This window comes from Ylistrum balloti, unplaced genomic scaffold (genome assembly GCF_031769215.1).
Source record: "Ylistrum balloti isolate Yb309-2 unplaced genomic scaffold, AGI_CSIRO_Ybal_v1 Utg370452, whole genome shotgun sequence".
In the NCBI taxonomy this organism is placed as follows: Eukaryota; Metazoa; Mollusca; class Bivalvia; order Pectinida; family Pectinidae; genus Ylistrum; species Ylistrum balloti.
In genome coordinates this window covers 958,236-1,102,414 of record NW_026782300.1, presented here as the reverse complement: position 1 = coordinate 1,102,414, position 144,179 = coordinate 958,236, and the positions used below count along the sequence as shown (strand labels likewise).

The 144,179-nt window shown below is 33.5% G+C and overlaps 5 protein-coding genes across 5 annotated transcripts; 2 read left to right on the top strand and 3 right to left on the bottom strand.

Moving 5' to 3' along the window:
• Nucleotides 1-7,949: 7,949 nt before the first annotated feature.
• Nucleotides 7,950-8,906, bottom strand: LOC132555069 (uncharacterized). Its single transcript, XM_060219410.1, has one exon. The coding sequence runs from the start codon at nt 8,826-8,828 to the stop codon at nt 7,950-7,952; it is 879 nt and encodes a 292-aa protein (XP_060075393.1). The 5' UTR covers nt 8,829-8,906.
• An 18,546-nt stretch (nt 8,907-27,452) lies between these two features.
• On the bottom strand, nt 27,453-35,318 carry LOC132555068 (uncharacterized). The gene is made up of 4 exons (XM_060219409.1): nt 35,267-35,318; nt 29,496-30,736; nt 28,661-28,700; nt 27,453-27,835 (listed from the first exon to the last, which is right to left on the bottom strand). Exons 1-4 carry the CDS (start codon nt 35,316-35,318, stop codon nt 27,453-27,455), a joined length of 1,716 nt encoding a protein of 571 aa, XP_060075392.1.
• Nucleotides 35,319-47,653: 12,335 nt separating this feature from the next.
• On the top strand, nt 47,654-72,245 carry LOC132555067 (uncharacterized). Its single transcript, XM_060219408.1, has 12 exons — nt 47,654-47,771; nt 49,692-49,877; nt 63,019-63,186; nt 63,898-64,163; nt 64,557-64,925; nt 66,051-66,112; nt 66,347-66,461; nt 66,900-67,018; nt 67,204-67,417; nt 67,986-68,057; nt 68,371-68,532; nt 68,960-72,245. Exons 1-12 carry the CDS (start codon nt 47,654-47,656, stop codon nt 69,827-69,829), a joined length of 2,721 nt encoding a protein of 906 aa, XP_060075391.1. The 3' UTR covers nt 69,830-72,245.
• Nucleotides 72,246-74,483: 2,238 nt separating this feature from the next.
• Nucleotides 74,484-83,872, bottom strand: LOC132555128 (dihydrolipoyl dehydrogenase, mitochondrial-like). Its single transcript, XM_060219476.1, has 14 exons — nt 83,785-83,872; nt 82,037-82,103; nt 81,744-81,823; nt 81,155-81,293; nt 80,785-80,885; nt 80,102-80,245; nt 79,547-79,648; nt 79,018-79,239; nt 78,587-78,723; nt 78,126-78,187; nt 77,687-77,814; nt 76,273-76,410; nt 75,504-75,593; nt 74,484-75,130 (listed from the first exon to the last, which is right to left on the bottom strand). The coding sequence occupies exons 1-14, from the start codon at nt 83,824-83,826 to the stop codon at nt 75,065-75,067; spliced, it is 1,518 nt and encodes a 505-aa protein (XP_060075459.1). The 5' UTR covers nt 83,827-83,872; the 3' UTR covers nt 74,484-75,064.
• Nucleotides 83,873-84,017: 145 nt separating this feature from the next.
• Nucleotides 84,018-116,910, top strand: LOC132555105 (early endosome antigen 1-like). The gene is made up of 43 exons (XM_060219449.1): nt 84,018-84,056; nt 87,190-87,279; nt 88,046-88,156; nt 88,506-88,612; nt 88,936-89,083; nt 89,358-89,421; nt 89,978-90,084; nt 90,513-90,599; nt 91,984-92,042; nt 92,337-92,477; nt 92,612-92,680; nt 93,159-93,264; nt 93,623-93,790; nt 94,422-94,589; nt 95,238-95,405; nt 95,635-95,802; nt 96,043-96,180; nt 96,704-96,790; nt 97,315-97,397; nt 97,660-97,753; nt 98,171-98,224; nt 98,575-98,805; nt 98,956-99,090; nt 99,332-99,460; nt 99,784-99,906; nt 100,237-100,335; nt 100,754-100,876; nt 101,169-101,267; nt 101,383-101,523; nt 101,838-101,945; nt 102,453-102,500; nt 102,830-102,925; nt 103,314-103,403; nt 103,939-104,097; nt 104,470-104,559; nt 104,864-104,995; nt 105,658-105,753; nt 106,016-106,105; nt 106,513-106,696; nt 107,152-107,206; nt 109,885-110,005; nt 111,293-111,391; nt 114,891-116,910. The coding sequence occupies exons 1-43, from the start codon at nt 84,018-84,020 to the stop codon at nt 115,017-115,019; spliced, it is 4,833 nt and encodes a 1,610-aa protein (XP_060075432.1). The 3' UTR covers nt 115,020-116,910.
• Nucleotides 116,911-144,179: the final 27,269 nt, after the last annotated feature.

The window sequence follows — 144,179 nt, the reverse complement described above, 5'->3', positions numbered from 1 at the left end:
TCGAAGTAAAGCGTGGCTGCATACTAGGCGACCCAATTTCACCGTATATCTTCATATTATGCACAGAAATTCTAGCAATAAGAATAAGGGAAAACAAAAATAGAAGTGGTATAAGTGTAGGTGATTTTCCAATACCTCTCTCTCAGTATGCCGATGACACTTCCTTGATACTTGATGAGTAAGAAAAATCTTTATGTGAATCTGTAACGGAGCTTAATTTGTTTGCAAATATTTCAGGTCTTAAGATTAATACTAGCAAAACACAGGTAATATGGATTGGTAGTAAGAAATATTCTACAGACACTTTTTTACCAGAGCTTAACTTACAGTGGGGAAAGGATAAATTTACATTATTGGGGATTGATTTTAATGTAAACTTCCATGAAATTCCTAAACTAAATTTTGACAAAAAATTAACAAAACTAAAATCTCTTATTAAATCTTTGAGTAGAAGAATAATATCATCAATTGGGAAGATACATGTCATTAAGTCACTTTTAATCTCACAATTTAATCATTTATTTAATTCCCTTCCAAATCCAAGTAATAAGTTCATTAATTATTTAAATACTTTCCTTTTTAACTTCTTATGGAATGGGAAAACTGATAAAATTAAAAGAAATATCATTATTAAAAGCTATTTTGAGGGAGGTTTGAAGATGGTAAGTATTTCAGATTTCATAAATGCATTGAAGTTAGGTTGGATTAGGAGATTTTTTTTAAGTTCTTCTACAAGTAAGTGCAAAATTTTATTCAAAAGACAAATTAATACTGATCTTGCTATGAACTGTGGAATTGATTATATAAAAAAAGTGTCAAGAAAAATGTAAAAATAAATTTTGGAGTGATGTTTTCCAAGCTTGGGAAAAGTTACTGATCATAAAGCTTAAAGTTGGAGGTAGACAACTCTCTCCACTGAAAACACCTCTTTGGTATAACCCAAAATTAATTATAGGTGGGCATTCTGTTTTCTACAAAGACTGGTTTTCAAAAGGTGTTAGAGTTGTAAATGATAAGTTAAAGGTTTCAAATACAGTCTCTTTCTACTCTTTTAATGAATTTTCTGAAAAATATGGTATTGTCACAAATTTTCTTAGGTTTCAAGGAATCTTAAACTCTATTAAGAAGAATACTGATCTGCATATGAATGAGGATTCAGATTTTCCCTTGCCTTTTATTCCTTGCAACATCGAACCTTTTTTCCTCCGGGCAAAAGGGACAAATGATATTTATAGATGTTTTATAAAAAATAATGAAATTCCTACTTGTAGAAAGAAATGGTCTGAACAGTTTAACTTCGAGGAATCCACTTGGGCAAATATCTTTTCTTTACCTTTTAAAATTAATAATAATTCTAAGCTTCATTGGTTTCAGTACAGAGTATTACATTACACTTTGACTACAAACTCATTTCTGTATAAGGTGAAGAAAGTAGATAGTCCATTCTGTACTTTTTGTTTGTCTGAGATTGAAACTTTAACACATATATTGTGGGATTGTGAAAAAGTCCAGAATTTTTTACAAAGTTTAGAAATTCTTTTAGAAGCATTGCTAATCCCTTTTTCTGTCAACAAGCTGTCCTTCTTCTTTGGTTTCTGGCCACTTAAAAATTTGTACAGCAAAATTGATAATGAAATTAATATTATCATTAAACAGTACATCTACAATTCATGATGCTTTAAGAACTCTCTTGACATACATGCACTGATCAATACCATTAAGGATCATTATAAGGTTAAGAAGTATATTGCTACAGCTAAGGGAGTTTCTTATTTAGAAAAATTCAATGAAGAATGGAGAAAATGGAATAAATTAATACTTCTTTGAACCTATCATAATTTTATTAATCTATTTTTCCCCATAATTTTGTGAACACATGCTTTTTCATTTTTCCTCCCCCTTGGCCTTGGCAGTATTTGATATAATTAAAATACTTGTAATTTTTATCAGGTATAGTTAAAAAGAGTTTTACCCTATTCATATACAAAGTGTGTCTTAACCAGTCCATCTCTCTTTCCCCCCTCTTTGTTCTTCCCTCTTTCTCTCTAATAAATAATAAAAAAAAATCATCACATGTTTCGTTTTGGATTTGTCTATTTCATTATATCTAGGAACATTTATCTTACAGTGATATAGTGACAGCTCACTTGTTATGAGTCCATACCAGTTTATGGAGAAATTACTGAACTTAGCATGTCTATGTATGTATGTATGCTTGATGATGAAGATAATGATGTTGACTGTGTCTAAGAATCTGCAGCATCCTTATTCATGGAGGTTAAAGTGTGGGAAGAATCTGATAATGAGGATGTGTGATGCTGCTGTGTGATGCTGCTGATGTTGGTATATATGATGATGTTGAGGTGTGACAATGCTGATTTTGGTATGTGATAATGAGGATGTGTAATGCTGCTGAAGTGTGATGATGCTAATGTTGATAGGTGACCATAATGATGCTGATGGTATGTGATGATGCTAATGTGTGACGAGGATGATGATTGTATATGATGGCGTTGATGTCAGATGCTGATGTTGTTTGTATATGTAACAATGCTGGAGTGCTAGTATGGCTGCAAATTATAAATATATATTTAGAGTGATTGTGTTACATAGTGTCTATGATAGTTAAGATATAGTGTGCAACTCAAAATGCTGTGTGTTTAGTGGTGAAAATGATGCATGACTATACTCTGTAAGTGTGTGACGGTGGGAGTTATAGACTGAAAGTATGTATGAATCTATTTATAAAAAATAAAAAAAAGAAAAAGAAAAAAAAATCAGTATGTAAAATTTCAAGTTTGTTTCTTAAAGATCTTACATTAAGATGATTAGTAGACAAGTTACACAGAGGTCCTGGGTTAGTTTAAATATCATTGTATAATAGCGGTAAAAAGTATATCACATACATGTAGGGGTGACTTTTGCTTTACTGTAATACCAATATAGTGAATGGTGATGAAATTCTTCCTTTACTTTCATATGTGCACTTAACAATGATAAGTTGGAAACGAAACAATAAGTCCCTCTCCGACTTCTTTGGGAATGACATAAAAACATGTTAGCCACGAAAAGGACACAATTTCTTTCCATATGTATGCCAAAACTCTAAATGGCTGATCTTTCTAACAAAGTTGGCGAAGATATTGTCCACCGGAAATAAAATTTTGTTTTTCGTAAATTCTTGGTTCATTGGTGTAAATTACTAGGAATAGAACCGAGAAGTTTATACTTAATTGGACTCGTATCAAAGACATTAAAAGTCAAGGTACACAATGTAACCTTATGGACTTTGTCTTTGATAACATCCAATACGTCATAAACTTCTTTTAGAGCAAACTTCTCTCCAGAAATAAGATATAATATTTGCATAAATATTCCATACACTGTAGTTGTTAAACCGTCTGTGATTTTGATGTTCAAAAAAGTGGAGTAAAACGTAACCCATCCGGATTATTGATGTAAAGTTACTATTTCAATAACAAGTGTGATCTTCCTTAATTATTTTTTTCATTTCTTCCCCAAAAATTGTGATTATACATCAACTTTGTGTTGCCATGGTTACCGAATCAATAATGCTAAAATTGAAAAAACTACTGCTAATTCCAACCTAACAACACCTTTGTGTTTCTCGTTTTATATTCTTAAGTTGTTGCATGTTAATCATTATAAATCTAGGTAATTGTAAAACAGATACTTTAGCAAATATGATAGTAATAAACAATTCATGTATTCATCGAATGGAAATTGCTCAATAGGAAACAAACACAAATATACAAATCCTTAAAATAGTATTACCACGTGTTCACAACTATTACATTTGTGTATATTCTTTTCTAAAATACCATATCTCATTATTATCTACAGAGGTAAGACCCGAGCTCTACATTCTTGGCTCCATTTGTATTATTGTGAATTTGCTGTTTCCTGACAGGTGTATTCATATCGCAGTTAATTTGATATTCAAGTGCCAGTTTTCAAATTGATTTTGATTCCATATATAATTACCGTTCTATACATATTGATCATTCAGATGTCGTGACATTGACTACTATGTTATGTTAATGATAAAGGCTGATAAAAAATAATACTGACATGTACGCTTCTGTATTCATATCTACATAATTAAAACGTTTAGACCATCAATCATTTCTGATGTTGTGATAGACTGTTCTATACAATAATTACTCACTTGAGTGAAACTTTGGTTTCTGCGGTTCAAAAAGCGATGTTTTTTATTTATTGTTTAAGGACAATAGTATTTAAAAATGTTCACAGTTCATTGACCAGTTCAGTGATCGAGGTAGTCACCGCCTACTACAAGGAGACCTGGCTCAAAATGACCCTGACGGAAAAATAAAATCGTGCGAACTGCCTAATGGACATAGCGTCATAAATCGTTGTCCGAGTCTGAACTCTTATAAATTGGAGGTGTCGGAGAGTCTACCAAAGTATTCTAATTAAATGTTTGACCGAATTTCATTTCATTATATTTCACGTAATTTACGTCCACTATATAAGGACCTTTCAGTGGACGAGAAGTCCGGAGAATATATATATATATCAACTTTATTTATTTTACAACAATTGCGAAACAAGTTATGTCAACTTATACTAATCACTCTTGTGGGCCCGGATGTAGGCGCGCGAGGGATCTTATTGTGGGAGGAAACCGGAGTACCCGGGGAAGTTAGTTGGTTTATTTGTATTTACGTACATCATTGATGTAGAATTTAACGGCGCATGTAAATCCTTACATTCACTCTTTTAAAATCTGCATGATTTATGGAATCACATCGATGTACAGGATTAACTCTTATAAACAAATATAGCAAATACAAGTTTCGACTTCTTTACCGATAGTTTGGTCACGTGATCAATATTGTAAGTACAAACAAATAAACCATACTATCGCGAGGACTTGTCGGCCTCTGAAAAGCCTAATACGTTGGTGTAAAACCCGTTTGACATAACGTTGAAAAAAGGTATATGTGTATATGACCAAAGCGGACATTTAATCATTATTTCTATTCTATCTTTACTCATTATGCCTACAATATCATTTGAAGTTTCCAAAAGACACACAAATGAATATCATTCTTGATCATGCACAGATTTTAAAATAGATACCAGGGCTTGAAATACACTGATTAAACTTTTTTTTTTAAATTCAGAACATGACGACTGAGTGCAAACCAATTTATATCAAAACTGGAATGAGAGGGTGCAGTAACTCTATCGTTCAATAGATTCAAAAGAACGCAATGTGTTTGAGGGCAATTTAAAAGGTGCTACCGTTTACATGTATGAACTTAACTTATTCTGAGTTAATATTGTATTATTCTGACTCAATATTGTCCATTCTGAGTTATATTTAACAATATTTAACAATTATTGCACTTATTGGTTGGATATGATTTATGAAGTGCAAAAACAAATATCCCGCATCGGTTGATATTTTTCATTTTTTTTTTTTTTTTTTCATTTCATATTTAAGAAGCATAACAGAGATCCGACAGATACCATTGAACCGTTTACTATTTATTATGTTTAATTTATAACAAACATAAATGATGTATTTCACTGTATCAATGTATCATGAAGTGTCTATTGAGTCCATGACTCATAGTGTGGAATGTTTTTACAAAGAGAACATTGTTAATTGCGTGCTTCGGAATAAATGTCGCCAGCGCTGAATCAACTTTGCTTACAACCCACGATTCAAAGTCTATATTAAGCCCCTTTCCTGTGTGTTACCCCGGAATAACTTCACTGCTTGCTGTGTGAATCGTTTCGTGTTTAATTAGTCTTATTCGGTATCTCACTTAAATTGAAAGTGTTTATAATCACAAATGTTTATAATCACAAATGATGGGCGCTAAAAAATAATTGTTTTTTGTTTTTTTTTAATTGGTTATAAAGCTTGGTGACGTAATAGAAATGGATTAAAAATAGAACAAAGCGGTGAAATATGATCAGGTATCCGGTTTACAGTACAAAATCAATAAAAATCAAAGAATATGTGACTGTCGACGAAGGAAAATGCAGAATAAAAACAAAAATGTAATGATGTCCATTCTGAGATAACATTGTTGTCATTCTGACTTAATATTTCATCATTATGAGATAATATTGTCCATTCCGAATTATTATTTTTGTCATTCTGATATAATAATCTCCATTCCGACTTAATATTTCATCATTCTGATATTTTTTTTTTCATTTTTTTTAATATGAATTTTTTTTTTCACATATACAAACATGTATTGACACATACTTACACACTCAAACAGGAAAAGATACATATTTGCATGAATACATAGATACAAACATGGATGCATGCATGTACCCTCATTTTCATGCATGCTAACACGCATACATATGTATACACGCACATACACATACATACATACATACATACATACATACATACATACATACATACATACATACATACATACATACATACATACATACATACATACGTGTACATACTCACATGTATACTTACACACATACATACCCACACTCACTTATACATACATATACACAAACAAACATACATATGTATACACTTAAATATTGAATACACATCTGTTATATATTGAGAGTATAATTATGATACAAAGAAACATACATACAAACATACATACACACTGTATACATACACACGTGCACGCATGAATTCACCTAGGTACACACGAAAGCACGCATGCTTATACATATGAACAGACAGGAACATACCTTCATAACACATAACCCTATTTATTGAGAGTACATGCTGGTAAATTCAAACTCTTTGCACCTTATTTATAGGATACATATAAACATATGTATATGAATATGTTTAAGTTATAATTGATAAACAAAATAAGTAGAATACATTTTTTGTATATAAATGTAGTAATACCTTGTTCTACTGCCAATATTTTGTCTAGAATTTTACTTATCTTTTTCTCATATGAGAAAAAAAACAAAGAAAAAAAAGAGAAATATATTGACGTTTCATCTTGACTGAAAACAGTGACTGTCCATCGGATACAAAAGTTGTCCTTTCTGAGTTAATATATTTGTCATTTGGAGATAGTGTTGTCCATTCGAACTTAATAATTCATGATTCTGGTTTAATATTGTCCATTCTGAGCTAATATTTTATCATTATGCGATTAAATTTCCCATTCTGAGTTAATATTTTTTGTCAGTTGGAGATAACATTTTCCATTCCGACTTAATATTTTAATCATTCTGCGATAAAATTTGTCCATTCTGAGTTGATAATTTATCATTCTGATATAATATTATCCATTTTGAATTAAGAGTTTATCATTATCGGGTAATATTGTCCATTCTGACAAATTCACTTAATATCTAATCATCCAACAAAGAAAATTCGTTTCCCAAGAAAGCTATTTTTCAACAGTCGGCAGGTTATTTGTCAGCTATCCATTCCCTCAGCAAAAAATCAATGTCATTTTTACATTCAGAAGACGGATATTCCTTAAGTAGATAAAAATTAACAAAGCAAAACTTCATTTGCCATTTCATCATTTTTTAGACGCGGAAGTTATCAATTCAGCAGAACTATAGATATGCATATAAATTATCATTCAACAGACGATAGTTAACAAGGTATCCATCAACGACCGACAGTTCACTTGATAGTACCAGATATCGCATTAAGGTCATCCGTTAAACAGACGGCACATCTCTCAACAGTACAAGAGCTGGGACGTAGGCCATCTATTTAACAGTCTGCAGAACTATAGACATCAATTAGGCTAATGTCCACTCCATCGATATCTATCTAAAACACTGAAAGTTAACGACGAAATCACATCGTTTCCTAAATTGATGATCCTGTTACACGGTGCAGTAGATAATACGGGCTTCAAACGTTTACATCCTGAGATATAAGATAGCCCAATTATCTTTGTGCACTAGCATCAGTAAGACTAGTGGGAAAGTAAATCGCCGGGGTAGTAGTTATGTATCGTATACCGAGAACACGGCACCAACTCATTTGCTGTTAGACAGTACAACTTTGATACATCGGAATTCAGGTACGCGGCCATTATTCCAAACCCACTCTTCGTTAAAACTAACACATCACATTTCGTGAGAACAAAGAAATCTACAACAACTTTCTTATAACCATTAACTAAGTCATCCCCAGTAGCTCCCCAGTCTATGTGTAGGATTCGTCCTTCAGCCTCTAGGAGGTGTTTGAATAATGCATTTGCCTTCTCCCGTACAATTTGTGCATCGGTTGCAATAAAAATGCTATAGTTTCTGGCTTCCATGACCTTAAGAAAGTTCCAGACATGTTTAAGTTGTTTCCCTTCTGTATGCGTGTCATCTCCTGGTATCGTGTCACTTCCACCCATACGAATATGAGCACAGGCAAGTTTTGATACATTTTGTACAGTCTTGTTTACTGCTTCAGTTATCATGTTTGTAGGTTTGAAGAGGGTGTTGAAAAACTTTAAATAAATATCGGCATAATGTAATTCTAACAACCATGGTATGACGTTCTGCAAACCTAGAAACTTTCTAAAGTGTTCGGTATAATCCCAGTTCATACGTACGAAATTGACATCCTTTGTGAACATGCTTGCAAGGCCTGTTAAATTTCTTTCCCGAATTGCATCCGGAACTTTACAAAATAAATCGCGGTAATCCGCAGACTTTCCTTTGAGAATTGACGAGTTATATTTCCAATCAAATGAATTTGGATTAAGATAATCAGTCAAGTTACTCGATCGAGTGTAACTTATCAGAAATTTTTTACGCAATATCTGGGAAATGACGTAAGCACTGAACATGCCCGACATGCGATCTGACCATCCACCACATAATCCCGGATGTTCGTCGGTACAATCGTAAACAATATATCCGTTTAACGGGAGCGCCTCGATTATTGGAGCGTTGGTGTCTTTTGTATCCTTTATCTGGTCTTGATAATTTCTTCCCGTGTATTTGTATCCTGTTAATAGCAGCGCGACTGCAAGGCATGCAGTGCAGATGTACACATTCGCCCTTTTCTGTGAAAAAGAGAAATAATATATTTTTTATTTTTGTGTAGTTTTCTTTCTTGTTTGATTTTGCGTAATATTTACGGACCCCTACTCTGTGGGAATATTGACATGGTATTTCCATTCCTTGAACAACTGAAGGATGTATATTTCTTTCTAAAAACTAGTTGGTCGCTTGAATCATATGTAATCCTTTTACAGTTCTAGGTTCTATTTTTGAAATCTGAACTTGATGAAAAATCTTTGGAAACTAAAGATATTCATTCATCCTTGATGCTTAGGAGGGGTTTTAAACAATGTTATAATTTGTAAATGTTTAATTATTTTGTAATGGTTAATGCTTTTCAAATGTGTGTAAAAACAAAAATGTAATGATGTCCATTCTGAGATAACATTGTTGTCATTCTGAGTTAATATTTCATCATTATGAGATAATATTGTCCATTCCGAATTATCACTTTTGTCTTTCTGATATAATACTCTCCATTCCGGCTTAATATTTCATCATTCTGATAAAATATCCATTCTGAATTATCACTTTTGTCATTTTGATATAATACTCTCCATTCCGACTTAATATTTCATCATTCTGATAAAATATCCATTCTGAATTATCATTTTTGTCATTCTGATATAATACTCTCCATTCCGACTTAATATTTCATCATTCTGATAAAACATCCATTCTGAATTATCATTTTTGTCATTTTGATATAATACTCTCCATTCCGACTTAATATTTCATCATTCTGATAAAACATCCATTCTAAATTATCATTTTTGTCATTCTGATATCATATTGTCAATTCTGAGTTAATATTTTATCTTTCTGATATCATATTGTCAATTATGAGTTAATATTTTATCATTCGGATAATTTTTTTATATATTTTTTTTATATTATCATTTTTTTTTACTTATTACAAACGTGTATTGACACAACCTTACACACTCACACAAGAAAAGGTACATATTTGCATGAATATATAGATACAAAAATGGATGCACGCATGCACCCTCATTTTCATGCATGCTAACACACATACATATGCACGCACATACATACATACATACATACATACATACATACATACATACATACATACATACATACATACATACATACATACGTGTACATACTCACATGTATATTTACACACATACATAACCACACTCACTTATACATACTTATACACAAACACGCATACATATGTATACACTTAAATATTGAATACATATCTGTTATATATTGGGAGTATAATTATGATACAAAGAAACATACATACAAACATACATACATACATACACACGTGCACGCATGAATTCATCTAGGTACACACGAAAGCACGCATGGTTACACATATGAACAGACAGGAACATACCTTCATATCACATAACCCTATTTATTGAGAGTACATGCTGGTAAGTTCAAACTCCTCCTTAGTTATAGGATACATATAAACACACAAATATATTTAAGTTATAATTGATTAAAAATTATGAGTAGAATATTTTTTTTTGCATATAAATGTAGTAATACCTTGTTCCACTGCCAAGGTTATGTATAGAATTTTATTTCTATATTGAGGTTTCACTATATAATTATTTATTCGACGGACAGTCAGCTATGGTTTCATCTTGACTGAAAACAGTGACTGTCCCTCTGATATAAAAATTGTCCTTTCTGAGTTAATATATTTGTCATTTGGAGATAGTGTTGTCCATTCGAACTTAATAATTCATCTTTCTGATATAAAATTGTCTATTCTGATCTGAGTTAATATTTTATCATTATGCGATTAAATTGTGTAAAAAAGGTACATAGATATAGAGACTCCAGGAAAGTGCAAGGAACACTAGACCATGTGCTCCGGATGAGTAAGCGTTCCCTACTTCATGGACGATACTTGCTATATCAAGGTAAACAACAACGGAACCACCAGGCTAACTTAGACCATAAAATATTTCAATTTGCTAAATGCTTTTGATCAACTTTTCGTGTGAAACGAAGCCAGGAAAATAATATTCGATATGCACATGGGGGACAGCTATTGCATAATACACGGACTGCGAGAAAATGTCTTATACATAGGGTATGTATGTTACTGTGGTGGGTTTGTTTTAAGGTGTTCGCGATGAAAATCCAGATTGATGCAAATAGATGTTTAAAAAGCGTCAATTTTTTGTACATTGTGTGTTCCGAACAGTGCCGTATTGAAATAATTAAAACGTGACATGTATATTATGGTTAGCCTCGAGGGCAAAACTTCCACCAGTGGTGCGATAATCAGAAGGTAGGATGCACTATCGATATTAAGGAGAGAACAAAAAATAATTGCATTATAGTTAATATTATATAAATCTGGAATAGACCATCGACTGTTTTTTTTCTGTAAAAATCCATGATGGTAAATATTAAGGTTGAAATCAGGAGAATGACTTCGTTGCCAGTTGACATACAGTAAAACACGTTTTTAACGAACACGCTTACAACGAATAAATGGTTATAACGTAGTGTTTTTCATTCCCCGTCAATCGTCCTTTCATTTAATAGTAAAATCAAAATATATAACGAATTTCACATAACAAATTAATGTCTATAACGTAGCAGCTTTTGGGTCCGCTCAGGTGTATATCAGTGCTAATTAATAACCACATAACGTAGTGGCCTCGGGCAGTCGTCACACCTGAGTGAAGTCAGCCGTTTGTCCTGTATCCTGTGTCCAGGCAAGTTTCAATTATCTACATGTAAGATTGACGAAGAATGTGAGTTGTTGTTATACGTACCTGCGTTCTATTGGTTTTTTAAAAATCTGTCGTCGCCATCTTGTAAGCGGAAGGCGTTAACAATTGAAACCAAATACCAAACTATTTGTGAAGTAGACAACAATGAAAAGACTAAAAAGGATATCGCAGATAGCTTCGAAATTCCAACAACAACACTGGGTACAATTTTAAAAAATTGAAATATTTTAGGGGAGTGAAATCTCTGTCTGTTGTATGACATCTAACATTTTTACGGATTGGATTAAAACTCTGGATCGCCAAATGATAGCACAAAGGCTCGTAACAAGATCTCAGACAGTAACAAAAAGCAATCTGTCATTTGTCATTTTTTCAAGTAACTATTCGAGTTTTTCGGAAGCAATATGAATTGCTGTTTATTTGGACATACTATACATGTATATATATAATCATGAAATAAGGCTCCTTTATTTCTATAGCATGTTCAATTCCTATAACGAATTATGCGTGACTGTTTGCCAAAATTCATTGTATGTGTATAACGAACTATGTGTATAACGAACTAAATTTCTTGGTCCCTTGAGGTTCGTTATAAACGTGTTTTACTGTACTTATATCGGAAATGTTGAATGATTATGATGAATTTCTTTATTACTGTTAATCTATTTTATTTCAATCCTTCTTCACGTTGTGTCTGTAGTCCATAACTGTTATTTTTTTTATAATTAATACCATATTGAAAATAATTATTCTATGCCATTGCGAATTAGTTATCGGAAGTGACGTTTTAGACTGCGTGTACATTTGTTAAACGATGTTTTCAAAACTTTGATGATTGCGACAATTTAAGTGAGTAATTTACATAAAGACATCGTAACATATTAACAGTCGCGTAAATGATTGTAATTGGTAAAAAATTATCTGAGTCTTGGCGACATTTGCCATAGATTAAAACTTATGAACTGGACAACTGGACTCGTTCCACGTTTGGACTTTCATCCGGCTTGTCGTCGAAGTCGGTGTCGTGTTTAAGTTATAATTGTGCGTTTTGTATAGGTCGAGATGTCTCCAGACTCACAAGTTACGGGTTTGCGACTGTGGCAATGGCGTTTCGTAGGCCTAACAAACGACCCAACATTAATCCAGCTTATGAGACGGACAATCCAGTTAATTGGACTGTGGGAAATTTCAGACAGAAATTACAGGAAATGGGTATTTGGACTCCCTCTTCCATGTCAAAGGCGAAATTAAAAGTGTTATATTTCGAAAATATGAAACGGAGGGAGGAACGTGTAACAGAAAGTGCAGGCCACGACCAATCAGAAGATCGAGTTAATGACAGATCTGATACAAGAACTCCCAACGTGCGCAGGGGTAGATCTCGTTTGAGAGAGTTTGAGTTGAGGAGTTTCGTCTCGTAGGGCATCAACCGAGGCCAGTGACTGTTGGGTGACCTGGGCGGAAGTGCCCGCGCACGCATCCACGTCTTTCAACATAGCGGCCCCCAATGAGTTGTTAACAACTACAGTGAACTTGTTGCTTCAAAGGGAAAGAGAACGAAGTCGGCACGATTCTGGGAAACGGTCATCGGACTATAATTAACTGGAAACGCCATGGCTAAGTTGCCGACTACACAGCCATCAGACACAGCGACTGTCACTTCTTCAGAAGGTGTGTAAAATTACCCTAACAATTACATATCTAGTGAGGGTATTTCCCCAGAATCGTTACCTCACATGGGTATAGTGTCGTGCAATATCCGTAAGAACATTTTAGAGGCAAAGATGTAAATTTGGCAGCCTTACTCATCCCATATTTTGCCAGTGATAGAGTAATTCACACGGAAGGTGTGCAGTTTAATATTGAAGCCCAAATGGATCCCAGGCTGAACAAACAGTTCAATATTAGTGAGTTCTTCACGGCATTTTGGAAATATAAAAGAATTATATGTTCACGGTATCCTCGCCGACGTCAGGAAATTAACAGATAAGAAGAAATTATTGTTGAGATCCATAGTCTGTACGGAGATAGGTTCTATGACTACCACACGTTGTTCTCTGGTAGAGGTGCTCATGCATTACAGCACTTAAATACAAAAGTCGATTGGATTATTAGAGACAATTATCTGATCACCATACTAATGGCAGGAGCCAAAACTAATGTATGCTCTTGCGGAGCTAGTACCCACACGGCTGCTTTCTGTCCAGCTATTCTACAGTCGCCACATAAGCCACAATCATCTTTTCAGCCAAATGTCATCAGAGAGGAACAACAGCATCAGTGTTCATTAAGGGGAGGGGTTACAAGATAGATATGGAAGGTCCAGGGATGTAGTGGAAGGTATTGAACTTTGTGACAACTTCAACAATGGCAAGTGTTTCCGTGCCAATTGTATGTATGGTCATGCTTGCAAAGTTTGTAAAAATGGTACTCACCCAGCCATATCCTGTACCAAGTACAAGAAATGACTGGATAGTAGTGTTAAATAAGAAATTACAACAAGAATTAAGAAATCATCCTGATCAAGCGTGGGTTGAATATTTGTGCACAGGATTGAAGTTGGGTTTGACACAAAAGTTAGACACCACATGGATTTGCATAGCAAAGAATGTAAGAACTTGAGATCAGCTGTGCAAGAATCTACTATCGTAACCGGGTTGATTGAGAAAGAAGTCAAGTACCACCTTTTGCCAACTTCAGAGTTAGTCCAATTGGCTAATTAAATGGGAAATATTTAATTATAATAATGTAATAAACTGTTAATAAACTTCTCAATGTGCTTAATTTGTTCATACACATGTAATATCAAATACTGTTGATAGATAAGATAATGATCAATATGTGTGTGTGTGTGTGCGTGCGTGCGTGCGTGTGTGTGTGTGTGTGTGTGTGTGTGTGTGTGCGGGCGCAAGATAAACTTGTCATGAATCCCCCATTGGTAGTTTATTTTTTATGATCTTTGATCATGTGCATTTAAACGTTTTTCTTAAATCAAACGCCTGTTTAAATGGCTATGCTTTTCATGGTTTTCTTTTATCAAAACATTTATAGAGTTTTTGTTTGTCCTAGCAACAGCAAAGGTCATATGGTTTATGTACTTTCAAGGACTGGTTAAACTAGAGAGAATGTTCCACATGTTTTTTATACTTCGTGACGTGGAGATTTTTTTATAATGTAAAACTACTTAAAGTATACACCTTTTGTAATTATTGAAAACATTTCTTGACTTGTGGATCTATTCTGCTGAATAAGATATACGTTTATCAATCGATAATTAAATTATTGATATTGGAATTCCTACTAAAATATACTGGATTTCTGAACTTTTCTGCAATAGATATATTAACACAATACTTTAACTGATAGGACAGTATTACAACAAAGATTTCCAAGGTCATGAATGTTACTCTTTTCATTACTAATTCATAGCATGTTTGTAAATTTCTTTGGAAACACACAAACACCACAAGTGCATATTACCGCAGTGTGCTTCTACGCCATCATTATTACTCGCCGATACATAATCAACCAATCGAGAAACTTGTAGATTATTGAACGCCTACTTTCGGCTTTTGTCTCTTTCAAATAGGTTTTATAACGGCGCATAAAAAAGTCGCTTTTAAATTTTTTTTTGATGACATGTGATACAAAGGGCTTTGTTTGCTAACATTTTTGAATTCAGAAACGAATTCAGTCGATATTTGCAGTGAAGTTAAACTGGCATAGTACAAAGAGAACCGATCGCAACAGACAGAGAATTTACACACACTCTCCTTATACATGTTATTAGTATATACAGCGATATGTAAATCATTTAGATAAAATGTTTCTTTGGTTAATCATATATATTTTCGTGGAGCTCAATTTCCGTAGTTTGAAGAAATGATTTTTTGTTGACATTTAATTTCATGGAGAAATGTAGCTCAATGAATTAACAATGGAGAACAACTATCCCTATATTTACACAGACATAAATATTATGTAATCATACTTTCCAGCCCAGTTGAATTTCTTTCCTGAATACCATCCAGAATTTCACAAAATAAATCGCTATAACCCGAAAACGATTGAAGAATATCAATTATTTAACTATAATGTCCGATAGCAATTCACAACAAAATTACAAAAACGGTCATGGTCAACATTTCAACTGCATGGTAGATTAAAGGCAATGATGAAAACCACATATTGAAGGTTTGTTTTCCTATCTCTTTTTTGTTAAGTTTTATATCAAGACTAGTGGGTTTTAAGTTTATTGTGTATTTGTTATATCACGCATCTATTTCACCTTGACTACTATGGCTTTAATATAAATTCGTTTTGGATTATGAAATATTTGGTTTTACTAAATTTAGGATCTATCATATTGATTTATATCATATTTTATCAGATGATTATGAAATATTTGGTTTTATTAAATTTAGGATCTATCATATTGATTTATATCATATTTTATCAGATGATTATGAAATATTTGGTTTTACTAAATTTAGGATCTATCATATTGATTTATATCATATTTTATCAGATGATTATGAAATATTTGGTTTTACTAAATTTAGGATCTATCATACTGATTTATATCATATTTTATCAGATGATTATTAAATATTTGGTTTTACTAAATTTAGGATCTATCATACTGATTTATATCATATTTTATCAGATGATTATGAAATATTTGGTTTTACTAAATTTAGGATATATCATATTAATTTTATATCATATTTTATCAGATGATTATGAAATATTTGGTTTTATTAAATTTAGGATCTATCGTACTAAGTTATATCATTTTCTTTATCAGATGATTAAAATTATCGAAATAAGATTTGAATAAAATACTCTGGATATCTGAACTTTGCGTTGGATATATTAACATAATAACCTTAATGTTAGGATTCGCCGCTGTACAGTAATACAACAATGTATTTAGGTGCCATATACGTTAGTTTTGTCATATCAATACATACCATATCTGTAGATTTCCTTGGAAGAGCACAAACACCGTCAGTATGTGTAACTGTCCTCACCGGTAAAGCGACTATTTTAGTTGTATCCCCGGCGTCACTACTAACTGTCGATAAATCACTAACAGTTATGAAGTCTTCCCTCCCACCAACCAATCGGCCTGTAGGTAGCTCAACAATACCTATAGCATTTTACGGTATGAGTGGTATTTTGTGTTTTGAATGAAATTATCAGTGGAAGAATGAAGCGTCAAAAAACATATTTTATTGGTTCTTTGTGTATAAATGTTATGTGATTTTTAAACACGTTGCTTAATATCAAATCGTCGCCCTAGAATCAAAATGTTCTAAGTCCACTTTTTGAAAAAAATAACTTATTGGTACTGTTGGATTCGGAGTTTAATGTTCTATCTCCCTATATCATTCATGTTTAGCAACTGTCGTTGATTTTTAAAATATTTGCAATGCAATTTTGTTCTATATCCATCCAAGCACTTTTCTTTAGAGTAGAAACGTTCTAAATCCATCCACCAATCGGTATTGGCCATATGAGTCACGTGGTATATGATGGTGCAATGGATGCAGAGAAAACTATGCTGAGGAGGTAGGTGCATTTGCATGCCAAATATTACTGGTTTGTTTCATTTAAGAATCCTATTTTTTGTTTTAAACATAGGGTAAATATTTGTTAATGATAATTGATATAATTTAGAAGGTAGTCACTGCTTTTACAGAGAAATAAGAACAGTTTTGTTTTGATTAGGAATTAGAACATTTTGGCTCTGGAATATTTTCTTTTTCCATGGCGTAAGAACATTATGTCGCTAAAGACCCCTTACTACTGAATGCTTCTGAACGGATTTAGAGCATTATTGTCCGATATTGATAGATACATACGCGTAAAGCCAATAATTAAGTCAAATACATCCGAAAGTATCTTAAAACGTGATTAACAAATATATTGTTTTATTTCAGTTCACCTGCATCATCACTACTGAAATTCTCAAATATTTAGACTTCCCTCATCTTTTGCAACTTTCATTGCCAGATACTGTTAGTAAGGGATTGTTTCACAGGCAGATCGAAAGCAAATACGAACATAGCAAATTAAAAATACACTAGTCAAAATGAGTCTTATGAATACCACAAGCAATGTTGTTGCTAGATACCCTTTGTGAAGCCGATACGATTGGAAGTAGCACCGAAACAGTGGTGGAACCCATCATTTCGTTTTCGCTTGATTCTTTACAAATAACTTTGAATGAGACAAACGGCATATTGGAATCGAACAATGATATCCCCATGAACATTGCCACGCATACTCTTTTCGAAAACGCGCTACATGGAATTACTGGAGATTCTGTACTATCTCAATCGATTCAAAGATCGTCAGACAAATCTTCGGTCCCGGAACATGGTACTTCTTCCATGAATATAACCTGCAACAGTCTGTCTGAACAGAGGAATCAAGAAGATGTCTTTATGGTCACAAATGAAGGTTCTATTGTCGATAATGATACATTGAATAATGTTTCAACGGAAGAAAAAATTCCTGTAACCACAAATGGCACAAACGATGCCACAACTACCCAAGACGAGACACAACAGAATGAAACAATTAAACCTGTTCTTAGATCCAGTAGGAAAAGAAAAAAGGACCCGGAGAATTGGAAACGAAATATACGAAAGAGACGGTGTGAACATGGACAGGAATACATTAACAGCAAGGGAATTAAGAAACCAGAACGCAAAATTAAGACAACAAAAGACTGTGAAGGAAAATGTAAATTCAGATGTTCTATGAATATTACAGCAAATGAAAGACATGTGTATTTCAGAGAATTCTGGGATCTATCCTATGCAGAAAAAAACGTTTTCTGTTCAAGGACAACAGAGAAAAACGCAAAGGAACGAACAAGATCAAAAACAAATACAACAAGAAGAAATTTCAGCTACAGGTATTATTTCTGGAAAGGAGATCAGAGAATCCGTGTCTGTAAAGAATTTTATTTGGCTACACTTGATGTAAGTCAAAGAAGAATAGAGTGGTTCTATAAAAACGTAGAGGAAAAACATACAACGATAAACGAGGAACGCGTACAGAATCAAGAATACCAAAGGAAGATTTGACGTACGTAAAGGAACACATTAATTCAATTCCCAGAATTCCAGGTCACTACTGCCGTCAATCATCACAGAAAGAGTATTTTGAAGCAGATCTCAACCTTTCGAAAATGTATTGCTTGTATCAAGCAAAATGTGAAAGTGAAGGTCGCGCTCCACCGACACATTTTCAATAATGACTTCAATATAGGTTTCTATATTCCTAAAAAGGATAGATGTGATATTTGCGAGGAATTCAAAGCCCGAGGCAACAACAATCAAACAGATGACAACTTGCGTGCCAAATATGAAAATCATTTTGACGACAAAATGAACACAAAATGGAAAGAGACAACGATAGACTAGACAAACAAAAACTTGTTATTTGTTTTGATATGCAAAATGTAATGACATGTCCAAGGTCAAATGTGTCTAACTTCTTCTACAAAAGAAAACTAAATGTTTTCAATTTGACAGCGCACTGTTCACTGAACAGAAAAAATTACAATGCGATGTGGCATGAAGGGATCGCAGGGAGAGGAGGCAATGAAATAGCCAGTGCTTTAGTTGCTATTCTGGATGTAATTTGTGTAGAGTATAGTAATGTCAACTATATACCACTTTGGTCAGATTCCTGTGTGCCCCAAAACCGCAATTCAATTATGTGTTTTGCATTGAAACGTTTCCTTTTTGATCATGCAAACATCGAAACAATTGAACAAAGATTTGGCACACCAGGTCATTCTCCAATACAGGAAGTGGACAATGTCCATAGTCACCTAGAAAAGGGTCTTAAAAATGCAGAAATGTTTTGACAAAGATTAGGCCAACATTCTCCAAATTCAGCTGATCATTTCTACAATTACCACAAGAGCACAAATTGCCTCAATTTCTCAGCCATTCCATTCACAAAGCTAAAGGCATTAAAACTCTCTAGGAGGCCGTTCCATGTGGAATGCAAGACGTCATTTACCGAGGCATTCATTGAAAAGGATATCACAGCAAAAGCAACCAGGGGTAGAAAAAGGAGTTTGGTACGGCAACTACCAGAGGTTGTTAGGTTGGGCAATAAAATTGTACTTTCAAATGAGAAAAAAGCAGACCTCAAAAGTATGTTGCGATATATGCCAGAACAAGACAAGGCTTTCATGAAAGTTCTTATCGAAAATGTCTAAATACAATTATCCAAATTTGCAAACTTATAAACATGATGCGTTCTGCCAATTCATTAGACAGTTGGCGTGTATTACTGCAACGAAGGAAGATGCAATGAAGGAAAACAATAATTTCCAAATATTTTGAAACTTTGTTTGCAATTATTAATATGATGATATATCTTTTTAATATATATATGCAAATAGCATACATTAACATATTTCTACAATGTCAATTTGTTTTATAATTTCGTTTTTATATTTCATCTTTACACAAAAATTAAGAGTCCATTAATGATGTCCAAAAATGTGTATTAATACAATTTGTAATACATGTGTAATTATTTTTATATTTTTATTTACACAACAAAATGCAAATAGCATTTGTTTTTTATTGTTAAAATTACAGTTTGTATTAATTATTTAATAAAACTCGTTCCGAAAAATAAGCGTAATTAATTGTATTTTAGAAAACTGAGTGTTGTGTGGTATATATTGAATTAACTAAAACTACCACACTTAGGTGTGTGAAAGGAAAACAACTGTCCGTCATCTATAATAGAGAAATCGTTATAATCAATCAAACTTGACAAAATCATGTAAACATTGTCAAGTTTGAGACAGCACCGACACTCGAACAATTAAAGAATGACGATTGGTTCCCAGAAAAAAAAACTCGTCCTGTTGTGGTCATGCATCCGCCGTGCAGTCTCAAAAACTCAACCACTTAACACTTAACATTTATGTTCTATGTCATAGTATACAAGAATTCCTAATGTGCGATTTAGTAACAAACTGTTGTATGTCCAAGCACATTTAAATGTTCTATCTCCAAATTGAAATGTTTATTTTACCACGTTTAAATTGCTTTCAGACATCCAAATGATACAATTAATAATTTTTTGATTAAAAATGAGCATATACGTAAAGGTAAAACAATGGCTCTAAAAACAACACATGATCACATGTCCTGAATATTCAACTTTGATTTTCTCGAAACAGAGTTGTGGGTCTTTAGAACATTTTGATTCTAGGGCGACGAAATATTTACACATTTTTTATTCAAGAACAAATTTCAATGCAAACTGCTAAACTTGCTTTGTGTCATTTCCCCAATAATTTCTATCAATATATACGGTGATAGTTGTATCACGTGATACTATAAAATCAATATATACGATGATAGTTGTATCACGTGATACTATAAAATCAATATATATGGGGAAAGTTGTATCACGTGATACTACAAAATCAATATATACGGTGAAAGTTGTATCACGTGATACTATAAAATCAATATATACGGTGATAGTTGTATCACGTGATACTATAAAATCAATATATACGGTGAGAGTATGTGAATTAGTATTGTAATGCCGGGCTATATTACTAACAAACACTAAAAGGTAGCGTTAATATTGATTTAATAATGAATTACTGGATGTACACGATAATAAGTAAAATATTGACAATAGCGCACACTCTTGGCCGACAAAAATCACATAGTTACGTGGCTCTAATAAAATTTGGCAAGAGTACCTGTGAGATGTAACGTCCGTTCTCCACGGGTGTCGTGGAGCGAGAGTGACTACACTCAAGTAAATACCCCTGGTAAGGCCGTGACGCCTGAGTGCACACGTCACCACTGATGGACTGACACTGAGTGGATTACGAACTTGGGAAACAAGTAATATTGAGAGATCCAGCTTTTTCAAGAAGATGAATAATTATATTGGTAACAAAAATATGATCAACTTAACGTTGGAAAGGCCGTGGAGATATATATATATATACACACACATAGATATCTATTCAAAGAAACATCTTAGACTATTTACTTATTTCGAATTCTTGATTATTCATTAGAAAAAAATCTGTGTTCTATGAGTAAATATGTAGTGTAAATGTACTTACCACCAAAACATGAACTAGTATAACTGATAAAACAACACTTTTTTCATTAACCAAAGTATTCTTTACCTAAATGTAGGGCCTATATATATTGGGTATTAAATTTCTCATGATGTCAGTCTAACCATTAAATATGGAAGTGTGAAAAATAATGTTGAATTTTTACTACTCATTTCAAGAAATTTTATTATATAAACACTTGGATTACAGGAATAGTCTATCATATAAGTATTTTTCATAGGTGGCAAAAGTATACATCATAAAGGTGCATTTTATTATTTAGTTATGAAATTTCACATATTACATATATCACATTATCATACACTCACTTGTAAACACTTCTTTAGTCTCATAACCTATAGATATACAAAGACACAGTAATTATTAGTAATAACAAATTTGAATTCATTACAATACTGAATATATCAATTCTAAGAGTATATCAACACTAGAGCAACCACAGATGAGTAAATAAAGAATTCAATTTACAAACATTTAGTGATCAAATGTACAGCAAAAGTATAGTTGAGTAGCTAACAGTCATAATCTATTAGAAGCAGCAATGCACTTATCAACATAAGACAATATAAATTCATTTTTTCAGGTGATAGATGAGGTTATTGCTGACTCAGTAGAATTCAAGAGAAAATAAATGTTTAACAGCGGAATCATTGCGGTGATACCCTGACCTTTTCTAGCAGTTTGATAAAAAAGGAGAGGTAATGGCAATAGGCCTATGATCTATAGGATTATCAATTCCTCACTTTTCTCACTATATATATTTAACGTTTCACGATTTCCTTTAAATTGGTTGTATATTAGGAAAAATGGATTTATGGAAAAGTGTCTTTAATGGTAGGTTAAGAGAAGATAACAGTTTTGGACTATTATAGGTCATTGATGATTTTAATTTGATCTTTTGACAATTTTCTGTATTACATATATATATCGTTAATATAAAGACAACTAAGGGGAGGTAAATCCAGTTAAAAAAATCATCTACAGAGATAGATAAGGAAGTAACAAGTAATATTGAGAGCTTCGGCTTTGTCAAGAGGATGGATTAATAGAATATTTCATTCCCTTTGGGGTGAGACAGGGGGATCTCAACCCGAGGGGGATTATTAAGTTGTCAAACACGAGGCTTGCCGAGTAAACAAAAACTTGTAGTTAACGTATGAATATGGTGACGAGGCCGTCTCAACCGCGTCACACTTAATTGTGATATCCCGCACAAAATATAATTTCCATTAACGGTACAGTAAAACATAAAAAGGCATAATATTAATAATAAAAAAACAATTTTAATGTGAAAGTATGAATGAGATGACTTCAATATATACACAAAATCAACACATATTATTAAATCGTTATTTTACAATAACAGAATCTTCCCCTACCCTGAGGGTGTGATAGAGAAATCTCCAACCCGAGGGGTGATTTTTGTTGTTGTATAACCGAGGCTCTGCCGAGGGTTAGACTACAAAAAAATCACCCCGAGGGTTGGAGATTTCTCTGTCACATCCTCTGAGGGTAGGGAATGATTAATTTTCTCTCACCCCATTAATTCTGCCACGACGTAAAAAAAAATCCCACGGTACAAGTGTCTGAATGGCGCATGAATATCACCATTCACGTTTCCAAAATTCCACATTCTTCCGCGAGAGCAGAATGACAGACTACAAACGCAATATGAATAACCATTAGAATTATTAATTTTTTTGAAATTAAATATTTTAATTAGAGATAGATACATGGAAATACTTGTATTAAACAACATTTAACTCTGTATCATTTATTAAGGTAGGGTAGGCTTGCCGCGATGTCATGGACAAAAAGGGGATTTCCCAGTTAATAATGACGTCAATTGTTTATGCGCGCGAAAAATTGCAATGGTGTGAGTGTCACGCGTGTGTTCATTCAGAATCAGAGTCATAGATGATCCTCCGACGTTTATTTGTGTTAACTGGACAAGGATTGATATAGTTAATGTTACCCGTGATGTTACAGTCGCGCATTACGGAACCTGCAAACAAAGCATCCACTCGTCGGTTTGAGTAAGTTGTGATAGCCGACTGAGGTCACCGAGTGCAGTCATGTGGGATAGATTTATCCTCCATGGGCGTTCCACATGGGACATGTCTATCCTACATGGGCAGAGGTGGGAGAAAGCAAAATCTCACACCGGTAAAAACTGTGGATATCCCTGTCCGGGGTAAGAGAAAATTATATTCTGTAGTTCATTACGTTCACTTATGATTAAGCCAGTCTATCCTTACCAGCATTTCCAGCTATTTTATACAACTTATGTTTCCCTCAGATTAGATCTTATTGAATTTGCTATCCGAAGCTTTTCATTCGGGCGGATTCTAGTAGCTTTGGATGGTGTGTGGCTATGGTAAATTCTTCATTTTATCAATGATTTTTTATTAATTTCATCAATATTATTCTCTTGTTCTATAGTATTTTCCCAATCCACCAAGTATTAGATCCCATCTTGGCTCTTTAAACTGAGAAATGGTGCTGTTATTTCAGTACTTTTAAGCTACATTTGAGGGATTATTCACACAGAGATATCAATATAAGAATGTGTTTTTCATATTTTTGTAGGTAACTGAATTACTTTCTCCAAGTGGAATTGTAAAGAATTTTAGTAAGTCATCGTATTGCAATATTGAGTCATCAAAATCGATCACCACCTCATGACGTAAACCGTTATACCACCGGAACCGGAAGTGAGCTGTCCGACCACTCAATTATTGAATGCTGTGTTAACATTCCAGGCCCACTCTAAATAAAGATTTGCTTTTCATTTACAACAAAAGTAATTTACTGTTATTTTTATATGACGATGATGCTGTAGGAGAACATCGTCTAAATTTGACTCTGATAATATATGAACTTTAACATAAACATGATATTAAACTACTAATGATCATTCCCTAATTAGGGATGATATGGGAAGAAAGCAGTAAACCTTATTGAACACATGATTTAAGTGTTCACTTGTTCATCCGCTCTAAAAGTAAGAGAGAATGGCTACGTTTTAATGGTCCATTTCGGGAAGGCGTCACGCAAGAGAATGATCCATACAGAATAGAAAAAATTATATCTATATAGCTCTTTATATTAAGCATCCAAACGGAATGAACGTTTCGATTTGTATAAGAACTCCCGGCGAGGACTGTGGCAGAAAATGTATAAAATTGGGTGCTCGGAATCGACGGGAAAATATTATTCTCACAAAGCTTTAGGTTTTAATGGTAATTTAATCACACTCCAACAGAAATTTTATCAGTGCAGTGTGATTCTTATAGAGATCTATGCAACGGATGATGACATTAACTTTACTGAAGTAAACTTTAATAAACCATTCGTTACACCAATACAACCAGTATAAAAATAATGATAAAGTTAATAATATTCTTGTATTGATGATATTCAGAGCTCGGTGTTAACAAACCCAGCACGTGTACAGATTCTATTTTAAAATGGAAGATTATGTTTTATTCATGGCCAGTTACCAGATATTTGGGGACATAGTATAAATTTAGGCGTAATCAGGAGCGGCATTAATTACAACTACCGTTATGTCACATTAGCGAAAAATAAGACAAATCGTGTCCATTGTCTTTTAAGACTAAGATATTTCACGTATATTTTTCCGGAGGAACTAAATTTAGAGCAGCATTTTGCATTATTGTCACAAAACGTTATTTTCATTCGATGGAAACTATAATATAATTGATCCATTCGATATCGAACCTGTGCTTCTTTAACCAAAATTAAAATATACGTTTTCAATTAACCGTGACATATTTGTTCAATTAATCAATAAATTACTGATTATTATTTATACCAGAGACCATGTTTTACCACAGATATTGCAACGTTTAGTGGTCTTAACATATTTTTATCTTACATTGTCTATTAACCGGTAGAAATCGGTCACAGAAACAACGTGCACGTTTTGTTAATTACATGGCGCGTCTCTTGACACATCATAGTATTCTATAAACAAAAGCTATACTAGATAATTACATTCTGGTTTGTCTAGTCCCCCTGGTGCAAAAAAATTTAACTTGACACGTAAATATATTCTGCAATTCTCTGACACAATAACAACTTAATTGATAAGTGGCCTTCAAGCTGAAGGCGTGTTATCACGTTCCATTATATATTCTATAACAACACGTTTTTAATATTCATAGATGTGACAGCAACTTACCTCGATTCTCTATGGTATAACCATTCTCTAATAACCCCGGTGTAAATTAATCATTGTATGGGTTTTAATTAGCAAAGTCAATTATGTTTATTTGAATTATATATGCTAAATGTCGAAAAAAACATCTGTTATGAATTAAAATTTTGTATTTACGTATCTACGTATGAACGCATGCAAGCAATGATTTCCTTTGAGAGTTTTTAGCCAGGACTCTGATGTTGATGATTTCTTGTATTACTTTCCGAAAACGTTTGCATGATATAGGAAGAGGAAAAAACACAACTTGTTTATGGTATTCTACCCTGTCGTTGATTTAAGCAAATTAATTTATAACTTCAATGTGATCAGGGTCTCCCGGTTTTTTTCTTTTCATTCTTGTTTGCATACACAAGATACCTTAATGAAAGAACGGATTAAGAAAATATACATTTCTGTTCATGAATAACGACCCTTCCGTAAAAACACATATGTACGTTATTCGATAGAATAAAATACGATATATAGCAAACTGAGGGAAAACGGATCCTTGATATAAAAAAAAACCCACCTTCGACAAATCGAGGACAAAATGTAAAACAAAATATGGTTTACATGGAGACACCAAAGAGGAAAAAAAGACACTGAGAACAGATCTTTTTTCAGCAATAATTTCCTGCCTTACGGACAACACACGTTAATCGAAGTCAAATTTAAGAAACTGTATATTGAATATATGGATCATGTAATATCTTAAATTGATTATAACGGCGCGAATGGTCTTTGAAATGAAAAAAAAATATACATGCGGTTTTATTTTACATACATCTAGCTGCTTCAAATTTTATCTCAGGTTGGAGCAAATGTGTTTTTGATTAGCAGTTCGAAGCTCGGACAAAACTAAACGGAAACACTTATATGTCAGCATAATCATAATCCAAACTCCTATTCAATGAAACCAGGACAAAATATCAACAAAAGAAAGATTTACATGAACACACATGAGTAATGTTCATGTTCCCAATTGAGGACCAACAGTTTACATTCTAGCATCAAACACACCCAACGTAATACTGCACAAGAGAATAGAATAAAATCCAAATAAAATCCTGATCATTTCCATCAACCTGAAACCCTGTGTCATAAGTTTGTGTGTCAGTTGCCGACATATTGCACGGAAATCATGACACTGACAACAAACCCTAGAATATCAAAATCAACTGCGGAATATGGCTTCATTCTGTCTTTCATTTCTGTTTTATCACTTCCGTCGTCAATGTCTATGGATTTTCCACACATGGCGTATGTGTTCATATAGAAAAGCAAAACACACCCATCATCTACGATTCTGGTAAAGAGTTGCTAGATCCATTGCTATGATGCTTCCAAACACAACACAAATAACGATAATACCTACAGCACCTATACTGGCTGAGGATGTCCTCTCGTCCCAGGCACTGTTAAGAGTACGAAGGTAATGGGATGTGGCTTTCTTTGAAACTCTAAGAGAGTTTTTTATTTTGTTCATCATCGCTAACAGCTGCTCACGAGAAGGAGGATCTGAAGTCGGCAATGTTTTACAACAGGAACAGTTTAGTAAACCTTTTTTACCGTCAACTGCTGCAGTAGTGGTTGATGAAACGTTTCTCGCAGAAGTGACGTCTGGGTGGAAAGACGTAGATGGGAAGGTTTCTGTTGTCATCGTCTGAGTTAACGTCTCTGAAAGAAGACAGTCAAATTGTTGAAAGAGATATTGCTTTTCAAGAAATTGCTCTTGCTTTGTTCAATGATGCGACATGACATAGAATAGAAACCATCTCTGTTGGAAACGCCGTTGTAAAGCTTCCTTTCCAAAGGCAAGAATGATATTTATCACGCGGTAAAATATAACAGTAGAATGAAATTTTTCAAGGGAAACCCATTATGCTTTACTACAGTATAAACTTTCAAAGGACATCAGTTTCAAATAAATGGTACGTAAAACTATGGATGGAATCGATTAATTGTATTATAACCCTATTTGCGAATGAACACAATCCTGCACGTCAAATGTTTGTCGATAAACCACAAAAATCAAATGAAGACCAAAGGTTTGTGTATGCAAACCATCAAGAAAATACCAACATGGCAACATAACCGTAATCGAAACTCAAATTCACTAAAACTAGGGCAAAACATGAACGGAGACTCAATGAGAATAAGACCAGGTATTCCGGAAAGCATTACAAAAAAACACTCGCTAAAGCTCGTGTTTTGTAACTTTTGATAAATAACTTACTCGAGTGAAATAAATGCCATGAACAGCAACATCTCGTTGAGTGTTCTCTCTATATAAAACCTTAATATTTACAATGAACTCTGTGGGCGACTTGAATAAGAGGTACAAAAGGAAAGGGCGAATATCACTTTGCAATGAGTTAGATACAGAATTACCAAATATTGGATTAAACTGATATTATACGTCTGTTTTGTCCCTAGACAGATCCTTATGGTAAATGTATGGCCAAAAATAAAAACATAATATATGAAAAATTCCATAAATACCTGTTGTTGAACCATCTGTATCTGTTGTCGAAGAGTATAACTGGGAAAAAAGGAAACAGATATATGATAATTTCGTTGATAAATCATCAATTTTCATCATCCAAACACAAACATGATTTTGCGAAATGTACATACATGTACAACAGAATTTTAAATCTAATATTTCACCACTTGCAGAGTAGGAAATAAATTTCTAGCGAAAAGCATCCATTGATTAATCCAGCAGCTGTATGATATTATACCACAGGTGCTGTAACACTTTAAATATCGTGTTTTGATTGAATGACAGGGTGAACTTTTACCGAAGGAGTGTTAATGTCCTTGTTTTCTTTACAGATAACAAATTCATTTCTAGTTACAATTCACGAAAAGTCATGATATTTTTTAAATTGCCAGTTTTGTATTCTAATTTGTGATATTTCACTAAAGGTAACATAACGCCCCAACTGTTGATATGTAAATGTAAATCATACTTCAGAATAGATTAGTTTTTTTTAAATGGTAGGAGCATTTCACGAAAACTCGTTGTTGTTACAGAAGATTTTTCTTTAACTGTCGTTCATGCTCGTGTTTTATTTAGTTTTTAACTTTTGAAAAATACTTCAAGTGAGTTGTATAACCTCTTTTTACCTTGCGAAGCCAGTTGTTAGGCACTGACAACACAAAAACTGGGTCACTAACGTTATATAAGCAGATGTTAGTAGATATAATGAAGCATTTTATTAATACATACATATATATATACAAATCGTCACATTTTTGCAATATCACAACTTTAAGAGGATAAAAAGAAACCAAGATGAATAATATATTGATCAGAAAGAGTTCTCTTTACCTGTGGTTCGTTTAAAGTCACATTTCCAAGACCAATTGTTAATGCTGTCATCGATATTTCCTGTTCGCATATCACGTGGCCACCAAATGGAGACGTATGATGAATTTCTACGACGCCGGAATGTAATCTCTTTAACCATGCTGTCGAGTAAACAGAGTTTTGTATTTCTTTCCAGTTGTTAAATTGGCTGCTAAACTTGGCTAAATCGAATGTAAGAGTATGAACCGTTTCCATCACTAGTGCCAAGGCACAGTTCTTGAATCCCGGTGGAATGTAAACAGCATATTCACTGACATACTGGGAAATTGGAGTTGGGAAGAACATCGCAGGATCACCATTGGGGACTGCAACAGGAAAATGAGCAACGAGGACTGGTACATCCGATCGTACGTGAATTCTTTGACACGTTAAATTATACAAGAAGGTTTGAGAATCTGGAATGTGCTGATAAACAGTTGACCCACATCCAAATATTGAAACGTTAGCGCCATCATCTGCTGTACCAATTTTTACATACTCGCGTTCAAACTCAGTCACCCTCCTTCGAACGATAATATAATCAGTCCCCCATGCCGCTATAGGGGGTACGATATCCGCTAAGTGATCACGATTGTAACCATTCTGTACCCTAGTGAACACGCAACCAGATAAAACGGAAAAACGTTTTCCATTTGTTGACAGAATCTTTACGCCACTTAAATCAGACATTGATTGGATTTGAAAAGTCTGTGATTTTTCTAGGGTCATTGAAATGACCTCACCAGGGCTATAGTTCGTTCCAATAAATACATCAGAAGGGACGAAATATCCAGGAAACGTTACTTCAATTAGTGTGTTGTCCTCGGTAGCTGTAATGGCAAATTGGCAAATTCGATCTATATCACAGTATGTAATAATAAAATATTCTGTACCAAGTTGTGTAGCGTTCCTAGCAAAGAACATATCGCCACTGTTTAAAGCTGCTGAAAGTCCGATCACAATAAGATCAGTATCATTCGACCGGATGAGAATACTTTTAGCACTTTTGCCTGTTCCATCTATTTCGAAGTTTGTAGTGGTCACTTTCGTTACAGAGACGTTTTTCGCTTCCACTAGTTGGTGCCTCGTTGTGAATGTTGGCACGCCAGGAGCAGATATTTCCACCAATACCACATTGTCTGATGGATTGACGAGATTTACATACAACTCCACATCTCTACCATCGTTCTTTGAAAAAACTATTGTTGTATCCATGGTGACACCTACAGAAAAAAATGAGAAAAACCTATTTATCATTATATATGAGAAATTATTCTGTTTCTTTTCATTTTTAAAAGTTTCCAAAATTTAAATCACTTATCTTACAAACGTCATGCTGAATTCGACCATTGTATTAAGATTTGCTACGATAAAAACAGGTGATGCATCTGGGGAAACGATGATGTTTTATCAGTGTCTTTCCGAAGGTGTTAAAAACTATTTTGCTTGTCATATTAAGCTACAAAACGTTTGGCCGAAAAAAATCTCCGAAAAGATAGATTATGAATAACACAAAAACATGAGCGATTAACGAACAGATATTGCTCATATACAACTAGATTATGTCACTCACCGTAACACAAGCAACCACACAGTAAAGTTAATATCCTCAGTCGCATTTCCATCGTCAGTCAAGTTCTCTGTTAAAAAAATCAATAAAATAATACCCAAACCAAACTGGAAATATATATATATATATATTCTGTTAATGTCATATTAAATTTGATATAGACCAACCCAATTCTTGAGGACACTCTGCTGAAAATATAAAGGATTTGATATCCCTTCATACACCATCAAAATTCTTCAAAAAAAATCATGTATAGAAAATGACAAATCAAAACATGTTGGAAAGGTTGTTTTTATTGATAGTTAAATTTTCACGGTTTACAAAAAGCCTCAGGAAACATGAGGTATGTGGGCCTTTAACGTTCATCTGACTATGTAAGACCTGTAAATGATTAAAGAGCAACAGTGGTAGTATGAAAAACTATAAAGGATTCAAACTATTCTACAGTTCAGCAGTTGCGATAATGAAAACAATACAGATCAGTCCATTTCATCCACATTCCCAAACCCTTTTTTTTCATCGGAGAAACTGGAGGGGTTAAATGTGTGTTTTTCGAGATGGCGATAATGGCGGCCATATTGAATATTGAACCGACCCACAAAATACACGAAGCACCCTCGCAAGGTCATTCATGGCAAGTTTCAGATCAATCACAAGTGTGAAACTTAAGTTTAAACTATGTATGTTCAAGTCAACCATAATTGCGCAATCATGCTACAAATTGGTCTCCGTTGCTGTTTTGACGAGGCCTAAAATAAAAAAACATTTTGTTGGCTTCCTTTCCTTAACATCCCTACCAATTTTTAGCTAAACCCCCAAAAACCAATTTGGAAAGTTACAACTTATTTACACCGGTGGAACTGGAGAAAAAGTTTAATGTGTTTAAATACGATGGATATAGGTCATCCTGACCAAAGGTATAACGAATAGATAAATCTTTGAGGCACTTTGTCCAGGAATTTTTCCCCATATTCTATTACTGTATATGTACAGTTAAACACAAATCATCAAAATAGTAACACCATATCTATATCGTTGAAAAAAAAAGAATATGGTATCGGCCGATGTATGGTGCTTTTTTCTGAAAACGTACATGTATATTACAAATTAATGTCTTGCAATCGTTAAGTTATATATACAATCAATGTAATATTGTCAGGGCAATTAATTATAAGAAAATGAAATATACTTACTCCTCTAAGCCTCTGGACGGTCTTTAACAGACCAGAATTAAAAGGATAACACACTAGTGATGGTAACTGTTGTGAGACTTTACTCTCTTGTTATTATATTTTAAATTGTTTACCGCAAACAATTACCCAATGGTAACTTAAAACGAAAAATCAATAGTGTTAAAGGCACCACTTATTGCTCAGCTCCACACCTTTTATCATCTGTGTCTACGTCCTAGGCACTATGTGCTGTGTCGGTGTTTTACAAGGATAACCATGCATAACGTTACAATTACTGATAGGCTCTTTGTTTTTATGTTGATTGTCTCGTCATTTAATGGGGAAAGAGTTCCACAGTTTGGTATGGTAATTGGTAAGATAAAGGACAAATATTTTCTCAATCAACACATGTTCTGGAGACAAGAACTCAACTTCCAATGGTGCGCCAGCCAAAACATCGGATGCGATAACTCATGTGTAGATTCAATGTGTAGTTACATAGCTGTGAACAGCAAGATAGTCTACCATGGATGCTTATGAAATATTTCATTTCATAATATTTTATTGTCTTGATATTGGTGTCAAATGGAACTGGGCAAAAGGCAGAGCCTATGAAAGCCCTCTCCATACAACTTAAACAAGTACACAGACGCATCAATCAAAATTTAAGATATTAAATAATAATGATAGCATTCCAGGAAAAGAATTTAGAATATAGATTCAGTTGAATAATTATCTAACATAAATGTTAGGCAAGCATTATCATCATTTAAATTATAGTGTTAAAGAATAGTAAGATTAGATAGGTAATATAATTATATATAACAAGATGGAGTCAAAGTTTGTCAATTTATCACGGCACAGGCTGCAGGTTCAAACAGTCCATATATCCACAATCCTGAGCCGAGTCCGTAAAAATTGATAGGCGGACCAAGCTTAAGATAACAAATTCAAATTAAAAATAGAAAAAAAATGTAAATATAAGAATACTAAGGCTAAAAAAGGCGACCGGTATCAGTTATGAATCTCTGAACCAAATCAAGAATAGACTTATTTATATTTGCATCAAGTGTATGAGATCCTTTAAGAAATGTATCAGTGGTAAGAGGTATAGAATCACTAAGAGTAGAAAGAGAATTAAGGAGGAGTTGTCTTTGGATAGTAAAGAAGGGACAATGGAAAAAGAAGTGAGTAGGATCTTCAACTGGGTGGCCACAAGTACAGGCAGGGTTGTCATTAAGGTGGGAATTAAATAAGTCAAAATTTAGATTACTTGCAGAGTTTCTTAGTTGACACAAGATTATGTTTGCCTTTCTATTACCGTAACATTTAAAAGTATCAGTGCATTGTAAAAGAGGATTGATAACAGGCTGTGACAAAAATGTTTTTTTTATTGCATAAATGGATGTCAATGAGGGAAACAGACAGGATGGGTCGTTCCATTCAGTCATGAGTTTTGGAAAGAAACTAGTGCTATATTGACGAGTTCTTGCAAGTGGCACATCAAACAACCTATTGTGTCGAAGAGGATAATGAACAGTATTAATGTTGATAAAAGGCTGGATAGAATCAGTTACATGAGGAGGGCATCTGTTATTTAAAATAGTTTTAAAAAATGGATATTTTGATGTAGGTTTAGCTAATGGTATTAATCTAGACTCATTATAAAGGATAGCATGACAGGTGCCACGTCTCAAACCAGTGATAATGTGTATTGCCTCTAATTGAACTGATTCTAAGATGTTGCATTCCCTTTCTGTGCAGTTAGACCAAACAATTTCAGCATATTCTAAAATAGGACGAATAAATGTAATATATATTAGTTCAAGTGACTTTCTGTCAATTTTGTACTTTAACATTCTAAGAATATTTATTCGTTTATAAGCTTTCTCATACATAAAGCTTATGTGATTGGACCGATTAGCATGACTGTTAAAAATTAGACCCAGGTGCTTATGACAGGTAACATTTTTGATAACTGAGTTATTAAAATACAGATTTGGATGCAACATTTCAGAATCTATTCGCCTAGAAAAAAGAAGGGATTCAGTCTTATCCGGATTAAAAATCATACCCCACCTATTGGCTCATCTAGAAATTTTTTTGGAGATCATCATTTAATAAATCAGCCGCATCTTGCCTGTTACCCTCAGTTAAGCCATATAAAGATGTGTCATCAGCAAATAATTTCACATTAGATAGTAAATCATCACCAATATCATTAATATATAATAAGAACAGATAAGGACCCCAGCCTGTAATGTTTTCCAGTTGGACTTGTACCCATCTAGGATCACTCTCTGTTTCCTGTCAGATAAATAAGATGAAAACCACTTTAACATGTTATTACTAATACCATATTTTTTTCAATTTGTAAATTAATCCATCATGCCAAACTCTATCAAACGCTTTGCTAATATCACAAAATATCATTCTTGCTTCTTTACCTTTATCCAAATGTTTAATAATTTCATCATATATAATTAAAAGTTGATTAACAGTAGAATCTTTTGGTAAGAAACCTGATTGGTTTTGTAACGTAGGACGAGCGTCGAGTAGTTACCAGGGAGAAGAAAACAATGCAAATATTCAATTAACAATTTATTTACAACGCAAACGAAACACACACACACTCATTCACCCGGTTTCACACAAATACTGAAATACACTACAAAGTTCCAATATGCAGACGATCACAGTCACTGGTCCCACAGAGGAAACGTCTACAAACACTGGTTTCCACAGAGGAAAACTCGTCTAGGAATACGCAGTTCCAAACAATATAGTATGTCACTCTTTCCAGAACCCAACAGCGGCGACTCTCTAGTTGCAACGCTTGCGACCTGTCCTGGTGTTCCACATAGTTGGCTGACCTAACTGTACCAAGGTCCTGGTGCCGTCACTTAATAGTGAACGAGATGCACATAGCTCGTGATGTCCTCAAGGTCTGTCCTGGCGTTCTAGTGAGTTGGCTGACCTTACTGTCAAAAGGTCCTGGTGCCGTCACTTACTAGTAACTGACCCTGGCTGAGGTACTTCTAAAGCTGAGGTTGTGACCGTCATATTGAGCACAGTCTGTAATCTGTCATGAATTCCCACTCACCTGGTCACCCCACAAGATACGGTGGCCCGACAGGAACGACGAAAACACCGTACATACACAAACAATAAATATATACATACGACGTGACAGGTTTCTTGAGATAATATTGTATCTTGAAAGATAGTTATACAAATATTTGAAAACAATTTTCTCAAGGATTTTACTGAAGATTGGAGTAACAGAGATTGGCCTATAGTTTGAGGGGTCACTTTTTCCTTCTTTCCCTTTATATACAGGTGTTACATGGGCATTTTTGCAGGAGGTAGGAAGTACACTTGCAGAGATAGATTTATTAAATATGATAGAGAGAGGTTTAACAAGGGATTGAGAAACTTCTTTTATGAATTAGGGAGGGATGGCATCAGGGCCTGCAGGTTTGTTAGTATTTGGAAGCTGAAGTTGGTCAATAATGTCCTGTTCATTTATGTCGATAGAAGAGAAGTTAATAATTGGTGGGGGATAGTCAGGCGGTAAATCATCAGCATCCTTGTCTGTCGCTGAAATAGATGTGCAGTAATCATTGAAAGACTCAGCTTTATCTAGAGGATGAATTTTCAGATCATCATTAATTATCAGGGGTGAGTCAGTATCGCTTTTATTTTGAAGATTCATAACTGATTTAGCAATTCGCCACCATTTTTCAGGAGGAATAGTTTTATCAATAAGAGAAGATTGTAATTTAGATAGATATTTATTTTTAGCCGCTCGAATTAAGGTAATTACCTGGTTTCGAATAGCTTTAAATTTTTTCCAAGAGGCCTGGGAATTCTGTTGTTTAGCTTTAGAATGCTGACGATTTCTCTGTCTTATTTTCAGTCTAATTCCATTAGTCATCCATATTTTGTCATTAGGTCTAATAGTTACAGTCTTGTTTGGTACAAATTGGTCAATAACAGCTAAAATTTTGTTAGAATATAATTCATTTCATCAATATCACCTACTAACTGAAAATTCCACTCAGTAGAACTAAGAAATTCATTTACTCCATCAAAATTAGTATTTTGGAAATATAAAAGGGTTTTTCTATAAGCAAGTTTCTTAAAAGAATTGAAGTTTAAGTTAGCAGTAATTGGGGAGTGGTCACTACAAGATGGGGGTAGCACATATGTATTAGTAACAAAGTTAACATTATTAGTAACAAGAATATCAAGTGAAGTTGAAGATTGAGGAGTAATCCTGGTAGGTTCAGTAACAGTATTTTGTAGTCCGTATTTTAATAAAAGTCTATAAAAATGAGAGTTTGGACTAAGGTTTAGCATATCTTGATTAATATCTCCAACCAGAATTACTTCTCTTTGTAAATTTTTATGAAATATCACCAGTGGTTGTAGAAATTTCAGATGTGACTAGTTTCGATTTATATCTTGTTTTAAGTTAATATCTCAGCAACCAAAACATAATAAATATTCAGAATAAAAAACCAAAGTACTTTTTCTAACCCAAATATCTTTATTATTGTTATTGTTACATGTAACCTAATAACTAACAAAAACCTATTCCATTTCTAGATAGTAACAACTCCGTACGTACTTGTAGTAATTTGCCAAAACTATGATTTCCCAGAGAAATCTTAAAGGTTGGTGATAGATGCAACTGAGTATGGGAATCACACTAATCGTAATTATGATGTCATTGCGAAATATTGCATTTCTTTATGCAGTATGAATATCGTTCTGTTTTGTGTTTGTTGGTATATGACATGATTAAATTATTGGTAGTTCTCATTCTGAAAACGCGTTTTTACTTAAAAGGACATAGATTTATATTGCACACGTCGTCGATGGAGTTGAAAACCATTTTTACCCTACCGCGTCTCATTGTTTCTCTGTAAATATACCGTCTGTTCTACGGTTTTATTAACAAACTAGTTGTCCTTGGGCACTTTCAGTCCCTAAGATCACTGATGTGTCCAAAGAAATGCATGTAACTGATCTAAGATGCAATTTTATTTATTATTTGGGTATATTGCAGCTAATCATAAATTCGTATCAAGAGGTATTATTCATATGTAGTTTTGTACAAATCCTTGATAATTGCGAGGTTAAATGTTAGTGGTGAACTTGGCAAGCACCCGGTATGTTTTAACAGCAGAACCAGTACAAGGTTCAAATATAAATATAGAATGAAACAAGATTGAGAAATGAAACAATTTTTGAATATGTCATAATTGATTAAAAACTCTGAGGTTACTGCACCTTTCCTCATTCATTTTGGCCAATTGTATTTCCCCAAGTCGACTCCTAGATTTCAACGCTTCAGCAGAAGTGAAGAGTCCGAGAAGACCGAAACAATTATAAAAGGTGATTTCTATCAAAACAGGTGAGATATTTAGCTCCAAATGTATCAGTTAATTATAACATTTATATTTATTAATGGTACAGGAACAATGGGGTCAATGGGGCCACACATGTGTGTGAGCGCGTATGTATGTACCTTATGGTGTATTCTGACAAACATGAAGTATTACGGGTAACACCTGAATTACCTAGGGTAGAACCTGTGCTATACAGAGTGTATAGGCGATAGGGTCATTCGAACTTTTGCAGCCGGACAGTACGCTTGTGGTATTTGCTAGTATTCCTGGTTAGCTTGTTCGTCGCTCTATTATGACTGAAAAAGCGAGTGCGAACCCCTCTCCAATCAACTGTAGCACTGGGGGCTCTTTTCTCCCCACCGTGGGTCACAGCACGGGAGGTGTTGAGGCGTTTTCATTGTTCAGGCAGTATTTGAACAGTAAATTGGATGCTTTAAAGGCGGATTTGGGAGAAGAGGAGGCATTACCTAAAAAGCCAAAGTCGGACAAGTTCCTAGGGAATAGAATACGATTCCAGTTTAACGAGAAGTTGGAAGCGGATGTAGATAAATTACAGAGAAGGCTTGATAAACGTTTTGTTGAATTAGCCTCCGACCTGAACGTGAAGTTGTACCAGAGGAATAAATTGATACGACTTGCTGATAAGTCGCCAGCAGGATGGAAAACTGTGGTGGAGTACATTTCCGATGATCTTGCGTCAGACAGTTAGGACAAGAAACGCATAAACATTATTGAACAGAGGGCGCTGAGGAGTATCAAACTTAAACATGACTCTCGTAAACGCAGTTCTTCAGCTACTTTTCGTAACAACGGTAGTCCATCTACACGCCACGCCCCTATCCTCGCGGCCGCGGGGTCTGCGCTTTTCAACGGGGGACTCTACGAGTGAACGCCCCGCGCACCACTGCCCCTTCAGACCAGTGTTTCTCCTGTGGTGGATTCGGGCATTGGAGGAGGGACTGCGGAAATACAGACAGGAAGGATCTCGACAGCCACAGCAGCAGACTGGACCCGAGTGACGAGATTCATGACAAGTATATATGTACATGTACTTCTCCCTCGTTGTTTGATTTGGATGAACTGAACTTTCAAACAGTTTTTTGAATGTCAGGACAATCGTCAGATTATATCTGTTAAAGATAGATTAAAAAATCATGTTCAGTTTTGTAAAGATATCGGTGCTTAAATAAGGTTATGTAATACCTTTCATTTCGACATCTCCGAAAACGTTTCTAAGAACAACATGTCTGCTATAGGAGAGACTAAATTTGTTAAGCAAGCTATTTTAGTCAGTAGTAAGTGTGTCGTACAGATCCCTTTCCTTCATCACGTATTGAATCCTTTAAGCGTTGCTTACAGCAGTTCTGGTAAGAAAAGGTTGATCTTGGATCTTAGATTGGTTAATTGCATGTTTGGAAAGAAAAGATAAAATTTGAGGATTGGAAATTGGCGTTACAGTATTTCGATCGCGCTACTTACATGTTCAAGTTTGACCTGAAATCCGGTTATTATCATATAGATATTTCGTACAGTCAGCAATTCTTTCTCGGTTTTTCATGGGACGGTAAGTTCTACTGTTTTACTGTCTTGCCTTTCGAGTTATCATCAGCTCCATACAAATTCACTAAGATCCTTAAAGCCCTTGTCAAACACTGGAGATTGAATGGTATTAACATAGTTCTGCACATAGATGACAGTTTATGTTGTAGTCCTGATCAGGTTACTTGTCAGCAGAAACGTGATTTCGTTAGGGACACACTCTGGCGTGCTGGTTTTCTTATTAATACAGAAAAGTCTGTCTGGAGTCCATGCCAGGATATTTCCTGATTGGGTCTTGTCTGGAATTCGTTAGATTTTAGTATTCCTGTACCTACACTAGAGTAAGTTGCTTACCTGCATTAATGTTGTAAGTTTCTCTACCAGTCATGTCATCTAGGCAGTTAGCTAAGGTTACAGGATTAGTAATGTCTTTTAAGCCCGGTATTGGTAATCTCTGTTGTCCTATGACTAGACATTTGATGGTGTTCATGGCCAGGTCTTCTACCTGTATTGGTAAGGTCAATGTCAACAGTAATCAATTCATCACAGAGTTAGTGAATTGGGGCGAGCACATGCATAGTCTGAACGTTAGGTATTTGGCTATTTCTGATGTCCCTAAAGTTATCATGTTTTCTGATGCTAGTTCGTATGCGCACATTCAGTAGATTTGGATAACAGTGTCTGTCACAAAATGTGGACAGATGCTGAGATTTCACGTAGTTCTACTTGGAGGGAAATGAAAGCTATTTCACTGGCCTTACGGTCTTTTGTACCAGTGTTAACGGGTAGGCGCGTGAAGTGGTTTACGGACAATCAAAATTGTTTTTATGTAGTTACCAAGGGTAGTATGAAACCCGATTTACACGAATTCGCGTTAGACATTTTTGAAAGTTGCTCCGCCAGTGATATTACCATAGACTTCGGATGGATACCCAGGGACAGTTATGTACGAGCTGGTGAAATCAGAAACATATTTGACTTCGATGACTGGCGTGTAACTGTGGAGTTTTTTTTCAGTTCATTGATTCGCTCTGGAGTAGGACAGAATCGCCAGTGATGATAACGCTAAACTGAGTCGTTTCAATTCCAAGTTCTGGAACCCTGGTACGGAATGTGTAGACGCCTTCTCCACTCACTGGGAAAGGTGAAACTAACTGGTTGATAACTTCTATACACTTGGTCATTCAAACTATCAGACACGTCATAGTGTCTCGTTCTCGTTGTACCCTGATTATTCCTAAGTGGCCGTCGGCACCCTTTTAGACATTTATTTTCCAACGTGAATTCGTGTACAGAGAGTATGTGACTGATGTGTTGGAGTTGAGGAAATGTTCTGATAAGAACTCTTATTTCAACCCCGATAACTTTGTTGGCACGGTGTTAGCGGTGAGGCTTCAAGCTTAGTGTTTGTCGACTTTGTTATATCAAAGTTTTCGAAACGATTATTACAATTGTTTATTTTTGAGCATGCAGTGTCCTGGAGATTACATTATTCACAGAGCACGTGATTGTTGTTTACAGACGAGGTCACGGTAACGCATACCTGTCTACGTCATGTAGTACGTTTATTACGCGTGAATAGTTTTTCGTAGTACGGGGTACTATAGTCGGTACACATTCTTGTGTATAGGTGAAGGTCACAGAGGTTGACGCTTTCTCTTATGACGAGGTCGGTACTGTAAGTACGCGCGCAAGGTCATCCCGTTGGGGCAATATTCATTGTACGTGGCATTATAGGCCGGTATGTGACGAATGGTGGTCTACGGTAATTCATTAGGGAATTTCATTAATAGGAGGGCATACGCATACAAATAGTTCGAACTGTTATCGTATCATATTTTCTTGTATACATCTTACAGATGTTTTTAGACACGGGCGATGGGCCGACGTGGATACCAAAGATAGCAGAATTTTACCTCTCGTCAGTGATTTAAAGATGATAGTTACGGCATCTAAGGCTGTTAACACCCAGGAGTGTTATGATCATAGGTTCGTACACTGGTGCTTTTGAGCTCTTTCAATTTTAAGGTTCTGCCAGCTTCGGAGGAACATGTTTCCTTATACTTAGTGTCTATTATTCAGTCTAGTAGTAGTGTTGCTAAGTTATAGTATACTATCTATTCTATAGATTGTGCCCATCAACTGGCAGCGTTCCCGAATCCTTGTTCTTTGGAATTTATCAAAATGATAAAGGCGGGGGACAACGATTGTTGGATCAAACCTTGTAATAAAGAGCCCATCACTCCTGATATTTTACAACAGTTGGTGACATCTTTTGCTAAAGACTCGTGTTCCCTTATAGACCTTAGATTAGTTTGCATGTATTTAGTCGGATTTGCCGGTTTCCTTACATTTGTTGAACTAGTTAATATTAAGAGATCGGACATTACTTTCGCTGATCATTTTAAGACAATCAGAATTACTAAGAGTCAGACGGATGTAGTAGGTGCAGGATCGGAAGTAGTCATCGCTAAGACTTCTAAGACTTTATGTCCGGTTTCCATGCTTAAACGTTGTTTGTACTGCGCCAAGATCTCCAATGTCTCTACAGGTTATATTTTCAGGTAAATATCGTTTTGTAAAAGTTCGAATTCAGTTGGAAGTCCGAGACGACTAAGGCTGGTTATGTGAACGAGGATTTGGCCGAGAGAATGGCCGTTACAGAGAAGTTTGGTGAGATTGTAGTTTAACGTTTATTAGCTACTCCTTTACCCGATCTTTGTGCTCGAAGCGCTAGCTGCAGTCAGCTTTATTCTATATTGCAGTGCTTTAATTGATAAATGATTTATGTTCGTTTTAACTGGTGAATTAGAACATAAAATATAATATAATACACAAGTTTATATCAAACTTGGTATAGACATTTAAAGCGTTTTGATGGGCCGACGGCGAGTAACTTTGACCACAACAGGCGCTTCACGCGTTCGTAAAATGAATCGTAATAAGTAGTTCACGGTTGTTTTTCTGATAAGTTGATTTTTACATTGACTTATATACATTTATTGCTTTGTCGATAATAACCTTGTTCATTACCTTTAATTTGTAATGATATGTTTTCCATATATTTTTGAAATTGTAAGTTTTGCATGTCAAATAAAGGCGTTTAATTTGGGATAATATCGTTTTATCCCAAAACATGAAGTGAACAAAAACAACAAAACACACATGGGTACCAGATCATATAAATTCATCCTAGGAATTGTTTTCATTTTTTTTTCTCAAGTTAAAAAAAAGCTCGATAAAGCTGGTGTTCGTTGCAACTTTTGAAAAATAACTAAGTCGAGTGATAGAGAGCCCATATACAACAACCACATGTTGCATTAACTTAAATTAAATCATTATTCAGTAAAGGATGTATCTGATACTGTTATTCACTTTTATGTCACATATACAATCATTGTAAAATCTACTTTAGTGGGACTAAAGAGACAGAAAAGAAACTACTTTTTCGTGGATACTTGATGGTGTTGGTACTAATTCTATCGTGAATTTCTAGATACTTTTGGAGTCCATAGAAAAATATGCCATAGTATATCTGAAACATCTTGCGTTGGGTTCGCTTTCAGAATGGATTAAATAAAAAAATTACAACTTAATAGCTTCTCTTTAACCATTTTAATACGAAGTGACTAATGATAACACGTGATGGTAAAGTTGTAAACAGGTTTTAGTTCTTATAATAGATATTGAAATTAGAAGCAAAAAGTTGAGAAAAGAAAAGAAGGCGAGGGAAGAGTAAGGGGTTGGTAGGGACAAGGAGAGATAAGAAGGCAAGAAAATCTATCCTGATGGAGGACGGGGTAGATAAACACTTAACCACAGATTTGAGAACAAATAACCATCTCTCTTTTGGGGAATCAAACAATGACGATAACCTGGAATTTGTCTATTATGAATCTTATTAGAATACACCTCACCTCTAGAATTTAAAGGCAGCCTTTCAATTTCAAAGTTTAACGGTTCACCTGAGGCTAAGAGACCGGGAGTTTTCCCGATAAATACATGAAAAACACACCAAGACGGCAATAACGGTCAGTGAAAGTAAGCGCTTCATTAGCACAGGTAAAATTTGGTTTTACACCAAGAGGTCTGGAGAGAACATGTAAATGTTTACATATGATTTCGTTTCTGTGCTATCACGTTTAATTAAGTTTGCTGAAAACTCTTGAAGAGAAAAGTCATCCGCAAACATGCTAGTATCAGTTTTCCAATGTATAGAGTAAAAACACTAGTTGACCTCGGACTCATCCTTGTGGTACACGATACAGAGTTAAAGAAGAAATAACAAGTCCATATTTTACAGAGTTGATACTTGGTCAAATAACTTCAATAACCTGAACAGTAAGTTTTCCTAAATACCATACTGGCTGAATTTGAATAACACTTTTTTTTGCCAGACTTTACCAAATGCCTTGAAAGCGTCACAAAACACAAACAATGCACAAAACTTCTTCTCATTGGCAGAAGTCGACGTGAAAAAGTCATTCACCTGGTACATTGTCAAATGACCTGAGAAAAACCCGGAAAATCAGTTTTGTACCTGGCATAATTACAGACAGAATGTGATAAAATCTATATATGAAAATGTGAAGTCGTGTGTGAAGTTGCATGGTAAATTGTTTCCAATGTACGACTTGCACGTCGGTTTATTACAAGGTGAATCTTTATAACCGATTGTGCTTTCCTTCTTTGTTAATGACATGGAATCAGAACTTCTTGTATCCAATTGTCAAAGCTGTAATATACAACTCCTTAATTTTTTTTTATCGTGTATGCAGATGATACTGTGCTATTTTCTGAAGACACTGTTGAGCTCCAAAATATACCAGATTTTTTGAAGAGTTACTCGGATCATTGGAACTTGGCCGTGAATGTCGATAAGACCAAGATAGTAGTTTTAAGAAAAAGTAAACGATTATTACCAAATGAACGGTGGTATTTTGATGGGAAATACACTGTATATAGAAATTGTAGATCAATTTTGTTATTTAGGATTGGTACACAATTATAACGGTAAATTTACAATAGCACATAATAACATAGCTGCACAAGGTAGAAAGGTGTATTGTCTCCTCAATCGTAGGATTAACAAGTTTGTTTTGAATGTATAAACTAAGTTATCATTACTTGATACTTAAGTATCATGTATTTTGAATTATGGTTGCGAGGTCTGGGGCACTGATATAGCACCACAGATTGAAAAGGTACATTTGTCGTTTTTAAAATCCCTTTTGGGTGTGAAGAAAAATGTTAATAATTCTATGGTGTATTTCGAGTGATGTCGCTTTCCTTATGTTCAGAGAAAGGTTACTATTGTTAAATATTGGCTACAACTTTTGAAGACAGATAATTGTATATTAAGAGCTTGTTATTATGAATTAGTTGATCTTGATACCAAGAAGCCTAATTGTAAATCAAATTGGATTTTTCATTTGAAACTAGATTTATTTAGATTTGGTTTTGGTGATGTATGGTTGGCACAAGGTGTTTCAAATGAAAAGTATTTTCTTGTTATATAAACAACATGTACAGGATATATTTATTCAAGACTTTATTTTTTCAATTTCAATTTTATTCTCTTTCACAAAATAAATTGTACAGGGAAACATATTTACAATAATATTTACAAACAGAGTAGTGTTCCAAGTCAATATATGATATTTTGTTAATAATGCTGTTAATATGACACAAGTGATGTCTATTGTCCAGTTAAGTACAATAACTAGGCTAGAACATTAGAGAGGACAAATAGTGGTATTCATCATTCTTATAAAAGTACACAGTTAATGTTTTAACATCAGTAATATTCATTAATTTATTAAACTTGATAGTGTTAGGCCTAAACCAGAAGTATTTATCAATATATAAAACTATGCTATTAAAGAAAAAAGGACATTGGAGTAGGTAATGAAATTCATCACCACTATCCCCTAGATCGCAATATGGACATTTCCTTTCTTCATACTCAATACCGTGCCATCTTCTGGTTTCAGCAATATACTTTTGGTTAGTAGTACGAAATTTACATGAGTAATTCTATCTTTTTCATTTAAGTTATCCAAATAATATTCGAAATAACATTTTGTTTTGAAAATTCTATAACATATAGCTTTTGAGAAATTTTATACATCGCTATTCCGTTTTTGTAAATATTGGTCAACAAGTCTTTGTTTCACAGTGTTCTTTAACCATTTAGGATTAAATGTTAACGCATATTGAGAGGTCCATATATAGGTAAAACCACATTCATTCAAAATACTCTCAACAAAACTTGAAACTTCCTGAGCATCATAATTATAAAGTTTCTCTACATTCAGATAAAACAGACGCTAGCTTACCATCTTGAATAAATCCGTTTCGGCCACCCAATATCCAAACACCGAAATCACCAACAACACCTCTGGTTCAACATTTTCACCAAATTTTCAATCACAGAACAGTTCAGTATTATATCCACTATCATTTAGCCTGAACTTAACAGGTAAAACCTGCTCGAACCCTTAAGGCCCTCACCTTTATCGCACTGCGAGATTCAGGTCAACTTTATAGGTAGACCGGACATTTTGCAGTCCAACAAAACCTGTAGCTTCTGACGTCGATTGCAACATAAATGAGTAAGAAGTAGATTTGAAAGCTCCTCAAAGTGTACATTGTATAAACATTGTATAGAGTTGATCGGTTTGTTACAAAATCGTACCTCAACAAACCACTTACTATGAAAGTAAAAATGATACTGTTTAAGTATAGACTGAGCTCACATAAATGTTGAAATGGGTAGATACCATGGTGGTAATATTTCTCAAAGAATACGCACTCTGTGCGACAGTAATGAAATAGAAGATGAAATTCATTTCAGTTTACTATGCCCATCTTATTCAGAATTACGTATCTTTTATATCAAGCCTTACAGTTATCGCCGGCCATCTGTATTCAAAATTATTTAACTTTTATCTTGTAAAAATGTAAAAACTCTCAGGAATTTTGGTAGGTTTCCGATTCATGCTACGGAAAAAAAGAATTATTAAATACTTGAATTATTTACAACTTATGCTATTCGAGATATTTTTAAGCAATTGGGTGTTTCATAATTAATCTAAATATTTTCATTTATCAAAAGTAACACTTCTGAGTACTGGTGCTTCAAAACACCGCTCTGTTTAAAATTTGCTTGATATGTATGCATACTTATGAATTTTGTGTCTTAATCTTATTGGTTTTGGCTAATGTTCTCCGCCATCTTGTGTAAATGTAAATGTTATTATTTGTATGTATATTTTCAATCTTATATGCTGTTGCATACGGAATCACATAGTTTTAGAAACATAATGAGAAGGGAAGCTGGGTGCCAGTTTTCTTAAATAAACATAAATAGATAAGTAGGCCGATACTATTTTCAGATAACTTTATTATCCAAAATGATGGAGGTCTGAAACATACAAAAAGTAGCATTGTAAATAAAATCAACTATCTGTTGGTAAGACATAAGTAATAGACTAACAAGTAAATACATAATCCTCTAATAAACTTTACTTTATATTGCATGAAAAGAACATTCATGGAAAAGAACGATAAAAACGGATAAATGAGAAGAGAGTGTTCACACTGTTAGCTTTCGGAGTGTGATGACTAATTTTACCTGGACCAACTTTTTTTTCCAACTGTCAAAACTAGTTTATCTTTATCGTTTTTTCCTTAGTCTTGACAAAACTTGCGTTTCAAATCCAACCATGGTTGGTCCGTAGCAGAGTCATTCAATCGAAGAGGAATCAATGCCTGCTTTCTAGGTTATATTTCATCTAACCCATAACAAGCTTCGGGTAAACTTATTATGTGCAAAGTGGTGGGTCAGGGCAGTTTAACAACCACAATCACGCTCTAACGTCATCACAGCGATATTGTGAGCATCCAGATGGTCCATCATAACTACCTGTCGAGGGTTACTAAATGGTAATAACTTGAATGATAGATAATGGTCACCATCAAAAGTGTTCATGTTTATTTATCAAATGTTTAATCGAGGGAGAAAACCCGATGATAGAAAAAATGGAAAGCAGTAAGAAACAAGATAGTCATTTTTAATGACATATCTAGTTGCTCTAGTCAATGGACGTACAGTCGAAGAGAGATAACTCTTTTAGAATTTAGTCTATGCTAAAACTAGAGGAGCGAAAATTGGGGAGACAAATGGAAATTAAAAACGTTATAGTAATGCAACATTATGATAGTGATGTTTTGTAGATCTAAGTGATATTAATCGACACGAATGTCTAGCTGTGTTGGACAACGCAGGGACGTATTATACGTTTCTATGCACTTTATCCTTTAACGGACCTCTTCTTCCCTCTAAAACTGGGGAATCCCCAACCAGGAAGTAATTCCTCCAGGGGGAAAATGACGTCACAGAAAAAACTATGAGCCAATCGTCGATGAACTTCCGAAAACATGGCGACTGGTAGCAGGCATCGTGATAAACACTCGACGTTTCTGTACAATTTGCCGTACAGTATTACGATAGAACTCTGTCATGGCCTCGATATTGACCACGCTTGGGAACGTTTAGGTAGGTTATCACAAATTTACATTTACACTGTCTTTCATTCTTAAGTGGACAGTGATCGAATGTCAACAAGTTGTGAAGCTTGACGTAATATTCGTTTTTACTCCTGTGTTTTTGTTTGACAAGTTGTGTATCTTCTGACATAGTTTGGACTTCGTTTTCAATACATATATATATTATATCGTAAGTAATGTCACATTTCTTACAAAATAAATTCAGATACATATAATTAGCCGATTACTTAATATTATCTTGTAATGATCAAGTAATATAAAGGCTTGACCCTACCCAATCTTGATCATGTGTTCCTGTTTCCGGTTTCACTTCCTAGTCTACTTCAACACGTACTTCAATAAAGTGACACTTTTCCTTCCAAGATAAAAGAAAGTTGATAAGAATTGAAAAATAAATGCTATCTTTTACCAAATAGTCAGTAATAATGTTAAAATATAGCATACAACATCATATTTTTCTTAAGATTTCCTAAATATCAACCCGGTGACTCCAAATACCACAACTCGTGTGATTTCGTTGGGCATCAGTTTGAAAGAAAAGGGAAAATACTAATTCCTATCGAGTGCCCAAACCAAATGAGCAAAAGAAGCATGCTCTGTCAGCAGAATGACAGACTGTATTTAACACTATATACAAGCAACACCAACCTTCTCCTATTACACTTCCAAATGTGATAACTCTATAAATATATGTTTTTGTTCTTGATGATGACCCATATACAAAGTATTGATAGTCTGGTCAGTTTTGACCTACAGACACAGATTTTTTCAGCACAAATTTATTATAAATGCATGCTGGTATTTATTACTACATCATAATTTACTACACACCAACAGTGACATACAACCTTCCATTTGATTGATCTAACAATAATTGTGAAGCACAGATTTAGTTTGCTGTGTTAAAGCAACTGGATACTAAGCACAAGTGAAGTTTCATTAGTAAAAATGACAGAAAATCCATCCCATTCATTCTGACTCATTCATAAGGCCTACTGTAACAGTTACAATATCATCTTTTCACACATTCTAACATTACCGACAAACTTATGGAGAAAGAGGAACTTAAATATACTACAAAGATAATCACCATCAACTCTCCACTTCACATTTTGATGACTCATTTGAGCTTTTGGTTATGATAAATTTCTCCAATGTTGAGATTGATCATCTGCCTCAACAAGAAAGATGGCTGCAGTATCTTAAGGCTTGGATCATTTTGAGTGGTTTTAATCAACAGAACATGGTCACCCATGACTGGTACCAAGTTTCCATTGACTACATCAAAACAATTGGCTGTATTGTAGTACAATCAAATCACCTCCAATTTAGTTTGAAAGGAAACCACAGCGTTTCCACTAATGGAATTCATTGTATCTGTTGGCCTATAGTATATAAGTTATATAATGTGACGATACCACTGGTTTATTATTGAGTGACATGCTTATGTTAATAATGTATTACTGATACAGTATGCATGTAAATACTGATAATTCCCTAACTTTACTGCTACATATAGATGTACAGCTGTCACAATAGCTCAGTCAATATTGTTAATCAGTGTAACCTCAGGTGACAATGCAAGGTGTGTAGTTTGTGTTCTCAGGAAACTGAGAAAGTGACTGCTTTGTGCTGTTGTGGATGTGTCCTTGAGCAAGACACTTAATCTCAAGTGCTTTTGAATAGCATGTTGTTCAATGAGTTATCCACCAGCTACTGCAAGGAGATCCTACCTCAAAATGGTCTGGCTGGCTGGCTAAATTATAGGTTGATAAATTCCGGAAATAAAGAAACATGATTTTTCCAAGTCTCTTCATACCTATATGTATACACATATATACTTATTTTGTTATTTGAAATAGGCTTGTTAAAAACAATTACTTTGACAACACACCTTTTACTGTTGTAGCTGGTGAGATAGGCTACCTTCATCAAGATGTAAAACTCTTTGAATTGGCGTACCGAGAACCTAATGGCAGCCCTACCAAAAAGCTACTCATGGATTGGGGCTGTAAAAACCCGACAGTGATGGATTTGTACTTGATCCTTAAAAGGCTTGACAGGCGCAGGGAAACGCAGGTTCTGGAGGCATGGTGTAAGTTGATATTTCTATTTCTGAAGAAGGCCAATTATCAAGTTACATACACCTATTGGACTTGATGACTACACTGTGTAATCATAAATACACATTACACAAATACAAAAATCAGTGTGCTTAATTAATATAAGCCTGTACTTTTTTACATGAAACCTTTGAAGCAGAAAACACAATTTGAATTTTTTAAAAAATGGCAAATTTCTGTATTATATGTACTATTTATTGACTGCAGGGTTTACTGAAGGTTAAGACTGAAAAGGTTGAATTTTGTTTTGGTTTAAATATCTATCCTTTTTTGCCAGAAGAAAGGTGGATTCACATTTATATGAGCAGATATAAGTGTTTGGTTGAATATACTATAATTACAATTGTTTGTTTCTCATGTTACTGACTATGAGTAGTAAGATTGATTTGTAAGTAACTGAATGATCAATGTTATCTTAGTTTTGCTATTTAAACTTTTGAAGGGGCAGTAGTTAGTTGTAATTAACTGACATAAAACAGAACTGAAGCAGCATACATGTACATATGTACAACAGAAATGATATGGAAACATGTAGATTTTAACAATCCTAATTAGGCAGGTTTAGTTGGTTACATGCTGTAATGATGGGAATTCGTTCAAAAGATTTTACCAATTTTCAATCTCTCTCAAATGATGTAATACTAGCAGTACCAACGATAGCATTTAATGGAATTATAAAAAAATGTCCTGATGTAACATGATCTTGACCGTGTGTCTTGTTACAGTTGAAATTAAAATTATTTAATTTTGGAGTTACTTAATATTTCCCTACTTGAGAAGAATTACTTCTTGATCTACATTGCAGATGTCAGAGGGTTTCTCCGATTTTAAATAGCATATTTTTACAACATTATTGTGTTGTTTCTAATCTCAGTCATGAATCACTTTGAATCACAGTATTGCTCTCTTGCTACCATTGTCAATGTCAAGATTTTATAAGGACAAAAGGAGTATAAGTTTGCTGATATATAAGTTTGTCACTGACTGCATGTATATTGCCATTTCATTATAAAAATACTCAAGGTATTTGTGAAAGTTCCTGTGGGATCATCAACATTGGCAGTCTGAACTTCAAATTAAAGTTTCTGTATAATGAAATGACTTAAAAACCATATGTACACATGGGTCAAGTTATCAGAGTTACTTCCCCTACACCATAGTCAGTATGGAAGTAATAAGCCAGATGAGGACTGCAAATGATATTTTGGTTTTTGAAAACATGTCAGGCACATCAAATGGAAAGCGCTATTTACCAAGTATCAACTTTCTCAAGGAAAAGTAGATATTGAAATTATGTTTTAGAACTGTGAAATTCTGATAAAACTTTATTTTACAAAGATATATCAATGAACCTTTCCTTTTGTTATCATTATTTTGCAGTCTTTCACTACAAACCTTTAGGTTCCTGATCCTTTCCTCTAAGTTATCATATCAACAGTAAAATGGAACAGTCCAGAATGGACACTACTGGCCCCCTCTCTTTTTTTCATTATCTATAAAGTTAAGGTTAGGTTTTGAATATGTTGGTGGGTTTTTATAAAACATTTTCTAATTATATTTAAAGCATTAACAGATATTATAATAGACAGAGTAAATTTTATTGACAGACTAGTTACAGGGTCTTGAATCATGACAAATCCATTGTACATACATAACTGTATATGCAATTATATATGGTTAACATTAGCACTAAGAATCCATCACAGAAGTATTAGATATTTAGTATTCCAGAGGTGGTTTGGATGAATCTTAATTCTTCCTTATCATATTAAAGGCATGCATATAATTTTTAACTAATTAATGATATCAGCTTTAATCATTCTGATTTCTTTCATTTTCAACATTACAAAGAAGTAATAATTGCAAATTGCTGTTGCTATGTTAATTGTACATGTATTTGACTCACCAACCATAATGCGATAGACTACATCAAAGTTTAGTTATTGTAATAAATATTCATGAAGGTCAATATACATGATATCAATAGAACAATAACAGTTGTCCTGTTTATATTTTTTAACTGTTTATTTTCTTCAATTTCTTATCAAAATCCTCTGAACCAGTTTCAAGAAATATTTGCAGAAACCATTCTTGGAATAAAATACACCATAATAGTGAATAATATGGTCCCTACCTCACAGGGACCTGAGGGGTGGGGCCAAAAGGGGTCAAATTGATTTAAACTTCAAAAATCTTCTTCTCAACACCCGGATATTGTAGAATCGGATACTCTAAATGGACGGCAGCATCTTAAGGTGCTTTACAAATATTGTAAGCTTCATGGCTCAACGGTCTGACGTTTCCTACATGTAGGGAGGGGTAAATTAAATTTTACTATAGTTTATATAGGAGAAATAGATTTTTGAACATAATTTGATTAATTTCGATTGGAAATATTTTAAGGTTGGTAAGAATTATGAGGAAAGGATGATGGCTATATGATATGCCCCTATTGATCCTGTCTGACACCCAGGGGCTGATGGGTGAGGCCAAAAGGAGTCAAACTGACTTGGATTTCAAAAATCATTTTACTATAGTATATATAGGCAAAATAGATTTTTTAGCATAATTTGTTTAATTTCCATTGGAAATATTTCAAACTTAGTTAGAATTATGAGTGAATAATGATGGCATGATGATGTGCCTATATTGATCCTGGCTGACCTTCAAGGGCTGATGTATGGGGCCAAAAGGGGTCAAATTGACTCAGATTTCAAAAATCCTCTTCTCAACACCTACATTTGAGGTGCTTTAATTACTAAAATGGGTCTTACTTTTTTCCTGGGGTGGAATTTAACTTTACTGTAATTTCTATAAAAAAAATGCATTTTTGAGCATAACATTGTTTATTTCCAACGGGAAATAACTTTCTAAGAATTATTAGTATAGTATGACAGTTTTGATGATATGAATGTATTGACACCGGTTTACTATCATTAATCTTTAACCTTTATTTACAGTATTGCTTATCTGAGGTGACTATCAAGACTGCTGGGCCTATTGTTTTATAATTAACACCTATAAATCAGAAGTAGGGAGTAAACATATACCAGAGTTAAAAAATTTGGTGGTCAATAAATTGTATTATTGCTGACTAGTTTCACCCGTAATGGGCTGTAAGGGCAATGTGACATGCATTTTGATACCCTGAATTACATCAAAAGTGGTTCAAAATGTGACATTTTCCTAACTGTCAGTTGTGTAACAATAATGTGTCGATCATCTGATGGATTAAGAGAGATGTAGGGGCTGAAAGTTATATTGCAAATTCAAAATCAAAAGTTGACTCAACATTGTTGTCGATATTTGGAGTGTTAAGTTGTGTGGTTTTCTGGCTGGTATAAGGATACCACAAGGGTGTGAAGGGTGTCTGCTCCAAAATTAGATGCTATGAATTCAGAAACGGAGTTACGAACCTAACTAGGGCAGTCGCACATGTGAGGTATGCTTATTCAAATATGGTAGCAGAAAGTATTTTTTAAATTTGAAATTAAAATTAAAATTATGCATATAACATTAGCAGCTCGATATCTAACATAAGAAAGCGCAAATTTCATGTGACATTTTTCCCTTCCTTGCCTTCCCAAATGTTTGACTAACTTGTTACTTGAATGTCATGTGAGTTATTCCCCTTCCTTATCTTCCCAAACATTTGACTGACTTGTTACTTGTATTTGATGTGAGTTATTCCCCTTCCTTACCTTCCCAAACATTTACATTACTTGACATTATTTATTATGGAATTATGCATTATTAATTATTAATGTTGAATTCAGGTTTAAAGAATTTTTTATACACATACTAATAGTATTGCATACATGGATTGTCTGGGTTGACATGAATATTTGAGCACCAGAAAAATGTTAGCCCTCAGGTACCATAACACATAATACTGGAAACAAAGACAGTAATGATTTTTTGATATGCAGAAAAATAATTGACAAGTTAATGAATGATAAAAAATCTGCCAAGTCTGGTGATCAAATTCAAGTTCTAAACACAGAAGTTTTCACACTCCCAAGCCCAACCTGTTGCTACTAGGGAGTTTTCTAAATGAATCCATGTTTATTTTGTTTTTGGGCAAACAATAGCATCCAATGGGAGTGAATTTATTACAAAGCAGTGTTGTTGTTGGAACTTTTCCGATTGGCCTTGCAGACATTGAAGGGAGTTCCAATCGTAAACATGTATCAGTTTGTTTGTTTGTACAATAAATCCATTCTTCTTGACATACATTTATATGCAAATTTATTTGCTTATTTATAAAATATGTAACAGGAACAGGGATGTTAAATCTCATCAATTATTCATGACATGATGTCCTTCCAAATCAATTACAGAGTATTTTGTGATACTGATATGTTATTTATTATCATTTGAAAATATCACTTTTCATTTAAACAAACATATTCTTTGTTTCCTGTAGAATTTTTTTTCTCCCTCAGGGGTCCGGAAACACACATGTCCGGTCGTCATGGACAAGTGAAAATTGTCTCGGACAACCAGATTTATCTTTGTCAGTCGTCCATCGGACGAGTACCTTTTTTCCAATGATATTAATGTTACAACTTAAATTTCAATAAAAATGTTAAGAAAATTAAAAACAAAGAAACGTGTTTATGGTACTTCGGAAACAAAATATTCCAGTCAGCACTCTAACTTTTGATTACACCATGACATCAAATATAGCATTCGGAATACCTTAGCCATTTTCCTGCGGTCATACTGATGTCAGGTGCTCTCGGGCGGTACCAACATGTACCGGTCTGTATTTAGCAGCACCTAGTCAGTAGAATATAAACAAACTCTACAGCTAGGCCTAAGTCGCGCATAATGTCTGACGCAAAGCAGCCATCATTGCATGGTTTTTTTCTCTAAAACTTAAAATAGAAATAGAAAAAAAGTCACATGTCACATCCTCGCTGATTAAGTTTGGACGAGTAAATTTCCAATCCGGACAAGTAAATTTTTCAGTCCACTAGTCCTGTGCCTAGTGGTTTAAAATATTTTTCCAGACCCCTGCTCCCTGTTGTTTTTTTTACTCAAAGTAAAATAAGTTGGCATGGTGTTAAATGTATTTGTACAAAATGTACTACAATGAGCCCATGGAGCCTACACACTACAATGGTCACATACTTTTTACTTGATTAAGTCATCTCAATTTAACATTTTTTCAAACGTAAAACGAAAACCCAACAACCTCTGTTTGGCCGTTGACTTTAATTTAAGCACTGGTGTATGAATCTGTTGATGAATCACAATAGTCAACACACATATAATCATAAGTGTATATTAATTAAGATTGCTGTGTAATGTTTTGCTTTATCATATATTTAGATATACAATGTATAATTTAATTGTTAATATATCATTAGAAAATGTTATCCCCAATGATACAATCCATCTCTATATCAATTTATAATCCATTAGTCATAACTGCTAAATATAGGTTTTTATAGATGTCTTTTAACGATGAAGATAAGGAGTACATAAGTTTTGGATTCATATAACAAATTTTGTTACAGTACTGATGCAGCACTTGATTTAGAAATGAAAGTCAATGTTATAGTGATGTAAACACATTGGTCATTGAGATTTAAGACGAGTCATGGTGAGTCTTTACATTTATGAGTGATACAGACCTAACTGAAGTACATGTGGTCAAATACTGCATTTGAACATGTTTTGTCGGTCATGATGTAAGTTCAACCCACATTACGATGACTAAGATGAAAGAAAAATTTAAGAAATTCTTTTTAATTATGTTAAGATCATTTATTGTGAATAATTGTGACTGTCTGTAAAATGGTGAAGACTTCCAGGTTTGGGTACATGACCATAGTTAATATACAATGTACTTGTATTATGTAAAATTACATGATTATATTTACAAACAATACATAATGCTTTTTTACAGATAGGAAAGCATATGTTGTAAATATATAACTAATAATGATGGTTCTCCTTATTTTGAAATTTACTACTAGTCACTTAGACATTAAAACAAAATGGTCCATTAAATATAGATTCAGCTTTACAAGACCATATAGGAATATGCATGATTTTCTGTTTTTTAGCTCACCTGGCCCGACTACTAGTCATAAGCGACTTACAGGATCTTGACCAAATTTGGTCAGAAGCATCCCTAGGGAAAGTAAATTGTATAAATGGTGGGTCTAGGCCCCTAGGGATCTGTTTTTGGGTTTGGAAGGGGTCTTAAAATTCTACTCCTCCTGTAGGAATGATTGGATTTTGCCCAAATGTTTCTAAAGCATTGTTGGGAGGAGAAGAATCAATTTTCTATAAACAGTGGGTCTTTGCTTCCTAGGGCCTGAGGGGTTGCCCCATAGAAAAAAAGAGCAATTTTTTTTAAAACTCCTACTCCTACTTTAGGAATAATTGGATTTTGAGCAAATTTAGTCTGAAACAGTGTTGGGTGATCCCTAGCTGTACCTATTTGATATTGGTACTGAAAAGAAAATGGCAAACAGGTGGCCATCTTGGATTATGATTTTGAAAGTTTGTTATCGCTACTTCTTTAGAAATACTGCATAAATATTTCTCATATTTCATGTATAGGTTCCTCTTTGTCCCTTGTTGTGAGTTTAGGAAAAACAAAAATGGACGTCAGACTGCCATCTTAGATTTCGCTAGTAAAGATTTGTTATCCCTATTTCTTAATAAGAAGTACTGAATTGATCTCTATGAAATTTCATTAATAGGTTCCCTTTGATCTCTTCTTGTGTCCATTTGATTTTGGGAATTATCAGAAAAAACAAAATGGCTTCAAGGCAACCATCTTGGATTTGGTAGGTAAAGATTATTACTGCCATTTCTGCAAGGGAATGTTAAAATTTCTTATCATTAAGAGCAAAAACAGAGAAAGAAGGGAAAAGATCCATCTTTAATAGAGTAAATACTTCAAAATTCAACTCCTCCTGTAGGAATGATCAGATTTTGCCAAAGTTTGGTTTGAAACATTGTTGAGGTAAAGGGAAACAATTTTGTATAAATAGTGAGTCCAATGGGAATTGTTTTGTGTTGTGTGTTTGGAGATATAAAATTGCTTTTCCTTTAGTTTTGATAAAGCAATTTCAGCCAAGCAAAGCCATATGAGCTATACAGGCCCTATGGGCCTCTTTTATACTTTTTGTTGAATGATACATATTTATACAAATGAACTTTACAGTTCAAAAACTCAGTCTGCATTTATTTATTCCCTGTACCTTTTTTCATTAATCCACTATACTTTAAATACCTTATGATTATTATTGTGTCAAACATATCCTGAGTTAGAATTGTTAAAAGGAAGTGGGAAGATTGAATCAAGATCATCCATTGGCTGCCTGTTATAGAAATGAGAATCGGGATCAACCATTGGTTGATTGTTAACAGAAAATGATTTTGATAGGTTTGGCACCAGGCCATATGAGCCATGTATATGTACAGGTTTCTCTTTGTTTATAGAATTCTTAAGGTAAACCTGCTCATAAGATGAACTTGTATGGAGGAGAAAATTAATTTGATATCTGTTCGATAGGGATGCAGATTTAACTCTGGATTGGAATTATATCTACCAGTATATGAATTCAACATATGTATATTTTATTTTCACAGAATTTACCTTAAATGTAAGAAACAATGTATCTTATCTCTGTTTGTTAGTCTATTCAATATGAGTATAAGATAAAGAACACTAAGATAGCTACAATGTTAGCCATTTCATTTTTTCTGTCTCTCCCTCAATAGACAGTACAAAACTAAAAGAGATTAAGGTGTGTAAAATTTGAGAACCCTGATTCAAGGATGTCCAAAGAAATAGTAATATAACAAACAACGATTCTCAAACTTCAAGATGGTTGTCTGACAGCCATGTTGTTCTGATCAATTCCAAAGTGGGCAATGCACAACTACGAACCAAGGGGAGCCAAACAGATGAGCATGATCTATCCAGTATATCTCAAGATAGTTCAAGGACAGATGGACTAAGGTGAAAGAAGATTTAAACATACATTATGATAGTTTTTTTAATATTGTTATGTTCCCCTAAAAATAATTTTGGGGAGTATATAGTTGACACATTGTCAGTCCATCTGTCCTTCCATCTGACCTTTCATGTTCAGAACATAACTCTGCCCATAGTTAAGCAAGGATCATGAATTTTGGTGTATACACTGGTCATATGAAGATGATGTGTAGTGTACCAAATTTAGGCCTGTAACCCTTCAATTACAGAGATATCGCCCTTTGTTTCAATTTTGTGTCTTATAGCATAAGTTTTCTTACATTTAAACTAGGGTAACAAAAAATGGTGTATACATTGGTCAAACCCCTCAAAAGTATCTTATCTGATTCCATGTTTTTTTAACTATATTTTAATTTGTATTAAAAATTATTTAACAAGATTTCAATACCATATCAAATCATTCCATTGAAATGATATTTTCAAGGAAGAATTTGATGGAATATCAACATTTAATTGTGTTTTAGTAGAATAGTCGTGTTCATCTGTTGCATGCAGTAGTAAATATCACTTATAATTAAAGTTAGGTATTTGCTGATAGAGATGACCTCCAAAGGAGATATTAACTTTACAGAAACAATGTCAATGAAGACCAGGTTTTACTGTATATTAATGATGTTGTAAATAAAAACATTTCTTTGAAAATGCATTTTTAGCTCACCTGGCACCACTGAATAACTATAGTAATGCTGAGCATCAGGAGATAAACACAATCATAACTGATAATTTGTTCTGGGGTCTGATCTGGTTGTCTTTGAAGCTATTGAGATTATCATCCCATAACTTAATATCATTGCTGGACATCAAGAGATTAACAATGGATCTCTGTCCCCACCCCAACGGAATTAGAAGCTGTATCTGTGGGATGAGGCTCATCAGGGGAAATATTTTCCATCTAAAGAATTGAAAAGTTTTGCATTATTGACTTAAATATCCAGATTGAGCAATACAAGCCCTGCGTGCCTCTTGTTTTTAATTAATGAGGAAGTTGCTGTAACATTTTTTTTAAAAATACACTTTAATAATGATGTTTACTGTGTGCAATAATACATGTACTACAGTCAACATTCACACCTATCAACACCTCAGCATATCATCTGCCAACAGGATGTAACAAAATAAATTCTAATGTCTGTGTGGTTCCACTCCTACCGACACTGGGACATGTATATCCGATCTCATGTTTCACACCAGGAAGGGCCTTTTTTCATTGGTCTTTAGATCAGCTTCGAACTATGATTGGTTAATCATTAACTAATGATAATTTTTGTAGGGAAGTCCCTATCACTTCAGTAAACTAATACTAGGTTCAAGGAGATAATAGTCCTGGAAATGTTTGTATGAATATACTAATTATGTATAATATTGAGATTGATGTATTCAGTAACATGTGACACATGTACAGTGGGCCAGGAATGGCTACATGTGTGTGTGTGTGTGTGTGAGTGTGTTTTATAATGCTATATACAAGCAGACATCCCGGATAAACTATTATGTAAACAGCTTTTGTTCATTCACTTCAGTTTTTTTCTATTTTTTTTTTTTTTTATATAAAACACCACACTTAGTTGGTCGGATGTCTTGATATTTCAATAATGGATTCTACAGACTTAGGTATTAGCTTTTCAACTGTCTTGTGCGTATGTATTGATATGTAAAGATACTGATGCTGTACAGAAGAAGACGTCAGGAAGAGAACTGACACTATTGGATTATTGCAGATTGTGAAATTCAGAGACAAAAAAAGTGAATACTTGCAGAGATTGCTTTCCAGTAACATTTACAATGCATGTGTACAATATCACAGTACCTGAAAATGGTAGGTATACTAATATAAATATCTAAACACACAGGATTACCAAATGGATTGCTGACATTTTTCACTAATTAGTCACCTAATGTGAGGGAGGTAGAGGGGTGTGTGGGTAGGTTTAAGGGTGGGGATGGATGGAGGGGTTTGGGGCAGGAGGGGTGTTTTGGTAGGGGAAGGGGTGTATGGATGGATGGAAGGATGTGTGGGTAGATGAGTCATGAAACATTGGGGTTTTTATTTTAACATATTGTAGAACACACTTGACAATCAGTTTATTTACAATATGTGATTGTTTTTGTGGAATTCTTTCTGATATAGAAAAGGTTGCAGTATGTGACATTCATCATCTAAGACATCAAAAATACCCGACCTATATGGTTGAGTGACCCTGGGAATGGTCCACTTCTATAAAACTGCTGACTTGCCCACTACACAAGGTGAAGTGGAAGAGAATGAGTTAATGATATCAATAAGTCAATGCAGTGTTAATATTGGTCAAGTGGTGAATGCCTATGTCTGGATTGCTGGTGTGAGGCCAACCTGGAGCAGGCACAAGCTACTGGCAGCTGGTCAGTGGTATTTTACCAAGATTTTAGACTTTCCTCCATCATCCAAGCCTAGCATGGTTTTAAATGATCTCGGCAGTTGATAAGACTTACAGTAACAATAAACAAGCAAACAAACAAACATTACTGAAGGATACATTTGTATTACTAGATTCTGATATCGCTAACTTGTATAAATGATATAATTTCCTATTTCATTTACTGATGTCATATATTTATGATATCACATTTTGCAGATACCAAGTTGGAGCCTCATATATCTAGACAAAGATTGCTTAAGTATTGACATGAAGTCTAGACAGTTTTTGTAATATTTTAGCATGTTTGCTGATGTTATCTAATAAGAATGGCCACAAACTGCACAGATCACAGGAGAGAATTATCTGTTTTTAAAGTGGTATTCACCAGAACTCCAGACCTTTCATATTGAGTTATCATATGAAATACAATACGACCAGTACATTGTAGGATAGATAAGGTATGGCAGTATTCAGGTGACTGCCTTCAGTGTCCTATATACTAGGTTGGGAACTCCCTCAGGATGTCTAGACTCTCCACCAACTTTCCCGGAGTATTAAGAACTTGTTTACATCAGAGAAAATTTTATTGTATTTCATGGAATATATACCGATTAATCTAAAAAGACGATAAGTGACACAAATGTCTTTTGGTCCCATAAAAATTAAATTCAGTTTAGTAGGAGTGACTCAGCTCGAGTTTGGACTGCTTTTCATAATTTTTTTTTCTGTCATGCATATATATAGCATTTAACATATCCTGTTTATAATGAGTTGCGGAGCTCAAATTTAATATTATGCAAAAAAGATATTAGCAGATAGCTCTCTGTGGCAGAAGGCCTGCAAGTAATAATATCGGTAAAGATAGGATTGGTATATTAGTATGTACAGGTGTATCTGTGTAAACTGATCGTACTGTTCTTATAGAAGGAACTTCCACTGCCAGGCACCGTAATTTTTTTCATTGTTGTTGATTTTGTTAAAAAAAAAAATTTCACAGTAATTGTTATTGAGGATAATAAAACTGCATTCATTACTTTACATACCTAAATATTTATTAATCCATCTCGCCAGATTGTAGTTGCAAAATATTTTTTTAAGATTTCAAAACCCTACAGACCATGGGATGATAAGGTGCATAAAAACACACAGGTTATTTGGGTATTTAATTTCTGTAAAAACATGATGTACAAAATTGAACATTATCATTACTGATTGTTACATTTACAGTAAGAAGTTAAAACTTAGGGATGAATGAAAACTAATCATACAACAAAAATGAAATAAAAACTATAAATGATCTTCACTATTTTGTAATACTAGTGCTTCCCCTCCCCTGTTTACTTTATACATACAATATATTATTGTTTCTGAGTGTCATGTTAATTTTAAAACATCTTTGCTTTCATTGGGTAGTTTAATGGAAGATACACATGGGTGTGTCTTTGTGAAATATGATTGGTCAATTTGTTCTGTAAATTAGCCTCTGGCTTTTGACTGACTGTAGAAAACTTATGTCAAAGACGGGAAGTAAGGTTGTAAACAAAAGGTAGCGATTGTTTATCACAAACACTATATAATTCTAAGCAGCTTGATATTACCTACATCTATATTTAGCTAACATTTTCAGAATATTTGTTATATTTTATCTATACTTCAAATCTAAAAAATATTAGAATATATTTCTGTTTTGTGCATAAAATTTTAACTTGTGAGATTCACAATGTTTCAGTTTTTTTCTAGATACAAATTTGATAGGATTTTGATGTTAAGCTGATAATGCTACTGATTGACTTCAGAGGATTTATAATTATGTTGAGTATTCATGTCAGCCATAAGGCACATCAGGACATACATAAAATATCACAAATAGTTGAGTAATTATTGGTCCAGTCATATAGGTCTGTCAGGGCTGTAATTATAAATAAAGGCTAAATGGTTGGATAAAAAAATCTCAGGTAAATACAGGTCTATCCTACAGGTAACATTTACAATGTAACAGAAGGGATCTAAATCATGGATGTAAGCATTAGTGGACACCATTTTGGATTTTGATTTAGCCAGTTGTGTGGACTTGGAGTTGTATATTTGATACAAAAATTTCAACTTATGTTATTATGATGTTTACTTTGTGCAAATATACCTGGTACTAATATGAACTGTAAGTAATATTAATGTCAACAAGTGACACTTAGATTATAAACATATGGACATGTCATATCGTTGTGTACATACAAATTATCTTTCCTAAAGAATTTTCAATTAATTGTAATGGTCTCATCATTGGCAAAAAATTTTACATTTGATAAAAAAAGAGTTTCAGTAATTTTAGTTTTTTGGGTTTTTTTAATGGATCTATATGATTAAATGCTCCCAACACTGAGTAAAATCGCATACAAATAGAAAACGTTTAAATACCAATTTATACTATCAGTATCAGTACTTGTTTATCTATTTCAATTTTTTGTTTGTATCATTAATTATTTACTAAATACTATATTCACCTTTTCCTTTTTATTAATTATAAAAAAGTTCAAAAATAATTTTTGTGAGGTCTTTTGTTCCAGTATGAGATTTTGTTTCTGTTGTTGGTTTAATTTAAAGATCTGATTTGTTCATCTGAAGATGTTGAAGAACATTCAGAGATGTTTTGTTGACAAAAATTACATGCAGTTTCCATTTTATCTGTTGTAGTTTCCAGTAGCAGTGAGAAGGTACATGATTCACATGCATACCAATGGGACAATTCCTGTAGCCATGGAGCTGTGGGAGGAACCCATAGGGCTGTGGGAGGATCCCATGGGGCTGTGGGAGGATCAGCCCCAACTCCCAGGGAAATGCTGGAGAACCTTTACTCCACCAGTAAGTAAAGGATTCTCTTTCACCAAAAACACTTTGTCTGGCTCACTTAAGGCATAAAGTTATTGTTCAATATTGCTGTAAATTCCATTCTTCTAAAGACCTAGAATTGTCCTCAGCTTAAATATAAACTTTATCTATTTTACAACAATTGCGAAACAAGTTATTCGAGCTTATACTAATCACTCTTGTTGGCCCGGATGTAAGCGCGCGAGGGGTCTTATTGTGGGAGGAAACCAGAGTACCCGGGGAAAACCCACGTGGTTGGGCAGGTGACCCCTTACCTTTTCACGTCCGTTCCGGGAATCGAACCCCGGTCGGCTAGGTGAAAAGCGAGTGCGTTAACACTGCGCCACCCGACCACCCGTCCTCAGCTTGAGTGGATGGAAGAAATATCTCAATAAAAAGACTGCATTGAGCAGACATTTTGACACCAGTCAAAGCAATAGTGCATAAAAGGTTGTTTTCATCTTCATTCTGTGATGCTAATATGTTACTTGAAATAAATGTGATATATTGTACCTATCAAAAAAGTAAAGCTATCCAGTAACTTTCCTTAAACTTGTCAGTCTTTTTGTAAAAATATACTGGTATTGACACAATATGGATACCAAAATGGGGTGTGACTTACTGTGAAATCTTTATATCACTGTTTTGATTGGTCTGATAATTTTTTTTATGAATTCATTGTCTACTTGGTATCCTTATCTACAGAATTGCCAAAACCAAGTCCACCGGGAGCAGTGCCTCCTGGGAACCCCTCCCACAACAAAGACCATAATGTGAACTTCAACATGCCTGATAAATCAATACAGGGGTCAAAGTTCATGTCCAATAAGATGATGGAGGACAAACACATCCCATCTATAGAGAAAAATTATGATGATAAGGTCATACCAGGGCAAGACAAGGCCATATCCGGACAAGACAAAGTCATATCTGGGCAGGATAAGGCTATATCTGGACAGGACAAGGGCAAGGTAAGCTCCACACAATACATTTAATTACAAAATACTTGCTTGTGTGAAAAGAAATAGTATAAAAAATATATCGCAAATTCCACTTACAAAAGACTAATTTTAGGTTCCCAGTGGGTGCACCAGTAATAAGTACATTTACAGTTTATGTGTGTATGTGTATAAGTTCATTATAACATGCCCTATGTTCCAACAGATCCAAGTTAAAAATATACTTCTGACAATAAGGCCCCAAATGCTACTTTATGTCTTGTAATAAGCCCACACTTCGTCTTACCTATTTAAATTTCATGAATTTGAAAAACGTTTGACATCCAAAGCTGATGTGTGTTCTGATTGGTCAGAATTAAGATATATTGATGTAATTCAATTTTTTACTTTTTCTTTCTTTCCCAGAAAGTTTCAATAGGATTCTTGTCAGGAAGTGGCAACGGAGACAAATCTATGTGCTCTGTACATGTTAATGAGGTTGAGACAGACGGGCCTGGTGAGAATAGCAAAGGCAATATGGGAGAGCCTTCCATAAGCCTTGACTTAATGGATCGAGTCAAGAGTCATGAGGGCTTGTCTACCCTGAACCAGAATGGCAGCTGTGATGCTGACACTGCCATGGCTATCATCAACACTCCAAGCTTCACGTATAAGGAAATAAATCAGGCTACTAATGGATTTAACGACCAGTGCAAGCTTGGTCAAGGCAGTTTTGGTGAGGTCTACAAGGGCCGGCTCAAAAATTCACAATGTGCCATCAAACGACTCTTCTCTGTAAGTATTCTAATGTCAAGAACTAACCCAATCAACAGAGCTCGACCTTTCTAAAGGATTGGTGTCATATTTACAGCCTCATATTGACTTGTCACAGGCTGTTATTGTGTCTCTCTGAGCATTGTACTGCAAATCTTGTCTGTTAGTGACTTGAATAATTCCCATTTTCTTTGTTAATATAGAAATGAATTTACATCAAAATTTTTTTTATGTTTATATCTTTTTACTGATTGTTCTGTAAAAACAGATTATTTTTTGTTGTGTACCGCAAAGTTATATGAGTGAGCAGTTTCTGCGACAATCATAGGTTCATCCTTTTCTTTCTGTCCTAAATATGCCAGTATTTGGCTATTTTGCTTGTGAAAATGTAATATTGGTAAATAGAATGCACATGTGTCTGATATTTTTTGCATCTTTCACTCATGCTACACACTCAGGAAAGATACTAAAATTTTTGACACACTGCAGAAATATGTTTGTTATTGCTGAAGACACAATTAAATATCCTCTTTATATGGCCATATGTTATATTAAACTTCAGTTTGTAAGGGAGGATTTAAATAATTGATAATAATTTACAAACATTTCAGTCAACTTTTATTTAAAACCTTTATCAGTAATGTGCTTGTATCAAATAATGTTTCTCTGCGCAGTTGTGTGAATGATATCAATTTATATTTGTCTCATAACTGACATGGGATCTGTCATTATAGAAATCTTGTGGTATCGTATATGTAATTGACATGGGATCTGTCATTATAGAAATCCCTTGGTACTATCTATGTAACTGACATGGGATCTGTCATTATAGAAATCTCGTGGTACCATATAAACTGACGTGGGATCTGTCATTATAGAAATCCCTTGGTACCATATATGTATAAGCTCAGGTACTTCTTGTATGTAATCATATCTGAACAAACAGGTAAAATGCAAACTTAAGTTATCTTCGTTATGTAAACAAACACAACACCTGTATCCCAAACTGACTCAAACTTTGTGACATGTCACATCCTGGATCTTAAAATTGTCTGTGTTTTTTTTTGATTTGTTTTATCATGTATGATATACTAACACTGACTAACACTGAAACCCTGATACAAGAATCTGCCTGTCTGTTTACAGGGATCAGAAGAGGACCAGGAATCCCAGAGCCACTTGAAAACTGAGCTGAAGGCACTGATTCGGTATGTAATCACTTGTGTGGACTGTGATAGCTACATGTAATTAGATCTATATCTTTCTCATTTAGGATTTAGCTGCCTGAAAAATCTTCTTATCATTTTTGTCCGAAAAATACCTGATTGATATATTCATGTATTCTCATATATTTGAATTTTTATCTGAATCAAGAAGTGTTTGATAGCAAATCAGTATTTTTTTTAAAGTTGTAGTTTATTTTATGATGTGCTTCTTTGTAGATATCGGCATGAAAACATTGTAGCACTGTATGGTTACACATTAGAGGGTTCCGATGTCTGCCTGGTCTACCAGTACATGCCTCATGGGTCACTGGAGGACAGACTTAGCTGCAAGGTAAACATGCTTAGAAATGTCATTATTCACAAAAGTTTAAAATTGAAAATATTTTACTATAAACCAACACCTGGTAATAAGGCCATTATTAACAATAAGCCCATACATAGTAACCTTTAAAATTGCTAACAGATGTTATTTGTTTGTCTTGCAATAAGCCTGACCCTAATATTGAGTCAAAGCTTAATTAAGAGCCCCCTTTGCTTATCATAGAATACATACATTCTGTCATTCTTTATGTGTGTACCTATATATTACTGAATTAAATTAAAAAGTAAAGATGTTGGAAAAAAATAGTTTGTGATGAAACAGATTTTTATCAGCATTGTATTTTTCTGCTTGAAAAAAGACATCACAGGTTATCTTACCACTCAAGCTTGAAGCTTTTAAAGTGAAACTCAAATCTCATTGTAGATAATCTGTGATTGTTGTTTTCAGTGTGGCACACGGCCGTTAACATGGCAGGAAAGATTAATCATTGTACGAGGAGCTTCCTGTGGCCTTCAGTACTTACACACCCTGGGCACGGCACCACTCATCCACGGTGATATAAAAAGGTACCAACTGAAAAACATGTTTAATGAGCTAAGCTGCCTTCTCTGAACAAAACAAAATTGTTGACAGATAAAAGTAAAAATTTTAACTCTGTGAATTACTAAGGTTAAGATGTGATTCTTTAACAAGAGAAGAATACTCTTGGTTTTTGAAAATAAAATTATTCCTAATTTGAATGTTATTTCAGTGCCAATATACTTTTGGACAAGCATTTGGAGGCAAAGATTTCTGACTTGGGGATGGCCAAGCATGCTCAGAAGGGGTCCACCACTGGGGCACTCACTCATATCACCAAACAACAAATGGGAACTAAGGAGTACACCTCCAAGGCCTATCTACCACCCGAGGCCCAGAGGGGGTCACAAATGTCTATCAAAGGAGATACATTTTCATTCGGAGTGGTATGTTGTCTGAAATAGGTTTTACCTAATCTGGTTCAAAAGATGAGCTGCTCCTCATTTAGGATTTTGGATTTTGCCTCAATTTAGCCTGAAGCATCCTTATGTGAATGGGAAACAGTTTTGTACAAGGGGTGGGTCTCGGCCCCTCTGGGATAGGAGGAGTGGGATCAATGGTGGAAATAGAGCAAATTCTTTAAAATTCTTCTTTTCTTCGAATGATTTAATTTTGTCCAGATTTGATCTGAAGCATCCTTTGGTGAAAAGAACTTATTTATGTTTAAACTGTGCATCTTACCCCCTTATCTTGCTGATCTGTCAATGGTCAAAATTGTCTGGTTTTTCTTTAATGTGTACTTGAAAATTGTATATTTCTTAATTTTTCTTACTGAGGTATCTCATCACTGTGAATTCAATTTAACCTTGGAATAAGCCATCTCTATGATCTAAGTTGATGTTTCTACAAGATCAGTTATTCTGTCACAGGAAAGACAGATTATGGCTGTGCTGTAGATTTAAACATTAAACCTTTTGTATGATAAATTTTTCATAACCTTTTGATATTTACCAGGTGATGATGGAAGTATGTACAGGGGAACAAGCTTACGACGAGAAGCGTGAAGGAGGGGATGCCAAATACCTGGTAGGACATGATAACTCTTTAAAGACCAGTAAAACATATCATTTGTAAACACAAACTTTCCTTCACCTCTGCCTTTGGTGTTGGAAATGTCTTCAAGAAAATAAAACAAGAATTTATAGAAATGGTAATAGAAGTCCTTGCATTTCACTTGATGTGTGATCATTCATTTTCCTGCCGTCAAAATAAGAATATTGAAAAATGTTCATTTTGGTAATTATACAACAAATGCATTTTAATGGTAAAAGGGTATTTACTGTCACAATTGTATCTAAAAATTGATGAAGCATAGATTTTTTTAAATTTCTTCTAACAGGAGCGCTATGTGAATGAGTACCTGGAAGAAAGTCAGACACGATATGAAGATCTCCGTGACAATAAACCAGGCATGTGTCCAAGTGCCATCTATGACAAACTCTTTCACATTGCTCTCCAATGTACACAGAAGAAGAAAAAGGATCGCCCAGATATGGTCAAGGTAAAGAACAAGCTACCACCAATAAGTCTATGTCTGGAGAGAAGCCCACCCACATTTATTTGCTGTTTTGTTCATGATAACTGTTACTTTGTTGTCCTGTAATAAACCCACCTTTTGACTATGAGTACGAGGTAATGTGCTGGCCCACTGAGCTAATCACTGAATAGTTTTATGGAATATTGTTGAAGACTTCGGCAGTGACAAAAAGTTGTTGATCAGTATAATACCTAATGAAAGAATTATAAAATATTAAATGTAACAAAATTGACAGCAAGCAAACAGTCTGTAATCATAAAGTGAATTTGTTTAAATGTTTCTTGTGAGCAATAATAAGAGTTGAATTAGGGTATTCTAGAATAAAATTTTGAATACATTTAATTTATAAACAAAAAAGACAAAGATAACAGAAATGGCTTTCATTTTACAGGTATACTTAGGCTTGGAAGAGCTGGAGAGTCAGTATAATGGCTTCCTTGTTCAGGGACAAGAAAGCGAGTCAACCAAATCCCTGGAAGAGGGGATCAATGATCTTCATCTCCAACAAGATATCAGCTGTGAAGACAGTGAAGCTAAGAAACATCAGGCAGAGATTCTTTTGAGACCACTGGATCCAGAGGAAAATGAAATCCTTAAATCAAAACGTGACATTTTCTTTGGCTCCTACTTAAAAGCTGTCACAGAAAGTGTTGGATCAGAGGACTATTTATATGACGAGTACTGCGAGGATGATGTTACCATGGTAGCTGAAGGTGACCAACAATACCAAGGGTATGAACTTGATGCAACAGAAAACATGGAGAGTCTCAGTAATGAACCTACATTGACAGAGAATAGTGTTCCTTTTAGTCAACAGGACAAGGAAGCTGCAACATTGTTACAACAACATCAACAGAAGGTTGCATACTATGAAGGTGTTGTCAGTGAAGACCATGTGACAAGTGTTCAAGAATTCAGCCAGTCAACGGAAGAACCTGACTTATCTGTAGAAAATAACAATATTTACAAAACAGAGGATGCTACACCAACACAGGAAACCAATTCTCAGAATAATTCTGACAAAGGTGAAGGTCAGCTGGAAGTGCTCTACAGTAATAAACGGGAAATGGGGACAAGTTATGAAGGACATATGCAGGCAGAAATGATCTTTCAGCACCATGTCGATTCAGAGTCCACATTTAAACAGCAGAATGACAATATGGATCATTTATTTGCTAGCTGCAGAAACATTTCTCCAAATTCTAGTCAGTTATGGCAACAGAAGCGTGCAGAGCCCAGTGAAAGTGAATGTTTTGTCTGAACCAGAAGGGAATTCCTAATATGCATAAGAGCATATATCATTATCATAGTAGTCATTTTCATCTAAGTCATGTTTTACACTAGTTCATTCTTGGTATAGATATTGACCCAAAATATATTACTGTGACTGTGATTCATAAACATTCTTAGTTAAACCTGTCAAAATCTGTCTTCGGGAGGAATCAAAATTGGTCTTAATTGGTTGTTATATAATGGTTGTTATAGGGAGTTTGTATAGACAGAGAGTACAGTATTATGAACAGGTGGATAAAAAGGCATGTCACCAAATATGTATTGGTATAAAAGGAATTGTAATCATATTATTTATTGTCATATTTGCTGCTTTAGCAGAGACACTAGTCTCTATACAGATTTAATATGGAAGTGTTGTCTACTGTATCATGTTGGTACAAGTTTGTTTCTTCTCAATTGTATACCTAATATATTTGTTTATCATTGTAATATCATTGTAAGTGATGTTTTATCAGTGAATATACACATGTATTAATGAGTGCGCTATAGTATTGAGCGTGTAAACAGCATTGAACAGTTGGGTTGCTAAAAATTTCATTGTCTAAGGTGTTTAAGAACTCCAACCTGTTTATTGGTTAAAAATATCTTTACCTACCAAATATCATCTCATGTTTTCATATGGAAATAAAAACATAGTAATTCACCTAAACATTAGAAACATACATTAATGTTTTGAAATAAATGTTGCCAAAACCTTGAAAATGATATTTAACGAATCAAGATCAAAGAACATCTGACTTCCTGTTCATCTGATTTCTTTTTTAAGGGTCGGAATCCTTCATCACTTTCTGTAAACATGAAAATGTATCGTATCTTACAAAAAAGTCGCTGAAGGTTCCCAATTTTGTATAAGAGCATTATTTAAAGTTTTCACAAACATCATGAGGAACACCACTAGTTTATTATGTTGCTTATAAAATTTGATTTGGATTTATTCAAAGGTATTTGACTGTTTGAGTGTTTAAAATGATGTATACAAAGTCTATTCAAAAGGACATATATATATATTTATAAACACAAATATGTATTTCATGTGCTGTTTTAAAAAAAATGGAGTTGTGTACTTAAGCTTACCTTAACTAGCTGTTCTCTGCCTGGTCGCCATACTGGTATATGTTATCTTGCCAATTAAATCAGAGTTTCATTTTAAACAGACTTACCGTAATCAAAATTTATATTATTTTTAGTTGAATCATCGATACTGATGTGGATATGGTAACTTGTGTTATGTTTTGTTCTGAATTACATTGGTGTTTTTTGTTGATACATGTACCAAAGGACAGTCTCTAAAACTCACTTTTTACTATGCAAAACTAATTGTATCTGAAGCATCTCGGGAAGTTAATTGGTCTGTGTGTAATAATAACAGTGATACTATACAAAGTAGCTTATGTTTTTGCTTTGTTTTTAAATCCAGTAATTGATTTTCAGTAAAAGCCAGGTGGAGATTGGTCTTTTTAGTACATACAGATCACTTCCTGTAAAAAACGACTGAATTAAACTGAATGAAAAGGAACTTATTTTTTTATCAGCAGGTAAGATGACATCTGTAACAAGCCAAAACTGTTTACAGCTATTTAATTATAAGGATTTTATACTGATACAGTTGCTTTGGTGATATAAAAAATTTTAGTGCTGAAACTCTTTTAACTGTCAAATAAATTGTGTCCATGTGGTATACTATTCATGGTTGTGTGTACATGTTTGAGGCATTGTATCATTGCATTGTATTCCCTAAATCAGTGATATAAAGGAGATATTCTTCCATGTAATGTAATGTGATGTACAGCACAACATCTTAAGGACCATTGATCAAATTAATCATCCTTTTCTTAGATTTGCAATGTTGTTTTTCAACAATTTGCTAGAATAGAAAAAAAACAGATCTGTAATAATTTGTTTATATTTGATGCATATTTTTTCTTTATAAGAACAATATTTTTATTTTTATCAAATACATGTCAATATTATTTGGAACCAAAATCAAGTGTTATTGTATAGCTATTTTTATAGAAGACCAATGACATTGGGTTCATTTGATCTGAAAGTAGTTGATTCCTTGATACATTGTATTTATGGATTGTTGTAAATACATGCATTTTTGTTGTATTGTGTTTATAAAACTTCAGACAATCAAAGCTAGGTATAGGAATCTATTGATTAGAATGAATATGTATGTTACGGCTATTCTAGTAAAACATCCATGATCCATCCCAGGACTCCACATTTTGTTTAGGGGTACAAACCATAGGATTTATTGATAATTTGCCTAGAAGTAACAGGCATAAAACCTTACCATGGTGGAATTGATTCATATTTTTTTTTTGTCTTAGATGTAGTAATTTAATGTTTTAATGGAAAAGTCGTTATTGGTGTAATGAGATGTGACCATATTTACTAGATTTAATATACTATAGTTAACTGAAAAAAGTATATTTATCACATTTTTAACCCACCATCTATTAGATGGTGGGTTATTCAAATCGCCCTGCGTCCGTGGTCCGTCTAGGCGTCCGTCCGTCCGTCATCCGTCAGTCCGTAAACAATTTTTGTTACCGCAATTTCTGGAAAAGTACTGGATGGATCTTTCTCATATTTCATATGCAGGTTCCCCTTGGTCCCTAGTTGTGCATTGTACCTTTTTTGAACTGATTCGCATTCAAGATGGCCGACAGGTGGCCATCTTGTATTTTGGAAGTAAAAGTTTGTTACCGCTATTTCTGGAAAAGTACTGGATGGATCTTTCTCAAATTTCATATGCAGGTTCCCCTTTGTCCCTAGTTGTGCATTGTATCTTTTTTGGACTGATTCGATATTCAAGATGGCCGACAGGCAGCCATCTTGGATTTTGGAAGTAAAAGTTTGTTACTGCTATTTCTTGGAAAGTACTGGATGGATCTTTCTCAAATTTCATATGCAGTTTCCCCTTGGTCCCTAGTTGTGCATTGTACCTTTTTTGGACTGATTCGAATTCAAGATTGCAGACAGGTGGCCATCTTGGATTTTGAGAGTAAAAGTTTGTTACTGCTATTTCTTGGAAAGTACTGGATGGATCTTTCTCAAATTTCATATGCAGGTTCCCTTTGGTTCCAAGTTGTACATTATACCTTTTTGGACTGATCCATAATCAAGATGGCTGACAGGCAGCCATCTTGGATTTTGAGAGTAAAATCTTGTTACTGCTATATCTGAGGAAGTCCTGGATGGATCCTTCTGATATTTCATAGATATTGGGTTCCCTTGGTCCCTAGTTGTGCATTGTACCTTTTTTGGACTGATTTGAAATCAAGGTTGCCTACAGGCAGCCATCTTGGATGTCGACAGTAATACAGCACAAGCATATTGTCCATTATCACCTGTAACTGACTGCTATCTAATAATACTTTGGGATCTTTTTCAAATGATATTTGCTAATAGGTGTTTAATAAAAATATCTTGTGCCATCATTGAGTACATTCAATGAAGACCAGTTCATGAACATTTACAACACCTGTAACAAACAAAAAAAAATAAACAAATCTTCAAGAACTGAAAACAGATCTTCAAATGGTGGGCTCCAAGATCCCTCTGGGATCTCTTGTTTATGATTGTGCCTTGTCTCATCTGAATGGTATTAAAATGCATTTAAAGAAATTTGATTTATTAACAGCATTCATTAAGAAAATCGTTGACAGAAACATAAGTTGTTGAATAAAAAAAAATAGAAAAAAAGTCAGATCATCTTAGCTCATTATTTCTGGTTTTTCATATTGATTTTGGGGTATATTTATATTCTTGTGTTGGGCTTATGGTTTTTTTAATTGAATCATTAATTTTATCCATGTAAATCAAATGTTATATAAAAAAGGACCATATGCTTATTGTTACTTGATAAAACTTTGATAAAAATGTACTTCAAAAATATCATATGTCTGAATAATTTATTAAATTGACCTTTGATTAATTCTTAATTATCCAAATTAGTGTTTACTCTTCTTTAGCTAGTAACTGCTATATATACTTAAGTCTATGTATAAAGATAATTCTATTGGAGTAAAATATGTATAATATTAAAGACAGTTGCTTTATAAATGTTATTTAGTGAAAAGTTTGTGCTTAATACATGTTTACTTCATTGCTGTGGTTTTAACTTAATTTAAATTTGACTACAAATGCAAAAAAAGTGATCTATTGTTATTTAATACCATGATTATTTTTATAATAAATGAAAATGAATTAATATATGTTTAGTTTTAATTGTCGTTTTTTCTTTACAATTGTCAGACACGATGTGATCGCCTTTCATCTGTCGTTCTTCATCAAGTATAAACAATAAAATGTTCAACTTCTGATGAAGTCAAATTTTAACAATACTGTAGTCTGTGGTAATGATCAACTAGTGGTAACAATCAGAATCTATGAAGAATGAGATCATCCACCTTGAGGTTGAAAGGCTAAATCTTTGAGATTGAGGACCCTCCTCAGGGCTGAGGGGTTTGCCCTCCAGGGGGGCTGATCTGTGTCCTTGAGAGTAATCATCCTCTCTTCATTATAAATGCTAATGAGATAGTACAGAGATAAAAAAAGTATATGCTACACACAAGATTAACCTCATTTAAAATCAGTTCTTTAGAAACAACAAATGTTAGTTAAAATTATTATTTAATTTTTGTCTTTTTTTTTTTTTTACATATTACACATATGAAACATAAAACTGTACAGTTCGGACAAAATTGTACCGAGTAAATATAACTTAAGGATAGATCACTCACACTTCTTTCTTCATAAAGCACTAATCCCTGATCAAATTCAGATCTTCAAAAAAAGTGTTAAACCACCCCAACCCCTTTACTACAATGCACCTGAACATGCATTTGTGAAGCTTACCTAGAAGCTGCTATTAGTATTTCTTTATCAAAACATGGGTTCCATACCAGTCAGGACTGGAGAAATTAATTTTCCAGTACAGATACTGAACATGCTAAGAAGAGTTGTATAACTTGTATGCTTCATTGAATGAATTACAATGCAGGGAGATAATGTTAGGACTGCTTGTCAGCCAACACTATTGAATGGTTCGAACGGCTGTATTCTACAACCATCCCAAATGCTTGCATTTTATGAGTTGTTACACTAGATCCAAATCTAATTCCATATAAATGTCAATTTCTTCACAGGCTGCAGTGTTTCTTGGATCATCAATTTACTTAAATGTTCTTTCTAATTAGAAGTTGATGGCCTTTCCTGCATATGCTGCTAAGTTGGCTTCCCTTAAGGCTTCAGCTACCGTCTGTAAAATATGGAAAGATCCATAAAAAAAACCATTAAGATGGATGAAAGTTAAACAAGACTTTACTGAAACTGGATTTCATAGATTCTCAAATATTTTGTTATTAATTGGACTTAATCTAGATCTTCTATTTACCTACAGAAGCACAGGTATACTATAACTGCTGGTTAGGCTGACACTTAAAGTTCTAATCAGAGTTCTGTTGATGACATTTTACTGTATAAGTATATATTGTAAGAGCTATCCAAAACATATACTACCAAAACAAGAAAAATAACATGAAAAGGGTACTAGATTAGAAAATGTGATGTCTGAATAATGTGTAATATCAGGTGGTAAACAATGAGCAATCAGGAAGTCTTAAACTACTTACCGGATGGGCGTGGCAGACACGTGCAATGTCTTCACATGAAGCTCCGTACTCCATAGCTAATACAGCTTCATTAATTAATTCTCCAGCAACCTACAACACCATACATAATACATGATACACAGTGATACTACCAGTGAGCTCTTCCACCCATGGAAAATAGAATCGATTTGACAGTAGGTTGGTATTCTAATAGGGCAATTCCACTAAAACATCTACTTGACCCAAGGACACAAAACCTAATTATTTCTATCCATGGTTCAATTTCCTGCCTATTACTTCTAAGCAAATTATCAATGAAATTCTATGGATAGCTTCACAGAACAAAATCTGGAATCTTAGAGTGGGTAACTAATATCTTTTTTTGGAATAGTGTATAGTCAAATCCTATATTGCATCAATTGTAAGAATTAAATTTTTCTAAATGTTGCCTTTACATAACCAGCTGTTAAATATAGAAGTCTATGGAAAATGAAGATTTATATAATAGAATGGCACTGAGATATATAAACGAGTCAGAGATTATAGGTTATATTACAAAAAAAAGTATACATTTGTAGATTTTGGCTTCAGCTGTGGTCAAGTTTAATAAAATAGAGCCAAGTTGATGACAAATATTGAAGCCATTTTTTTAATGGACATGGCCTTTTTGTATCTTTTCTATCTACAATTTTAACTTTTCAGGTTTTTTAATCTCCAGCTGTCTTTGCACAGTAGCTCTTATGCTATCAGTGACATCATATAAAAAATGACAAGAAATTTAAACACTTACAGATCCTATGAAGTGAACACCCAGCAGTCTGTCTGTGTCTTTGTCAGCGAGAACCTTCACTAGACCATCAGCATCAGCATTTGTCTTTGCTCGACTGTTAGCTGCTAGAGGGAACTTACCAACTTTGTAACTTACTCCCTATCAACAAAACAATCAAATCCTTCAGCAGGCAGATTGTAAATGATTCAATCATTGACTCACTAAAAAATTTCTTACTGAAAGTGTATACCAATTTAAGGGATATATCAGTACGAGAGAATTGTGGGAGGCTTTCATGCTCTGAGAATCAAATATTCTGTTAAAAATACATTTACAATCTCATTGACAGTGTAAATGCTTACATTCTGTAAATATATCTACTGACAGACATACAATCCTGCTGCAGCAGGACTACAGGTATGCTACCATTCTCTTTCCCCCAACAAAATTAAAATATCAACTTTGATCAACAAGTGATAAAGTCAATAGAGTAAATGTTATAATCCCTAACATAGATCATACATGTTCAATAGATGATTACATATGCTCCTCTCTGAAGGACTACATTATATAAATAATCAACTTTTAATTTCCTATCGGATCAATTCAGTTGTGAGGAATGGTATTTGAACACATTGCCTAACAAGAGTTTCTTGAGGCAGTACATGATATGACCGTCATAGGTTGAATGAGCATTTTGCAACAAAACAGGGAAGGAATGTAATGTTTAATGTTTTATCAACACAAGTAGTTCATGTACTGACAGTGCCACTTGTGTGATGGTGAAGGAAACGAAAGTAAACTACAGAGCATCAATGGTGATAACACTTCGAGAAGATCCGTGAATAAGACTCAAGTCATTGTTCCATCGACATCACAATGGCCATTTCTCAATTAAACACAGGCAAATAATTTTGCATATACATTTTGTTTAAGCTGCTGTGAACATCCCTATAAAGTTTCAAGTATTTCCATAAGGAACTACTGAAGATTGAATAAGGGGCCATAACTCTGTGGAATATGGTTGGAAAATTATGGTGATCATGCTTGTCAAAGTGATCATGGTAATGAACCTCCCTAATTTGAAGTTTGAAATAGATTTGTTGAAAACTACTTGAGTTATTGAGAGGACACCATGTGTTCCCACCCACCTGCTGACATGATAACATAATACAAGCCGTCTTCAACAGGCAAATAAAGCATTTTACAGCATAATGAAACATGCCAACCTGAAACTGCAGCTTGTAAATAAAATGATCATGCCTGATGATAATTTATTCTGACTCAGATGACAACATTTTCCACCACAAAAATAATGTCCCTGACAGTGCAGACAGAAGGTTTCTAACTTTGGATTAACAAGTATCTTTTCTTCAGTAGGTTACCATACAGTGACATCATCTCTGATGTAGCAGTATTTATAAGTTTGTCTCACCTCCTCCTTCAACTGCTCCTCATTCTTGCCAACCCAAGCGACCTCAGGATGTGTGTAGATAACAGAGGGAACACAGTTGTAATCAATGTGAACTGCTCCGCCATTCATACCCTCCACACAGATGATACCTGAAGCAAACAAATATGTTTCAAGCTTAAATTGTTAACTTTGCAATTAATATGTATATTTCCCATAAAACAACAACAGTGAAAAATTACTTTTTTATAACCAGTCAAGCTTTGCCACATGGAAGCAGTTAAACTATGTAAATATTTCCACAACTTTTTTCACACAGTAATTTTTTTTCCTTTGGCTTATGTCTTTATATATGTATAAATAAAACATTGTTTTTAATATTCTGATTTCTGCACACAATTTTTAAGCAAGAAAAATTTGGAAAACAAGTTTGACAAATAGGTATATATAATTCAACACATACCTTCATCTTCAGCCTTGTGAGCTAACATTGGACCATGAATACAATCTCCAATGGCAAATATACTAAAAAATAAAGTAACATTGTCATACTGGAGAAAGGATAGAAATTATCTAGATGTCAAACAAATCATTAAAAACCGCAGTATCATATAAAGATGATTTAGCTATTTGTATCCATTGAATATTCACATAACTTTCAAAATAATGATTTAGAGTTGTGACTCATTTGCATTCATCAAGGTAGAAAATGTCATATGGACAATTTTTTTATATTATTTCTTTATTGTGCAAAATAACAAATTTCAATCTGAATAAAAGGGGATAACTCCAATCAGCGAGAATACTTTTGCTTTGATACTTTTTACTTGATTTGTTTTTAATATTGTAAAACCATGAATATATACACATGGTGGAACACACTAAAAACCAGTAAAACATATATTGGGGCTACTTAAATGATACCTTGGAACATCTGTTTGGAAGCGAGAGTTGACCTGTAATCTGCCACGGTTGTCCAGCTGGAGTCCAACAGTGTCCAGTCCAAGGTTATTTGTGTAAGGACGACGTCCAATACACACAAGCAATGTATCACAGTCTATCTGTAAGATAGAAGTTATACTCCAAATTTTTTTTGGATATCAAAACAAGGTAACTATGTTTTAAGCTTTATCAGTATAGTAGGTTATGATAATGTCTAATGCATCTTATAACAGTAAATTTATCTAATCATACCTGTACTTTGTCCAGAAGTTAATCTTATCTACAAGTAACCTTATAGCCAAACCATTTTTCACAACTCACAGTAATTTTGTAAAGATTGAAATTTTAGAAGCAATGTGAACTAAATTTAGTCTGTTGCTTTATATGCTTCTACAAGTTACATCACCTCTCACCTCTTCTGCTTTTCCTGATTTCACATTTTCTATAGCCACTTTAATATTGTCTCCTTCTTTGGTTGCTGTTGTCACTTTTGTGCCCAGTTTGAATTTTAAACCTTGTTTTTGAAGAATACGCTGAAAGTTCTTTGATATTTCCATATCTATTCCCATTCCTCCTACATGGCCTAGAAATTCAACACATGTCACCTGTGCTCCCAATCTCTGCCACACAGAACCCTGAAATTAAAGAAATAACACAACATCAAACTGCAGACACAAAATAACTTAAAACTCAACTTAAACTTTTAATGTTATCACTTTCAAAGGACAATTTTGATTTTCAATTTGCAAAACAATTCTAGCTGTTACTAGTACCTACCAAAAACATCTTAACTTATAAATTTGAGTACTAAATGTCAAAACAACTTCTTCATCTGGAAAAAGGGGGCACCAAACCCTCATTTTTTTCACAACAAAATACATATATCCTCTAATTAATTCACTGTGTTTAGCCAGGTTTTAGATAAACACATTTATTACTGACCAGTTCTACACCAATAACTCCAGCTCCAATCACCACCATTTTTTCTGGCACTTTCTTCAGGGATAAAGCTCCAGTGGATGAAACAACACTTTCTTCATCAATCTGAGGGGACAAATTACAAAATATAAATACTCTAATAAATGAAACAACACTTTCTTCATCAATCTGAGGGGACAAATTACAAAATATAAATTCTCCAATTGATGAAACATTTTCTTCATCAATTTGAAGAGACACATTACAAAAGATCCATACTCCGGGAGGTGAAACAACACTTTTTTCATCAATCAGTAGAGACAGATTACAAAAGATGGATATATCAATTGATGAAACAACACTTTCTGAAACAAATTAAAATACATGAATTCTCTAAGTGTTGAAATCAATTATAGTTTACATCAATTTTGTTAATTATACAAGAGAATGAAATAAGTTCTAAGGAAAAATGCTAGCATAACAACGTATCAATATAATTTAATAAAGTTTGTATTCATGAAAAAATCCAAGCATTTTGCTTTGAGTGGTCAGTGCCATTTTGTCCTCTATATAACATACCTCTATACCAGGAAAGGGTGTCACTTCAGAACCTGTAGCTATCAATATATTCTTTGTTGAGATTTTTTCCTCTGTACCATCGTCCTTGACCACTGTGACCTCATTGGGACCTGATATCTTACCAAATCCTTTGGCATGTGTTACCTAACATGTTCAAAAATTTCTGTCAGGAATATGCAATTGATATGATAGAAGCATTTATCGCAAAATGAAATTTATTTACCCCAATTTGTACATCAGTAAACAATATATAATATACATATGCTCACTAGTCAATTTACAAGCTATACTACCAGTAATGATTTTTTATAATTAATGACAAGGAAATTGAAATTTCTTAAATTTTGTTGACAAATGAAATAAACCATAAAATTACACACCAACACAATAGTTCCAATGTTGTTTCAATTAATGATAAAAATTACCTGTATTTATTTGGCAATTAACCAATACCTGAAAATAAACCCATCCTAGCTGAAGGCACCCATGTATATCGCTGTCCAGTAGAATGACAAAATGTTGTTTTTTTTTCATTTTCTTGTAATACATCATGCCCAATCTGAGACTTTGAGTTGGAAATTGTATGCTGTCTCAAAGACTTTAACCCAGGATCAATGTGGTATTAACTACATCACAAAATGTTTTGCCCAATTGTAAATTATTTGAAAAGAAATTGTATTTACTTTATTTTGTTTGAAGAGATGAGCAATTCCTCCTGTGAGAGCTGACACTGCCTTGTCCTTCTGTTCCATCATTTTATCTAAATCTAATGTCACATTGTCGCCTGAAACAAACAGTAATCATAAGCTTATAATGGCATTACTGTCATTCTGTTGATTTCTATTTCAAAGTTGCAGTGTCCCTGTCAATATTTTACATTACTGCTGTATGTTGTGAAGCTTCATAAATAAACTATGTGGCTATGAAATTTTTCTTAATATTAGCTCCTTTCTTTTATAAATCAATTCTCATCAATTTCTTTCTTTTTATTTGTATCCTGATTTAAGTTCTGTCCTCCATCAAGCTCAAATAAACAAAAAATCTCAGACTTACAGACTATCCCTCTGTTGTTGAGATCGTTCGACTTTGCCATATGGTAGAAATGCGAATTATTGAGTAAAGCCTTCGATGGAATACATCCAACATTGAGACAGGTACCACCCAGGGTGTCATTTTTCTCCACACATACTGTCTGTAACAAAGAAACCATTGCTACAGCTATCTTATTTTTCTAAAGTAGATAGCAATTACAATTTTTATAATACATATAGATACATTACCTCGTGTTAGCCCAATTCTTCCTCATACTTCACATGGACTGTAAGAATCTGCCTAGTAGATCAAATAACTTCCTAGATCTTGCTATCATTATGTTAACTTATCAAATATCTAAACCATAATTACCTCATTTACTGTGATCAAAGTTAGTCAAACTTTCTTCAGCTGTCGCTGATTTGTTACAAGTTTTATAAGATTTTCATGTTGAACATAATGTGAAAAAAAATGTGACTGTACTAGTTGCAGTTTGTTTACAGTATCTAAGGACCACATCTTCAAGCTAAGTCTTATCTTTCGCTTTGTCATTGTTATAAATAAAACCAGTACATCCTCTATGATCAGCTGATATTACATATAAACTTACTTTCATCCCCAGCTGTGCTGCCTTAATGGCAGCTACATATCCTCCGGGTCCAGAGCCTATCACTACCAGGTCATTGTCAGCTGTTAAGGGTATAAATCACACATATACATATATTGTATGTAGCAATATTTGTTCATCAGGTACACATGTATAAATATACACCAACTCATAAAAAAATCATTTTCAAAAATATGCAGCTTTCAAAATATTTTATGTGATATATGCTACAATAATGTAAAAAAAAGTACCAATTTTTATTCCTTTAGATATTATGATGTAAATACAAATCTTACGTGTGCTGGAATAGTTTCTGGTTTGAGACACAGCGAAACATCGGTAGACATTCCCTCCAGTAACAGGCTGCAAAAGAAACAATTTGTTACCTATATTATATGGTCAGGGCATTTTTTTTTCTCTCACTCATCTGGAGCCAATATCCAGCTCCACTTTAATCTTCAGTTACCTAAAACCCATGCACTCTTTTTGAAAATTGCAGCTCACCTCAGAAAAATTCTTCCTATGTGAATTTTTTTCTCTATCTTTCTGTCTTTTGTTAAGGGTTGTGGAGAGGAGTGGGGGGGTGGAGGGGGGCATAAAAAGCAAAAAATTCAGATTGCTGTATGTGAACCAGAAGATGAATGGTAAATAAAAACACAAGGACAAAATTTAGGTATCTGGTGTTATCTTGTTAGCAGTACTACCAACGCTGCCAGAACAGACATTATCTGTGAGCTGAGTGGGGTGGGTAACTCTTTATAGCATTATCTAACATTATGACAAGTTGATATTTCCCAACAATTTTTTCACAACTTTAACAAGTTACTTAATATTAATTCATTAATCTAAATGCTTCATCCTTGTTTATTACAAAGCTCAAACTTGTCATAATGGAGAGATGCTTCTAGATTTAAGTACAAATGGAAAAAATTGGAAAAATCAATAAGAAATAACAGAAGAATGCATCCTATTGAAAATGATAGTTATGTATATTACTTACAGTATGCACTGATGAAATACAGCATAATTCATTATCATAAAGCTGAAGTGTTCATTACATTGACATGGTTTCTCAAGCATAAGTGCACATTTTTTCTAATACCACAACTACTAGCCATTACCCCCTATCTTCCTATTCTTAACTTATAACCTCCCTTCCTCAAAATCCCTCTCAAATTTTGTAGTGCACTTTTTTCATTATTTTCTGCTTCTCTTTAAGTATTTGTTTTTTTCTTCTTTTTTCTCCTTCATGTTAAATGGTTGTATGTGCATGAGTTATTGACATATAAAAACTTATTCAGAGAAAACCTGTATCTGTTCAAAGAATCCAACACTGAGCTAGGTGAAAATTTCTTCTTGTCCAGCTAGAGACTGAAGGGTCACTAGCTCGAACCAGTGGTGGCAAGGTGTTTTTCATTCATTCATCCTGTTACATGTGAGTGTCTTGATAAAATTCATGCAAAACTTAAGCACGTTAAAAACACGCTTCAGAGAAGCTATGAATCAGTAGGTCAAAATGTGCTTCTTGATGATAAACTTGCGCTTGCTTTTAAGCAGTGCCTGTAATATATCATATCATTCGTCGGTGGTTTTTTTATTTTTTGTTCTTTGAGAAGCAAAAAACATTTTTGGGAATGAAATTCCTCTTTCCATCTTTTTAATCTATCTGATAATTCATCAATGTCTTTTTGTAAAATAAATAGGATACATTATATGTTCATAAAAGTCGAATACCGTACGATTCGTACTGAATCACAATCAACATTTCAAATTAAGACAGTATCCATAATTACTAATATATCATTCGACATTGAAATGGCTTTTATCGATGAACATATTTGGGTCCTTTTGGGAATACTCTGTCTTTGCGAAAAAAGCAGACAAATTCTAAACATTGCCGTCCTATTTCTTGGACACCAGCAAGCAGTGACGTTACATGATGATGATATCTTCAAAAATAATTGTATACAAATTATACCTGAACATATTGACATGATTACATAGTCAAATTAAATAGGCCAGTGTTCTCCGAATCATAACTTACTCTCAAAACTGGTAAATATTTAATGATAGACGAGGCCAGCATCTTATAAGGATATGTTCTTCAACCGGCGTGAAATTATGTTTCCTAACTTAATCGGTAGAGGTCGTAATGTCCTAAACTTCCGGTGACAACTTCCGGGAGGGCAGTTACTCTTTGGGGGCGAGCCGATTTCTCGATGAAATAGTTAATTATAGTCTTGGGTTAAAGATAATTATTTTTTCAAAGGCTTCAAAATGTTTAAACGACTTCGAAATAGGAAGGAAAATGAAAAGGTATCGCTTTACATTCTTGTACTTTGAATTCGAAGTTGTAACAAGCACCTGTCACCTAAAATGGGAGCAATCATTATTTTGTTTTTATACATACATTTTGGTACTAGTTTGTAAGGCATTTGTATGACACTTTTTATCATATGTTATTGGTCTCTTGTTCCCGAAAGTATTTTTAACACGGAATGTATTAAAATACTTAATTATAAAGGAGTTGCTTTGGAAATTTTAGTGGAAAATGGAATCACGGTCATACACACTTCATGCTATCCTTCTATTACGTTATTACTTTTATACTGTATACCTAGCAGCAAAGTTCCAATGTATCATCATAAGCCATTATGAGAATATTGTATATTCATGGAAGATTGAAACAATTCTTCTTGAGTTTGTCAAAATGGATATGATCATGTTACATGATGTGAATTCAGCTAATATTTCTTACATTTGAAACGAAAGTACATGATTACTTTGCATTTTTCTTATTGGTTTCTATGTTGTATGGAGTGAATGATTCAATATAATGGGAATTTGTGTTCTAGGTTATAGAAAAACCAGGTACATGTATGTTACTTTTGGCCATTTGTTATTTTTTCTGCTGGGGGGTGGGATGTTAGACTAAATTTAACAGTGGCAACCTCTGCCAGCTGTTGTACAGATTTAGATGGTATTGTATGTACATTTGTGTAACAGGAGAGCAAAAATGCGCAGCCAGACCAGGGTTTGTACCCGTGATCTTCTAAAATCTAGACGGATGCTCTACCTACTGAGCTAACTGGTCGCCGATGATTGACCCGTCCATTATCACTACATTCCTCCCTCCTTATTTTTAGTCTTTTCCGAAAAAACATCACATCTAACAGCCCAGGTTCGGATACCCCCCTGTAAAGCATTCACCTACTGGTTCAAACAAGGTTTGGTCATGGCACTAAATGTAACAAGAGTGGAAAAATGCATGGCCAGACCAGTGTTCGGACCTTGGATCTTCCAAAGTCTACACAGATGCTCTACCTACTGAGTTAACTGGTCACCTACAAATGACCCTGTCCAGTTCCGCTACCTTTGTATACACTCAGGGATCTTGAATTTAAAGTCCAAATAAAAACTTGAATACTGGAAATACTTGTAAACCCAGTTAAAGGACCTTTAAGGATGTACTCCTCTGAGAAGGTATAAAAATTCCAATGTTCAACTTATTTATCTTTTTTGATGATGATTTTTTTTTTAAATATTTGGTTTAGAAAGTAGATAAAAAGCAAAAAATCAATATGTTGCTGAACTACTTTTTTCCCAAGATCAAGAAACCAGCTGAAATTTTTATTTTGGTTCCTAAAACTCTGGGAAAGTGGTCACAGTGTCTGAATTCACAAATTTGAAGTTTGTGATTTGTGGTGATAATTCATGAAAAAAATAGTTTAAATCTACCCAAGACTTTCGGAGTTATTCTCAAGAGAACTACCTTAGCAACCAGGAAATGTTCAACTTTTTTATGTTATTACCCAACTACATTGTCAAAAAATATAGTCAATGAGCAAGTTTCTTCAAAGCCACATATAAACTGCCTGTTTTCAACCTATAAGTACAACTATAGATGCCAATGTATATAAAAAGACAAAAGTCCAAGATATTATATTGGAATTCATTTTATATTGAATTATGTCTTATTTGTAGTCAAAACATCAGAGGAATACATCCTTAATTGCATGTCTCAGCCTTCTGCTTAGTCGGTATTCATATCATGTGTATTTGCCTGTTTAATCAAGGAGTTATAAGACATCCTTTAACATTGTTGCATAAAGCGGAAGCAGCTTTATCTTATAAGTTTTCAAACTATTTATGTTTTAAATCCTCAGTGGGGAGAAATACTTGTGAAATTGGCAATATTAACTTATATTTGATAATCAATACCCATTGTTGATTTTTTTTCCCATATAGATTAAAATACACTTAATAATTTGGGACTCTTATTATTAGACTGGAAAGAAATTCTTAGAAAAAACACAGAACGAAGCCTTACTTTAACACGTAAATAGGCAAGAGAAAATGTGTAATATATTCAATATACATTATGATGATAATTACTATCACCAATCTCCTAAATTATTTATATTTAATGTAGACAGTAACAGCGCCTGCAGAGAATGATGTTGCTAAGGTAACCTTATCAGATTTATCATGATAATAGCCAGAATACTGTTTTAGTGCCTGCTGCACAAATCCTTTTATTCAAGTCCTTGATTCCTCTGCAAACTAAACATGCTAGGATCAAATTCCTCATGCCTTTCCAATTTATGTCTTTTTGTTGTTATAAACCACATGCTCCTTCTGGACCCCAGTTGCTCTCTGGAGTTATGCATGCTTGCTTAAAATCCAGGATATATGTTATGTCATGAAAGGAACATATGTTATGTTTTTGCAAATAAGCATAAGATTTCTGGAGCTTATGTTTTACATGTATGTCTAAAGGTGAATTATATTAAATATGTAATGTTTATGTAAACAGAGATCATCTGATCATACTGTATATATATCATATTTATGGAGAATAAGGATGCTGAAATATGCTTTCTGACACATCCTGTCACATTCTACACTTGAACACAGTTATCTGGTACCATGTGTTATCTGGCTTCTGATTATTTTGAAATTCTCTCTTATCTGAAAACTGTATACTTTGACATCCAAATGTAATGATGTTCTATATACATTTTCTTGACTCTACCAAATAAAGCCTGTATATGCAGTGACTCTTTGATATGTCAAATTACACTGACATTTATATTTTGAAATCTTTTGTATTCGTTGTATTAAAGTTATCTTTCTTTGCATAAGTGGTATCTTCCTGTGTAATAAATGCACATGCATTCTTTTATTTTTTTAATGTGGCATGATCGGTTGTTATCAAATTTTGATACTAATTACCATTTCAAACACATATTAATGTCTTGATAAATGAATAGGTGATTAAAGTCATCATCTTGTCAAATCTGAAAGATGTCTAGATATCTGCAGAATTGTTTCTATATATTCAACCATGTGTCTATAGCACAGATATCTAAAATCCCTTACACTGTCACATATATACATCCATGGCCTTTTCTGCACATGTGATACCATCACACTTATCTGCTTGCAGCCATCTTCCTCTTCCACATCCTCCCCTAGCAGATTCTTCTCATTTGGCAGTGGGGACAGCAACCAAGTAGATACAGATGCTGGAGCACAGGTAATTATTGATATAGAAGGTAACATACTGCAGGTGCAGTGCAGGGTTACAGGTAATTAATGATACAATCAGATAAGTATAGGTGCACAATGGTGACTCACAGGTAATCAATGATACAGACAGGTAACTGCAGGTGCACAATACTGGGTCTGAGGTAATTATTAATACTGATGGGTAACTGATGCACTGCATGGTGGGTCACAGGTAATTACTCGGATACAGACAGATAGCTATAGATGCTGGAGCGTGGTGCTGAGAAGAGCAAGATAGGGGCATCAAGCTGCTAAGGCCCTGCTATTCTTGCTTGGGACAAGTACTAAATTAGTGATGTACTTAGGTAGATACAAATGCTGGAGTACAGGTAATTATGGATCCTGACAGGTTTATGTAGATACAGATGCTGGGGAATAAACAGAATGTTTCAAGGTTTTATTTGTCCTGTGGTATGTTAGGGTCTGTTCAGACGTTTTTAGGCTTTGGCATGTTCACCATGGTTCATAGTTACTAAATGATATGAATAACTGTTTCATGAGTCAACAATAAACTTCCATTCAGTATGTTTTAGGTTTTTTTTTACAATAATAACCTTCCACTCTGTTTCAGTGTTTTATATGCCAACAATGATTAACATCCACAGGATATGTTTTAGCATTTCTCTTTTATTTCAACAATGATTTTTAAATCTAAAAAATTAAGACATCTCCATTCAGCATGTTTCAGGCTTTTATATGTCAGCAATGATAAACCTCTACTCGGTTTGTTTCAGGGTTTTATATGTCCATTATGTATGACAGCTTTGACATCACCAGAAGCTCTTCAGGCACATTTTGACAAGGAGCATGCAGATGGTCCAGCTAAAACAGACGAATCACAAGGGGTAGATCATTACATAGTCTATTATTAAGAATAATTATGACAAGCACTGTGTAAACTGATCGTGAACTATCAGAAAATCTGTTGATTCTATGGATGCAACAATTGCGTCCATTGGTGTTTGTTTAATTAGTTATTACTATATTTATTTAATGGAAAACCCATGCCTGGTAATAAGCCTAGCTAATTCTATTGCTGTTATAGTAAAAATTCCATCAAATTTTCTATCATTGACTTTTAATAAGCCATTGTCCCCATATTTGGGGCATAGGTAACATGTGCCCCCTGGGCTTATTGCAGTGTAAATACAGTAATTGTTTTATCATACATACCTTATTAATTCTTACCTTTAGGAGGGGTTCCTCTGCCCTATCTGTAAGAAGTCCCTACCATCACCTGAAGAATTACAAGCTCACTTTGATTCCGCCCATGACGATAAACCTGCCTTCTCAGAAAACAGGTATTGGAATGAGACAATTTCTAATATAACAAATAAAGAATTATCAAAATGCTTGGTGTTAAAGAAGAATAATGTACAAGATCACTAGCTTTTCTGCTTGTCAGAATGTGTGTTTGAGGGGATGAGTGTTGTATTTTAAAATAATTTGAGTAATGTAATTGTTTGAATTTGAAAAAAAATGCCGTAAACAATAGATGTACTTGAAGTTCTTTATGCTTGGAATGTAGTTTTAGTCATAGAAATATACTTCTGCTGAACATCAGATTCGTTTTACTTATAAGTATCCAGAATATTCTTTACAGTTCAACTGCATTATTTCACAGAGATGGAGATGTTCTAGCGATGAGACAGGAGATAGATGATCTTAGAACATCCCTTAAAGAAGAGCGCTGGTACACAGAACAGCTTAAAACAGAATTAGAGAAAACTGCTGAGGCGGGGTCCACACCAAACATACCTCTGTCAGCCCAGGTAACCATAGTTACTATTCATCTTTCTAATCTTCCAAATTTGGCCATGTTCTGTACACATTTGCTGATTTCATTTTCAAATAATTTGAATTTAGAGTTATTTTCAGGTAAAATTATAGTATTCAAAGATATCTACACGTATTATATACTTACTTATTTTGGTATACTTTTATTTTTTATAATTTTTCGTTGTTTCCTGAATTCTAATTGACCTAATCAGACATGATAAACTGTAAACACACTGCCGTATCAACTGTATTATGTGTATGTTACAGGAACGTGCTGAGCTTGAGATGTGTCGATTACAACTGAGGGGTTCAGAGGAAAGCAGAACACTGTGTGAGTATTTTGTAAATTTATTTATTATTTATTTATTCATACTACCTTGTTTATAGCAGAGAAACCAAACTGTAAGATGTACTTGGTTCTAGTATAGAAAATTCATGAACTGATTTTTTTTCTCTTGCCTGTTATCAAATGTACATCAAAATTTGGAAAAATTGGTAGTAATCGACTATCTAAAACAAATTGTTTCATAGGACATATAATGTATTCTATGTTAGGTTTGTCTCCCCTGCACTTTAACATTAAGTACATTTACTATGGGTGGTGGGGAGAGCAGGGGTGTGTAGGCACAACCTCCCTAAGAGTAAATTTCGGTGGAAATCCTGTTGAACTAGCCGTGGATCCATAGTATACAGGAGGTCTCACTTAAATTCCAGGTAATGAGTACAAAGGAGTGAGTCCAACACCGTTGTTCTTCTGTTGTTAACATACAGTATAAGGAAGAACTACCGTGTTAGACTCAATCCTTTGTACTCATTAAATACATTTGTAAGTAGTAATCACTGATTTTAGGAAATTTAAAAAAAGGAAAAATTGTGGTTTTCTGTAGTGAGTTCTGAGGTACACCACTTACAATCCAAGATTGCCGAGTTGACAGCTAATGCAGAGAATGTTACAACAGAGAGGGATCGACTGCGGTCAAAGTCGGGTGAATTGGTATGTCTGGTCTCATACTAATTAGTAACAATATAAAAGTTCTCCATATTATGATTACTAATTAAGTCCTTCTTTTAGTTGAAAGAAGTTTCTCAGACTCCACTTTTTTGGTATGTAATTGAATTTTTTCCCAAAGATTGTCTTAACTTTTTAAGCTTCTGAAATCCATTAGTAGCAACAATTCTTGTAAGGTTCAAATTTTTAATCATTTTGTGGACATATGGAGTTATATAAGGATTGATGGAACCCAGACAATTAATGGAAATGAAACGTGATTGAAATGAATGACTTGACAGTACGTCTAGATTAGTTTTATGTTGGTAGTAATGATCCTCTGTGTAGTTAATGGATCTAGATACAATGTTTCTTTAACTGTTTTATCTTCCGTTAAAAAGCAATTAATTTTGATTGTTTCAACTGCATTTTAGGCAGGTGATCTTGTGACAGTGAAAGCCAAAGCTGATGAGGTTGAAGGTCAAAGGTCAGCTCTAGAGGACCACATCCTAACATTGAAGGTAAAACTCAAAGAGTAGTGTAGTCCCAATTTCTTATTTAGGAAGTAACCATATTTATGCTGACAACAATCCCAGGTAGTATGCCCACCTGTATTAAAAGGAAATCATGTTAAAAACATTGATTTGTTATTGATCATACATCATACACTTCTAGTGACGTTTCTATGCTGTCCCGATATTTACAGTAGAGTTCTATCGTATAACTTGACCACTTCTTTGGTTAGTCATTTTTGTTTTACAGGCGACAGTATTTTGTGCACATGGTTATCATATATGATGCAAAAATTTGCATAACTAGACTATTTATCAACAGAAAAGGATTTTCTTTTTGTAATTATTAATTAACCTGATAATGTGCATACTTCAGCGAAAGTCAACTGTCATTGTTTGTAAGGTGATGGACTTGATATATATACATGCAATGATAAAAAAATCAGTTAAAAAATCGTTTTACCTTGATGACACTTTAAAATCATCCATTCATATACAGTAGAATTATGAGCAAATGCTATTGCATTGACTGTCAATAAGCCCACCCCCTGACTTGTAAGTCAGAACTTGTATGTTGGTTTCATGGCCTCAATTATTCCAGGATAAATATGTTTATAAAAAGTACCACCATTGTTTGGTACTTGTCTTATCTCATCATTATAGAGAACTAAGTTTCCTTTCAACATGTTCAAAAGTTTTGCTGTCTTTTCTTGATACATTGTACAGAAGGCACTAAGTTTTCCTTCTTGTAGTTCCTGAAAAAAATTTTCTTGTTAAAAAAAGATATTCTTTCTATGACATGGTGACATAATGGAATTTGATTATCATTGTCACATTTATCCAGTTTGCATGATACATTGTGTATGGTAACAGCTGTTTGGTGACTTTAGAAATGTAAGCTGAAGTTTATAGATAGCTGTTTGGTGACTTCAGAAATGTAAGCTTAAGTTTCTAGATAGCTGTTTAGTGACTTCAGAAATGTAAGCTTAAGTTTATAGATAGCTGTTTGGTGACTTCAGAAATGTAAGCTGAAGTTTATAGATAGCTGTTTGGTGACTTCAGAAATGTAAGCTGAAGTTTATAGATAGCTGTTTGGTGACTTCAGAAATGTAAGATAGCTGTTTGGTGAGTTTATAGATAGCTGTTTGGTGACTTCAGAAATGTAAGCTGAAGTTTATAGATAGCTGTTTGGTGACTTCAGAAATGTAAGCTGAAGTTTATAGATAGCTGTTTGGTGACTTCAGAAATGTAAGCTGAAGTTTATAGATAGCTGTTTGGTGACTTCAGAAATGTAAGCTGAAGTTTATAGATAGCTGTTTGTTTAATGATCTCGGGAAAATTGTGAGAATTCTTCTAAATTCTAGTAAACTAATTTGGGTTTTATTGATTACAGCAACAGATAGAAACCAAGACTTCACAAATTCAGAGTTTGGAAGTCCAGCTGGCACAAAGGTATTCTATTTCGATTTTTTTTTATCTTTATAATGAATATAATTTAAGATATAACAAAATCAGGGTATCAGTCTCATTAGACTAACTTGTATTGATAATCCAATCTATGTGAAATTAGACTTGTAATTCAGTCTGAATTTAATGAGGTTGATTGGAAATCAAACCCAAGATGGGATTGAATTTTATGTAAAAAACCTAATATAAATGTGATATTAAATGTGACGTAAGTTGTGTGAATTCATCAGAGACAACGCACCATATAGTATACATGGTGATGTATTTGATTTTCTACAGACCAGGGGTAGAGGATGTAATGGTGCTGAAGGAAGAACTTATCTCTGTACAGACACTCATGGACAATATGTCCCAGGAGACAGAGCGTGAACGTGACAACCTACAAAAGGAACACAGAACACTTCAGGCCAAGTTTGAAGAGTAAGTACATGAAAATTTGTATTTTGATAAGAATAGGTTATCAATAAATAAAAATCTTTAGTCGGCTTGAGAAAGCAGAAAGGTGATCCTGTGAAAATGTTTCTATTATTTAAAAATACATTTTCATTGCACAGGTCTGAAGTGAGAGTAAAAGAATTGGAGTCTCAGATGGGAGCAGCCCCACGTTTGGAGGAAATACAACAGTGAGTTATGATATAGAGGCATGGAACAATTGTTTACTTTATATACAGACTAGTAGATGTTTGTGAGAAAATGGTATGGAAATGCTAAAAAAGTGTAACAGATATACTATGCAAGTTCTGCAGATGAGGCTTTGAAAAAAATCGAATATTTATAAGAAAATATACTGATTTCAAGAAGAACCAGAATGTCAAATTGTTTTTTATATTACCATACTATTTTAAGAGTTGTATGTGTTTAAAATGATTTATTTTATTGATTATTTGTAGAAAAAAAACCAGAAATCATGCAGCACATATTTGATTTGTAGTTTTGAGATTATTATGTCTGTAGTGTGAATAATTTGAAACATGCACATGTACAGTCACTTCAAGCTTATTTGTAATAAGCAATGTTTTTTATTATATTTTTTAAAGAACTCTGTATTATATGTATAGGTAAATTTTGTAAATTAGTAAAGCATGAAATTTTATTTTGAAGATTGAAGTCCTCTGTGTCTAATCTGGAAGGGAGGAGGGAGGAGCTGACCAGTACAGTTAAAGAAAAAAATGATGAAATCCAACAACTACAGGAACGATTCCAGCAGGTCAGAGGTCAATTAGAAAAGGTCAAACAATGAATCAATGAAAGATCATTTGAAAATGATGATTTTTTTTAAACATTTATAACTTGCTCATGGGTTAGTAAAATATAGAGTAAACACTAAAAACATTTTTGTTTATCTCAAACAAAACCTCCATTGCGGAAGTTAAGCTTCATTAAACAATGACTGATTGAGAAATGGACCTAAACTTAAAGTCATTTAAAATATGATATACAGACCGACAGACTCATGGATGGTAGGATGGATTGACACTTTGAAATTATGTGTTGTATGCCCACATCAACTTTATATGATGGACTTAACAACATAGAATTTGAACATTGATGTATATCATTGACAGGTAACACAGAAACTGGAGGAAGCTGAGAAGAATACTGAGGTCAAGGGTGCAGGAGTTCTGAAACTCCAAGGTGACCTTGACTCCATTAGTGATAACTTAGCAACCTCTCAGTCCCAGCTTAGACAGAAGGAAGAACAGAACACACAGCTACAGTCAGACCTCAAAGCAGTAAGTTCTAAAACCTGAAACACTAATAACCCTGAAAATGTGTTTCCAAGCTATAAAGTTATTTATCTACTATATGGTGGGAATGCACACCATTGTGGTAGTTAATAGGTCTGTTTTCAAATTTAATTTGTGTTGGATTGAACTTTTATAACATTCAGTAGACACTGTTACATTCATTTATTGAATTTACTTGTTCTTTACACAACTTACCATCAAACTCTATTTGATATAAAGGTTTTAACTAGTGTCCTGTTCTGTTTGTCTATCACAATGTGACCTCTGTAAATCTGATTACCAGGTAGTCTGTTAAAAAATAACTGCACTAATTCTTAATACTTTTATCTTCACAATACACAGTATACTTCTTTAGTTAACTTACTAATGCAGCTATGATTGCACTTCAGAATCTGTACACCGCTCAGTACACGAGTATTGAATATGTGTATATTGAACTTTCTTTACACTTTTTACTGCTGTGCAAGTTGTGATCAACAAAGTAATTTAAAGAAATCATACTAATATCATAGAAACCATGTATTTCGTTTCTGCACTATTTTGAAAACAATCTACAAACTTGTTTCAGATGCAAAATAAAAGTGGATTTTTCTGAAATGATGTGATAACATTTCAGGTAACACAGAAGCTGGAAGAGGCTGAGAAAAATGCAGAAGGCAGAGATGCTCAAGTTGTCAAGCTCCAAGGTGACCTTGACTCTGTGAGTAGTAACCTTGCAACCACTGAGACCCAGCTCCGAGAAAAAGATAACGATTTCACACAGCTGCAGTCAGACCTGAAATCGGTGGGTAGAGATAGCAATATCAAAACAATTTAGAAAGATTTGAAGTTTCACTTTCATTGAACACAAAATTACACCATGCAGTCAGATTTGAGATAAATTTGTAGGACAATTCCTGACCAGTAAAACATCTCCTTGACCCGGGGACTGCAAAATAAATCACTTTTATCCATGATTCAGTTTCCTGCCTAGTACTTCTGAACAAATAGATTAAATTCTCCTTGGGTGAGATAGATGTTTTAATGAAATGGCCTTATCATAGTTGAAATACAGAGATAATTATTGAATTGTAAGACTAATTATATGTGGCTGGAGGAGTATTTGTTAATGTTTTGTTGACAATTTGTAATTAAAAATTAATGTAAAGACATTCTTTTTTGGTGGTGATTTGTACAAATTGTACTACCAACTATACATAAAAATCTGATATTGTCGTCTTTATTCACATTTATGGAGACAAATTCATGCATTTTCAGTATGTGTTTTTAGGTCTTGCAAGTTGAGATTTCATAGAAATGTCAGCAGTCAAGCATTTTTAAACAAGCTTATTCAGTTATGTGAAAAAGACGGTTTCAAGTTTTTGACTGCATCATCGTGATTGTTTTAAAGCAGAATTCATGTATACTTATGTGATTTTAATGGTTACTCCAGGTGACTCAAAAACTTGAGGAAGCTGAGAAGAATTTAGAAATCAAGGATGCAGAAGTTGTGAAGCTTCAAGGTGACCTTGACTCTACAAGTGATGACCTAGTGACTACTCAGACACAACTTAAACAGAAAGATGAACAGTACAGACAGCTGCAGTCAGACCTCCTTTCCGTGAGTGCAAACGTTATACTTGTGTAGAGGTCAACAACCTAAATGTCGTGGATGGGTACATGTTCTGGAGATCAAGGTCCTTGATTACTTTTGATATCACCAGAAAATTGTAACATGATAAATTTTAATTTTTGCTTTTCATATTCATATTCACAGTGTTGAATCTTGAATTAAGACTTTTTTTCTTTAAGGAGAATCAATGTTATACATATTGTTTTGACCATATTAGGGGAAAGAACAGAGCAGCACCATTCAGGAACAGTTGATTGAGAAAGCCAATCAGATTTCAGACCTCCAGGTAACCGTTGATAGGCGTGAATCAGAATTGACCTTGTCCAATCAGAATTTGGAGGAGACCAAGGCCAAAGTCAAGGATGTAGAGGAGGAGTTGATAAAGGTGAGTTATACTGATGTTTCTTATTGTATTTCTGTTTCAAAAGTACGATTATTTTCAATATCAATTAAAAAATCTTTATCTAGCTCTTACTTCTACAATTACTTTTAATTGTCACTTAATTGCCAATAACTTTTAATTGCAGATTGATTTGATAAGAAGTTTAAAAATTTGTTTATGAATACAAATTTAACATGATTCAAAAGCTTGTGATGTGATGTTATAATTTTGTCCATCTCTTAGACATCCCAGTCTGTCCATGAAAAGGAAACCATCATCTCTGACCTTGAGAAACAATTGACTGATCAAAGGTCACAATCACAGGAACTCTTGCACCAAAAGGAGCAACAGTGTAATAACCTCAAGCTGGAACTTGAAAAAGTAAGTTTTCCTTAGGTGCAAGGTCAAAATAAGGAGTGTTTAGCTTCTTCAATATCTGTGACTCTCAGACAAGTGGTAGGTCATACTGAAACAAGGGTATTTGCAGTGGCTGGACAATGGGGCAATCAGATTATCTAAGTATTTTTTTGTGAGCTAACTAGATTAGTAGTGGTTGAATATTGAGACAATCAGAGAAGCGGTGACTAGATATTGAAACAACCAAATTGATGATGGGTAGATATTGAGACAACCAGACTGATGATGGCTAGATAATGAGACAATATAATAAGTGCTGACTAGATATTGAAACAACCTGATTAGTACTGACTTGATATTGATACAACCAGGTTGATGGTGGCTAGATATTAAGACAGCCAGATAAGTGCTGACTAGATATTGAGACCTCATATGTACAACACCTAGATTATTGACTAGCATACTTGGACATTCAGATATATGGTATTTGTTTTTACTGGGATTTAGTGGTAGCTGAAATTGTTGGAAATAAATTTGTTTTTTTTAGGAACAGTCCAGCAGAGAGTCTCAGACATCAGAACTGGATGGTTTACAACAGCAACTTTCCAGTATGACACAGCATTATCAACAAGAGGTCAGTCAGATATAATCAATAAAACCATTTTGTCCTTAACAAAAATAAGATTCAATTTAATAAAATTTTAATAGAAAGACTCAATCATATTAATGTTAATATTACAACAAGTTAAGTTTTATCAGATAAAGTATTGAATTGGAGAACTTCTATCAGAGTACGTGCTGGATGCCTGTACAAAGGTTTGAGTAATTACTTTAAAAGGTTTAAGAAAACTTGTCTTAAAAAACTGAACTTTGTGATTTGGCCTATCTATTTCCATGGTAACAGAAAAATGATCTAAATGGAGAACTTCTCAATAGCAAAAGACACTACTACATTATTAGCTTGATAACTGTAGAGAGATTTAAGTAATTATCTTGAACAGTTTCAGAGCGCTGGTGCAGAAAATGACCTTTAAAGCACAGGTGGAGTCAAATCTGTGCATAATTAATATCCCCTGCAAACTTGTTTCATGGGGGATGAAAAATTATCATGATATAGTATACCTAATTTTCAAGTATTGTCAATTTGTTTGTCCTCAGTGTACAGCCAATGATGAGCTGAAGACAACCATAAGGGAAAAAGAATCACTACTCCAGGAAGAGCAGCGGAAGGTCACATCAAAGTAGGTCACTGCTACTCGTCTATGACATTGTAAATTCTCTCATCAATAAGTATGTCTATACAATATATGTGTGTCAAAGTAAGCATTAAGTTCTCTAAAGCTTTGAAAACCTGTTCAGTTAACTTTGAATTACAAGGTTGTTTGTAACATGCAACCAAGTGATCTGTCTTACTCCTATATATAACTATATGTGTGAAGGGACAGGAATGGGAAAGCACTGATATAGTGTATACAGTTATGATAAACTCTGTAACTATTTCAGAGAGGAGAAGATCATGTCCTTAGAGAACCAGGTGACATCTTCTAAGGAGGAGGTGACTAGGCTGGAGACAGAGAGGACTGACCTTATAGCCAAGGTCAAGTGATATTAATTACAATCTGTGTCAATGTTTATGAAATTCAATTGATGTACAATCTATCTTCACTAAAAGTGAATTGTGATTCATGTTACACATGAAGGTTGTACTGAAAATATTTTCATTGATAAGTATGATATGTGAAGTTTGACTGCAATTGATACCAAATCAAAATGTTCTAGAATAATTCTTTATTGATAAAGATATTATTTGTTTAATTATATTTAATTGATATTTGAAATGATCCTGTAATTTGAGTTGGACATTAAGTTTTAGATACAAAGTTTTCATAAAATTCTGAATATCATATGACTATATTCGTTTTTAGCAATTCTTTAAAGATACACTGTCTATTTCTAGTATTGCGTACTGATTATCAACAAATTTTAAAATATTTGATGTTTTTGTGTTGTACAGATAGAGGCAGGAGAAGGTACTGAGACAGTCATTGTCCAGTTGAAACAAGAAAAGGTAAGTTTTCAATAAGTTTGAAAGGTTGTCTTTTCAACTGAATACAGAAACTAGTCGGCAATCTTAATGTTTCTCATAAATACATAACTTCTGTATGCATACTTCTAGAACTCTTGAGCATTTGGATCAAATTTATAACATTCACAATTAACAATAGTAGTTTGTGAAGAACTTCAGAACCATCTCTTCACCCATAAAATATAGAAATAAGTGAAAATTCCTTGTCACTAGTGATGTATGTTAATACCATGTTTTGATTATGCTATCTCTTAATAGGCCAACATATGTAATGGGAAATACTTCCGTTTATTATGTAGAATTTTGATACATCCCTACTACTGTTACTTTAGGAAATGTTACAAGAGAAACTCACTTCCATGGAGCAGACCCTACAAACACAGACCACTGAAAATGAAGTCAAAGTTGAGAGTTTACACAAACAAGTCACAGAGGCCAAAGGTCAATTAGAGGCAACAGAGGACAAAGTTCAGAAGTTACAGGCAACACTTGAGGAACGAGGAGAACAGCTGACCTCTACACAACAGAGGGTACACACGCTGGAGGGGGAGGTCAAGGTCAAGGTCAGTAGTCAAGGTCATAGTGAGCATATTCAATGTAAGGCATATATAATTTTAATTGTGGAGATTACATTTCAATTATAATATCATAGCTACTACCTTGATTTTCCCTTCTGATTTAAGGAACTGGTAATTAGCAGTTTGTTATTACAGGCAGAAGCTCTGCTGGGTTTAGAGGCAGCTAAGACCAGTCAGAGGGTCGACTTGGAGAACCATCTCAAGACAGCACAAAACATGGTGGAGGAAAAGGTGTCAGAGCTAGAAAAACTGCGTCTTCAGGTAGACCAGGTGAGGGCAGAGGTTAAGTTTGTTCTGGTGTTCAAGGATTTCTAATTGTAAAATCATAGATCCATTTGATTTAAGATGATATACCTCAGGCGTTGTTCATGTTTTCATATCCAAGTCTATAAAAGATTATCCTTTTTTACATAATGTTTTTGATTTATACACAGTAGTAAGTGTATTTTTCAGAAAAAAAGGTAATTTTTCATTAATATCTAGTTTATTTGCTTTTATTTGTGATGTACAGGTACAGAAGGATTTAGCTTCTAGAAAAGAGAAAATAGTTGCCATGGAAACATCACAAAAGGAACAGCTAGAAAAATACACTCTGTTGTCCCAGCAACACACCAGTTTAGAAAGACAGCACAAAGAAAAGGTAATTACAGGCAAGCTTTTTAAATTTGATTTAATTTGATTTTGGTAATCAATAATTTCCTAAAAATATCAGTTAGACTCTCACATGAGATAAGAGGCTATAAAGATAACTAGTGTACGACTATATGACCACAGCTAAAAATCAATCAGATTAACTTGAAAGAGGTTAAACTTATGTGGCCCTAAAATGAAAATTGAAAATTGTGACTTCAATATTTAAGAATTAAAATCATTGTTTACAGTTCTGAGACTTTTTCAATATTGAGTGTCACACAATCAAGAGTTAAGAGTTTATAAGATTTCAGCTTCCATATTTCATCTTAGTTGGCAGCACTTGAGAAGTCAGAGAAAGAAGTTAAAGATACCAAAGACCAGTTATCATCTACTAAGAATGTTCTAGAGGAGAAAACAAGAGTGCTTATACAAGTGGAACAAGACCTTGACATGGTAAGAAGGCCCTATATCTGTACTCCTACATCCCCTTTGGAGAGGTGTCCTTCACTGGCAAAGGAAGTTAAACACAATACTCTTCTTTTCACAAAAGTTGAAAAAGGAAATCTTACAGAATACCTTGATGTTTCTATAAATATTGTATGCTTCCTTCCATTTCCTAATCTAATTTGTTATTTATATTGACTTGAATTAGTATTTCTGTATGGTAAAGATATTCCCATTATTGAAAATGTTTATCAAAATATCAAAGACTTGAAGTATATGTATGGTCCTTTATGGTCCACAAACCTGTTTAGTGTTTTTCATATGGTATTATTTTTCCAGACAAAGAAAACCAGTAATAAAGAGATAGGAAAACTTAAAAGTCAGATTGAGAAACAAACTACTGAGACAACAGTATTAAACCAACAACTAGTCACTGTGGTGAGTTTGAAGTTCTGATCAATCAGTTCTGTCCTACCTGTCAGGTACACATGTTATCATTAAACTTCAGAAAATGAAATCAGGAAAAAAGTTTTCTTTACAAAGTTTCACTCAATCATCATCTTTTTTGTTTATCATCTGTCTTGGTTTAAGAAAGATCAATTATGTGCAAAAATGTATATACACTTGTCTTGTGTAATGGGTATTTGCTTAAAGAGTTCAGGTAATGGTCTAGTCTCTAATATGTACATTGTACCCAACATATTGATTACAATTTGTAAAATAATTTTTAATAGCAGAACAAATTCAGTGATATAGTTATTTGTTAAGAAACACAAAAGATATATTTTCAGTTATACCTTTGAAATAGTCAGATATTAAAAAATAGAAATGAATTATAAATGTCTGTTTTGTATAGAAAGCAGATGTTGAGAAAAAGGAGAAATCTTGCCATGAACTGACGAATGAGTTGGAAGTGACCAAGAAATCCCTCACAGAAAAGACAGCCACCGTGAAGGCACGTGAAGAGGAGATTACAAAGGTTGGTATGATGTGTATTAAGATCAACAGATTAATGGAAGTTATTCAAATTATGTAAATGATTAAAGCTTTCTTGAGACTATTATCTTTTTTCTTCTGGTACTCTTTCAGTTAAGATACAGCTTAGTTGAGTTAATATTTATACAAAAATGCAACTTCATGAAGCCTGATATTTTGGATTCTAAGATAATTTGGTACTTTATTCCAGTTTGGTTTAAAAAGTTTATTATTATGTTGAACTCTCCATTATAAGCAAAATTTATATTGTTAAATTGTAACATTGTCTATTCTAGATGGAAAAGAAGCATAAAGAGGATATTGTTGGATTGAAAGGAGATTTAGAAAAGATGAAATCTGAAGGAGCAGCTATTCAGGAGAAACTGCAAGGGGAGGTAAGTCATTAAAGCTAAAAACTCTGACATCCACAGTGTCTGGTTTTTGGTATTTCGTGATTTACTGCTGAGTAGAAATATGCTGACTTATGATAGATGTTTTTGATTTTTATAGTTGAATGGACTACAAAAAGAGAAAGAGAAACTTCTGGTAGACTGTTCCCTGTTGGAGAAAAATGTCAGTGAGCTAAAGACATCCCTCACATCTGAGGAAGAAAGGCTTCAAAAAACAACAGACACACTCACCAAAGAAAAGGTATTTTTCTTAACAATTATATAATCTTTCTTATTAAGATATTTTCCTTATTCAATTTGGTGATTACTTCCAGTTGTTAAATAACAGTTCTTAATGTTTACAGTGATATGAAATTGAGAACTTGTAAAATGGTAAATTTCTTCAAACTGTACATCATCTAGAATTGAAATTAAATCCTGTGTGTACATGATTTGTATAATACAACAGATTATCATTGTTTGGGCATGATTACAAGGTTCATATTTAATGTTCCTTCTGAATAAAATAATTCAATGAAATAAATACTGGGTAAAATTTTTAACACTTCCTTCAAGACATCTTTGGAAGGGGAGCTGAAGAAAAGCAGGGATCAGCATGAAGCAGATAAAAACAGCTTGAGTGCACAGCTGGTCGAACTAAGGACACAACTGTCCACTGAGAAGGTCGGCCAATGGTTTCCAACCAATTTACAATTGTTGTATGTTATTTACAAATGGTTCCAGTAAACAGCCGAGGAATCAAGAACTTGACCTATGATGATAAAAGTACTAGTTAAAGGTCCACTTCAAATACTTTTGATACAGAATTGACCATGTGTTAAGATTTGTTAAATTTTGAACTTGAAATTTTAACTTGTTGAATATCAACATGTTTATTTACTGGTACTTAAAGCTTAAACCTATACATATTTTACCTTACAGATTTCCTCTCAAAATTATTTCAACAGTACATTTTCATTTGAAATTGTGGGGGCGAAAAAAATGAAAAGCTGGCAAGGGACATTTTTAGCGACAATATTGCAAATAATTTGCTCCTTGTATGTTTTGAAAGAAATCATTGATAAGCTCACAAATGATGTTAATTTTTATTTCTTGTTTATTTTATTGGCTTAGAGTCGGACACAGATTTATGTGTTAATTAATAGATATGTGTTGTTGATTTGTTTACAGGAGTTGGTTACTAATAAGGCTGCTTCAGAGTCAAATCTTCAGTCTCAGGTAACATTTTATTGATTTTCAAATTTTCAGATATTTTAGTTTAAAATAAAAAAAAATGTACTATTATTGTATAGTTGACAACAGTCTTGTATTGTTGTGTTTTGCCTATTTGAATAATGTTGTAGTTTATCATTCTCTAATTTTATCTTTGATTCAGTTCAAATCCAATAATCTTTATTGGCATGCCAATAGAGTCATTCAATAAAAGAAGGATTTATTTGATAAATTTTAATGTTTTTCTGTGTATTCATCAACACACTGAAGTGAAGGACATCTTTAATTGCACCAGAAATTGAGTTACCTTTAAATTTAATCACTGATGACTATAGATAACCAGTCTTGAAGCAGAGAAAGCAGAATTAAAAAGTCGAGCAGACAAGCTGGATGCTGAAGTCACTGATCTTAAAGACAAGCAGGAGCTACAGGTAAGTAAGGTCAAAGTTCAAGGCTTGACCTAAGCTATTGGAGGTCATCGTTATAAAACTGGACATTGGTTCCTGAATTCAAAACATTAGTTGTATCTGCTGACAAGTAAGGTTAAAATTCAAAATTCTGCTGAAAAAAAAGTGGAGACAGGTTATTGATTTCAAGGAAACCTCAAGCTACATATGTGTGAGGTCAAAGGTCAAGGAAGAAAAAGTGGATATTCTTGTGACTGATCTTGGAGATAAAACTGTTGTTTCAGGAGGTGTATATAGTTAAACATTGGAAATTGAACTGGTGAAGTTTTGATTAATATTAACAAAGTGATATACACCAAGGAAGTCTAGCAATCTGTCTTATTGATTAAAGTTTTAAATTCTGTGTTAACAGAAGGAACAGATAGAGCTAAAGGAACAACAGCTGAAGGCCATGATAGAAGGCAAGGTAGCAGAGTCTGAAGAACTTCAACAACAGGTCAAGGTAAGATTCCCAGCCTTATGTTCACTGTGTTAAATGAGATATTGGAGCCCCCCTCTGACATTGGAGAAGGTCAGATCAGAAGGACTCTGTCCTCCTTGGATATAATAGGACAATCAGACCTGCTTTAATTATAAGAAATTAGAGTCTGTCTGTGGTTGATGTTTACGCAATTGTGTCATAACATTAAGTTCTACACTCTTTATTATTAAGGTGGTCAGCAGTCAATGTTAAAGGGACATAGGTCACATCTGACATCTTCTGCAAATTCATTGTTTTATACTTATTCATTTATATCTTACAAAACGTTTTTTAGATAAAATAGAATTAGAAATTCACCAGGTTTTTCTCAGAAGTACTGAAATTATCACAAAATAAGCTGATATGGATCAACAGTGATTCTTTCTCAATGTCAGAGAGTTGGCTTATGGAAGGGTGATGGAATATGATTGGCTTTCAGACCTGTCTAAGAGCATCAGTTGTAGATGGACTTTTTAACAATCAGGGGCTTATTTCTGGCATTTGTCTTGTGTTGTAGAATCTCACTGAGAAGCAGAAGAGCTTGGAGACCAAGCTGTCTACCACAGAAACTAGTCTACAAGAGCTCCAGAATAAGCACAGTGACACTGAGACAGAGCTCGCTAAGGCCAGAGAACGTGAGACAGAGCTCAACAACTCATTTGATGAGCTCAGTGAGGTAAAACAAAAATAGAACATCCAATTCTCGATCATATAACAGGGAAATCTCTTATAATTCTCAGACCTTGAATTTTCAGTCCTGTCTGATCTGTATAGTACCTTTATGCCATATTTCATGTTAAGTAATATCATGATTAAAACATCACATTTAATTGGTTTTCTGACATAATACTACAAAGGGAGACAATCTGATCTAATTGGAAATTGGAAAAACATAGAATCAATTATAACTAAATGATGAAATTAATTTATCTCAGTCCCATGCTGACATTCTGTAACACCTCACTTCATGCTTCACCTTGAATGAGATTTGTTACCAAATTTCTAATTGGACAATCAATGGATGTACATGCATTTGTTGGGTTTTCAGGTTAGGAGTGCCATGAATACACAGATGGTAGAACTGGACAAAGAACTTTCAGATAGTAAGACTCAACAGGAGGAACTCTCTAAACAGAAGGTAAGTAGAGAACTCTCCTTACAGGAGGTTTTCAGGAAGAATATTTTAAGCATATGGTATAATAATTTGTTATATGTGCTAACAAGTTTGATTAACAATCCTTACTACCTTAATAATTAAGTCTGATAAGTATTTTTCACAAGTCTTTTGTACAGCATTCAGTATGCTGTCAGATTTATCAGTTGTAAAATGAAGTAGAAGTCAATAGGTAAGAAACACTGGCTTTGATAAAGTTTGGATTTGCATAAAGTTTGGATTTACATAAAGTTTGGATTTGCAATTGAAATGAGCATCTAACCTACAGGAAACCATGGAGACAGAGCTTATTGAGCTGAGAAAGACTTGTTCAGAAACAAAAGCTGCAAATGATTCTTATGAAAGTGACATCAAACGATTGTCTTCTCAGTTAGAGATGGAGAAGCAAGAAAGACGAACGGTAATTTTTTTTTTTTTTGTGACTATAATGGAATGCATTCAATAAGTTTAGAGTTGTTAATTGTACTAGAAAATTAACTACAGTAATATACATTTAAAGATAATGCCATATTTCTTATAATGCCAATGCTACTTGGTATCAATGACTGCTGTATACAAGAGGCCTCCCCTGAGCAAAATCTTGGGTATTACCATATTGTCCAGCATTACAACCATGTCTGGTAATAAGCCTACCCATACCAGTGTAGAATCAATAACAAATGAATTGTTACCTTGTTATAACCCACCCCTGACTCAATCAAGAATCAAAATTTGTATGTTGGTCCCCTGGGATTTATTGTCCTGTAATGATTATAAACCCTCACTGATGTTTAGTCAGAATTTGTATGTTTTTCCCTTGGATTTTATTGTCCCATAATAAGCCCATCCCTGATGTTTAGTCAGAATTTGTATATTGACTCCCAAGGATGCATTGTCCAGTAGCAAGTTCACCTCTGACTTTGAGTCAGAATTTGTATGTTGGCCCCTGATGGCCTATTGTAGAACAGACATGATCAATCATGGTTCTGATAGGACACTTAAACTAGAATGTATACGAGATAATTTGGTTATTGGACGATTGAGAAAATCACTTTCTGAAGTTTTATTTGTGCTCTTTTATAGGAAGTCTCAGAGTTGACGGAAGCAAAAGAAATTCTTATTAGTCAGAAACTAGAAATACAGAATAAGATGAAGGAAGTAGAAGGAAAGATAGAAAAGGTAAGATTTCTGTTAATATTAATATAGAAAACGTCTGTGTTTACTGAAATTTGTACTCAATGGATGATAAGCCATAATAAGGTAAATATTTTTTATACACAAAACATACATAGAACATCAATCAAATTCTATAGATACATTGTAGAAAATTCATAAAGTTTTACCTAACTGAATGTTTATTGTTTTGTCAATTAGTTGTATATAGGTGGTATAAAATGTATGTATTTATCTGGTGCATGTGTACTTGTGTGTATTGTGACAGATTGAACAAGGGAAAGAAGAGGCAGAAAGCAAGGCTGCTGAAATCCAGCTGATGTTACGAGAGGAAAATTCAGGTCTACAAAACAAACTGGTCAGTACATACTACAAGACAGATATCAGCAACATATATTCATGTCAAATTCCTAGAAAGAAATTGGTAATTTATCAAAAACATAAAAACGGAAAATATATCTAAAATCTTTCAACCATTGTATACAGAATAGTATTCTTCCTCTGGCACTTCAGAGCTCTATAAAATTAACACTTTATAAATTTTCATTCTTTTCATTGGGTAGAAATTATCAAGGATTTTCACTGTTAATGACGTCATGTAAAATCTCCAACCCCAAAAATTTGTTGCAGTTAACAGTACTGCTGATATAAAAGTGACACATTAAAATAATTCTCTAATTAGTTATAGAAAAATGTCATTCAGATTGTAAAAAAACTATTGATAAAGTATAGATAAATTTGTCTGTCTGAATTTTGCCCGGATAGATAGAAGAACAAAGGCGAAGCACTGATATACAAAGAGCGTTGGATGAAGAAAGAGCAAAATATGAGCTTCAGTCAACAGTGCTGAACGAGAATTTGACCACCATTAGAGGTGATCTGGTTACTGCACAACAGAGTCTGGAGGATCTGACGAAAGTCAATGATGAATTGTCTGGTGAAAAACTTGGTATGGAGCATGTGTTGTTTTATATTAAATCTTCAGTGATGGCATGAAGGGCTTGCATATTACCGAGGATAATTTTAAACAACTTTCACTTTATCAAGTCAAACACTTAACTTGTCAAGTTTCAGCCATCAAATGATCCTTGAATTACTGTCTAACTCTAAAATCAGACCTTATGATTGGTAAAATCAAGTTTTTTTTAGGTTTAAAATTGATTAATGTCATAATGAAGTATATTTTTTACCTATATATATGTCCAATACATTCTAATCAGCCTCATTCCCTTTAAATTTGTTCTGCTACAAGGAATATATGTGAATAAGGTAGAGATTCTCATCTTTACCACTGTAAACATAATCCCATACTTATGTCTTAAATTGATATATATATAAATATACAATTATTTCTTCATTGAAGAAATATTACTTCTGATTTTAATTATTTTCTATTTTTTCCAGAACTTGAAGCAAAATTAGAAAACAACAATGATGAAAGAAGAGTCTTGTTAGAAAGGTAGTTTTTACTGGAACATTGATATTTACAGGAACAAATATTGATATTTACAGGAACAAACATTGATGTTTACTGGAACAAACATTGATGTTTACAGACAAACATTGATATTTACAGGAACAAACATTGATGTTTAACAAACACTGATATTTACAGACAAACATTGATATTTACAGGAACAAACATTGATGTTTACTGGAACAAACACTGATATTTACAGACAAACATTGATATTTACAGGAACAAACATTGATGTTTACTGGAACAGACACTGATATTTACAGGAACAAACATTGATATTTACAGGAACAAACACTGATATTTACAGACAAACATTGATATTTACAGGAACAAACATTGATGTTTACTGGAACAGACACTGATATTTACAGGAACAAACATTGATGTTTACTGGAATAAACATTGATATTTTCATAAACACTGATATTTACAGACAAACATTGATATTTACAGGAACAAACATTGATGTTTACTGGAACAGACACTGATATTTACAGGAACAAACATTGATATTTACAGGAACAAACATTGATGTTTACTGGAACAGACACTGATATTTACAGGAACAAACATTGATATTTACAGGAACAAATACTGATATTTACAGACAAACATTGATATTTACAGGAACAAACATTGATGTTTACTGGAACAGACACTGATATTTACAGGAACAAACATTGATGTTTACTGGAATAAACATTGATATTTACATAAACACTGATATTTACAGACAAACATTGATATTTACAGGAACAAACATTGATGTTTACTGGAACAGACACTGATATTTACAGGAACAGACATTGATATTTACAGGAACAAACACTGATATTTACAGGAATAAACATTGATATTTACAGGAACAAACATTGATGTTTACTGGAACAAACACTGATATTTACAGACAAACATTGATATTTACAGGAACAAACATTGATGTTTACTGGAACAAACACTGATATTTACAGACAAACATTGATATTTACAGGAACAAACATTGATGTTTACTGGAACAAACATTGATGTTTACTGGAACAGACACTGATATTTACAGACAAACATTGATATTTACAGGAACAAACATTGATGTTTACTGGAACAGACACTGATATTTACAGGAACAAACATTGATATTTACAGGAACAAACATTGATGTTTACTGGAATAAACATTGATATTTACATAAACAAACACTGATATTTACAAACAAACATTGATATTTACAGGAACAAACACTGATATTTACAGACAAACATTGATATTTACAGGAACAAACACTGATATTTACAGACAAACACTGATATTTACAGACAAACACTGATATTTACAGACAAACATTGATATTTACAGTACCAAACATTGATATTTACAGGAAAAAACACTGATATTTTCAGAAACAAACACTGATATTTACAGGAACAAACATTGATATTTACAGGAACAAACATTGATGTTTACTGGAACAGACACTGATATTTACAGGAACAAACATTGATGTTTACTGGAACAGACACTGATATTTACAGGAACAAACATTGATATTTACATAAACAAACACTGATATTTACAGACAAACATTGATATTTACAGGAACAAACATTGATGTTTACTGGAACAGACACTGATATTTACATAAACAGACACTGATATTTACAGACAAAAACACTGTTATTTACAGGAACAAACATTGATGTTTACTGGAACAGACACTGATATTTACAGGAACAGACATTGATATTTACAGGAACAAACACTGTTATTTACAGGAACAAACACTGATATTTACAGGAACAAACATTGATGTTTACTGGAACAGACACTGATATTTACAGGAACAAACATTGATATTTACATAAACAAACACTGATATTTACAGACAAACATTGATATTTACAGGAACAAACATTGATGTTTACTGGAACAGACACTGATATTTACATAAACAGACACTGATATTTACAGACAAAAACACTGTTATTTACAGGAACAAACATTGATGTTTACTGGAACAGACACTGATATTTACAGGAACAGACATTGATATTTACAGGAACAAACACTGTTATTTACAGGAACAAACACTGATATTTACAGGAACAAACATTGATGTTTACTGGAACAGACACTGATATTTACAGAAACAAACACTGATATTGACTGGAACAAACACTGATATTTACAGAAAAAACATTGATATTTGCAGAAAAAACATTGATATTTCCATAAACAATTTGATAGTTACAAAACAGATACAAGATATCAATTTTACAGAAGAAAGATTATATTCATTTTACAGAAAAAGCCATTAATATTTACAGGAAGAAAACATTGCTTGATGTTTACAGAAATAAAAACTGATATTCACAGAAACAAACTTTGATATTCCCAAATTAAGGCAATTATTTTTCAACTAGTAAATATCAATGAGATATTAACAGATTAAATTGAAAGCTTAATAGGTAAAAATACATTTTCAAAAATTGAACTTGCTTCCTACAAAAACGTTTTAAAAACTTATTGTTATATTATCTTTAAAAAAAACAAAGGATACATACAAATGTACATACGATGTATTAAAATGAACAACCATGCTATTTTAATCACAATAAGCACATCTTTCATTCAGTCATGGCAGTCAGATTCTTTGTCTACAGGTGCCTAAAGAGTGAAGAAGAGGTACAAAAGCTGAGAGAGAAAGCAACAGAATTAAGGAGGAAGTTTGACGATACACAAGCTGCTCTACAGGAGCTTGGAAGGGAGAACCAATCATTACAGGTGAGAACAAAAATTACTGCTGGGTCAGTTATTAAAGGTATACTCTATCTATATTTACAATATTATCATAAATTTACCACAGATTACAATATTGTCGCAAATTTACCACAGATTACAATATTGTCACAAATTTACCACAGATTACAATATTGTCACAAATTTACCACAGATTACAATATTGTCACAAATTCACCACAGATTACAATATTGTCACAAATTCACCACAGATTACAATATTGTCACAAATTTACCACAGATTACTATATTGTTGCAAATTTCCCACAGATTACAATATTGTCACAAATTTACCACAGATTACAATATTGTCACAAATTTCCCACAGATTACAATATTGTCACAAATTTCCCACAGATTACAATATTGTCACAAATTCACCACAGATTACAATATTGTCACAAATTTACCACAGATTACAATATTGTCACAAATTTACCACAGATTACAATATTGTCACAAATTTACCACAGATTACAATATTGTCGCAAATTTACCACAGATTACAATATTGTCACAAATTTCCCACAGATTACAATATTGTCACAAATTCACCACAGATTACAATATTGTCACAAATTTACCACAGATTACAATATTGTCACAAATTTACCACAGATTACAATATTGTCACAAATTTACCACAGATTACAATATTGTCACAAATTTACCACAGATTACAATATTGTCACAAATTTACCACAGATTACAATATTGTCGCAAATTTCCCACAGATTACAATATTGTCACAAATTTACCACAGATTACAATATTGTCGCAAATTTACCACAGATTACAATATTGTCGCAAATTTACCACAGATTACAATATTGTCGCAAATTGACCACAGATTACAATATTGTCACATATTTACCACAGATTACAATATTGTCACAAATTTACCACAGATTACAATATTGTCGCAAATTTACCACAGATTACAATATTGTCACAAATTTACCACAGATTACAATATTGTCGCAAATTTACCACAGATTACAATATTGTCGCAAATTTACCACAGATTACAATATTGTTGCAAATTGACCACAGATTACAATATTGTCACATATTTACCACAGATTACAATATTGTCACAAATTTACCACAGACTCCACTTTAATGAAAATTCAGTCACTTTTAGGAATCTTTGAATATTCAAGTATTATCACAGTTAAAACTAAAAGTTGTTGTAAATATCATTATTCATTATTTCATTATATTAGCAGATCAGCTCATTTTGTCATTTAAAACTGGGTCACTTTGTTCTAGATAACTACAACCAAGGTCCAGAGCCGGAAGTGGACAGATGACAGTGAGGTTAAGGAGTGTATGAATTGCAGTAAAAATTTCTCTGTCACCGTACGACGGGTAAGTCTCATACCCAGGTCACTTAAAACATTGTAGAACTTATTAATAGGAGTTAGATGTTGATTTTCTTCAAATTGTGGCCACTTTATCTTAAGAATTAATATTTATAATGTGGTAATGGAAATATTTCAAGTTAGGGTGTCTATTAAAAGGAAATGGTAATTGGCAATGACTACAATTTGTAGATAATAGGAAAATGAAATATATTTCAAGTCAAAGTTAAGACATAATGATCTAGCTTCTTTAATCAAGCAGCTAAGCTTTCAGATCATGTAAATTCTTACTGAAATATATAGTTGACATTATTGAAATATAATGTTATGTTATTGGGCATTTTTCTTAAGTAGATTTGTAAATTTGGAAAATGTTTTATTTGGAATAAAAATTAAAGTATAAATTGTGATAAGATATAATGAATAATGTGAAGTTAAAGCACAGTGGATCAGTTTGATACAAATTACTTCCTTTACAGTTTAACACATCATGCACTGGTATAATTGTTTTCAGTTGCAAAAAATGGTTGAAATAAATGAAGAAAGTTTACCTGAACTAACTCAGCTGCTTACTCAGGTTTTATCCTGCATATATAAATATTTAATGTAGATTAAAGATTAAAACATGTAATACAAAAAAGAAATAATTTGTTCTAGTTGGTAAGTGGTTGTGATATATAAAACTGGCATAAGATTTGATTTTTTTTTTTTTTTTTCCGAAGAAAAGTAAAAATAGTGATATTTCAAATGCTACTTTAAACATATATCATTTTACATGAGTGGCGAAGTAATAAATAAGAAAGTTTATTATTGACCATAGAAGATTTAGACTCTTGATATTTTTATTTAGATATCTATAATGCATTATTAAGAAATTTAATTTGTGGAATTCATTTGTTAGGGGAGGTAACTCTAACATTACCAAAAGAATAATTTGTTAAGTAATATATATGTATGTCCTATTCTGCTCTGTCTTTATCTTCCTGGGTTTGTTTCGTTGACAGCACCATTGTAGAAATTGTGGTAACATATTCTGCCAGGAATGTTCCTCACAAAATGCCAAGCTCCCTTCCTTCAAGAAGCCTCAGCGTGTATGTGACAACTGTTACATTGAGATCAACAAGCGATGACCTTATTCTGTATTGAACTTGTATTGACAACATCAAGTCATGATATTAGATGGGACCAATTTTTTTTGTGACAAAGACTAAATATGTAATATTTAGATTTTAAAAGCAATTTACTGTATTAATGAGGCTGCTTCACAAGTTGCTATATATCAAATGCCATGTGATGGATCTACTGTGATATAACATAAGATATGTTTTTATGTGAGATACAAATATCCAGTGATCAAAACAAGCATTCCCATACTGACTGTCTGCTGGCTGTTTTTATAAGATGTATTTTATTGTGCCGATAGCCTGAGTTCTTTAGGACTTTTTTCATTATTATTTCCTTTAACATTTAACAATCATTTTCTTTGATGTTGATTTAGTTCATTCAATAAATTCATGTTCTCATATAGAGCACGTCTTTATAAGAAAAGCCTACAAAATTTTAACCTTTACTGACAGCACATATAAGTCATTTTTATGTAGAGAAAATCATCAAATAAAAAAGGTTCCATATCTTCTCCATTCCCCAGATTATCTACCTTGGATTTCAATAATCCAAAGCTATTTCTTTACAAAGTTAATCTTGTTTTATTCAATGATTTGAGAACTTTTTAAAATTTTAGAATTTTTTTGAAAGTTTACTTAATTGCTTTTTAAAGTTTTGAACACCTTAGCATAACAAAATAAATAATGATAATTTCAATTTATTTCTTCCTAATAGGCAAAATTGATAATTGCTTATAAGATAAATAATGTATATAGTACAATTGATATACTTAAGTCATTGTGGTTATGGCAGCTGTGATAGTGTTATTGTGATTATATATCATATTTATGCATAATTCAAGTATTATACCAAATATCCATTTTTATTGAATATTTATAAATTTTATCTATTCCATTTTGATTTTAATGGTTGTCAGGTCGACAGATTGACAGATCTTTTACCTTAGTGTGCATGTTGTTGAGAGTAATATGTTCTGTCCACCTGCCACAATATCAATCCCGTATGTTAAATGTGAACGATGGGATGAAAATGCATTACTTACTCTTGTCGCAGATTTATATAGTGTAGAAATTAAGACTTTAAGAAGAGATATGATTGACGAGTATCTTTGCTGGTTGGGTAGTGTGGTAATCTTTCATCAGGGTGACTTGGGTTTGATTTCTCAATCTGATGTGAAAAGATATCAGCTCCTCTGCTCAACTGCATGGGGTTTTCCTGGGTACCCAATTTCAACCCTTTGCACACTTCCATGATGTCCAACAAAAGTAATTAATACAAATTGGTAAAATTTGTTTTGCACTTGTAAAATAATCAAAGTTTATATTTGGATATTTTTTGTAAACTGTCCTTGGGGCCATGATATGGGTTGGGGTGGGGGGATAAAATTTGATAGATCTGAAGGGGAGGTGTCTTATTCATCGTTAAAGGCCAGGCTAAGACCTGGTCTTCATTGGGATGTTGGTGATTTAAATGGCCTAGAAGTAATTATGTAAGCTGCTCTTTTACTGAGGTAGGGGGTGGTCAAAAGACACTAATATTTAAGGGTTTATCACTTCATTATTCTATAAGTACACTGTACAGTATAAACTAAAAGTAGAAATGAAGATTTTCTTTGCCCTAATCAGAAGGAGACAGGGTTGACAGTGATATGTGATACTGGAGATGTTTATTTTACCATCAGAAACACATTGGTCAACAGACTTAACACCTATTGTCTACCTCGCAGAAACCTCTATACTGCTGTTCTTTTTCTGAAGTATTTATCTCCCCTACTGAAGCTCTTTATGGAAAATTGCCAAGGTAGTAGATACATGTAAATTAGGGTGTTTTCTCCTGCAAGAGATACTTGTATTTTTCTACATGTCATTGTGTATTATTATGAGCACTCATTGTGTATTATTATGAGCACATATATAGCATGTTCTGTAGTTTTGATTCGAAAGATGGAGGAAAAGGTGATATTCAGCTGAAAATTATAAAAAAAGATTACCATAATCTTGATATTGATCAATTACAATTTTTTTTTATTGCCTTGACCCTGTATCCTTTTAAAAACATTTTAGCATAATCTGCATGGCAAATGATCACATAAAACAATGTATCTAGAAGAATTATGGGACAATTAATTGCATCAGTTGTGTACGTACACATTTAGATATATAGAGGTGTATTTAAATTCCTATTGTAATCTGTAATTGGTTGTGTTTACTGGTATGAGTGAGAATGGATAAGCTGTGACTGATCAAAATATTTTTCTTTGTAGTTGACAGTTTCTATGAGCAGTGTATGTGTGATGGACCATGACATCAGTGTCTGGTGGTGATCAGAGTTTAGACATATTAAATCCTACTGTAACATATTATCTCTTGTATTTTCAACAGCATCATTGTCGGCAGTGTGGCAACATATTCTGTAATGAATGCTCCTCCAAGGAGGTTCGCCTAGCCCTGTCAAAGAAACCTGTCAGAGTGTGCAACGCTTGTTTCCGAGACATCAACCGAAAACTTTGACCAAAATACTTATGTAAGGGATTAAAATTCTAGCACCATATTTGCTTACCAATCCATTCCTGAAATTGTCCTCCTCCAGTTAAACTGAAACATCCCATTTATACTCAAATCACACAAATTGACCCTGATATATTTACCAATAGTGTTATTATAACCAATTATCAGAAAATTGTATTGATTAATTCAACATGTTTTTGTAAATTCATATTCAGTCAATTTTTTTAATTTAATCAATTTTTTTATCAATACATGCTTTTCTTATTTCAAAACAATAAAAAACCACTTAAACCTTGAATGATCCATTCATATTTCCCATCAAATGCTTCATAAATTATACACCTCAATCCTCACCACATATATTTACAGTTTAACCCAGATTTATATCACATTTACACATCTAAATAAAGACCAAAGTTTACACTTCAATAAAGCACTACCACCGATCCCTGACCAGCTAGTTGATATACTGTTACATCTTACTATATATTGCACCATCTTGCACTCAGTTGATAATCACTGGCCTGCTGCATGAACAGAAATCTATGATGGTTGTTGATAAAATGATGTATATTTCATTGTATGAAAGTAACTGTAGTGAAGCTTTGTTGTACTGCCACCATGATAGGGAAACTGTGCCATTTTTAGAGGTTTATGGAGTGAAATGTATTGGGACTTCATGGAAAATAGATAAAGCATGAAAATATGTTGGCTGTGAGCATGATCACAATAGATTTATGTATATTTTGTTACTGGAATGTTGATTTGATAAAATTCTGTTTTGTTTGTTTGTTCAATATCTGACTTTATTTTTCCTTTTAATCTTTTAATTCATTCATATATAGAACATATTGAACATATTGATGGTTTTGCATAATTCACAATATCTGAATCCTCCAAATATTCATTAAGGTGAAAAGCATATTGAAATAATTTTATAGAGTTATATAATTAAAGGAATCTCATTACATGTTAAATGCTGCCAAACACATAACAAATGTGCATATTCTCTTTCTTAAATTTATAGGAAAGTTCCTATACTTTTTGAAATGACAGTTTCTGAAATTCAGCATTAAATCTCCAATTTCATATATTTTAATTATTGGCTAGTTGTTATCAAACAATCCATTGTATTTGAATCAAATGTAGCAATTTTCATTGTTGGAAGATGCCACTTAAATGTACCACAAATTATTTTGTCAAAGACTTTTTCTCAAAAGCTACCAACAGATTTTGAGAACATTGAACTGAATATATGATATATACAAAACCTTTAATCACTTTGTTTAACAAAACATCTGATATGTTACTGCATTTACAGGTACATTAGAAATATTATGTATTTTCAAGAACTGGTACAAAGTACTACATTTCAAACTTAGAAAAAATCTGCAACTTAAGATTAGGCATTATTTATAAGACAATATGTAGACAATAGAATGAAGGCACCTTCTACAAACTTTAGTAAATGAGAGATAAACATGATGAATGTTTCTAATTACGTGATTGTAAGTTGAATAAAGATATTTATATATGTGTAGAGGATGTGTCATATCATACTAAAATAAAAAAAAGTATGCCTTTGTTTTATGCCAAGATCTCATTACTTGTAAGGACATACTTTTTAATTTGGTGTTATTTTAAAGTTCAAATGTTGATTTTACAAAACTGTAAACATGTTGTTTTATACGGTGCTAAAGTTTAATTAAATATGCATTTTATCAACTACCAATTGATTTATATTGAAATATTTTACTCCATCCAGAGTTATGAGTATTACAGAATATTGAAACACAATGCTGTAATAGTTATTTTTATACACAGGGACAAAGGTCAAACATAAAAGTTGATCAGTTTTGAAAAACAAACTTATAAATAAATTCCTACTATTGTTCATTGTGTTTTTAATTTTCTGTCTCCTATTAAACCTCCTGATAGCCTTGTTGGACCCAAAGGACTCAAGGATATTTATCAATAATGATTAATATAACTAAGGATTGTCCAAGGGTTAAGACTAATGACAGCCCTTAGGCTAGTAATTTCAGGGAGTTTGTTCTGCTTTCCTTGTGTACTTTGGTGTAGCTATATCAGGCCCATCATACAATGCTGATGATACAGGTGATAAAAACCTTTACAAATGTGAAATATATATTTTGGCAACTTTCTTTATTTACTTGTCTCTGCTGTTGCTATGGTCATATTGCTTTTGTTCTGATTGTACTAGGAAAATAATGATTTTTATTTTGTCTGGTCCCTAAGGTTGTACAAGGAAAATAACGGAGTTGTGTTTTTAGCCCTATGTCTATGGTCCGTCATCCTTCTGTCCGTCCCTACATCTTGCGTCTGTAAACAATTTTTGTTATCGCTATTTCTTGAGAAGTATTGGATGGATCTTTCTCAAATTTCATATTTAGGTTCCCCTTTGTCCCATGCTGTGCCCGTATGATTTTGGGACTGGTCAGAAAAACAAAATGACCAACAGGTGGACCACCATTGATTTTGACAAAGAAAGTTTGCTCTTACTTGAGGAGTACTAGACGGATCTCTCAAGAATTTCACGCGTAGAGTCCCCTTGGTTCCTAGTTGTACCCTTTTGATTTGGAGACTGATTAGAAAAAAGAAACGGCTTACAGTGAACATTGTGGATTTGGCAGTGAATTATCATTATAGCTATTTCTTAAGAGAAATGTTCAAATTTCATATAATTCTGAGCAAAAACAGAAGAGGTAAAAAAAATTAAGATCCATCTTTTAAAGAAAAAATAAAGATCAAACAGTGGTCGGCGCCAAGATCCCCTTCTGATCTCTTGTCTGATCTGTGTGTTTGTACAAAATATAATGGTTTGTGGACCATATGGTTGTGTCAGGTCCAATGGTTGAACAAAGAAAATAATGATTTTCTGTATGTAATGGTCTCTTTGGTTTTACCAGGAAAATAACTTTCTATATTTGCTAATCTCTATGGTTGTAACAAGAAAATAATGGCTCCTGTACTTACTTGTCTCTTTGGTTGTATTCTTGTCCCTGTCGTTGTACCAGTCGGTACATCCATGACGTACCATTCGGTACATCATGTCGTTGTACCAGTCGGTACATCCATGTCGTTGTACTAGTTGGTACATCCATGTTGATGTACCAATCGGTACATTCATGTCGTTGTACCAGTCGGTACATCCAAGACGTTGTACCAGCTGGTACATTCATGACGTAGTACCAGTCGGTAGATCATGTCCTTGTATTAGTCGGTACATCATGTCCTTGTACCAGTCGGTAGATCATGTCCTTGTACCAGTCGGTACATCATGTCCTTGTACCAGTCGGTACATCCATGTCCTTGTACCAGTCGGTAGATCATGTCCTTGTACCAGTCGGTACATCATGTCCTTGTACCAGTCGGTACATCATGTCGTTGTACCAGTCGGTACATCATGTCCTTGTACCAGTCGGTAGATCATGTCCTTGTACCAGTCGGTAGATCATGTCCTTGTACCAGTCGGTACATCATGTCCTTGTACCAGTCGGTACATCATGTCCTTGTACCAGTCGTCCTTGTACCAGTACATCATGTCCAGTCGGTAGATCATGTCCTTGTACCAGTCGGTACATCATGTCCTTGTACCAGTCGGTACATCATGTCCTTGTACCAGTCGGTACATCATGTCCTTGTACCAGTCGGTACATCATGTCCTTGTACCAGTCGGTACATCATGTCCTTGTACCAGTACGTCCTTGTACCAGTCGGTAGATCATGTCCTTGTACCAGTCGGTAGATCATGTCCTTGTACCAGTCGGTACATCATGTCCTTGTACCAGTCGGTACATCCATGTCCTTGTACCAGTCGGTACATCATGTCCTTGTACCAGTCGGTACATCATGTCCTTGTACCAGTCGGTACATCATGTCCTTGTACCAGTCGGTACATCATGTCCTTGTACCAGTCGGTAGATCATGTCCTTGTACCAGTCGGTACATCATGTCCTTGTACCAGTCGGTACATCATGTCCTTGTACCAGTCGGTACATCATGTCCTTGTACCAGTCGGTAGATCATGTCCTTGTACCAGTCGGTACAGCATGTCCTTGTACCAGTCGGTACATGTCCTTGTACCAGTCGGTAGATCATGTCCTTGTACCAGTCGGTAGATCATGTCCTTGTACCAGTCGGTACATGTCTTTGTACCAGTCGGTACATCATGTCCTTGTACCAGTCGGTACATCATGTCCTTGTACCAGTCGGTACATCATGTCCTTGTACCAGTCGGTACATCATGTCCTTGTACCAGTCGGTACATCATGTCCTTGTACCAGTCGGTACATCATGTCCTTGTACCAGTCGGTACATCATGTCCTTGTACCAGTCGGTAGATCATGTCCTTGTACCAGTCGGTACATCCATGTCCTTGTACCAGTCGGTACATCATGTCCTTGTACCAGTCGGTACATCCATGTCCTTGTACCAGTCGGTACATCATGTCCTTGTACCAGTCGTTGTAAAAGGTAAATGGTATTTATATTATCTTGATGTTACACACGCTGTCACCTCTACACATAATCTCATTTCATACGCCATATTTCAAGGTCATAAATATGCCCAGCATCTTTATTCGAAGTCACAGTTACTTAGCCAAATCTTTTTACTTACTAAAGTGTCTAATCACAAAAGTATAGAATGAAATATTAAACAAGTAAGTTTTATGGACGTGTAAAATCTACACACAGGTACGTCATGATCACTGCTACACTGCTTGTGCCCTAACAGATAAAATGGCAACTTTCGCAACGAAATGTCGAAAGCTGTACACATTGTACATGTCTGATCGTACCCTTTATTGATGCTACCTTATAGAAATTCCTTCGTTGTTCATTTTTAATACAAACTGAGAATTACATATGTATAATAAATATATTATACAACTGTTTCGTCATTTTAAGACTAGTCAGTGTTGGTAAGTCGTGAGTAATGAATGCAACGAAAATATTTAGAAGGAACATCAGAACGCTGTGAACACTAAGAATACTAATTAAGTCTGTAATTTGAAGGTTCTGATGGTTCCAACAGATTTATATTGTTTTAGAGTTGGTATTTGTGACTTTTGATGAAACTGAAGATTTCCTGGCTTAAACGAATTATATCTGAGCAGTTTTGGTTGTACACAAGTATAGTGAAGGGTAGCTAACCTACACAAAGTTGTGTACAGTTCGAACATTTCATCGCAAAACTTGCCGCTTTTCCTCTGGAGTTGAGGCTCTTGCGAAGAGAGTATGTGGGCATGTAAGACAGGTTTTATATACATGTATAGGTTAAACATCTTGCTTATATCACCTGGAAAAGAAATGGCCCAATTGAATGGAAAATTGCAGTTTTTATGTGAAAAACATACACGACAAGCAAATGGGGAGTTACACGTGACCGGAAGTGTACAGTAGAATGACGATATTAAGATCTTATTTTTCAACAATTTTAATTTTCTTCTGCTTTCCCCCCATTTTCAGAGTGAATTGAGTTTACCCTTATTGAGATTTGTGGAATAAACACCATGACAACAGGACCAGTGCTGCTATCTGTTGTGTGGTGTGACAAACTGATTAACTATGTTGACGGACAGCACAAATGGAAATAGACAAGTTTTATCTAAATATATCCATATTATACTAGATTTCTATATATTTGTGATCAAACTTTAGTCTGAAAGCTAACATCATTGTTATATGCCATCCTCGATACTCCAGTGGTTACGATCACTTCCGGTCTCTGCACCTCTGGAACTTGTCATGGCATAATGTGAAGGCAGAAGCGAAGTAATGTGATTGATTTCAGGAGAAAAAAGGGACCACTCACATGCTGATATACACCTTTTGAAGATTACAAAGTAGCGACACCCAACTTCAAAGCTATTATAAGATACTGTTAAGCGACCTTGAGATTCGTTTGATGTATATCAAAGGATCAAACCAGTGTTTTTCGGCTTGTCCACAAGGTTCGCACACGGAGCATTAAATTTTGCAATGACATGTTTCAGGGCTGCAGAAGGTGAAAGTGAATGTAACTCTTGGAGTATCGAGCATGTAGTGATCGTAACCCCTGGAGTATCAAGAATGAAGTGATCGTAACCCCTGGAGTATCAAGAATGAAGTGGTCGTAACGCCTGGAGTAGCAAGGATGTAGTGATCGTAACCCCTGGAGTATCGAGTATGTAGTGATCGTAACCTCTAGAGTATCAACGATGTAGTGATTGTAACCCCTGGAGTATCGAGTATGTAGTGATTGTAACCCACGGAGTATCGAGGATGTAGTGATTGTAACCCCTGGAGTATCGAGTATGTAGTGATAGTAACCCCTGGAGTATCGAGGATGTAGTGATTGTAACCCCTCCCTGGAGTATCGAGGATGTAGTGATTGTAACCCCTAGAGTATCGAGTATCTAGTGATTGTAACCCCTAGAGTAACGAGGATGTAGTGATTGTAACCCCTGGAGTATCGAGGATGTAGTGATTGTAACCCCTTGAGTATCGAGGATGTAGTGATTGTAACCCCTGGAGTATTGAGGATACCTTAGATATAGAGCATACTTCTGTATCGTTCTTGTCAAATCATCACTCAGTGCCTTTTTAACGAAATAGATCACCATGTTAAACTACATAGAGGGAGAGTGTTGACTGTGCACGGTTTGAGGAGTGACATAGAGGGAGAGTGTTGACTGAACGGTTTGAGGAGTGAAACTGAATTTTGTGGTCAACAGAAACAAATTTTATACTGGTTTTCTTTATACTATAGGCAGATATTGTCTCCTGAATTCTTTGAAAAATAAATCATAGGAGACAAATCTGAGAAGCTGTTACACGCTACTGTTTACAATAAAAACTATTGACAGGTGTAAGTGAGATTTTCTGTCATTCCGTGTGTGCAAGTCAAACGTTGTTTATAAGGAAACAGTCTTTTAACTACTGTATAAATGTCTACTTCTTATGTTAGTATATTCCACATCGAAATTGTCTAAAGCAGAGAGTTGTATTTAAGTGAACATACATAAGGTAGACGAATGATGTGTGTTTCAGTCCAACTTAAAGTACATTGTCACTTGAAAAACCATTGGGAACGATATTAGGAAACAGTTGTGTCTTCAAATCACAATGTTTTAACAATGGTATTCTGGCTCGTTTTCAAGAGAGGACAATGATTTATTATATTTATATTGTTTTATGTGTATGTGTTTTATACTGTTTTGTAAACAGACCTATATTAGTCTCTAATGCTACTATAATGCTATGTTGACAGTTTCCGAAAGAAGTCTTTTAAAATGTTATCAGTCTTTAGTGATAAGTAGTAGATCCTATTTAAATGATATAACATTATTTTTATTTTATACCACATCCTACTCTATATACAAATGTAATAAATATTTATTTAAATCTACACGTGTCTGTTGTATTTTGTTTCGAAACTAGCTGTAATATTCGTTATTTACTTGTACGTTCGAACAGTCCTGTTTGAATGAGTCGAGAATAATCCATTGAAGTAAGATGATATTATTGTTGACATTACCAGTATACAATATGACAGGATCGGTTACACTATTTTCGTTCTTTGTAGATTCCTAGCTCCTTTCCAGTACTTATTTGTTGTGTATACGTATCTTTGGTTTTCATGGCTCCTATATGGAACCATAAAGATGTACAACGAATTTTGTTGACAAACATTCGCATTTAAAGAAAAAAAATCGATCATAAACATTTTATTTAGTAAATAAAACAGACATATGCATTTTCCTCGGTAGATACACCGACACATTTATCGTCCCTGTACATAATTCCATTCACCAGAAAGTCCAGTGAAACCCTTTCACACATTTTCTCAGTCGGTAATCTTGTCACCTTCCCGTTATTGCCTATTTTGGTCTTTGTAAATAATCTAACTGTATCTACTACACAGATAAGCTCGATTAGTGGGGAAGGTTTCATATATAAAGTATTAAAAAAGAAGCACAGCTCATAGCCCTGGCCTAATGATTGTGACGTCATCGAGGATCTGGGTTGAGAAGACATACACGGACAATTTGTTTCTTCAAATGACGATGATTTGATACCTTCCCAAAATATTTACGATCTATCCTTTTTTATCCCAACGTAATGTAAACTATTTACATATCTATATTATATAACTATTAACCTAGACAATCCCTTTACGGGGTTTATGGTATTACAAATGTACATCTACATAATGGTCGTCCTCACGAGTTTGATTATCACGTTTATACTATATCAATGTCTTTTACTTGCTAAATATTCTCCGGGGGAACATTCTGTCATTTCATGTCTATTGTTTTGCACCTGTATGGATGAAATAACGATGAAATAATGATTCCTTCGCTCACTTTCTTTCTTTCTATTTTCCTCAGAAGGTTTTAAAATTGTACACTCCTAGCATCACTGATGAGACAAAGAATGACGGCAGTAAGATGGCGTATTGAAATGTACACCTGAGTGTCTTTTGTGCAATACTGTTTAACAAATCGTTTTCTTCAAATGCGACAGTAAGTGTTTTTGTCGTCAAAATTCATTAAGAATATCAGAATGGCAGTCTTGATTCACAACCTTGGGGAGTTCTTTAGTATCTCCAATTCGTTCGGATACCTCCAAATTTGTAAACGCTTTTACATGAAGTATAGTAGTTGGCGTGGTACGGAAAATGTATTATTTGAATTGTCTCCCTTTAGCCTGCGTTAAGAGCATTGTAGCACAGCACGTTGGTATGGTATGATTATTGATTCCACTTTGTAAACTTAATGTAATTGCACAAAGGACCTCGTTTACTGACATGTTTCAGATTTACGCAAGCATGTTTTATTTTATTTTTCCAACTGCTTTTTTCACTTCCTTTTTTTCAAGTACTACTTTGTTCTGGAGACATTGTTTTTTGGGGTATTTTTTAATTTTTTGTTTTTCCTTAATACATTCTTTTTCGATGAGAGTATAACGTTTCGAGGAAACTGAATTTTATTTCGAAGAAAATAAATCGTCAAAGAAAAGTAAAAGAAGTATGAGACATATGTCAGTGCAAAAGCCAAGCTTACTGTGATATTCTGCCCAATTTAATTGCTGTAATGTATATTTGTGTCATATATATATGATAGTATCTTACCTTACTCTAGATGACGTGATGTTTTATAACGGTAATGCTATTTACAAGCCTTGATGGTATTGTTGATAGTCACGACGCTTACCACTCGGAACTTCGTGGACTTTTCAGTGGACTATGTGTAAAATCTAAAATTCTATTGACATTAAGACATTTTGTTTGCTGTTTTTATCGCAAAAAAACAAAAGGTTAGCCCAACATCAGAAACATTTCCGGAAAAGCATTCATTCTCTATATAATAACGTTTGGAAGACCTGGAATTCTGCCTTCATCTTCACATTTCTAAGGTCTTTCTATGACCTGGAAGTCTACCTTCATGTTTACGTTTATCAGACCTTTCTGCGACCTGTAAATCTACCTCCATCTTTACGTTTATTGGGTCTTTCTGCGACCTGGAAATCTACCTTCATGTTTACGTTTATCAGGCCTTTCTGCGACCTGGAAATCTACCTTCATCTTTACGTTTATCAGGCCTTCCTGTGATCTGGAAGTCTACCTTCATCTTTACGTTTATTGGGTCTTTCTGTGATCTGGAAGTCTACCTTCATCTTTACGTTTATCAGGCCTTTCTATAACCAGGAAGTCTACCTTCATCTTTACGTTGATAAAAACTTTCTATGACCTGTAAATCTGCCTTCATCTTTATGTTTATTAGAACTTTTTATGACCAGGAAGTCTACCTTCATCTTTACGTTTATTAGAACTTTCTATGACCAGGAAGTCTACCTTCATCTTTACGTTGATAAAAACTTTCTATGATCAGGAAGTCTACCTCAATCTTTACGTTTATTAGAACTTTTTATGACCAGGAAGTCTACCTTCATCTTTACGTTTATTAGAACTTTCTATGACCAGGAAGTCTACCTTCATCATTACGTTTATTAGAACTTTCTATGACCAGGAAGTCTACCTTCATCTTTACGTTTATTAGAACTTTTTATGACCAGGAAGTCTACCTTCATCTTTACGTTTATTAGAACTTTCTATGACCAGGAAGTCTACCTCAATCTTTACGTTTATTAGAACGTTTTATGACCTGGAAGTCTACCTTCATCTTTACGTTTATTAGAACTTTTTATGACCAGGAAGTCTACCTTCATCTTTACGTTTATTAGAACTTTTTATGACCAGGAAGTCTACCTTCATCTTTACGTTTATTAGAACTTTCTATGACCAGGAAGTCTACCTTCATCTTTACGTTTATTAGAACTTTTTATGACAGGAAGTCTACCTCAATATTTTTATGACCAGGAAGTCTGCCTTCATCTTTACGTTTATTAGAACTTTCTATGACCAGGAAGTCTACCTTCATCTTTACGTTTATTAGAACTTTCTATGACCAGGAAGTCTACCTTCATCTTTACGTTGATAAAAACTTTCTATGACCAGAAAGTCTGCCTTCATCTTTACGTTAATTAGAACTTTCTATGACCTGGAAATCTACCTTCATCTTTACGTTTATTAGAACTTTTTATGACCAGGATGACTACCTTCATCTTTACGTTTATTAGAACTTTCTATGACCTGGAAATCCACCTTCATCTTTACGTTGATAAAAACTTTCTATGACCTGGAAATCTACCTTCATCTTTACGTTTATTAGAACTTTCTGTGACCTTGAAATCTACCTTCCTCTTTACGTTTATTAGAACTTTCTATGACCTGGAAATCCACCTTCATCTTTACGTTGATAAAAACTTTCTATGACCTGGAAATCTACCTTCATCTTTACGTTTATTAGAACTTTCTATGACCTGGAAATCTACCTTCATCTTTACGTTTATTAGAACTTTTTATGACCAGGATGACTACCTTCATCTTTACGTTATTAGAACTTTCTATGACCTGGAAATCCACCTTCATCTTTACGTTGATAAAAACTTTCTATGACCTTGAAATCTACCTTCATCTTTACGTTGATAAAAACTGTCTATGACCTGGAAATCTACCTTCATCTTTACGTTTATTAGAACTTTCTGTGACCTTGAAATCTACCTTCCTCTTTACGTTTATTAGAACTTTCTGTGACCTTGAAATCTACCTTTATCTTTACGCTTATTAGAACTTTCTATGACCTGGAAATCTACCTTCATCTTTACGTTGATGAGAACGTTTCGATACTTAAAGTGATAAAAGTAATTATCATCAATACTTTTTCACTTTTCTTTTTTTTATGTTGTTATTATTATTATTAATAATCACATCTCAAAATCACATTTGATCTACGCATACATTACCCGGTTTATTTGTATTGACAAAGCATTATAAAGCTCATTTTTGCAAAGTTATGTAAAACATGGAAACTGTCAACCCGTAAACTTTGGTTTCAGAATCGTATCGACAGCAGTGTTAAGATTATGCTGATACCGAGACGAATACTTGAACGGCTATTTGGGTCTTTAATGATTGTCGTCAGTCCAAGAAGCAAGTTTACATCTACAACATTTAAAATACCATTTGTCTGATAAATTTTCTGAGAGCGATTTTGTTTTGTTTCTTAAATGAGGTCTAAAAACTGGATCGGTGACGTCACGGTCAAGTTTTCTAGGTAGATGGAAAAGATATGTACATCAAACAATGTGTCGTCATTAACGAGAATCTGAAGGTTTGCTTTCACTGTGGACGGCTCGTGGGAATCTGTCCAGGTATGTTAAAAATGCTCCAGAGGCATGCCAAGGATCTTTGATGGTACGGTTGACAAGTGTTAGAGTCAAGGGTTTTCGGTTAGTTCTACAGATAAAGTCTCATCTCGGCCTAGACACATAGACCCCTCCCCACAAGGAAGCCGACATACTGTCGGAAAATGTCGGCCGCTGACTCTAGCCACAGTCTTAGACATACCAGTATTGTCCAACTCGGACGTGAGAAACACACACTGCCATGTCAGCCTTGGCCGATAGGGGACGCTTATCACACTGACGACAGCGACTTTATCAACGATAGGAAACTATGTAATAGTAATTATGACTACAAATAAAGGCGGGATTGTTTACCGGTCAACACGATTAAGCCCTAATAGGCTATTGCGCGACAGCTATCAGTATCTACGAGGTCCTCAGACTCAGGTGAAAATGAGACATTGATACAGTTAGAACAAGAGTCCCATGGTGTATATAAGACTTTAGGGAGATACGGACTGGAACAGATATATAACGGATATATTTGGAATGTCAGATTTCATAGCTATGTATCGCCCTGTTATCACCGTGATGACAGCCGCGAGAAGCCAGAAAGGGAGATAACATATACGGTTAATAAGCAAGTAGTTATTGTTCTCAAGAATGTCTTCTCTTTAATTTATTCAAGTCAAAAGTTCGGACACGTTTTATTTTTTGTTTTGTTTTTGGTTTGTTTTTAAATGTAATTTTGAAACCTTTTTACGATTTTCATGATTTGATTTTTGACAGATATTACAGAAGTTTCACCTCTCTCTCTCTCTCTCTCTCCCCCCCCCCCCCCCCCCCCCCTCTCTCTCTCTCTCTCTCTCTCTCTCTCTCTCTCTCTCTCTCTCTCTCTCTCTCTCTGGAATAGTATTATTTCATGTCGTTATTTTACTGAAAAATGACATATTTTCGAAGAACTGAATTTTCATGGTTCTTAAAAAATATTATTTCGTAGACGCTTCATTTCATGGATAAATATATTTTAATCAATCTGCTAATACTAATTTTAACAGTTTGTTGACATAAATTCGGGATTAAGAGTACTCAAGAAATCAACGAAAAAAATAAATGACCACAAAAATTAATGTTTTCACAGTTATGTCGTCGTTTCGTTTGATACCTGTTTGTTCTTATTGTCTTCCCATTTATTTTTGTCTCAAACATCCTGCTGCAGTATTCAGTCCTGCAAATGCATCTTATTTCAACACAACCAACACCAACGGGAACGATTCTACGCAGGATTAGGAATCACAAGAGAAATCACGCGGGTTGTATGCAGCTGGATAATATGTAAGCTTAATAGGATATAAAATTTTACCAAAAGTAGCACAATTGTATTTAGCCTTACCTGAGACGTCTTATGACAACTGTATTCGAAACAGAAACTTAAATTATTAAAATCAGTCGAAATTGAGCCACTATAAAAGACGAATCTGTTGAAATCACAATACGGATGATACCCATGATTACTTAAGAGAAATATTTGTAAGAGTTGCAGTTTTTTTTTTAATTTGTATAATTTTGTTTCAGTACATAGTGTTATACTTCCTCGTTCAAAATTCACCATTTAATATTTGACATGTAATCTCTTCTAACGAAAATAACGATTTATACATTGGAAAAAATTATACGCAGTTTTAACGCTCATAGCAATGGATGGTTTGCTTCTTGTTGACAACATTTTCGTCGAGTTTAGTAGTAAGATCTTCCAACAGACTATTGGCATACCTGTGGGAATAACTGCGTCCCTCTGTCGGCTGACTTGTTATTTCATACGAGGCTGAATTTAATAAAGGACTTATCAAAACAGATCACAAATACCTTGCAAGGTCGTTTAATTTTACTCTTAGATATATTGATAACGTCTTGTCTTTAAATAAGAAGAAATTTACTGACCACGTCCATTGCACATACCCACCAGAACTGGAAAATCAAAGACACGACACACTCCACTGCATCAGCTGCTTATATCGATCTTCTCCTACAACGAAACCAACATGGACAGCTTTCCACCAAACTGTATGATAAACGTATGATTTCAATTTCCCTATTGTGAATTTTTCATTTCTGGATAGCAATACCCTGCATCCCCAACCTGTGTTATCTACATGTGACAGTTGATTCGATATCCAATGGCTTGTTCTCATTATTACGATTTCGTGCGAGGTGTAGTCAGCTGACTGGCAAACTTGCAACACGTTCAACAGATGCAGGTTGATAAGCATTATTGGGAAATTTTATGGTGGGTATCCAGTTGAGAAATATTCTGTTTTTCTGTGTGATCGTAAGCTGGATGTATTTGATGCTTGTTAGTTTGCCTGTTGGTTCCGTTGTTGTATATAAGAATGTGACATAACTTACTTGGATTGACCAAGTTTACATGGCAGTTCAACAATGTAGCTTCTGATTTTTTTTTGTTTTTTTTTGTTTGTTTTTGTTTTGTTTTCGTTGTTTGTCCAGTTGTTAAAATGTAAGAGATATCATTTCATGAAATCACTTAACGGTTTAATAATTTATCCCACCAGTCAATGACTATGTACCTTTTAATTTGATAATTAATTGACTATAACTGAAGAATACGACGTATTTTTATTTACTCTCTGAAACGTTCAGCTTGTTTCCACATTCTGTATGAACATAGATATAAGATCCGGTAATTCTGTTGATAAAACATAAATCCTGCATATTACCATAATGTTTTCCCAGCTCACTGAATACTTGCCACATTAAATGTTAGACGTCGCAGCCGAATAGAAGAGTTTCAGTAATAGTGTGTTGGAATATATAACAACTATGTTACACAGTAGTATAACAAGCAAAAATGTGACATGAATCTTTGTTGCCTTTGTACATGTACTTTGCTGATTCGGGATGTATTACTTTTTTCTTGATTTTAACCTTGTGCGTTGACCCCTTTGTATAAGTGTTTCCTTAAGTTTAAAGTTGCAAGCTAACATACGTTTTATTTTCAAAACAAATCTCCACTAATAAACAATGTTTGTGTTTATGTACTATACAACATCTTGAGAGCAAAAGAAACTGCCAACGAAAGCAAAACAACGGTTGAATGAGATAAAACATGAGAAGAAACAAGCTTTCTGGAAATGTCTCGATGTGTATTAAACAAACAGCTCTGCAGTATATCTCTGAATTTCCCGGTGATCTCTAGGAAATCAGACACTAAACCTTGTATTTGTCGGCCACGCTTTCCAAGACAACTGAAGATGAATTATTGTATAAATGCATTTCAGTAATTGGTTTAACTTCTTTGTATCGTTAACTAACATATTTATTTATTTCATTTATCTGTCTATTTTATTTATTTATTTACTTACTTGTACAGGATACTTTAATTCATTTAAATGAAATCCAATCATCGAACTCAACAATGTTTTAAGGTACATCGTACTACTTTTTTTGGAATATTTTTTTACTGAACATCGAGATGTATATATATATTTTTTTCACGGTCTATGATTTTATTTTGTATATAGCATGTAATCACATTAATTGAACTTTGCTATATTGCGTATTTAAACATTACTAAAATGTACGCGTGAAACTTAATCACAACATATTTTTCTGCTTGTACATATTGTTTAAAAACTTTCACAGATATTGGAAGTTATTGACATTTAATACTTAAAAGGCTTTTTAACATATATTTTATGCAATGTAAGCTATTTGAATTTTTGCAAAATGAACACATATATTGTGTAATATATTTGAATTCCAAAGATATGTTATGCAACTAAGCTGGGTTTTTTTCAACGTTTTACTTACTCCTGTCTCATTCCTACACGCACACATTCCAGAAAACAAAGATCTATCTGTATTGTGATATTAATGTAGTGTACAAAAAATGATATCCAGACTTTACTCTTATGAATCATAGTATCGTGTTGTAAAATTTCAGTGTATTCTAAATTTTTTATCGGTTACAAACACACAAAAACATCGTGACTATGATTTAAGAGAAACATTTAACATATACAAACAAATGGATTGATGCATTATTTCGCCAAACATACTTAGTCTTGTAGAATTCATTGATAAAATTGAATCGTATGAGAATTGCACCTTTAAAACGAGATATGCAATAACATGCTAATTATTTGTAATAAATTTGACAGTTTGATTCAACAGTAGAATATATAAACAGATTAATTGTACAAATATTTGACAAGCTTAAAGTGCATATTCAATGAGACATTAAAATATAGTAACTTAAAGTCGTAAAATGGACATGCAGAAAAAGTTATTTATCACGATGGATAAACGTAATCATAATTTTGATAGGTCAGAAACAATATTTTGCGAGCCAGAAATATTTAACGCAGAGAATCATAACAGGTTCAGTACGTACTAATCCGATCTGATGAATTCGTTTTTATGAAGTAAAAAAGGCATAAAAATACGACAATATCTGTAACATTTTATCGGAAACATCGATCCCTCTAAGTCTTTTTTTTCCTTTTTTTTTTTTTTTTTGGGTTTTTGTTTTTTGGTTTTTGTTTTTGTTTTTGTTTTTTTTTTGTGTGTTTTTTTTTTTTTTTTTTAGTATGAAGTATGATTTTAATCCGTTCTTTTTCGCTGAATTATTAAAATGTAATTACTGAGAGGTCGTTATTTCAATAACATGTACAATAGTAGTTTGCCTCATTGTGAAGTAATACATGTATAATCTAATGTGATTTTTTTAACGTTATGTAGGTAAATACTTTATTTACATTATTATGTTCGATATACATTCTTCCCTTTCTGTACATGTACTGTTGCTACAGTAATACTTTTTGCCTGACTTTAACAATTAGATTTACTAATCAACAAGAAAGACCATAACATAGAAGTAGGCACTTACATAAATTACCATGTCATTGATGAAACTTTTTTTTCATTGTGACGAGTTTCATAAACATATAAATGGAAACGAACCAAAGAATTTTTATCATTAGATCAGAAATTTTGGTAAATGTTACACAAAACATTTTTTCGTGTCAAACATGAGTCTTATTGTCTCTTACAAAAACGCTCCCAATTTAAGCATTATACTGCTTTCTGTTGGCATTCCTGGGTAATATGAATGCAAAATGACAATACTTCTACGTATTTGGTGTTTTAATGTATTTGTAATACTTTTCAGTAGCCATACATTCCACGTTTCAATTCAAATGAATAGTGACGAGTTTCTACATGCACTTGACGTTCTTTTGATATCATCCAATATTGAAAATTATCAGTTATAGTTATAGTGAACCTTCTCATCACAACTTTGTGTTTTATTGAGGTCGTTTCTTATTCTCCTCAGAAACAGCCTTTAAGACTTGTGACCCTAAACATCACTAACGAGTCCTAGAAGTACGAAGAAGGTGTATGACACATTTTGATAAATATGCATATAATTTGGTGATTCTGTATCTAATTCTGAATTTGTATTGACATGTGCTAAGTGTCGTTTCCCAGAATTACGATTTCCTTGCAATGTGTCAACTGCTGACAGATATTCTCACAGCACGGAGTTTCAAAATATGCAGGTTGATGAAGATTAAGTAGATTTTGTATGGTCGTTCGGAAATATTCTGTTTGGTTGTGTATGGAATTGGCCGTGTTGGAAGCAGAAGATGATTTTCCTTAGCTGGTCTTATTCCCCATCTATTTTTCTCTGTGAAAATTTTTATTTTGTTCATATTCTTCCCATGAGATTTGAGTTTAAATGAAGATTCTTTTGATATCTCGGTGATGTGTCGGTCTTCTTCTTCTGTAATATTCTTTTAACTCTAGTTTATCACTTTCGTTTGAAATTTGCAATTAATTTCAGTTGTAAGACAATAACGTTATCTGTATCATATAATGTGTTTAACGTTATCCAGAAAATGTACAAAGTCAAAACATGAAAGAAGAGTAACGTACTATATTGGGTATAACAAACAACAAGAAAATACCAACATGTCAATATAACCATAATCTAAACTCAAATCTGTACAATAAAAATAGAATTCCAAAATTTTAGAAAAGTAATTTTCGTGAAACAGAGTCGTTATTCACCTCAGATGGTCACAAAAAGATAGTTAGATTTTAATCCATGATACACACATCTTTGAAACTGAATTGTTAAAGCTACCAAAGAGAGTTTTTATAAGTTTGTCAAAGCACTCTTAGTTTTCATTACACACATCCGTGCGTCAGATTTTCTTATAGCATCAAACCCAATGCCACTTGTTTCTACATTTTAATAATCAGTGTGGTATCCCTGTCAGAGAGTTGCAGTAAAAATATATATATATATATATCTGAATCAGAATTGATGTTTATGACCAATAATGAGTTGTTCACAAACACATTTATCGTTTTTATTATTTATTTATGTATTTTTTGCAAAATTAATCATTTAGAATTTTATTTTTTCATTTATTTTTTTTAATTTTTATTTTTTTTTATTTTTATTTTTTTTTTTTTTTTATTTATTTTTTTTTTTTTTTTTTTTTTTTTTTTTTTTTTTTTTTTTTTTTTTGTTTTTTGTTTCGCTTTTTATTGTATTTAAATTCTTTTTACATTACCTTTCCTCAATTCTTATTTGATGAAATTGAATGTATACATTTACTCTAGGTGAGTTATTCTAAAACAATTTTGACAGTACAATCATTTAAAGCGATAACAATAAATCTATCACAGAATAAATCACCAATACGAACTCCATTGTATATTCTTGATAAAAAATGTTAATGTATTTTCAAATAGAAAATTTTGTTAGAAAATTATGTTGATGTCGAAAATGTGTAAAGGAAATAGATATTTTTTTTGCGAAAATTTTCAGCCATTTCGCATTTAGTTAAATGTATTACACAGAGTAAACTCTTACAAATTGACAAGTTTGCATGCTCTCTGTTTTGAAACCCTTACACTTTCTATACCATCACAGTAAATTCCGTGATAAAAAACATCATTTTATAAATTCATACCATAATTATGATATACATATTGTACTTATTGTAAACCCATGAAAGCAGTTAAATTGTTTAAAATGCTATTTTCCGTATATTCAAAGGTTTTCATCAAAGAATAACGTATGCTGGCTATAACTCATTTGCAAAATCGCTGATTTTGATAGAAAACAACAGTTGGTAGTTACAATATAAATCAACATATCGGAAGTGATATTCTTAGCGCCAATAGAAACCCATTAAAAATCCTTTAACGACCTCTACTCTTATACAAACGATGACGTAATGTGTTATATATATTGTAATTAAGTATGCTTTGTTTATAAACCTTCCAATCCTGACGTCAATAGACAAGATAAAAATGATTGCCCAGGAATTGACACGGAAGATTCGAAATCAATTTAGCTCGTGTCAAAAGTAAATCCCTGATAGTAGGGTATGAGAATCGTGAAACGGACGATAACGTTACGTAGCGGCGAAAGTGACATCATGCGATGCATGAATGGTTCATATACACCATATGAGATGTCATTTCATTAATGTCTAATTTATATACTATATATAAATGTTTTAGAAATATTTACATGAATAAAGATATTTCTGCATTATTTTCGTATTTAAGAAGATATTAATTATACTTCAACTAATGTTGAGTTCAAGTGGTGTAGGCTGTTGCGTAAATCTTGTGCATCCATCAATCTGATTCAGTTAAAATATCAGCATGTTAAGTTAAGTACTTGGAACCCAACGCCCCCAAAATGTTATATGTAGCATTTTGAAATGATATTGTTAATACAATCATGTGTAACATATACCATGTTTAGCATGTCTCGTAATACAATTTTGTATGTGTGTTTGATATGTTATGCCATCTTATGATCCGTTCTCATATCATAGTTGTGACCTGTCATATGAATTTTATTTATGTCATAGCGTTAAACATATCGTAATGATTTTTTATTTGAGTGAAAATGTTAACAATTGTTCTTCCACCAATTTGATACTCTCATATCTCTTATATGCGCGAGAAATAAATCACAAATATAAAAATATAAATACAAATATACATTCTCTTATATATATATATATAAAATCACATTTTTGTTTCTACTTTTAAATAGAATTTGACATTTACTGGCGCAATGACATAAGCCTTGTCTTTAAAAAATGTATCAAAGTTGGAATGAACACGACACATTAAAAGTGAATATCTTTTTTGTTGCCTTGATATATATAACCGAGTGATCTAAAAATATACCCGGGTACAATACCCGGCTTTAATGGCCTGTGGAGACCACTGACACAATTATGCTTGGTAGACGTAGATTTTTTCACGTCAATCTGTATATACCCTATTATTTTTATTTTAATATGGTTTTATTGCTTCGTTGACGACCTTTCCCCGGTTGTTAAAAGGCTGGTTAGAGATAACCAGCTGTTAGTGAAAATATTCAGGTCAGCTATAGATTTCTTGAAGCATGTCAGACTGATATTATTTGAGTTTCAAATTTCCTTTTTCGAATCCCGATTTTTTTCAGCGGCAACAATTTGATTGTTTACTGTCCACTAGTTAACTTGAAGTAACATTTGAACAACCGGAGCCTAATATAATACTTTTCATTTAACTGATACACTAGATATTCGTAGCATTTTTTAATATGTACTCAAATTATATAAAAGGATATGGAGGAAAGATATCCAATTATATGAGCCATATCTAAATGTTCTTTCATTGCTGTGACTTCAACAGAGCTAAAATTTAAATCTCGCTTTGTTGGTAATCAGTGTCAGTTTATTTATTTCGTTCTCTTAACATTGAACGTGACTCTGTTCCTCCTTGAAAAATGCGTCACATTGCTTTTTACATTTTACAAATATCATTTTAATACCTACTGAAACGTTTCTAAGCGATTTTGAAGGGATTTTTGGATTCTGCCGTGCACATATGTTTAACGTTTTGATTAATGTCAGGTGAAATTCCGTTTGCAAATTATTGCAGCCTTAATGTTTTTGATTTGCACTTTATCAAAACAAAAACAGACAGCAATTATGCAAGGAAACAAACAATGTTTTGAAACAAAAACAACAAATATCACCAGTCATAACAACAAGTGTATGTCACCGCTAAGTCTGCTTATCGCAAAATCTTTGTTAAGAGGTCCTATGCGCTTGTGTTTTTGTTTTTAAATCTTCGAAATTGCAGATGGAAGGTGTTGCTGGTGGACTGTTAGTTCCCAAGGTTTGCTGTAATCTTCATGCCATGTTTTAGTTCAATCGAATAATGGCACGGTTCAGAATATACACTTGTACTTGACGTTGTTCTTATTTTTTCCGATATATGAAAATAACGAAATATATGTAATTATTAGATCACTTTTGATTTTATCTAATTGTTTCCTAGGCTTCAAAATTAAGGTCCTTAGCGTCACTGATGAGCCCTGAAAGGATGGTACAGCTGTATGATGCAATTTAATTCATTGATTGGTTCTACTACATAGAACTTATATTGAAAGTTGTTTTTCACTTGTATATCTTTTGCAAAATCTTTAAATCAATCTATATAGCTTGCTAGTTAGTTTATTTCGTTTGTAATCAAAAGCTGGAACAATTAATTATTAACTAAGAAACGACTAACATGAACACAATATTTAATATATATATATATTGTTTAATTTTAGGAAAAAAATACAAAAGCATAAAAGCACTGCAAAACAAAGGGGATTTTAAAAATGAACATTATACGAAAAGACGAGAAAATGGATAGAATTTCCGAACACTTCGGACGCACTTTAGATACGAGCAAATCAGTTTTAATTTATATTAAAAGTTAAATTTCGTTCGCTTCACTTTCTTATAAATAGATTTAGGCTGAACACAAATATAATTAGCAGTACGTCAAACTGCTTGTTTTGATTTTCTGTTATTCTAAATCAGCAAAAAAAAAAAAAAAATAAATAAAATTATAATAAAACTTAAAATTTGAATGAAATATAATTTTAATGATTTTGGAGACGATTTTTACCATTAATTTTACATGAAACAATAAATTTTCATTTTCAGTGCAATTAGATTTATGAATACGAAAAAATCGACATAATTTGTTAGATTTAAACTAGAAAAGAGAGGGACATTCCAACTAACAGTATAAGAAGGCTGGGGGAGGGATCCGGAGGAGCTGACATGTCCGGGTTAACGCGTGATAGCCAATCGGCAGTTTGATCAAACTTACCAATTAGCCTTATCACGCTGGAGTATTAACTGAACACACCCGATAACGTTACTTTCGCTGACAGTCCACCCGGCATGTCAGGGGACGGTATTACAGCCCCAACGACATACGTGTGGCTGTTATATCCATTCCCGACCTAGATACAGACGGGGAATATAGGTATGTTGTACATACTGGTTTTATCTGTCGTCTGTAGCTTGACAACTCCTTGGAAGAATTACGAATAATACGTAACATATCAGATACTTGTAAATATCATTGTGTTTCCTCAATGCAAAGGAAAAATGTTTTATAGATATACTTAAGATTATGGATGAAATACATTCATAAAAATATAAACATATGAAAATGTTATTTCAGAATATTTACATATAATTTCATTAGTTTATAATTTATTACATACCTAAGGTATATAATAACAATACTCGTTTTTGTTAAAACAAAACGTAATATACACGTACTTTATCAAAAATTTAAAGAAATAACACCCTGGTACAATTTGAATGCATTTGTTCTATAGTATTTTTGTTTGTTTAGACTTTAGAATTATTCCCAAACAAATTTTGCGTATAAAGGTACTGGTTGGGATGCTGTTATTTATTAATGACGTTTATTTATTCATTTTGTACTGACATAAACTAACTAGTAACTTATTAAGCTGAATCCATGTTATCATTTATAATTTATGCAAAAATTACATGGGTCATGGAATTAAAATTGATATAAAAATAATAAAATATTATGTTTTAGTATTTTAAAACCAAGTGAAGTTAGTCTTTATGTCCATTTGAAATTATATGAATTTATGAAACATTCTGTAATTGCAAAGCATCATATCGAATATTTGAACATTCATTTTACGAATATAAAAGAAAACATTTTTCGGACGAGCAGTATATTTAAATTTTTTTTTAAATTGCTGTTTCACTAAAAGGCTGTTTTAGTTCTGACGATTTTCTGAATAGAACGTTTTTCCTGTAACACTTTCTTGTATCTTTAGACAATTTAAATAAGATACAGTGGAGCCAAATACAATGAATGGAAATGCATTATGCAGTCTAACATTCGTCAGCGAGGCTTAAGGCCTAAATTTTAAACCGACTGAACTAAAATCCAATATAACTGAAAGAAATGTGAAATCGAGACCGATAGGTGCGCTCGCCCTAAAAATTCAGTATTTTTTTTGTAAATTTCAAATATTTGATAATTTTAGAAGAATATCAAGTTCCATTGTGTACGAATCAAAACATCGCATTTAGGTTACGACAAACTCGGGGACTACTAGTCCACTAGCAGTGTCTATTTTACAAGTTAATGATATAAAGATAACATTTATTTTGTATCTTTGTATTTTTTTTCTTTTGTTAATCCGATTCAAAATAGCGGTGTTAAAGACACATCATCTTTGTTTTCAAAAACAAAGCTTATGGTATTCGATTATACTGTTGACAAGTTATGGTGTTTGTGTGGTAATGATTTTTATTTAAAACTCTTTGTTAAACTGATAGCGCTGTTTACAAAGCGATGCAGATATCTTATAAACGTTTTCTATCATCTATTGTTTAATCAACGGACGACGAGGATATTTCTACTGGTCTATCAATTTTTGTTTTTATTATAATTATTTATTTAATCTTAAGTTATTCATTTATCGTTTCTTTTTTTATAATTTTATGTAATCGTCAGCGTATAAATAAACAACTGAGTCGCATTAAAATAAAATGAAATAGATTAAAAATGCCTCTCGTCTACTTTTATTCGAGGTGGATTAGTGAGACATCAGAAAAGCATGGCTAAGCAGAAACAATTTCAAGGGGAATTAAGACTGTACAAAAGACACTCCAATACAAATTTAGAATTGTGAAGAGTAATAAAAACAAGAAAATACTAAATGTCAACGAAAATATAATCCAACTCAAAACCAATCAATCTCAAAAAGCAAGACAAGGAGAATAAGGTCAATCCAGGTAAGTAACAAATATGAGAACTATAAATGCAATAACGGAACCAACAGGCAATTTACCTAGCATCCAAATTCATAGTACACAAAGAAATAAAATATTTCTCAATGAGATCACTATGCCGACCGTTGAACTTTCCCATAACTTTCATCGATATACATCTTTTGAAAATCTGTGTTATGAGTTTGTCCTTCAATTGACGAATTTTTGCACGGAATTCGTTATAGCGGGAACAGGCCTACAACGGCATAATACAATGGTGACATTTATCTACGACTCGTCAATGATGCTTAAGACCTAAATTTTAACTGAAGCTTAGCTGGTGATTAAGGAAAAATCAAACTGGTTGAGTAAAAATGTCAAAACATCCAGGTGTACTATATCCAGAATTCAATAAGAAATTAAATGTTGACAAATGTCCAAAGAGATTGTGTATGATACAACAACAACGTCTGAATTTAAACTCAGAATCGATATAAACAGAAGATTCACACGGGGACCTTGAAAATGATAATAAGGCCTCGCGTTCCTAAAAGATTAGCGTCTTCTGCCATGCAATCTTGGTCAATGCATAATATCACCTTCTGAAACGAGAACCGGATTAATAACAATCGAACTAATATTTGAAGGTGTCAAATGTGACCTTATATAATAATTGTTCAACAGTTTATATTTCATGATTTAAAGCTGGTTTGAGTACATGTTACTTAATGGAACATACACCGATGAAAACAGACACATAAACATGTACTTTGATTAAGATATTGTAAATATATATATATATTTATCATATATTTATCTGTGTGTACCAAACATTGCGAATTAGAGGCAGACTTTAAAGTCAAAACAATCAATGAAAGAAACATTCAAATACATGAAAACGAAAAACAATAATATAACACTTCTTCAACAACCATAGAACAGGTTACATATTCTGGCATCGAAAAGAATAATAAAAGCGGAAAAAGTATATTTCATAACATAATCGAACATATAGGCATATCACTAATACACAAGATATACATTTATTAAATTTCCATTCAGATATCGGCAAATTTTTAGAAAGTATCAAATGGCAAAATATAAATTATTTAATTTTATATCGAGCTCTGCCAGCGAAAATTAGTTTCTTCGAAAACTTAATTTTCAAAATTCATAAAGTTGGATAATGAATGTCAATATTATTCTGATCACTTTTGATTTTCTTAACTTCCTTTTTATTTTGTTTATTTATTATTTTTTTTGAAAAATTATTTTATTATTATTATTTATTTTTTTTATATTTCATGTTCTCTGTTTCACTGAAGAGATTTAGAAAGATGAAGCAATTGTGTGATGGAATCATAGATAATTTGTATCATTTTAAGCTTTACGCATAGAGAATATTCTACAGATTTTAGTGAATTTGGTAATTAACCTCTCACATGAGAAGGTATTGTTACAACCCTAAAAGTATACACCACATAACACACAAAGCCACTTGTTATAGTGCAACATCCTCTAATTGTAACCAACTGAAGCCATGTTTATTTAAAACATGACACCTAAGCGCCCTACAAGTAACATAGGTATATTTGGATATTTATCCTAATTGATACATAAGACAGAACGCTTTCCCAGATCTCGGCACGACCCTAAGAGGGCGGAGAGGGTCTGTCCTAACAGAGAACGGTCGTTCGAGTCTGTTGTCAAATTCTATGGTGGTAAATAGTCCCATAATTGACGTGTTTGCGCCTGTGTTTAGCCCGACTGTGATCCACGGCGCCTTACATACGCATTTGTAATGTGATTCTATGTAGACATGACTAGGGGCTTAGCTCTCAGTAATGGCTTCAGGGAAAACACAGTCGCCGGTGCTCTCTGAGGAAAACTGTTCTTGGGGGTATATATCATGAACTTGCGCAAGACTATAAGTGGTTGTTCCAGCACTCAACCCAGTACTTGAGGTATCTTTCTGAACTTTTCAAAAATGACCACTTACGAACTGTTCTAGTACTTAGCCCCGAGAAAGGATTTGGTCTGTTTTATTCTTAGCCTTAGCTCCAAATCAATCCTCAGTAAGTGTACTGTTGATATGTGTTTTCCTTTTTCAGAGATTAACATTTTAGCTTGAAATGAATGAAATATATTTTTGGAATAAAGTTTTGACACTTAATGCGTTAGATTGAATAACTATTTGACTAAAGGTTATTTAGGATTGTCATTTCGTGGTTCATGTCCAGCTTCTATATCTTGTGTCGCTAGTTAAATACAACAGACAGGATATCTGAATGATAATTACCTTTTTTAAAGCATATTCATTAATGTCTTTGATGGACCGTAAGGTACTTTAAACGTATTATGGATGTACTTCCCAAGGACATCCTATATCGTTGAAGTGACGTGCAAAAAATAGCGGTATAGTGTCATCAAGAATGTACACAAGACAAAAAAGTTATAAGCACATTTTGATACGAATTTAGAGTAAGATACAGTGGAGCCGATCAATGAAATAAACTCTACTACACAGTTATTGCTTTGCTCCTTTATGGCTTTTTAATAACTATAGGGACCTAAATTTTGAAACTTAGGAGACGACTTAGGATATCCAAAATGCTATCACAGCAAAAGCCAAAATAATAGGTCGAGAGATGCACTAGTCCTATGAGAATCAATTTCATAATTTTCATATTTTGAGCATTCGAATAGACCATCAAGTGAGTGTGTTTATTTGGAAGCATGAAATACTTTATCTTAATGAATTGCAAAACTGATTTTAAATACATTTAATCAAATATAAAATGCCCCTGCTAAATTATTGCATCATATACAAAAGGCAGACACACCTAATTGACTTCTTTCTAGCAAATTCGAGCCGCACATTAAAACTAGAATGCTGATGGTATGCATATGTTTTTTTTCTTATGATTATTCAAGCCAAACTTACATCTGCAATTTTACACCAAGCGATCTATGTGATTTATGATGAACTGTTCATTCAATAGTTTTTGATCTTGCTAGCCTGTTTACATCAGTTTCGATTTACTATTTCAAACAATTATGACAAAAAAATGGAATCACATAAAAATAGATCATGGATTATTAATTAAAACCGAAATAATCAGAAATTTTGAATGTTTCAGCGACCTAACAGTAATAAATGATGTTTGCTTAATATTGAAACATTAGAGCAAGTGAAGGTGAATGTGTTCTCTAATAGAATATATTTGTGACTTTTTAAAAAAAAATATTCACATTTAAATGAAAAACACTTGTCATAAGTATATAACGATATTGCTATCATGTCATGTCATCCGATATGAAAATTCTAGGAATCTCAGAAGATCTGTTTATTTGTTATCAATGTTTGACATGGAGGACATTGATGAAATTAATATTGGGTATGCTTTAGTCCAAGAAAGTTGTAAGGTATAAGAGATTTGAACTTATAAGTAGGGTAACCAAAAGAATACCTCACATTGGCAGGAAGCATGGAATTCTTGAAATCGATGTTTTGTTCTTTCTGTCTTCCATGACATGAAAATGTAAAAAGAAAAAAAGAAAAAGAAAAAAAGAAATAATAATACATGTACGTAATTTCACTGCTTTCACTGCCTTTACATGATGTGATAGGCAGCTGTGACATAGAAGATGTGCCTAGCCATGTGTTCAAAATAGAAATTTCAAATTTAGATTTAAATGCACAATACCAGTAATATTTGAATCCCATAATCAGTTAATAGTTAATCATTGTAGCCTTTTTGCTCAAACAAGATTGAAGTTAAAAAATGCACCAGACAAAAAGAAAGAAACGTAATTACCAGAAACAGTAAAAACTTCCATATCAAAATAATGTCGTCAAAACTGTTGAAGAGTTGGTAACGACAGCTCTATCATGTATATGAATTTATGTCTATTAGATGTATGAACTGTAAACAGTACAAGAAGCTGTACCAAAATATCATTCTCAATCTCTACAAATATTGTCAAAGGGTAAATAACTATAATGCAGAAAATATTTTTCATTGTTTTGTTGGCTTTAAATTTTTAATATGAAATTGTATTTGTTACGTCTACTTTAATGATTCATTTAGCACAACTAGCAAAGACAGCTATACTGAATATTGTATTAAACACACATAAGTGAATAAGAAATGTACAAAACTACAAAATTCCTGTTCAGAAATGAAAATCAGTGTTCTCTAAATTGTTATTGACAAGAATTCAAAACATTGTTCAATGTAAATAGTTGGCAATATATGTCTATTAACCTTTTAATTAAGTTCATTGATACGTTACACAAAAGCAATTTGAAAAGTTGGTTTAGATAAGAGTAAACAACACCTGTCGTTGATTTAACACTATTAGACATGAAATATATGATATATAATATTATAAAATATATAAATTAACATATAAAATGGTGCACCTTGTTTTAATTAGAGTCCAGGCAAAGAAGTACCGATGTAAGAGAATATTACTACTGACTCACGTATGATTCTTTTGTAATGTCTTCGAGATTGCATATTGTAGACACTGCTGATGGACATTTAGTTCCCAGTGTAACCTGCATCTCATGTTTTGATTAAATCGTTGCTTAAAATGATCAGATATATGAAAAGAACTAAATATATTGAATTATGGGGTTGTGAATCTCACCATCTATATTCTAACATTTATTCCGATTACTTTAGATGTTCTTAGCCTCACTAACGAGTTCTGGAAGTACGATGCAGCTGTAGAATACAATTTAAATCAATGTTTTGCTATATACCTTATTTGTAGTAAAATGTGCTATTTACTTACGTGGTTTGTACAATCTACAAAGACACTTTTGGAAAAGAGCATAGTAGAAAATCAGCTTTACTAATTTCGAACCGGAGAAATAAAATTAAGTCTAAATAATTTCGACTTTGTTTTTTATATAATGAAAACAAGATAATACCAAGTTATTAACATAATAATAATCCAAACTCAAATTCAATACAAACCAGGGCAAAACATGAACAAAAGAATGATTTACAAGGAGTATAAGAAAACGTGTAACCTCGATTCTCATGCATTGAACGTTAAAACATGAAGTGATCCGTCAAATATGGTGTTGTAGGCTGAAATTTTCTGTTGGAATAGTGGATGTCATTATCCTTCGGGAACTTGCTTTTTTATTTCCGCTGTTCTTTTTGCAAACATCTCCGTTTAAATGATTTCTTTGATGATATATTGCTTTCGTTTCATTAATTATTTTACTCTAGACA

Bases quoted from the DNA above. Each gene is read 5' to 3' on its own strand.
- LOC132555069 (XM_060219410.1), bottom strand. From the start codon at position 8,828: ATGTCGGGCATGTTCAGTGCTTACGTCATTTCCCAGATATTGCGTAAA.
- LOC132555068 (XM_060219409.1), bottom strand. From the start codon at position 35,318: ATGACGGTCACAACCTCAGCTTTAGAAGTACCTCAGCCAGGGTCAGTT. The intron at 30,737-35,266 runs GTAAGTGACGGC...TTTTTTCTGTAG, and splicing joins TCAGCCAGGGTCAGTTACTA to GTGTCACCATGGATACAACA. The intron at 28,701-29,495 runs GTAAAGAGAACT...CTTTTTTCCCAG, and splicing joins TGACTTTAAACGAACCACAG to TTATACTCTTCGACAACAGA.
- LOC132555067 (XM_060219408.1), top strand. From the start codon at position 47,654: ATGGCGACTGGTAGCAGGCATCGTGATAAACACTCGACGTTTCTGTAC. The intron at 64,164-64,556 runs GTAAGCTCCACA...TTTCTTTCCCAG, and splicing joins CTGGACAGGACAAGGGCAAG to AAAGTTTCAATAGGATTCTT. The intron at 67,019-67,203 runs GTACCAACTGAA...ATGTTATTTCAG, and splicing joins ATCCACGGTGATATAAAAAG to TGCCAATATACTTTTGGACA.
- LOC132555128 (XM_060219476.1), bottom strand. From the start codon at position 83,826: ATGCTGGCCTCGTCTATCATTAAATATTTACCAGTTTTGAGA. The intron at 81,824-82,036 runs GTAAGATTTGTA...TACCCTTAACAG, and splicing joins CAGAAACTATTCCAGCACAC to CTGACAATGACCTGGTAGTG. The intron at 78,188-78,586 runs GTATCATTTAAG...TTTATTTTTTAG, and splicing joins TTCCAAACAGATGTTCCAAG to TATATTTGCCATTGGAGATT.
- LOC132555105 (XM_060219449.1), top strand. From the start codon at position 84,018: ATGTTTAAACGACTTCGAAATAGGAAGGAAAATGAAAAG. The intron at 102,501-102,829 runs GTAACATTTTAT...TGATGACTATAG, and splicing joins AGTCAAATCTTCAGTCTCAG to ATAACCAGTCTTGAAGCAGA. The intron at 110,006-111,292 runs GTGAGAACAAAA...ACTTTGTTCTAG, and splicing joins GGGAGAACCAATCATTACAG to ATAACTACAACCAAGGTCCA.